The following is a 141,276-nucleotide window of genomic DNA, read 5'->3' on the forward strand; positions in this document are numbered from 1 at the left end:
CCAATATGACCTCCTTACATACAATATTAATCTACATAAAATATTATAATGATATTCTGCAGAAATCACAACCATAATATTAAATAAAGAAATCAATCAAGTTCAAAAACACCTGTATTCAATTAAGGTAAGTGCAGTTATTATGTTCCATGGTATCAAGGTTTACCGTGGAAGCCATGTTTTCTCAGTATTTACAAACCCTCTTTTTCTGTTTTATACATTTGGATTCATTTTCCTTCCACACAATCACAATAAACGAGGACTGAACTTCGCCTGATCACAAAGCAAATGAAGCCGAATTTCTCACAAAAAGCCAGCTATTTTTCATCACCTTCTCAAAAGTGAATATGAAATGTGTCTTTACTCATGATGAAAAATAGAGAAAGTAACGCGATACACATGTTTTGTAGGTGTCACTGGCGATGAAAACGACCAGGATTAGATTTACGACGGGTTCATCTGAGTGCTGAGCGGCCGTGATTTACACCCGTGGTGTGGAAGTGTCACCTGAGGCTCACAAACATTATTTATGTGCGTGAGTCTTTGTCGTGATTTTCAGTGTAAACAGCAGAAGGTTAAAATAACAAGAGACTGCAGTGAGGCCGGAGGTTTTCAAAGTTCCATTGTCCATTTAAACGTTTAATAGTCTTCCAAAATGCAATAAATTACATGCACACATTTACACATTTTACACGTTTTCTTCTATGACTGTCATCAAATACATTGCATATTCCTCTGAAATTTGAACACGAGTCCCATAGAAGGAGAAAAAAAAAAAAAAGATTTGAAATGAACAACAGGGTTTTTTGTTTTCTTTTCTCAATATAACGTCCCCGCTCCAAGAGCCAACGAGTGCTGTATCGAGTTAGGGGTCTGCAGGTGGGAAGCCATGGAGCTGCCGGCTGAGGTGTACCACGACCCCGAGGTTTCCAAAAAGTTAGAAGCCGTCGTGTTGATGCTTTGTGGCTGTAGGCTGTGCGGCCTGGAGGGGCCCTGTGTGTCCCAGACGGCCGGGGACTGTGGGGAGTTGCAAGCCATGGGGTCGCTGGAGCTGGGGCTGTGCTCCGGTGGAAGCTCGCCGTTTTTCATGATCTTCTTCAATTTTGATCTCCTGTTCTGGAACCAAATTTTGACCTGGGAAAGAGCAAGAAAGCAGCGACATTAATATCTCATATTATTCACAGAAACAATAGATTTAGTGGAGGCGCGGTGCGTAAAGGCGCACCGGAAAGACGCTCACCAAAACGGGCATTATTTTTTAAAGAAAGAGAATTTTAAAAAACAACAAAACAACAAAAATGGATTAGACATAAATTCGATCATAAAAATCCCACCTGTGTTTGCGTGAGTCCCAGCGAGGCAGCCAGCTCGGCTCTCTCCGGCAGCGCCAGGTACTGTGTGTTCTGAAAGCGCCTCTGCAGGGCGGCCAGCTGGAAGCTGGAGTAGATCGTCCGTGGTTTCCTCACTTTCTTCGGCTTGCCGTTCACCATCCTCACCTCAGGCTCGCTTATTTCTTTTTCTGTAGAAAATAACCGTAACAAGAATAAGAATGCGTGCTTATGACAAACTGATCTTTCTTTTTTTAACATAATTTTGACAGGAATCCCCGTCTCCAAATTCCAAGAAAATCCAATTTCATAAACCTAATTATAACAAGCAGGACACAAAGGAAAGCACGTGTATTCTCATAATGATTAAAAATAACTTTGAATCGCTTGGTATTTAAATATAAAGTAGCTTTTAAATCCTTATTTAAACATTTTAGCTTCAAAATGCGCATTTCATGTTTTTTACGCACGAGTAACAGCCAGAAAAACGCAAAGAAATGATCAAATAAGCTGCAAAATTTGACACTTCGGTTGTTTAATAAGTTTAGTTGACACCCAATAATAATCTGCTCTTATTACAAAGGATAAATGTGCGGCCCGTACCTTGTGGACTCGGCTGGGCTTGCACTCTGCTGTAAGTCCCAGCGTACTGGTGGTAGGCGGGGGTCGTGTACGAGCTGTAATCAGTGTAGGATTTTGTCGAGTAATTTCCAGCGGATCCATTTACACCCGGGTACTGGTACTGGTAGGCATTGAGCGGCTTCCCGTACGAGCTGGAGCTGGGCGAGCAGTAGCCGTGAGTGACTCCAGCGGCGGGACTGTAGTAGCCAGAATCCGTGGCGGTGGACTCGGGTAAAGTAGGAGATTCCTGAGACGGATGGTGCATGGTGGAGAGTTGAAAGGAGCTCTGGAAGTCTGCAGGTTTCACACTCGGGATCCTCCGGTCGAATACTCCAGTCATACTTCGAGAAGAAACGCGTGGGATTGTTTTTATTTTATTAGCAACAAAAAAAAACGAGGCAGTCTTGACTCCAAAGTGGTGAGAAAACTACACTGGCATTGTTGAAAGGCTCTCGGGCCGTCGGGCTCTGGTGAAGACTGCAGCCAGCCCCGCAGCAAAGACTTGGTTAAATCCTAAATCGCGCTCTTACGCACTGCAGGGAGGATCTGGTTCCATTGGCCAAGGCGCACACAGACACAGCTACACCCAATTCACTCAGCCAGCTTTCTTATAGGGGGGAAACCACCCGGGCTATGTGCCTGGCTGCATTGTTGTGTTTTTATACTATCAATCAATGGGAGCAATTAAAGTGTTGGCCGTGTGGCCAATCGACGTTTTCAGAGGGATGAATTAGAGGGGACAAAACCTCATTAACAAAAAGGCCTCCTGCTGCACGACTGGACGATTATTACGATTGTCTTCATTATTCTTTATTTATGCATTTTATTAAAACAGACTCGACGTAATTCTATTAACGTTTCCAGGCCACACAACGAGAAAATAACAGCATGAAATCAAATGTTTCAATCATGTCACATTAAAGAGAATTAAGACACAAATAAAACACAACAATTCAGGATTATCGTGGCGCTCATTGCACGTGGACTAAACCCTGATTAGATATTCTATATAAAGCATCCATGAGAACGTACTTTTACATCTAACAAGGTGTTAATGTCCAATATATACATTATCATCAGATCCAATGCATTTAAGGCGCCTTGTATAAATTATTTGACATCACTAACAATTGCTTCACACGTAAGCAGTTTCCCAAATCCATCCGACTGCTCTTTGATTGGGATGTAGGCCAATCATAATGCCAAAATTGACCAGCTTTCCACAAAGGGATCATTAAAGATTCATCTTATCTTATCTCATCTTAAAAGCTGCAGCCCAGCATGCTAAATCAACGCTCAGCCCCTCACTGCGCAACATTGAGTGGTGAGCAGCGCCGACCAGTGGGCAGACCGAGGAAGTGCACCGCCGAGCTCGACCTGGTGGCAAAGGATGATGAATTTGATCTCACCTTGAGGCGGGTGTAAGGGCACTAAATACAAACGATGGACAACATTTAATGCTTTAAATTAAATCTTATTGAGACATAACATAAAACAAATGTTCAAAGTGCTTCAGGGCAACAGGTGTGTGGATATAACTCAACATTAATGGATACAATAAAGGCTACTTAGCATTACATTGCGCACAGGAAAAGTAAGTACGACTGCACTGAGTACCAGAAAATGCGTTTGGAGCTGCATTTAGTCGACATATATTTCCAATTTAAGAACAAAAACTCCAAGCTTAAGCGTAATTACTGTTTTATTTGTCATTTTATTCACTATTTCTTCACAATTCAACACGTTTTGCAAACATATCTTATGTCTCAAGTGTTTCTTACATCTCACTTCTAGCCCAATGCTTTTAATTCCAAGCTGGGCCTAATTTCCTTAAGTATTATAATGTGTAAGTTCAATATTTTTCCTGGAGTCAGTGTTTTTCCACGTAGCCTAATATCACCGAACTACTCCGCATAGTTGAACCTTCTGTGAACACTGTTAGCTGAGCCACTTTAGCAAATGGGCTCAGATGTTGCCAGATTTTTAAAATTATTTTCATATTAGCTTACCTGACTCTTGTACCCCGGAAATACTCCCCCCACCGAGGCCTCCAATTTCTTCCTGTGGTGTGTTGCTTGCTCACAAGTTTTCACTCATTCGGTTTGTGGTTTATATTTTTTCTAAAAGCCTGGCCCATATTTTAAGCCACATGATATAGGCTAATGTTTTTTTTCCCATTATTAATAAAATAACCTTAGTTGTGGTTATTCGATTTGAATGCGGGTCAAGGCTGAGAGCGGGCAGCGTGCGTCTGACGTCACCGAAGAGTTCATACATCAAGATAGTTCTCCTCCTTTTTACATGTACAAAAAAAACTGTTGGTCCTTGGAGACGAAAATGCAGCTTGTAACGCTTGCGCCACACGTCTGTTAGAGCACAAGTTAGCAGGTTAATAGCATGAATGTGCCAGACAAGTTAGTTCATATAAAGAAGAAAAAAGCCCAAATTATACGTTAGTAATATCATTTCTTTTTTACAAATGAGCCGACCTTCAATAGATACAGATGTTAGACTTTTAACAGCTCAAACGTAGTGCTGGTGGGGTATATATATTTATTGATAATAAAAAAACATAACTATAATGACAAAATGTAAAGGTTGAGGCTGTTAAACGAGAAGTAGTCAAAGACGGAAGTAGATGGGAGGGTGGCCTCTTGCCCTGCATGGGTCTTTTCTGTGCTATCTTTTTTCTCGTCTCCCGTTTTGTGTGTTGGGGGGATGGGGCCGTGCCGAGGATGAGACACTCCAAATATTTACCACTTGGCTAACTAAATATCTTTATTTCCCAACTGGGCTTCCTCCGTCGCTCTTGTAGATATAAATACTTTTCGACCACGCATGAGTTTGGGTGGAATTTGACGAGAATAAAGTGGAGTATCTGTACGTCCACGACACACGCTTAAAAAGTCGACAAAATGTACTCCTCTGCTGGAGGTAAGTGGTGCAGCTAACGTTAGCATCAGCTAAGTGATGCAGCTAGCAGGAAAATAACACAGCAGTTGCAGCATTTTTCTGCTACATTGCATCGAGCCGTTGCCGAAACACCGACTCGATCCCTGTTTCATTTAACTAGTTCTTACAAAACTCAACAAAACCTCTGATCAAGAACATGTCGTCCCAGTCTTAAGTGGAGGCATTAGTAGTAGGGGCAAGCTTAGCTAGCGTGCAACAACAAGAAGCTGCTGTTAGCCAAGTTAGCTACAACGGTAACTCGCTCCCGAACTTGTTGTTAGTTAGCTTCCCAATATAATTTCACGAAAGTGGGTCGAATGACGTAGATTTTCTTCATATAATGTACAACCATAAACACGCACATAATTGTTTTCAGTGTCTCGCTGTTTAACAACAAATACAGAGTTGGATCAATATTTAGCGGCCGACCATGCTATCTAATCTCATCACGTATCGTAGCCGGGGTTAGCTAACAGTGTTCAACACACATTTGGTACATTTAGTACAGTTTTTTTGTCCAAGACATACATTTTTCTAACGCCATTAATTCGCCCTGTCAATGTAACGGGGATAATGTGCCTTTGTACGTATAAAGGTTGAAAGAGAAGTGTGTATATGAAGTTTTACTGTGGCTTTACCACAGTTACAGTGTTAACAGTTGGCTCTCATTTGGCAGTATAACTAGACTGATTATGTTATATTGCAGCTTTTATTGTTTTGTTTTTCCTGTTCATTTTTAGCCTAAGCAGCAAACAAGACCCCTAATTTCTTGCACTTCTCTTAAATGTATTTATTGTTTTCTGGGCTTGTTTGTGTGCTGCAGATGCATCTTTGTAACACGAAAAACACAAATAGGACGTGTAGCATTAGGCTATATCCAGGAGAATGGGCGGCTTCAGCAGAGTTAGATTGCCAGCTTGCTTGACTCCTTCTGTGTGCATATTGATAAGAGTATGAAAAAAGTTGTCTCTGATTGTGGACGGTGGCGTTGTGGAGGAGATAAGAGAGCAAGACCTATTAAAATGGGTGTTTGCAGTAGAAATGTACTCGTAAAGATGACTTTGCGTCTTATTGCCACTTGCAACGTTAAGAAATAGTTGATGTTAAACCTGCAGGTCGCGACTTTTACATATAAGCTTAATTCTTCACTGCAATTTTAACTTGTCAAGCATTGAACTTAGATTTCTGCCCTGTGTACATTTCCACTTCTCTGTTAATATAAGAAGTGTGTGTGTTGTATTGTCAAGCATTTATAACATGTCAGCTTTGTCCTCTTTAGCTTCTGAGATGCTCGAGGGACCCCGTTCCTCTGGGTCAGCAAGCTCTGGTAAGATTTTCCCATATTTGGCCTTTATTATTGGCCCCAGCATTGGTCGAGTGTTAATGGCAACATTGTGCCTTTTTACATCCTTCAAGCATCACAGTGTGTTCTCATCTGAAATACAATTTAACCTTCTGACTGAATAATGAAATTGTCCAGGAAATAGGACACAGGTGATTTGGCACTATAAGTGAAACTCTCAAGGAAGACAGTGTCATTCTTGATAGTCAATTTCCTCCAAATGCACCTCATTTTGTCCTCTGAATGGCAGCGTACACTTAAAAACGCTAGAGGTTATTCAATTGTACCCACCATGTATTATAGGTTTTATGGGTGTTATTCTGTTTGAATGAACAGAGCTGGAGCACAAAGATAAGGCACTGAAGGGAATGGAGAGTGTGCCCTGATGGTCTCACTAAAAGTTGCAGATATATAGGGTGTCTTGGTTCAGTATGCATACCAAAGATGAAAGCTTGGTGCATACTTTTCAGGATAACACAAAGAATAGATGACACCTGAAAGTAGTAGTAGTAGTAGCTGATGGTTTGAGTTTTTCCAGCAGACTCACAAGCTCAATACTCAAAAGAAGATATTCATCTGGAATATATGTAGAGATACTCAGAATTAAGTGAGTACACCTGCTTGAAGCCATAAAAATCTGTGAACTAAGCAGTGTTAGATGACCACTTGACTAGCTTCGTATTCCCGAAACTTGTAAACAAGTATTAAAACTAGATGCAGCAGATGTAAGATGAGTTTACTTCGATAACATTTACCTTTTGTATTAAATGAGACACAAAGATCCAGACTGCCCTGCAAGTGCCATGAATTATCCAACAAAATGTAGGAAGGGTTCATGTTTTATAAATAAAACACAAAATAGTGCGTGTTAAATAGATCTAAGTTTGTCTCATCCTCACAATTTTAATCTAACACATGTTGCAGGTTGTGTTTGAGACGTGTTACATAAGACATCCTAGATAATGTTTGCTAAAGGCAAAAGAATACTTTCTACATCTGATTTGGCATACTGTGTATAAAAGAAAATTCCCCGCATTTTTTTCTGATGAAGTGAAACATGCGAACATCAAAGATGTTTGTTGACTCAGGCGTTAGTTTATTTTCCATTATGATCAGCTGAGAAACACACAATAACTACATGTTATCTCTTAAAAACACTGTCCAGTTATATGTGCAAATAATCCCTTTATTTAATTTAATCAAAAAATGCTAATTGGACCTTTTAAGATCTTGTGAAGTTTCTGGTGTTTGTGTATTCTGATCCTAATTATGTGCTTTTTTACTTTGCCTGTTACAGAACCCCCATCATCCCCAGTGCCAGAATATGTATTCAAACCACCATCACGGCCAGACTTTGGCACCATGGGCAGGACAATCAAGCTCCAGGCCAACTTCTTTGAGATGGAAATCCCTAAACTGGAGGTCTACCATTATGACATCGACATCAAGCCTGAGAAATGTCCCAGGAGAGTCAATCGGTATGTTCATGTCTATGCAGCCCCTGGCATGTAGTTGATCAGTAGTTGGAATGTCCTGCACATTGTGGTAATTTGTTTGTTTCATTGTGTTCTTAGTGAAATTGTGGAGCACATGGTCCAGCACTTTAAAACACAAATCTTTGGTGATCGAAAGCCGGTGTATGACGGGAGGAAGAATCTCTACACTGCCATGCCCTTGCCCATAGGCAGAGACAAAGTATGTAATTTTCAGGATAACCTGCAAAAATAAAACACTCCTTACTTTTGAGAAACATTGCATAAACATTGTTAAGTCCTAAAATATGAATCTATCTTTTCCTCTCTTGCCCATCTACCACACAGGTGGAGCTTGAGGTAACCATTCCTGGTGAAGGCAAAGACCGTAGCTTCAAAGTATCCATCAAGTGGGTGTCTTGCGTCAGCCTGCAAGCTCTGCACGAGGCACTAGCAGGACGGCTACCCAGCGTCCCCTTTGAGACCGTCCAAGCCTTGGATGTGGTCATGAGACATTTGCCCTCTATGAGGTGGGTTTTTCATTATTTCAAATTGATTCACTTATGGATGATAGATTTACTAATTATTTTATATGTCATGTTTTCTGCCATGCTTGTTATAAAATTAACCTGATCCTTATTGTTGTCAGATGACCACGGAGGTGGTTTTGCATGTTTTAGCGTTAATTAAGAATTGCATATACATTACATTATTGTATTGCTGACCATTCTTCTAAACTACAGACCTGCAGAATGACAACAGTGCAAGTCCATTCAAATAAGTGAAAACTTGCACAATGAGTTGTTTTCCATTTCTATGCAAATAAACAGAAACCAAATTCATGTACCACGCTGAAAATGGGAATCAATCCAAAACGAATGAAACATAGCATGATAGATAGGTGTTGTACAACTTGTTTTCCCCTATTTAATTTCTGGGCATGCTTCCAGGCTGATTTAGCATTGGATTTGTTTCAATACAGTGTGAGAATCAAGTTGTATCAGCTTCAAAGTACATAGATAGGTAATCTGTCGTGATAAATACTAGAGATCTACCGATACCATTTTCTTGCTTCACGATACTTGTGTTGGGCACAGGACGCTGTGCACAGGATGCTGATGGGAAGTAGCAGGGCCCCATTTCCAATAAATAAATCATGTTGTATCAGATAGGTGCATGGACTTGTGAGCAGGTTCTAGCATTTTGGGCTTCATCACAGGCTTTTCCCATATCGGTATCAGAACGGCCCAACTAATAATCACTTATATTTTTTTAAGCAGGAACTTTGTAAAACTGTGCAAATGGACAGTTCTGGCAGGCATCTTTGTGTTCCCCCTGTCACAGATCTGTTTTTATCCCAATCTCTTTATTACCTGTCTGTCTTTTAACCAGTTTAAATCACTTCTGTTTCTAAGAACCTATTAATCAGGTCCCACTCTCCTCTGTTACAGGTATACCCCAGTGGGCCGCTCTTTCTTCACTCCCTCAGAAGGCTGTTCGAACCCCCTCGGTGGTGGCAGAGAGGTGTGGTTTGGCTTCCACCAGTCTGTCAGGCCTTCTCTTTGGAAAATGATGCTCAACATCGATGGTAATTTAACGTGGATTGTGCGCAACTTGTAGAAAATACAGTTGTTTCTATGAATCTCATCTCTGTTTGCTTGTTTTGTTTGCAGTTTCAGCCACTGCATTCTACAAAGCCCAGCCTGTAATCGAGTTCATGTGTGAGGTCTTGGATTTCAAAAGCATTGAAGAACAACAGAAGCCCTTAACAGACTCTCAACGAGTGAAATTTACAAAGGAAATCAAAGGTAATTGAAGTTCAGGAGGCTGAGTTAGTAGTGGATGTAGAAGGCTGTTTTTCAATGAGACAAGTTTTTATTTTATTTAGACCTGATAATAATGTAGAGCTAATTCAATGTTCAGGTTAGAATCGTAGCAGATAAAAACATGTATTTTCAAGTCTCTATAGAGTTTTATACTTGAAAAATTTGTTTGTACCCCTGTCATGTAAATGGTTATTACCCATGTCCTTTCTCACGTGGCCTTTCAAAACAAATGTGTGTTTACTTTAGTTTTTGGACATGTTCTTAAATACTGTTGTCGTTTAACATGATTCCTCCAAGGATTGAAGGTGGAGATCACCCACTGTGGGCAGATGAAGAGGAAGTACAGAGTGTGCAACGTGACCAGAAGACCAGCCAGCCACCAAACGTAAGAGAACTCTTCTATCTCACCTTTGTTCATGTTATTTCTCTGTTGATTGTGCTGTTGCTGAAGTACGTCATCGGCAGTCCAGCGACAATAAGAATGTTGTTACATAAAATGCTTGAATGCTGATTGCGTGAAATCTGACATCCCTCAGGTTCCCCCTGCAGCAGGAGAACGGCCAAACTATTGAATGCACAGTAGCACAGTACTTCAAAGACAAGTACAAGCTCATCCTGAGATACCCCCACCTCCCGTGTCTACAGGTGGGACAGGAGCAGAAGCACACCTACCTACCTCTAGAGGTAAGCACCGTCGACCTCGTGAACTTAATTGCTTTTTGAAAAGTATTCAGATTCATGATTCCTCTCGATCTGTTTTTGTTTCATGTGTGTCCACTTTAGGTGTGTAACATAGTGGCAGGACAGCGCTGCATCAAAAAGCTGACGGACAATCAGACCTCGACTATGATCCGTGCCACAGCCCGATCGGCACCAGACCGTCAGGACGAGATTAGTAAATTGGTAAGTCATTGTGAGGGTAGCAGAAGTTAGCTCTGTGACTGGAAACCATTAAAACCTTAAACAAGATGTCAAAAAATTTCCACAACTACATGCTAATAGAAAAGAACCAGTAGGAAACAAAGTCAAGATTGTCAACATGAGCACACTGCCACAAAAGGTCAAAGGTGGAAATGCCACCAAAAAAACCTCCAAACAACAAAAGCCTTTAACATTGATGGCTGTATCTGGCCCCTGACATGTGACTCCCCACAACAGAGAACTTGAGAACACGGACACATGTCAGCAACTCCTGCCAACAAATTTTCTTACCAGCCAGTTGTTGGTAGTCTTGATTGCATTCATGTCACCATCACATACAAAGTCAGTTAGTACTCGTGATTCAAGATAAAAGAAAGAAAGTGGAAGAGAAAATAATTGTGCTTTAAAAATGTATCAAGATTCAGTGGCTGTGTGGCAAAAATAGGTTTTAGTTGACTGTTGGGGTGAGATAAGAAAAAGGGCATACCCTTGCTGCCCAGCTTTCAGTTTGACACCAAGCACATGCTCAGTGGTGTTTGCTGATTGGATACTAGAGAAAAGGGTCCATGACATTGGTCATTTGGCTGGTACCTTACAGACCTACCATAGTTTTCAAGCATTTGTAGTACATACGCAATTTACAATATTTAGTGTTTTCACCACGTTGAAAACTCTGCTGGGAAAGTCATTCTAATTTGAAGTAAGGATTAGTGACATTCATTCAGTCTTTAAATGAATGATATTTGTGAGAAACTTGTTGTGTAAAAAATATGTAGAATTGTTACAATTGCCTTTCAGTATATATCATTTCTACATTTGAGGAAAATGTCCAAATGTTGACTGAAATCGTAACTCTGGTTCGCAAACACAGGCACTTGGATGAAAGGACAGCTGGAGATATTGACATCAAATCTGACTGCTGTGTTGTTCTGTCCTGTTTTTCAGATGAGAAGTGCCAACTTCAACACTGACCCTTACGTTCGTGAATTTGGAGTGATGGTGAGGGATGAGATGACAGAAGTGAATGGCCGTGTCCTCCAAGCACCTTCCATTCTGTATGGAGGCAGGGTATGTGGATCACCTGGGTTCAATGTGTTCACGGTGACCTAAAATTAATACGCTACTAGTATTGAATTGTATTGGAATAACTAGAAGTCACTAGCATTTATAAAGCTGCTGTCATTACTCTTTGCAGAACAAAGCAATAGCCACACCAATCCAGGGAGTATGGGACATGAGGAACAAGCAGTTCCACACTGGCATTGAGATCAAAGTGTGGGCCATTGCCTGCTTTGCACCACAGAGGCAGTGCACTGAACTCCTGCTCAAGTAAGTGAAGCGCTCTAGCATGTTGCAAATGTATTTCATGTCATTGTAAACCTTCTGTTGAATCGATGGCAGGCAGAACTTAATTAAGGTACTGGTGGTGAAAAGTTGTGAGCATGGCATGAGAACTGAAACACAACTCATAGGCGTACGCAAACACACAAACTCACTGAGCTGTGAGCTGGAAATGTTGCATTCACAGAAACGGCACCAGAGCTGTCTTATTTGATTTATGCCTCGGTTGGGTCTTTCACAACTGTCATGACTGCCCAGTTTCCAGAGTCTTTCACTATATTGCCCCCCTGAGGACCGAGGTATTTCAGCTCCACAGGGGCGTAGGATTGCATGTTGAGTATGTACAGCTGTGCCATCATCTGCAATGCCTTTGCCGGGTTTAGTCATTTGAATTTGTGTACTGAAAAGTGCCTTTTAGTGTCTTTATATGTTTGATGTCACGGATAGCATGTGCAAGACTAAACAATCTTTTTTTTTTTTTTTTTTAAAGATATATTGTGTTACAGCATAATCATAATATTCTTAATTTTTCCTACGCAGTTTTGTGAAGGTAAAAGTAGTTGATTGTGAGTATTTCAGTAGTAAGAATATATAGATGGCAAGTAAAAGTTGACCTAATACTAAGCCCAGCGGCACACCGTTGTTGATGGATAAAACCTGACTGATATGTTGATAAATTATAATATGTGATTGTATCTATTGACTTTTTTAAACACTTGAGTCAAGATACTTAAGGTAACTCAGGGGCAATATTAGACTCTTTGGTATCCTTAACTGCTAAAACTCACTGAACTGTCATTAACAAGTTCCTCATCTGTCTCAGAGCATTCACAGATCAGCTGAGGAAGATCTCCAGGGATGCAGGGATGCCCATCCAGGGTCAGCCTTGCTTCTGTAAGTACGCCCAGGGAGCGGACAGCGTGGAGCCCATGTTCAGACACCTCAAGTACACCTACCAGGGCCTCCAGCTGGTGGTCGTCATCCTACCGGGGAAGACGCCCGTCTACGGTGAGGGATCCACTCATATAGTCTGCGTCATTGAGTGAGGAACTTAATTCATATTTATCTATTCTTGATGAAAATTGACCTTGTCCACATGAAATCAGTGCATTTCCTTGATGCCAAAAATAAATAACATTTGACTAAATAATAATCCCATGACAGCATGCAATTAGTGTTGGACAGTTTAAGTCATTAAACCAGTCATGTGGTGAATTCACAAACATCACAGACTCTGTTTAAAGCAAATGTTTTTGCCGTTGCAAGGCGTTGCTCAAAAGCCACACATGTCCAAATCAGTGAGGATTTGTGCGATTAGAGAGAGTTATATTTGAAACTCTGGCATTTGGGCTGGTGTATCTGAACATGCCTGCTGCTTCAGAGCCCGCTGAGCAAGTTTTACTGCTGCTATTTCTGCAATAGGAAACCACACGGGCCAAACAGAGCTGCATTCTCTCTATGGTTCTTTCGGGGCTGCTCTCCCATTTGCCTCCCAGCTCACTTTCTCATTTAAGCGTCAGTTATCCCATCATACTCAGAGATAACAACCAAATTAAAAGATTTGTATAAAACATACATTTATATTACAAAACTCACTGATTGGTCAGTGTGCCTGTTAGCAGTTGATGTTACCCACCAGAGCAGGAGCTCAAAACATGAGTATCGTACCTCATCACGTTTGATTAATACTTCTTTATTGTCCTGCTATGTCATGTAGCTGAGGTGAAACGTGTTGGAGACACGGTACTTGGCATGGCCACGCAATGTGTCCAAGTGAAGAATGTTCAAAAGACAACACCTCAGACCCTCTCCAACCTCTGTCTGAAGATCAACGTCAAGCTGGGCGGTGTCAATAACATCCTCCTCCCACAGGGCAGGTAAGGGAAGATTCTGAGGATGAAATCCTGATATGAATCAACGTGTTTGTCTTTGAAATGGGACACATATCAGCTGTTATCCTGAAAGGGAAAGTATCATCTTTTTGTGCTGATTTTTTATTGGTGTCTACCCTCCAGGCCGTTGGTGTTCCAGCAGCCAGTGATCTTCCTTGGTGCAGATGTGACTCATCCGCCTGCAGGAGATGGAAAAAAGCCTTCCATCGCTGCTGTAAGTTACATGACACCACACAACAGAAAGATCTACCCGTCAAGAAATACTTAAATGGGGTGTAATGAAAGTGCCAATATCCCAGAGAATCATCAACCATCACAGCAGCTCTCAAACGTCTTTCAACTCAATGTTTTAGTTTCATGGCCAGCACATTCATTTTATGGCTAAGTCTCAGTAGCTCCCAGAAACTTCCACTGATTCCGAGTACTAAGCTGCACACAGACAAAGTTACTGAGAGTTGATGATACAAAAGTAGCTGTGTCTCTGTCTCTAAAGTAGCCCCAAACCCATTAATGTGGCTTTAATGAATACGTCTACATTGAGATGAACTTACGAACTAAATACTTGTTCCAGGTTTGCAAATAAATAGAAACCCAGGTCATTCTGTAACTCCCTTAACTCCTGAGAACCTGTCTCATGTGGTGAGAGAGTCATTAAGTCACATAAAGAGCTCTTAGATTGTTTGCCCACCCTTTAATTTTGAACATCATACAATAATGATTATAAATATTAACTTTATTAAAAGCAATTAAATACAAATAAAAGAATATAAGCCATAAAAGGCCGATTACAAAGTCGACATCACATGGATGGAGGAATTGGATTCAGATAAAAAGATTAAGAACAGTGAAAAGGATAGAAAGGCTCAAAGGGTTTTTAAAAAGATGACTTCACATAATGGCAAGTCTATAAAAGTAGGTTTTAAGAATTGATTTTAAAGAGGTCACACATTCTGCAAGTTTTATCATCTCAGGTATGTCGTTCCAAAGTCGAGGGACCCTGATAGCAAAAGCACGGTCACCTGAGGGCCCCACCTGAGGATATAAGGCTGCGAACAGGCTCATATGGGGCCAGCATTTCTGCTATGTACTGTATCTTGAGTAAGACTCAGACAGGCTTTAAAAGTGATCAGTAAAAAAATCTAAATCAATTATAATTTGGACAAATAGCCAATAGAGAGAAGCCAGAATTGGGATGACGTAATATCATATGTCATAAGTCAGTCTATTCATTTGGTACTAATTATTTCCTTTCCAGGTCGTTGGAAGTATGGATGCCCATCCCAGCAGATACTGTGCTACTGTGCGAGTGCAGCAGCACCGTCAGGACATCATCCAGGACCTGGCCACCATGGTCAGGGAACTGCTCATCCAGTTTTACAAGTCCACCCGCTTCAAGCCCACCAGAATCATCTACTACCGCGATGGCATTTCTGAGGGCCAGTTCAACCAGGTGATGCCGCCGGTGATTACTGAACAGCTCTTTGTATTTTTCTTCATTTCTGTGTTTGTGTCAACATTTTGAAATGTTGTAATATGTTGAAATGGATGCAAATCTTCACCTGTTAACCTTTTAATATCCTTGGATTTGAATACATGCAGGTCCTTCAGCACGAGCTGCTGGCGATCCGTGAAGCCTGCATCAAACTAGAGAAGGACTACCAGCCTGGTATCACCTTTGTGGTAGTGCAGAAGAGACACCACACAAGACTGTTCTGTATGGACAGAAACGAGAGGGTCAGTATTGTGTCATCAGTAGGGGAGGGGAGGAAAATTTGTCAGATTTTTAACAAACTAAAAAAAAGTGAGAAAACACAACTTTGTGACCAAAATTAAGTTTGTTTTCTGATAACTCCTATCTGAGTGCAGCATTTTTTGTTGATTTTTACAGGTTGGGAAGAGTGGCAACATTCCTGCAGGCACCACAGTGGACACCAAAATCACTCACCCATCAGAATTTGACTTTTACCTTTGCAGTCACGCTGGCATTCAGGTAAGAACTGAATTCTGAACTTGTGATAACTTAAATGGACTTCAATTTGGAAAAACAATAGGATAATTAGCCAGATTGGCCAATAACAGAAGACTGTTGAGAGTGAAGGCAGCGTTTCCCCCATGGACACAAAAACAACACGTATCATCTTTACTCTTTGCAGGGCACCAGCAGGCCGTCTCATTACCATGTGCTCTGGGACGACAACCACTTCTCTTCAGATGAACTGCAGGTCCTCACCTACCAGCTATGCCACACTTATGTGCGCTGCACCCGGTCAGTTTCCATCCCAGCACCAGCTTACTACGCCCATTTGGTGGCTTTCCGGGCTCGCTATCACTTGGTGGACAAAGAGCACGACAGGTAAGGACTTGGAGCCATTAGCTACCATGTTTTTGAACAGCCTTAAGTACATATATTCTTGTAAATCGTTGAAGAAAACCCCCCCTGATGATACTCTAATGTTGCTATTTCAGTGCCGAGGGCAGTCATACATCAGGCCAGAGTAACGGGCGTGACCAACAGGCCTTGGCCAAGGCCGTTCAGATTCACCAGGACACCCTGCGCACCATGTACTTTGCCTGAGAGCACACAACCCGAGGCTGTGGTGGGTGAGACCCCACTGATGAAACACACTACTCCTCGCTGTCTCACTGTCAGCTGTAGATAGCATCACAGTGGTTTCAAATCATGATCTCCCTACCTAACAGACCTGCCAGTCAACCATATGTCTACAATTGTACTTCAGCCCCTGACCCACCCGAACCAAGCCAGCTATTAGACTGTAAGATGCAAAAGAAATCCCTCTTTGTCGGGGGTTTGAGCTGGAAGAGGTTTTATTTACATGTTGTGCATTAGTGTGTGTTTGTACTTGTTGTAGGGAAATATGTTGCAAAGTATGAAAGGAAAAGTTTGTACACTGATTGAAGAAATCTACCATTTCTAAACTAGTGGGCAGTATCATGATACATGGGGGATGATTTATAATTTAGAAGAAGCTGTTCACCCTCCTTCTCCTGTTTCTATTGTTTGTTAGGGTCTTGGTGCTTGAATGGAGAAGGATCAAATTCATCAGAAGATGAGGGGGCCTGTTCACTGTTTATATGCCTAAATAGTTGCTCCTCTGACAAACATTATTTATCAGCCAATCAAAGCAAAGTGCACTGAGCAGAATGGGTACTTCAATCAGGACAAAAGTACTTAATATATTAAGGGTTGGGTGCGATTTTCCACATTGGGCACTATGTGCTGCAAAGTGCCATTTGAGACCACCGTTCTGTTGTCATTTCTGTGTAAAACTATTAACTATTAGGCCCACATCTGCTGGGGTTTTTCAGTATTTGTCCTTGATTGACACTGATGACCATTTTATGCCAAATCTGGTGACAGCTTACTAAATGAATTCTTTGCATCAGATTTGTCATCAACCCTTAAACAGACACTTAGTTTATTCTAGATGAGAGCTTTTAGTGTTCAAATAGAGATAAAGGAACAGCTGATTTCTCCTACTCTGCCTCTCCTGTTAGTCTGAACTGAAAGAGTTGCACCAGTAATCCCATGCAGAGAAACAGTGTATTGGGACTGGTTCCCAACAAGGACACCTTTCTAATGTACTCTGAGCCGTGTTGATAAAAGACACATGATGTAGAACTCAGCATAGAGGGGGAACTTGATGACATTTTTTTCCCCCCTTAGGTTTTTATAGTCTAATTTAATTTCAATCATTTTTTGTAATGAATATGCATGTAGCTGACTCATGTTTTAGACATTTAGGCGTTTGTGATACTGGTTTTATTTCTTCCTTTATACACATTAACCCTTCTTCTATGTTTTCATGTATATAGCAGCAGCAGGAGAGTGTTTTCTGCAGCGTCTTTGTCAGAGCGGGATATTTGTGTGGCGTCTCGATATATCCAGGCATTCGGTACAGTGGAGTGAAAGCTGCAACATTTTAGAGTTTAACTGATCGAAATTCCCTTAAAAAAAAATCTAGTGTTTGCTCCTGAGATTGGGAGCAGTCGTCGCACAAAAGCTTGGGTTTTATGCAAATGACTTTTTGTGAGTCTTTATACTATATAGTAATGTTGGTAATAAGGTATATTTTGAATAAGCTTTCAGTGGAGGCTGCTGAAAATATTATTATAGAGATTTTTTTTAAACAACCGGCCCACGTGTAGTCTAAATTAACACTGTCTATTTGTATACAGATTTTAAAGTGCAAATATTCTCTTGCCTTCTAAGACTGTTACGGTCTTACTAATAATTCTAGACATTTCCTAACATCCCACCTGAGTTTTACTACTAAGTTAAGCTGGCGAATGTTCTCATAGTCTTGATTGGAGGGCAAGTAGTCTACATTTTCTAACTATGCATAATTTTTAACCAAGAGATTTAGCGGTGGGGTAACTCACATGAATTTGGGTCATTTCTAGAGCTAGATAATCAGGGCTTTTGTTGTTTTTATTTTTTAGCATGTTGCATTTAGTAGCGTTTCTTAGTGCTTATCAGCGTCTTCATGCCTTTCTAACGGGATGAAGTATTTATGTGATCATTTGTAAAAACATTGTAGATTTTATAGCCTGAAAAATTGGGTGTATCCTTTGTAAACACACAATCTTTTCTTAGCCAAACAAGATTACAAACTTTTACATGATTAATATTAAAAAAAAAAAAGACATAGAAGCACAAAAAGGACATCTTGATTCTAGGTGCTAGAAGTTTTCACTGTAAAAAAACACCTTAATTCCTCACTGGACTGGTCAACAAGGCTTTTTACTTGTACGTTTAAAAAGATGCTTCATCTTGAGGATCTTTGCTCTCCCTTCGACGACCTCTCTGTGTCACCCTTTTTACTCGTTTCCTGTAAAGCAACTAGAAATCCGACTGACTGTGTTTGTGGGGCATTCTGAAAAATCACGTACTTGATATTTACTGTTATGATGTCAATATTGTTCTTATCGGTGCTGGTCTCACAACATGTAAATTTGGATGCACTTTTGATAGCAGAACGGCGGTGCGTCCTCTACAGACGCGCGTTCCTCAATCGAAGCAGGAGGCTCGGCCATATAACTGCGTGACACTGGTGTAATTGTATGGAAATGGCCGTGTGTTCTACCTCTTGTTACCTGTATAAGTGTTATGGTAACATCACACTGCAGGCCATTTCTGTATAATTACCCCTGCTATCTATCTATCTAATTGGCGTTGTTTGAGTCTTGCATTGACAGTAGAGGTTTTAAAACGCTTGGTGTGCATGATTGTGTACGCGCTTTCTCAGTTTATGTTGTTGTGATTTTTTTTTTTTCTTCATAGTTTTACTCAAACTGATAAGAGAGAATGTGTTTTTTTCCTTTTTAGTGGTTTTGAGCTGTACGACCAAATTCTTGAAGTGTGTTTTGTATTCACACACAGCTTCTCCCTTCTTTCTTTCTTTCCTTTTATTCTATGCACCAGTGAAATGACACACTTTTAAAAAAAATATTATTGAAACCTTGATTTCCCACCTCAGCCCACTTCAGGTGTTACTAAGCATATCCTTGATTTGGAGAAATTGTAAAATGTACCCAAGTGGTGCTGTTAGTCAGACTGTTAAAAGTTTCAAACTATACAAAGAGAATAAGTCAAGCACACATTGAAATCCACGTGAAAAGATGTTTGTAATTCAGCAAGGCATTTGATCAGTTACTTTTCACCGCGGGACATGTTTTGTAATCTTTCATGCAAGAACGAATGGTGACTGGATCAGGATAAAGCGCCAACGATGAGTCGATTAATCGTTAAGTCAATCGAAAAAGAAAATCTATTGCCAACTATTTCGATAATAATCGTTTCAGTCTTTTTTTTTTTTTTTTTTAAGCAAAACTGTCAAACATTTGCTGGTTCCAGCTTCTTGAATATGAGGATTTTCTGCTTTTCTTTGTCATTTATGATCATAAATGAAGAGTCTTTGGGTTTTGGACTGTTGGTTGGACAAAAGAAACAATTTGGAGGCGTCACTTTGGGGCTCTGAGTTGTGTTGAGCCTTTTCACAGGTTTTGTTTTTTGTTTTGTTTTTTTTACATTTTTCAAACTAAAAGAGTAATTGTGACAATAATCAGCATACTAATCATCATGAATATAATCGTTAGTTTCAGCTCTTAATTTGGAGACTGATGTCAGGTGGAGCCCTGTTGTCGACTCTGTGTTTGGACATGTAGATGTCCTCAGGGAATAATAGAAGGTGGGAAAGTGAACGGGCGTCCTACATTCAGAACATCAAGGTGTCTTTTTAAGAGGTGGCTTTGTACATGTTGTTACTGCTTCTTTGTGTTTTACATTACCTTTACCAGCACCTTAAAATAGCAGATCATAATGGCATTGCTTTTCCGGGAGGTTAAAAACATTTGACAATGTTGTTTTTGCACTAAATAAGACTGAGGTTCTGTAGCTGTTGCAGCATTAGGACTATTTATCAGGTGGCAGCCTCTCTTTTGTTTTTTAAACTTAAAAAGGAGCAGTTGGTATTGGTGGCTTTTCAAAATACACTTGCCATTCAGAAAGCCGCACCTGCTGATCAGGAGGGATTCTACCAAGCCAACCAGCATCCAGCATGTCGTCTTTCAGATATATCCCAATGCCTTTAAATGTTAATGAAAGAGTGAAACTTGTAGTCGCGTGGATGGGTTGCCTTTGTACAGTAATATGGGAGAAAGGTGCTTTATGCAAGACAAACTGACAGGTGTTGAAAAAGAGCCGGCTAGCTCCGGACAGTTAGATTTCTGCAGAGACCTGGATGCCAAAGGGCTGCGCGAGGGGGAAGTATGCAGGAAGGTTTGACACAGTTCAGGACTGCAATGTGCATAGAATAAACATTGTTTCAAGTAAGGCCTCTTTACACAACCAGAGACTATACATATCAAGATTAGGAAGAGGCTTTTTTTCTGTTTTACATTAATCTGCTAAATCAAGAATGTGTATGGAACAAACTAATGAATACACCAGCCTGGACGAATGTGGCACTGCTTTACAAGTTTAATGGTGCCCAAGGAGCTTAGATAGATATTCAAAACGAACCCTAATGGCATTATGGGATGCTTTTTGGTAGATTCGTCACCTCAGTTTGGCTGTTTTTTCTGTATCTTTGGCGGTTTCTTGAGGTTTTTGGTTTGTAAATTTAAATGGCATATCATAAGCTAATTTTATCGATGAGTTCATTTTATTTTCTTGATACCAGGTTATTTTACTTCTGTAAGTATATGTTAAAATTTAGGGTTGAAAGAGGTTGAGATTACATTCTTCTCCGCCTGTTTTACTTATTTGCTTTTGAATGGTTTTGGAATAAAATAAAGCCCGATTTAATCCTTCCAAACCATTATCTTCTGTATAGTAACGTCTCTCCTGTCTGCCTCTCATCCGTCTCTTGTAGAGAAACTATTGCTGATATAAAGAAACCTCTTGTAGAGTAGAACCTATTTTCCTAACTCCAAATAATAACAATGAATGTACTTAGAGCCTGTGTGGTTTGTAATATTGTATAGGCTATCCATCCAGTACATTTATACTCATGTTTGCTTCTCGTGTACAGCCTTTTCTTTTTATTTTTGGTGTTTTATTTCTCCTATTTATAGGCTTTAATAATTGCAGAAAGTATTATGTTTTCTTCTTTTAATATTTCATTGATTTAGATGTCGCCTATTTCACCGCTGATATCATTAATCTTTTTCGCTGATTAACGGGAGATAAACAAGTCTACAGTGGACATGTTGGCTACTGTAGTTTTAGGAGACAAAACGTTTCACACTGGTGCAAAGAGTAGTCATCTTTTCTGTTCTGGCGTCATGCTTGTGTGAGGTGCTGTGACATAAAAGCTGTGTGCGTGTGTGTGTAAATATATGATGGTTGCTTTGGTGTGTGATCTTGTTTGCTGTTAGGTTTTTGGCTTCTGCTTAAGCCCTCGGTCTGATATTCCTGTCCTCTGTCTTATCAGAGTTGTCCTGTAAAATCCTTTAAAAATCCTCCCCAAGTTCAGCTCACTAACCCTTTTTAGCGCAGTGCCACTTAAAAGCAAAGAAGCTAAGGTTTATGTCGGCGTGTCGCTTGTGTTCCTCGGTGATTGTATTACTACGCAGCTGTTTTTCCAGATTTTGAAAAAGTACCATTAATGATATACATGGCACTCAGCTGGCTTCAGCGAGCATAATTTTCCTGTTCCTATTCGTAGATTTCTGAAGCATCACGTTGTATTTGACAGTCAGTCTTTTATCACGCCAATGTCCCAATTACCTGTAGCCACGTGACACTGGTGTGTGTCCACAAGGTCTCTCCAGTTCAAAGTTTGCCTATATTAGTGTTTTTAGCCACAAGTCTGGATTATTGAGTATAAATTCAAATGAGGTACTGGCAGACCTGAGAAAACCCCAATGTCCACTGGAAGTCCTTCAGCAGCCATATTTCCACTGTTTAGAGTTGCTTTGGTGACATTTTTAGCTGTACAGATAAGAGCTGGTGAAGTGTTTCATCCACCATTTTGTTCTCTTAAATATCTCAACAGCTATTGGATGGATTGCCGTGCAGTTTTGTTCAAACATTCACAGTCCTAAGAGAATGAATCCTCATGTCTTGGCGATTTCGTACTTCTCTAGTGCCACCAGCCAGGTCAAACTATTCACGTATGCAGTGAAATAACTCAACATTTACCTGATAGATTAGCACAACATTTTTAAAAAGCATTCACGGTACCCAGACAATGATTGCTAATGATTTTCGGTGATCTTCAATCTTTTATCTCGTTCCACTACTGGGTCAAAATTGTTAAATTTTTTCCAGTTCTTTGTTTTTATGACCAAAAACCGGCAAAACTAATGCCATTCCCATCAGCTTCAGCTGTACTTTGTTTTAGTGCTAATTAACCAATTTTAGCAAACTAACATGTTAGGTTGTCATACCATTTAAAATTTCAACACAATACGTGTATAAACAAAGCTCTTTATAGCTTAGGTACTTGCGATACTTTCGAATGCGGGTATCGTATCATTTTAAACATGTGGTATCAAATGAATATTGATACTTTTGACAACCTTCCTAGCATTCTAACATAGGTGGTGACATTGTTAACATTAGCATGTTAGCATTGCTATTGTGACAATATTGGCATTCCAGTGTTAGCTTCTCCTCAAAGTTCAGCCTCACAGAGCTGCTAGCTTGGCTGTAGACTCTTGTTTGTGTTTGACAAACATATTGAAAACACGTTTGCAGCTCATTTATGATCAGTGTGGTAAAAAATGTTGTGCACAGCATGCCATCTTATCCTTATTTTGTATCTGTCAGTTGTCAATTCTTGACAGTTAAATGTAGGCATTTATGTGCAGTTATAACTGAATCTAAAGATTCAGAGACACAAGGTGCTCAGATAAAATGGACCCAATGCAACATCAGAATGTAAACTAATAGTCTCTGGCACGACGGAGCCAAGACAAGACACAGCTGCTTCCAGTGGACACTCGGGATCAGGCTCGGGGCTGTAGTAAATCTGACCTTGACTGTGGAGAACTGTTACCAAGCTTCACCAAACCAAACCAATGCCATCCAGCTGATCTACATGCATCCAATCATGAAAAGGCTCATGTGGGTATTTTTGTATTTTCAAAGCATTTCTAGTCTTCAGAATAACTTGGCTTTTTATTTACCAACTTGGAAAAAAAAAACTACCTCAGAGCAGTGTCAGGTGCTAGCTAATATTAGCCCTAATTTATAATAATGGTAACAAAATCAAAAAACCTTGTGACCAAACCAATACAAGCCAATATCGTGTGAGAGCACTGTTCTTTCCTTTAAACCTTAATAAATGGAAAACCAAGTAAATCATGTATGACTGGTTGGTTACATGTTAGGGGACCAAATTTTTGTAATTGGGAGTCTCATTGTTTCATGCGAGTCCATTTTATTTTTCATATTTTATTTTTTTCGAAAGACGGTGACAAAAGCAAACCCAGCACACTCTAGGACTCATTCATGTAGTGAAATCGACTGTAATCATGACCGGATCATATATCGACAAACACGTGCCATCATACACTTTTGACAATGTGTTAATATTCCAGTAAAATGTTGGTGATGTTGAGGAATGTTTGTAGTGGCGGTGAAGATTTGTTGGAAAGATGTATGTACAGCAATAACGTTGGTGTGTGGGCTGTGGATCGCTGGTAATTTGTCTTTACGCCAGTCTGTCCTCGAGGCAACGCTCGATAAACGTTTCAGGCTTTTATTTAGCAGGACGATACTTTGTCTCCATATTTGGAACCGGCTTTTTCTGTTTTCGTTTTACCAGAATGTTTCAATTTTAAGGTTTCATACTGGATAGAGCCACTCCACGTGATCAAATGCCTACATTTCTCCCAATACTGCAATAAAAATTCATTTTCCACTTCTACGATTAGCCAGACTCGACGCCATTTTCGTCAAGGGTATAAGATGTAGTCTCGCATGCGACAAATTACAAAGGGAATATACACATTTGAGCATACTTTTAAGATGCATCCGAACATTGTAAACTTCAACGAAAGGTACATATGAGGTTGTGTGGCAATTAACTGCAGTTTGTTGTGATTAAACTGAAAACATCGAGCGCGTTTTGTAGTCGTTTTATGTGTGCCTTTTGTCGGATCTCTCTCTTTCTCTCTTTCCATCTGCCCCAACATTGGGTTTGTGAGTCCTTCTCAACATTTTTGACGGAATCTGCTGCGCCACATAAGAAAAATTCCATTTTTAATTATCATGCAACCTTGAGTGTAGATGCTGCATAGAACGATCAGTATTTGTGTTTTGCACTTTCAAAGCAGTCTCAAAAAAAAAAAAACTCGCCCGCCTGAGGTCGGGCAGAAAGTAAAAAGAAATAACTGACGAGGTATTTTATGCTATCAATAGGAATTATAAGGAATAATATGACTTTGAAGAGCTTTTCTAAAAAGGTTGATATATCTATATATATTCATGAAGTACCTCATAAGCCTGATATATGCTGCATTGACTTTTTTTTCTGTAGTGTACTTCATATTGTCCAATAAAATTTTTAGTTTTCCCCTTTTTTTCGGGAGGTTTGAATGTCACACCCAGCTGTGCGCATGCCACAACCGCTAAATCTGATGGAGTTCTCTTGTAACGAAGGAGTATGTTACACCTTGTGGCCAAATGATAATGTGTCATTTATGCAATTTCTTAAGCAAATGTCATCAGAATCTTTCTCAGCTGTAGCCACATCATATAATCATGCTCTGTCTTTTTTTTTTTTTTTTTGTTTTGCATGTTCTCTGTGTCTGTGTAGCCAAAAATATCGGGTTTAGTTGACGAAGAGTTGACGTGCACCGAGCGCCCTGCGAGGCTCTGCGGTGTAACACAGCTGTTGACTCAGGTATTGTCGTGAAAAGGGCTGTATCTGCTTAACTGTGTCCCCTCTCCTCCTCCCCCGTACACCTTTGTCTTAAAATAGCCTTAGATCTACACGTGAGGTTCTTATTTGGCCTTAAAAGTTGAACAAATTATGCACTACAATTTCACAGACCTGACAGAGAGCTCGATTCCCGTTCAGACACTTTTTTTTTTTCCTTCTTTTTTAAAGAGTTCGCGTCGTGTCATTGCCATGTTATCTACCTCCTATGAATGTAGGGGCTGTCCTGGAGTTGTAGTCGACTGCAAAACCTTTTTTGCTCATTTAAGAAAAACAGACAATCATCTGTAGATTCTTGAAGAATATAAAAGATATTCCCCTATTCATTCATACATAGAACTAATTCCAGGACACTCCATTTTTCTTGATGTTTTTTTTTCCCTCATTGGCCATTTTCATTTTATACATTGTGCTTTTTTTCATTGTAAGCCATGATGGAGAAGCAAAGTGACCAAAGTCTCTTGGCAAAGGCAGCCCTGCACAGCCGTGTGAATTCAAACCTCCCGTCATTTGTGTCATTTTGAGCTCAGTTTCTGAGTTGTTGTTTTATTTTTATTTTTTTCTCCTCTCTCTCTTCTCCCTTATTTAAACCACGACATGCCAAAACTGAATTTGCTGTCATTCCTGTTCTGGTGAGGGTCTTTATGTTGCTGATTTAATTTGTTCACATCCACTGCTAAGCTCCTTGTTCTTGTTGTTGTAAAGTTGTAAGCTTTGATTTCTATTTTACATTTCCTTATTTTTGTTAACAAGTATGCTTACAGAACACAAGATATGCTGTAAAACCCTGTTAGGACATAATGTGAATACGTATCACTTAATATAGTTCACTCTTTGGCTTGACTGTAAGTTGCGTTAATTAATAAAAATGTTTAAAAAGTGTTTCTGTTGTGATTTTTCTGTTTGTTCTTTTCTTTTACAATGTCATGTTTTTATGCTCAGATTGAAACATTGCATGATTCATAATTGAAATGGTTTGAACAGCAGGTCTTTTTTCACAGCAGACATTTTGACTTGAGGTGTTATTCATAACATTAATGACTGTTTCATTCAAGTGTCCCAGTGAGCCAGTATACACAATACCAGGAGTCTGAACCTGACAGTGATTGAAAGTGGCTGAGTACTTTATTTACTTTATTTAGGTTCAATTTTGGGGTACTTTGCTTGAATATTTCCATTTTCTCCTACTTTATACTTTCACTCCACCACGTTTTGGAGGCAAATATTGTGCTTTTATTTGATAACTTCATGACTTAGCTTTAAGTCAGTTATCGCCATGAATGTTTACTTGAAAAGTGGTAGTTAAGGAAACTGGTTTGTGAGTTTCCAGTAGGAGAAACGCCACTGGGACAATATACAGCTTTGTCATTTATAGTCTTATGCACAATTGATCACATGACAATTTTCTTTTATCAGTCAAATAAAAAAAAATTATATTATTGAACATTATGCCATTACAAGTGACTGTCACCATACAATATATTGCAGTTTAACAAGTCTGTCAGTTGAATTAGGTCACATTAAAGTTATGCAGGTCAGGAGGGACTCGACTTGAGCTGTTGCACTGATCAATATGTAGCGGCTCTGAATGCACCGCTTCAGTTTCAGATAGTCTTCTGGCATAAATGAATTGAAGCAGATGCTTCAATGCCAATATGATTACACACCTTCCTTGCAATTGGGTTATACTATATTAAAGGGTTAGTTCACCCAAACTACACATTTTCTCACCTCTAATGACTTAAAGCCATGCGAATAGTTTTATTTTATTCTACCTACCTTTCTTGTTCTTTCTGCGTTCCTTTCCTTCCTTATCTATCTTCTGCCAGCACGCCCATTCAATGTCTTCTTCACAGAAGACAGTTGAATACGATGGACCATCTTGTTTCCAACTACCCCATACTTTTCAGCAGTAGTGTACATACACAATGTATATTGCAAATGAGTATCCATATTTTAATCCATATACATTTATTGAGGTTTTAAAGTATTTAGAACAAATAAATTGCATTTTTTAATATTTGACTTGTTCTCAAACCAATATATAAAGTTGAAGACAAACAATTTATCATATTTATTAAACCCTTTGGCGTTGCTCGATGCATTTAACATTTAAACATTTATATCACAGAGTAAATACCAATCCGATTTAACATTTCTGATTTCAAACTTTATTTGGAATATGATCAGGGCTTTGGCATACTGCAACACAGAAGATAAGGACCATTAGGAGGGAGTGGGTTTGTGCCACATTCACATATATAAAAGATCAACAAATTGGCTTATGTAGACAGTAACGATGACGGTCAATGACGATGTTGATGTTGACAAACTGATAACAGGATAATTGAAAACAAATCAAAGGATCACATGTGACAGAAACACTACACTATAAATCACCACATCGATGGAAAACTAGTATAAGAACACAATCTAGACAAAATGAACAATGACAGTGTTTGATCATGAAAAAGTACATTATAAAATTTGTTTTTCTTTTACAGACTTAAGGAGTTGTGCACAAACAGGCCTTTAAACCTCTTCTGATCCTGTGGAGGACACTGACAGAAGAGTTTAGGGCCGGCTACATAAGAACACTAAGGGTTTAAATTTGTATTGACATGAAAATAAACCGGCTACACAGGTCTCTCAAACATGGCAATGTTGTGCAACACTGACAGGTTTCTTGGACAATGACTGCTCAAAGATCTTCTCATGGTCTTGGGATCATATCGAAGCTTGGACGGTGGTCATTAATCCTGGATGTCGACGAAGAAAGACTTATACGAACACTTGAAATCAAAGGGAAACGACTAGGTGTAAGACGACTACAACAATAAATTAATGCAAAAATATGGCCCAAGTAATGTGACCAGATTTTTTTGTTTCATTCTCACATTGAATAGAAAGATCTTTCATAAAAAGTTATAAAATAAATAAGCACTCTTTCCCTTTGAGTTTTGAGTAGTAAAAAAGTTGCACGGCGTGCAGGCCGAAGAGGAGAGAGCGATTTGAGAAGTATTTTTTTATTTTTATTACTCAGAATTTCTGCTCTCTTCTCCTCTTCTTTGGCCTTTGTGGTCAGAAACGCACACACACACATGCTGGTTGGGTCAGTGTGACCCGCTCAGAGTGGTCAGCTGGTCCTCAGTACACCCAGTTCACCGGGACCCACTGGGGTTCACTGCACAGTTTGTCCACGGCCGCCTGTAACGTCTCAAAGGCCTTGTCCAGGTTGTCGTTGACGATGGTCAGGTCGAAGTAGTGGCTGTACGCCCTCTGGATCCGAGCGCTCTCATCCACTGTCTTCCTCAGGTCCACATCCTGCCAACGCACGAAGGAAAGGTAAGTGGTGGAAATGTATACAAGTTATAGATGCTAGGTGCTGCCTTCACACATCTGAACTACTGCTCAATCACTATTAGCATTTGTGCTGATGATGTGCATTGGCGTGGTTAACCTACCGTGAGTTGCTTCGTGGTGATGCCTGCGTCCACCACAGCTTTGTGCATGCCCTTGAGAGTATCAAAATCAGGCGCTGCAATGAACACCACGTAAGGCATGAACTCTGCTGTTTTCAGTACCTTCAGAGCCTGAGGAGACACGCAGTAGGGGACATTAATCGCTGCCAGATGTTCCCTCAACACTTTGAGATATGTGTTAAATTCAGCCCCAGCAAGTCTAACCTTTAACCTCGCCTCACCTGTGGGTTGACATCCAGGATGCAGGTGCGTCCAGTGTCCACCACCTCAAGGATGGAATCAATCTTGGTGCCGTACAGGTTGCCGTCGTACTCGCCGTGCTCAAGGAACCGGCCGCCCTTCACGTCCACCTCCATCTCCGTCCTTGAGGTGAAGTGGTAGGAGTTGCCGATCAGCTCATCGTCTCGGGGCCGCCGTGAAGTGTCTGAACAAAACGCTCAGTTAAATGTTTGATAAGCTTCCTCGTCTTTTTTTTTTTGCACTAGAGCATAACAGAATTTAGGAATACAGACAAAAAAGAGGCATGTCATACATGGTATAGTTGTGCCGAAGCGTGTGGGATGGAGGACCATCAGTCGGTTCTTCAGGCTGCGTCGGCCCACGCCCTGAGCACCAATCAGAACCAGTGTCTTTCTCTGGAATGCTGGCACCTTTGCCACTTCCTCATAGATCTGCAGCTCATGCCTGTCAAACTCTGTTTAAAGGAAGGCACAATTAACAGCCAATCAAAGCGACTAAAGATGTCAGATAAAAACTAACAGCATTAAAAGTCTTCTAACCTGCATTCTTGGCTGTCAGGTACATCATCTTCTTCTTCTTCTTTCCAGCTATGGTTCCACAAAGGATCCCTACAAAACAAGACAACATGTGTGCAGATGTATGCATGTGTTATTACAAGAACTGGCCAGAAGAGGGCAGACATGGACCATTTTCTAAGCATAAGACATATTGGCTGCACAGGCCTTCTAGCTATAAATCAGTTTTGTGGTTAAAACCAATTGAAAAGTGACAGGAGTCAGGCAGAAAACCAGTTTACAGACTTAAGACCAATCCAGCTTTTTAACAGTCATACTAAGAGAGAAACAGGACCTTTTCGGATGTTTTAGCTTTAACTGAAGCACGATTCACAGTGTTTATTCAGAGATCAGGTGAGAAACACACACAGGAAACATACCTGATCCATCAAAGTCTCGAGGGACAAAAGCTTTCCTCTTCTCTTCCAAGAACTGACTGGGTATCAGTCCGGTCGCTCCACCGACCACATGACATGCCTAGCAGAGATCACAGATCAGCACGGTCAAGTCTCGAAATCTCATGTCATTTTGAGGAAATATTTGGATGAAGGCTCACCTGCCACCAGTTGGGATCCTCTCTGTTGACAATCTGAAGGATGTCGCCTTTGTTGAAGGCCATCCCCGCCTCTCGACACGGGATCAGGTTGTCGTTGGCTGGGTTGTAGTCGAAGTACGGCCGCACGTACACCTGTGACGGACACATGCACAGCTCTGAGTCTTGGCAGGAATGAATTCAAACTCATGTGGGCGTTTGTCTCCATGGGAAAATGTGTCTCGATTACAATAAAAGGAAGCACGTGGACTCAAAAAAAAGAAAAAGCAGCATGTTGTCTCACACTCCGACACAGCAACAGTGGCTCATTCACACCCATTACATCCTACGTCCAACTCTGCACCCAACACAGCTGTTCACGCTGCGCCAAACAGTGGAGCAGTGGAGGCTTTTGCCAGGAAGGGTAAGTGCTCTGGCCAGCGTATTAGATTAAACAAGCCGCCAGAGGAAGCAATAAAACAAGCCCGTAAAACATTCTGAGCAGCGCGCCCTGAGTCACAGAGCAGGATGTGATTTTGCATTATGTCTCATTCGGTTTCACTGCTCTTCATTCAATTTAAGCCCTATAAGCTCTTACGATTTCTATCCATTTATTCAGGATGCACGACATCTTCAGGACTTTTTGTTTTTAAATCAGGAGCCATAACTGCTTGAAAAATAATCTGAGAGAAAATATCTAAAAATATCATAAATTACTGTACTTTCCATGTGAGAGAGAGCATGAGATTACAGGAAGCGTGTGTTTGGAGTGTGTGCAAGAGACAGAAACAGCTAGTGTGACCTAGATAGTATGTGGAGTGTTATTAATAGGGCTCCCAGGGTTCACATTCCTGCGCAGGGGATTGTGGGAGGGCTGCAGGACAGATCACCAGCCCTGTACCACTGTCCAACATCTGCCGCTCATTACATAAGTGTGCGAGCTTGTGTTTACATTAGCATCCTATCTGACATGTTTACCTGTGGAGGTGCCGGAGCGTCTCGGTAGCTCGGGAGTATTTTCAGCGTGATCCCTCCGCTGCAGTCTTTCAGCATCTCCTGTAGCTCGGTGGGGTTGTTGCCGACGTCCTTCCCATTCACTTCCTTTATGATGTCACCCACGTGGAGCAGACCCTGCCTGTCAATCATGCCGCCGTGAAGGATTCGAGCAATGACAAGGTCGTCTTTCTCCACACGAAATGTCACGCCCTGAGAGGAGGGAGAGAGCAGAGCGATGCTTATCCTCTGCTATCTGATTGTAAACACACACACACACACACACACACACACACACACACTGTTTCTGTCACCTTCACCTACAATTCATCTATCTGACATCTACCAACACTGACAGGTGACCAAAAATACCATGAGTGTACAAGAGGACCTATTTCTCCAGCTTGTGTCCTTCAGACACCCTTAATTAATCACTTAATCTTGTACTCAACCACTCCTCCAGTAAGAGACACACACACACACACACACACACACACACACACACACACACACACACACACACACACACACACACACACACACACACACACACACACACACACACACACACACACAGGCTGGTACACTCAGACCGTCTTGCTCCGCTCACCAGTGGCTCTCCGGCCTTCTTTCGGATGCCAATCATGCGCACAGCATCAGCCTGCATCAGAGCGCTGTTCACCGCCGCATCATTGGCCGTCTCAGTCGGGGGCGGGATTTCGTAGCACTTGGAGGCCACCATGTCGTGGGCCTCCAAGAGAGACTAAAAGAAAGAGAGGAGGACAGCATGTGAGACTGATGATTAAAGCAATATTAGGTCAAGAAAAAGAAAGTAAAAGTCAGTAAGTAAAAGAAAAGTACATTCTTCCTCTTGTAATGAGAAAGTTGAGTTCATTTGCAAGAGAAATGCACCCTGTGTTCATCTCGGTATACTCAGTAGTTTTGCTGTTTGGGCCTCACTTGGTGTCGTATTACCAGTTGCTTATGGTGGCTTATTTTCGCAAATGTTAGCAAGCTTTAGAAAGATATTGCTTTGTAAGTAACATTACTTCACTCAGTTTGTTGACTTAAAGACTCTACTTATGCTTCTGTTACACTATGTTTAAGCATTTAGTTTCATCCTGTAATTGTCACTTGAGATCACATTTAGCAAAAGCCACATAGTCTCACCTGTAAATGATGTCAACAAAAAAAAGTAGATGATTTATGTAAAGGGTAGAGTACGACGACAGAAGAGGACAAAGTGCAAGAGTGATGATTATTTAAGCAATACTATGTAACTTTTGAAAAGGAGGAAAGGAAAATTATTTCTCTAAATGAAAGGATAGCTAATAAGCAATAAAACACATCTTTGTTCAATTGAATACACTCAGTGGTTTCGCTGTTTAAGCCTCACTTCTTCTAGTATGATTAGTTGCTTACGGTGGCTAATTTGAGCAAATATTAGCAAACTTTAGAGAGATATTGCTGTGTGAGAAACATTTCTTCAGTCAGTTTGCTGATTTTAAGACCCTTCTTATGCTACTGTTCTGCTATGTTTTAGCGTATTTAGGGTGCTCGTATTTTGGTCGTACATGTGCCCAAAAATCTGTCAAGTGAGACTATGCAATTTCATTGGTCACACCGGTGTGCCTGATATTCAATAGATAGGATTAAAAAACAGTAGCCTATAAGAACACCGAGTAGTATCCTGTAATTTTCACTTGTGGCCACATTTAGCAGAAGCTACATAGTCTTACTGTAAATTATGTAAACAAAACGGCACCATGCTGGTATAAAGCAAAAAGTAGATTATGGATGTACAGGGTAGAATATGACGACAGATGGTGAAATTGTAATGCAGAATAAATGTTTGATTTGTGATGCTGCAGCATCTGTTGCAGTTTGTTTATCAACTGTCTTCTGGGTTTGATTCTCCTGCAGCATTAAAACATAAAACGTGAACACCAAGCTGTGTAAACACTAAACTATAAAGTCCTGCATGGGTTTAAATTGTGGCTTAAATTCGCCCCGAAACAAATCATCTAATGGCTCAAATCCCAAATATGGACCATCACCAAAATCTAATCAATTAATTCTTGGTTCATTGAATATCAATCCACCAAAGTTCATCCAAGCCAGTTTTTTTGGAGACACTAACAGCACTACTTTTTAAATGTCTTCCAAACAATTAGAAAAACTATTAGATAAACACATGCAGTTTATAAAAACTGACAAGCTCAATATGTGATGTAATATCTGTTCCCTTGTTCCCTCTCTATTTCTTCCCAACTCCTGTGTCCCTCTCTCTCTCTCTCTCTCTCTCTCAGTAGGTCAGAAGGGTCTTATCCTTCAGCTTACAGCACGAAGGGCTCTGATTGGTGCAGAGGCTTGGCTAGAGCTCAGAAGTCTAACTCCTATTGGTCTAGCCTGCGTAAAGCCCCTGGTAGGTCCGAGGATAAAGGTTAATGTTCTATTGATGCATGAGGCCGGGATCCAAAACATCAGCTCTGTCTGTGCTACTGTAACTACAGTCAAAATGTCACAAATCTGGGCTGAGTTGAATGTTTACTGTGCTATAAACATTTGAAAGAAAAAAGAAATCAAGACTAATCTCTCGAATACGTACAGTTACATATTACAGTATACTGACTTTCCACGCAAGCCTTTATGTAGCGGCTAAAGGTTGAATAACGGTCAACAACGAGCAGTAAAATTAACACTTATTTGCAAAGTCAATCAGTGGTGTTGAAAGAAGTTGCAAGCAGGAAAATTACATCCAGGATTCGTGTCAGATTGCTAGTTTACTCTGCTCACCTGGAAGTGTGGCTCCTGCAGGATCCTGGACAGTTCGGCCGCGCTGTCGTCTTTAACCTTGAGAGTGCTGATGTCACCCAGGATCTCTGTCACCAGCTCCACATTGTTGTCCTGCACCGCCTCCAGCTTCACTTCCTCCAGCTGTTCTTGAGCCTGGGGGAGATGGAGACGCTCAGGAAGGGCAGGTGTGTTTTCTTCTCTCTTATGAATCTGTGCGTTGTGTTTGTATTTATTTGGGCGTGTGGACGAAAGAATGAAACTGACTTTTATTGTGTAGTAGTGATTGCCGACATATTGGATTCTACATTTACTGTGGGATTATTTTGCTCTATAAGCAAGCTGTCAGCCTCATGTTACAATTTTAAAAGGCGAAGGAGTTTATGTTTAGGCAACTGTCATCTTTTCAAGTTCCAGCCCTGTGAGAAGCAGTTAAATGTCAGAAAATGACAACAAAATGACAACAAAATGACAACAAAATGACAACGGCCTGTGTCACAGGAACTACAAATGTCCTCTAAGCGAACTCACTGCACACTAGACTTGCTACAGCGGTGAAGCTGTGTGCACAGGCATTGCAATACATGCAGTGTCAGTAAAGATGCGTCACTTGGCTGACAGTATGCATTTGTGCAGTCCCTCTGCGTGCAGATGCACTGAGCGCTCTGTTAGTCAAAGCCTTACTGTACTTCAGCATGCAAAGAGCTCAGGGGGCTCGGCACTGGCCAGCGGTTAGTCTGCTCGCTGGTGCTCGACACGAGCCATGTATGTGTGCTACCTTAGCCAGGGTGCGTACAGTGGGACTTTCCATGATGCCGCGCAGGAAGAGCAGGTCGATGTCCTTTGCGCCCGTGGAGGTGGGAAGGTCACCCACATTATCCACCACCTGCTGCATGGCTGGATGGACGAGGCAAGGCGAGAGACAAAGATGCAGACATAGACAAAGAGAGGGAGAAAGATAAGAAGAGTTATCTGGGCGTGAAAGTCAAACAAAGCCGTACCACACACACACACACAACAGTTTTAAAGATAGTGCATCAGCTGAGAGGGCGAACAGTGAACACTGAAGGTCAGAAGAGCTGAGTTATTACAAAACTAGGCCAAAATGCTTCAAAATGAGAGACACATTTGTATTTATATGTATTTATAACTGATGAGTTTTGTATTCTGCACACAAACAGAGACAGGGAAAGGCGTGGACAGCTAGCTAACGCGCTAATACCAGGGTCTCAAAGCTTGTTTAAGCCCATTTAAGACACTTAAAGCCCTGGGAACTTGTGTGTGTGCGAGCGTGTGTTTCTCTGTGTCATTATACACTTGCGTAGGTGGTAAATATGTCCAGTCAGCACTTGTATACAGTTGAAATCACTCCATGATTTATCTGCATTATGCTCCACTAGCCTATCATCATCTTTAAACTTGACTCGTGTATTTCATTATCTCATTAAGTCAAGTCACACTTTAATCTCAGGCACCAAATTGCTGCCTTGAAAAATCCAAATCATGAAATACTGCATTTGTTTGTAGGGTCATGTAGTGTTTTATATGTGTACTTTATATAATATTAATCAACTTGACAAATCCTTGACAAAAAAAGCACACTTCACATGTGATGAATCAACATGATATATGCCATTCAGATATTTAACATGTGGAATTTTATGCAAAAACACAAATTTCACATGTATTTTTGTAAAGATACAAAATTTCACACGCAATATCTCATATGCAACAGCATTTTATGTGATAATTTGATGGTATATCTGTTTTTTGGACATGCAAAACATGTGCTCTTGCATGTGAATACATGAAGTTGCTTCTTTTGGAAGGGTTGGGTAGTAGTTCTCATCCAAAATGAGTGCATTTCTGTATTTTATTTTAGTATTTCTGGTTTGCAGCACAAAAGCTGTCACATCAGTAAAACTACAGTTTGACAGTGTCATTATTTATCATCCATCCATCATTCATCATGCATACAAAATTCACAGCTGCATGATTAAGAAGGAAGAAGAGGGAGAAAATACAATTTATCTCACAATGACGCCAAGAAGATCTCACTGTGCCTTGATAACAGAGTACAGACAGACTGCATAAACAGCAGGCTCCATGCAAAAACACACCTTAAATATTTATGATCCTCTTAAAGCAGGACTACGAGGGGAGGGAGGTTAAAAACTGCACTGCAGATGATTAAATCTGTATATCCATAAAACAATATATTTACTGCATGACAACACAGAAACACAATCTAAAAGTCAATTCAGATATGGACAGGATATTCAGTTCCTCTAGGGACCCCACACCATGTTTCACAAGCTACAATAAACACAAAGTCTCAGAGCAGAGCTGTAATTGTCATAAACACATCCACACATCCACACACATAAACTAGCCTTAAACCACCAGCTTGATTGCTCTGCACTCACTCACTCACTCTGAAAATTAGCCTTGTTTCAACGTCCTGAAATTCAGAGAATAATTTGTTTTCCAATTCTCTGAACTTTCAAACCTAAAATTTGTAATGCTGCCCTGTTTTTGTGAAAGTCAGAAAAAAAGCGTGCATGAGACAGACTTGCACTCAGCAACAAAAACCTGACCTCACTGACATGCTCAAATATGAAAAAAATATGAAACACTGACCACAAAACCTAAAAAATACACCGCTATAAAAACAAACAGCTGGATCCCGGCAAGTTTCCTGTGCTGTCCGTGCTGACCTTTCCCCAGTCGGTCAGCTCATTGTGTCACTGCGTCCTCGGCCACAGGAATGTTTGCTCATCCCAGCCCGTCCAACGACCCCTCTGCCCTGCCACGTGTGCTAGTGTGTACATTACTCAACAGCCACAAGATGCTTTTCTATCCAGCAAGAGATTGGAGATGAACTAAAACCTCCGTCCTAAAGTCTCTATAATCCTATGAAATATGGCATGGAGATACAACCACCTACCAGTCTCTTGCTAAGCCTGGCCTGAAGAAGTTGTAAAAGCTAAGAGATTACAGCACTGAATAGTTGCAGTAGGGTGTTTTTTCCCCCCAGATGGTTCATTCATCTACATAATGAATTATCCTGCTTACCTGCTTTTAATTCCTCCCTCTGTGGCACTCTGTGGTTCGTCTGCAGTCTCCCTCACCATCTAACCAACGCCTCTGTATGTACACCTACCAGCGGCGTGTGCTTTGAATGCCAATGCAGAGACTACCTGCTTAAGAAACCCTTCCTCCATTTCTCAAGGAATGCGACACAAATCCCACGAGATAAAAACCTGGCAACCTGTCGCCTATCATTTGTTATCATTTTGTTTTTAGCTCACAAGATGGAGATCAGAGGAGCACCTTGACTGACACAAAAGATCATTACCCCTAACAAAATATATTCCAGTGAATTTTTTTCAGTTGTGTGGGTTAGGAACTGAACAGCCTGGAAAAAGGAAAAACAAGCTGCTTTCACAACAAGCAATATGGTTCTGCTATTGCTATGGTATGTGGGAAAGATTATAGACTAGCTAAACGAATATACATTTTACAAACAGAAATGACATTCTCATTGTGAGAAAAATCTATACATTGAGTCAAATACAACACCTAAACACTACCTGTTGCATGTGACAGTGTATGAAAATACGCTAGTCAGGAAGCACAGAGGTCTATACAGTAAGGGATCAATGGCTATAATAGATAGCTTGAAGTACTGGCTATACCGTTGGGATAGTTAAAACTTTAAAATAATGGCTAAACAGTGGAAGCAGTTGGCTAAAACTTTAAGATAAGAGCTTAACAGTTGGAATAGTTAGCTACAACTTAAAGATAAAGGCTGAGCAGTGGAAACAAGGCTAAAACTTTAAGATAATGGCTGGGCAGTTGGAATAGCTGGCTAAAACGTAAAGATAAGACCTTAACGGTTGAATAGTAAGCGAAAACTTTAGGATAAAGGCTGAACAGTGGAAACAACAGCTACAACTTTAAGATAATGGCAAAGCAGTTGCAATACTTAGCTAAAACTTCTGGATAGTGGTTAACCAGCTGAAGAAGGCTGAGTTACCTTAAACTGAATGGTTGAAATAGCTAAAAGTCATGGATTAATTGTTGAAATGTCCAGCTAGTGTTAATAGTAGGCCTACCAGTGGAAAGTTGTACAAACCAACTTTAATATTGATTGAATTATATGAAAACATAATCACGTTTTACATAATAGTGTTGAATAACATCTAGTTTAATCAATTTAAGTGAACACTTTGGTGCATAATGATGAAGGGATGCTTGAGTTCATCTGACAGGGCAGGAGATACATCAGATAACACTGGTTGCAAACCACTGCTCTAAAAGATAATCACATCATCTACATTTAAAAGAAAAATCTGCCAACCACCCCACTCTGTAGGAGTTACCTGACAACCAATGCTGCCCTCTGATTATTATTTTCTTTTCAAAAAACCATTACACAAATCCCTCCATCTCAAAGTTTAAAACTAAATACACTAAAGACTACAGTATCTCTCCGTTCATCTAAATATATGACACCCCACCTCTTCCTCCTTCTTTCCTCACCTCCAGACGCATCTGGCTCCTGGGGGGACTGCACGGCCGAGGGCCCCTCCACGCCAGTCTGTCCCGGGGGCGTCATCTCCTCCGCCTCTTCCCGTACCCCATTGGGACAGGCATCCTCCATAGCTGTGACCATCGCCAAGCCCTCCTTCTTCCTCCCTGCAGCCACAAGTATGCTAAGGCTAACCACTTGTAAACCACCAGTAGTTCTGCAACTATGTCTTCTGTCCTCCAATCGTCTTGTCTGGCACTGCTGACCCGCTAAACTCCCAAGAAACTGGGAGAGAGAGAGAGAGAGAGTACAGAAGAGAGAGAGGGGATTGAGGACAGAATGAGAGAAGAGACACAAAGAGAGCGACAATAGAGTGGGATTAAGATCAGGGGATATTAAGAGACGAGGAGGGAAAGAGGAGCAGAGAGGAGGAGGAAATATGAGGGGGAGAATTTAAGAAGGGAAGAGGCCGATGTGAAGATAAGTTCAGAGAGACAAGCATGAAAAGAGACAGAGAGAGGTAGAAAGCTGGATCGCATACACAGATGTGGACATGCGTTCAATGCTTGTCAGTCCCCTCCCTCCACTCTGGCTTTAATACCTTCCAAACCCTTACCCCCCCTCCCATGATAACACACACACACACACACACACACACACACACACACACACACACACACACACACACACACACACACACACACACACACACACACACACACACACACACACACACACACACACACATAATCCCACAATCCTCTCCTGCTGTTGAGGGCTTGCTTGAGTACCCCTCCTCTTGTTTCCCCGACCCCACCCAAAGTCGAGTTGCCCCTCTTGTCTAGACGGAGGTACACACACTCACGTACACACCACTTGAATGTGTCATTATGTAAGTAATCTTACATAAGTAAGTGTTACTGAAGGGGGCCTGACCCTGCATTCCCATTCTTTTCCTCCTTCAATCTCTTATTCACACTGCTCACGGTTTGGACACCCCGCTGCAGCAATGTGCAGAAACTCTCAGCGTGTGCAGATTGTGCTTGTACGAATTCCCTCAGCGGTCGTCCAGCTCCTTAAAGCAGCATGTGTCAGCCTAATGGGAGCTTTTTCTCTCCCTTTTTTTTCTCTTTGGTCTCTCTTCCTCCTTAAATTAATGTGCCCTTACCACCTTTCTTCTTGCTAAATCGGTAGTCTTGAGGTGCTGACTGGATTATGCATATTTTGGGGCTGCAGTTTAAGCTGCTTCATGCCTGAACCTAAATACTTTGGGCAAGCTACTGGGTGCGGTACTTTCTTAGAAGGAACCCCATTTACATATATATATATATCAATTTCCTCTCCCAATGCCTCAATTTATATGTGTCTCATTGGAAATGAATAATCACGACACAGAATAAATGCATGAACGCTTAACATCCAGTTAGCCTTGTTAGCAGCTCTGTGAGGCTGTACTTTGCCATGGTTGCTTCGAGCGGACTGCTATCATCAGCATGCTCAAAATGACTGCTAATGTTTAGCAAGTAAAATGTTTACCACCTTAGTTTAGCATACAAGCATGCTAGCATTTGTTCAGTAAAGCTGAAACTGACAGGATTGACGATGGTTCTTGATGAACAGTCACCATAGTTATAACGATTTATCTGCTGCGGACCATGAATGTCTATCAACTCTCTGCCAATCCATCCAGTCGATGTTGAGATATTTCACTGGATAAATGAGAAATTTGACCTGTTGGTGGTGCTAGAGAAAAAGTCAGTGGATCACCAGATACATTAGGATTCATCCTCTGGGGACCATGATTGTCTCTACAAATTTGTGCCAATCCATCATGGTGATGATGAGCTATTTCACTGGATAAGTGAGACTTATGACCTGCTGTTGGCAACAGATAAAGTCAGGGGATAACCAGATTCTCTTAGATTCATCCTCTGGGGACAATAAATGAATTTACAAAACTCCATGGCAATTCCTCAAATTGGTGTTGAGATATTTCAGTCTCAACCAAAGTGATGGTCTGACTAACCAAAGAACCAACACTGCCATCCTGAGAGCTGCCTCGCCAGCATGGCTAGAAACCAAGAATCCATTGCAGCATGTTGAAATATCAAGTTTCTCAAGATAAAGAAGAAACAGTCTTAACATTAATTTAAAACAGGCTCCTCCCCTTCTGCGTCCATCAAGCCCCTCCCACAGCAACACAGCTGTGCAAAGAGCAGATCTGTAGCAGGCTTTAATCCGCCCCGCCTCTCCCTCCACCCAGGTCCACCCCTCCCCCAACCCCAGGACATGAGATTTTAATCCGGCCACGAAAGCACAGGATTACAGAATCTCTCTCTCCCTCTCTCACCATAACCAGTGTTCAAACATCGCTACACGGCAAACAGTGTGATACTGTTGGCAGTGCTTTGCTGCTGTACACTAAGGTAGCCTCCTGAAATGGCCCTCTGGCTCAAGTTTAAATGGTCATTACATCATTATGGTGTTAGAGTATATTTCTGCTAGCTAATATTACGATAAATAGCCAAGAGAGCTAAATACTTTTCACAGTTTGTTGATAACATGTATGACTTTCCTCTAATTGTTCCTTTTCAGAAAGTAACAAGATGAGAGCTGGTTTCACACAGAGTTTGACTCAGGCAGAACAGCTGTGTGGGGAGAAAACAAAGCTAAATGCTTTGTTTAGGAGAAAACAAAGCATCATGGGAAGTCATCACAGATTTGACTTGACAGACTGATCACCATGCTCCAAGGCTATAATGAGCTAAATAAGACTGTGCTCTGTTTTATTAAAATAATTGATGAATTATTCAGCAATAAGACAGTTTCTCTATGTAAACAGCCCTGAGTGAAAGAACCCTGGTATTTAATGAGTAAGAATGTTGCGTCCTAGTCTAAGACAAACATTATACATACACTAGTGCCAAATATTGATATTTCTATTCAAACATGAGGTGCTCGAAACAGATTCCCTTTGCCAATTCGATGTACCAGAGTCACAACTTCATGACTTCTCATGGTGGCACTTAGGGTAACGTGAACTGAAGTGAACTAAATTGTCGTGAAGAAGAAGAAGCTCAATGGGGGAAAATTGCCGGCAATGCTGAGTTAATAAGATTTTAGTGAAGCAGAGCTGTATCCTTCTGCTTGTTTATGGCTATTTTACATTGGGATAATGGCTCACATGGACATCAACAAGATGCAGTATGTAAGACTATGCACTTTTATGTGCATTGTTTCATATCAGCTCTCATTTTCTGTGGAACTGATACTACAATGCTGTGAATTGATAAATAATTCCTGATTTTTGTCTATTTTTTCTAAATCAATCACCAGAATAAATGTTGATATGTAAAGTTTTTGCCAAACCACAGGTAAGTTAAAACTTTGCATTTCTTTATGCTGCAACTTTATGTTTCTTTAGGTTCAATTTTCACTGTTTCTCTTGTCACTGTGCTGTGGTCAGGCTTAGGCACAAAAAAACTTTTGGTTAGGGTTTGGCTTAAAATACCAGTTTTGGTCACCACAAAAACAGCTGGAAATTGTCACATTTACAAATGCAGGAACGTAGACTCTAACTGCGGTCACTGGCGTTCACCAGGTCGGCAGCCTTCTTGCCTGTAACTCTACCACCATCCCCCTTCCTTCCAATATAAAACGTTGGGTAATAAACATGTACTTTAAAGGTGATATTACACATATCTGTTTTTTGCAGAAACGTTAACTGCTAACATTTCTTATCCTGGTGACTGAGTTGTTCTTTCTTCTTCAGTTACACAGTCATTATGATGTATCACAGATGATTGTATGTAATTATGAATTCATGATACCATCATTATCATGGGGGATGTATCATGATGTTATCTTATTGTGAGTAACTCTGTGGTTCCCACCCCTACTGAGAAAGATATAACTGCACACAACAATGGCCACTAATGTAACAGATGTGCTTCCTGCCCGCCATAGAAAGGATTCATAGGCAGTAAATAAATATACCATTTCACGGTTTTCATGGCTCTTTATATAAAGAGAAAATATTATCAACCTTGTAATCCACATGGACGTAAACACCATCTGCTTCCTTACTTCCTTAAAAGTGAAGTTCTTTTAGAGCAGTGATCGACACAACTTTGCTTCAAAGACTGGCAGTCCTCCAACTGAACTGATAAAATCATGACAGAAAACATTTTCCTAAACATCTCCAGGGTGTCAGTACTGCAGAACAGAGGGGAGAGAGCTGTGTTTACCTGTGCTAGTCGGTGTAGCCCAATCCCCGTCCTACTGGCTGCTCATCAGTCAACTGTGAAGACCTAGAGAGAGAGAGAGAGAGACAGAGTGGAAGACAGATGGGTCAAAGTGTGTGAGACTTTTCTGAGTCCTTATGAGACATGAAAATTCAGTCCTACCCTCAAACCAGTTTTCGTCATTCCTCACACACACACACTTGCTTGAGCATTCAGTTAGGTACTATCCCACACACACTCGATAAACTCCTTCTTTTTCCCCTTTGGATTATCGCTCTAATCTATCTATGTCAGCCCCATCTTTTGCAAGATACACAAGTCTCGTCTGCAGACTGGGGCTGTTGTTCGCTCCGAGCGATGCACAGAGTCATCCAGGACGATTCATTGTCTTCAGCTATTCAAGGATCCCTGCATCATCAGCTGGCACAGTGCCGCCAACGTAGTAAATGGCCACTATTCTCTGAAAGTAATGACAAAGCAGTCTGCATTCATTCCCCGAAATACTCATCTCTTACTTTCACTTGCAAACTCAAACAAACGCACACACACCCTCTATACAGTATGTGTGTTACGTAGAACTAGACCTGCATATTAGAGGGTCAGTATTATTAGCTGACATTTGCTTGTCAGTGATTTAACTATTGCAGTTTTGGTTAATATACACAAACAGATGCAGTACACAATGCAGGAAGCAGGGCCAAATGTTGGCCAATATGTAACAAGATCTTAGCAGTATGGAAATACAAACTAGACATTTCCTTACTGCCTTTTACCTTTACTATGCAATAAAGGTAAAAGGCCCAAAACAGGTACAATTCTGTATAGGTGCTAACAAACTACAGTGATACGTTAATTCCTCAGTATTACTTCTTCTGAAGTCAACCTCAGGTCGCCTAGAGGACAGACGTCAACACCAATTGTGCTTTGTGAGTTAGTTATTGCAGATTCACAGACAAAGAAGACTAGTGAAAGGATAACAGATTTCACTTATCTGTCCTTCACGGTTGATGGTTACAATGATGTGACAACCTATGATTGCGAGAATGCAAGTATAAAAGGATGAGACCTCTACCTGGTATGCTCACATGATGACCTTGAAAAATCTCACTGCAGATGGCTTTTCAGCAGGAAATATACTGGCTACCAGTATCCAACACGCATTCCTATTTTGTCACCCAATCCATCTTCATCAGTCTTGTTTGAAGTGTCACCATTGTTAAGTTTTTCCTCCAGAAAGCACTGACAACTAAAATGAAGACTGTAAAATGCCCCGCTCAATATGTATCTGATGTATTTACTGTAGGTGGCTGGTATCTATAAGTGAGTGCAATTTAATGTAGATTCTAATAACAATGTGGATTTTGTGGATTTAAATGTTTTAATAGTCTTATAGTTTAATAGTCTTTATATTGGCTAATATACAGTAACAACTAGGGATAGAAACCTGTAACTGCCACCAATGTGCTGCTGAGATAATGGGGATTCAAAAAGGTATAACGGTGATTCGGCTGACAAAAACATCTCAAATCAAGCTCCACTTGTTAACATGCAGTTGCTCTGGAGCTTTTGACTGTATCACATGGTCTCTTTTGAAAAACCATAGTCAGTCATAATGTCATAATGACATCATAGTCAAAATGTGGACGGACAGGACATACTCTACAGCAACAACCCCGACCCCACTGTACGATGTTTAAAACATCATCTGTTTAGAAGAGCCGCAATGTCAGGCAGCGCTGAAACCATTCATGCTGCTCTGAATAGCCATTGTGAAATGAGCCATTTGGAAATGCAAGCCAGCAAAAAAAACAATTAAATGATGTGATTACAAATAACCAGTGCCTGCAATCACCCAAAAGACAATAGATTATCACTCTTCCACGCTTCATTTCGTTCAGCCTCTTTCCCTCTATTTTCCTCTTTCTCTTGCCCCAAGGACAGGAAGGATAGTGTGGTGGCTGCAAAGATTGTTATATAAAAATCACAGGTTCTACCTGCTCAAACAGAGATTAAAAGCATCTGCTAAACGCCCTGAAATACTTTCCTGGTGTATTTTCTGAGGCACACTCAGGAGGAGATCACTGTTCACTTAACATTTGACCTAAAGCTCCTCTCGAGTCTGGGTCATGCTAACTGGGTCTCGACTGGAAACGATCAGTGCCAAGTGCCAAACCATTTACAAGGCGATTACAACACCCAGAGGAAGTCTGTTCATCACTGGTTTGCCATTATCCCTTTCTGCTGTACTGGGGTCTTTTCACACATCATGCTAGAGCTAATTGGTCCTTTATTGTGTGAAAGAAAGAGTGAGGAAAAGAGAGAGAGTGAAGGGTCGATCCATTACGCAACACAGATTACAATCAGGCTCGGCACGCTCATTGGAAGTGAAAGATATCCCTCGGAAGAATGTTAATGGAGGCAAAGCCGCCGTGGCAATTCCTCTGCAAATTATCCGCACCACAGAGCAGGAGCTGGGCCGGGCCAATCAAAGGTCCGAAAGGGGAGGGAGGAGCAAACAGAGAAGGTGAAACTCAATACGGAAGAAAAGTCAGGGAGGGTCACAACTTGATTTGAGAGTATAAAATTTGGCAGAGGGAGTGGGAGAATTTCAGAGGAGTCAGAGAAGGTAGACTAAAGAATACATAAAAGGCGCATTAGGAGTCATGAGGGAGAGGAGAAAGAGAGACGAATCCTTAAAGATTAGATGGAGTTGTGAGAAAAGCCTCTAAAGTCTTGGGAGGATAAGAGGTGGAGAGGGAACAGATGAGAAAGTCTTGAGAGAGAATACCTTCGTAATCCGTTTCACTGTTTCTAGAAACTGCCAGGTTACTGATGTTCTTCTTGTGAAAGGCGCAACAAATGATGATCTTTTTGTATCTGAATGGGGAATAGATGATGGAGTATCGTGTGTGCACTTATTTGCATGCAAGAGCCAGGTCATCTCAAGGACTGGGAACTGGGTTACAACACTAAATTCAATTCTCCACAGGCTAAGTCAATCTTTCTTTCATTGATTTAAACTCTGAGCACGCACTGGACTCAGGACTCCCCTGATGTCCTTTCATCAGCATCGCTCACCGCGCTTCCCTCCTCTTGGGATGGAGGGAAAATCGCAGGAAGTGTGTCATTTGCCATCCTGGCTGCCATTGGCTGGTGCGTAGGAAAGGACGATTCAACAAAAGCCCTCTGAATGCCCCCTGGTTGCCCAGCACTCAGATGATGGACAGCTCATGGAAGGGGGATTACGGAGGGATCAGAGGGTTTGTTTTTGTACAAAACATCATTGCTGTCTCACACATGTAAACGTGTGCGTGTGTGTGCATGCATAAGTGAATAACACAGACCAACATGGGCAGGCTGTGTGGTATAAGTCCACTTCTAGTCACGCTAGCAGGGAAACTCACTCCTCCGACTCATAACAAGCGCATTTCGTGAATTTACAGTCTTGGGTGGAGCACAGTGAAGCGCAAATTCCCACACAGAGTCAAGCCCATGAGGCATCCAGAGTGGAGAAACCAGTCAATATGTGTATATATGTTTCATTCAACTCTATTCTCTGCCTGACAATAACCTTCTCTCTGCCCTCCTGTGCAGCACAGAGCCGGGGGCTCTCACAGCAGAGCAGCCGTCACTCTCTGTTCCTCTCAGTGACTTGAGAATCACAAAAGAGGCTGGTGAGCTCTGTCCTGCCTGGGTGTCTTCTCATTGGCTGACTCCAGGAGTAGCAGAGAGCAATTAGGAAACTTTCCTGAGCGGTGTGCTGCAGCGCTCCCACTGTGTGGCACCAGTGTGGTAGTGAGTGCTAGAGGGGCACAGCATATTCAAGGAAGCAGTGTCTATTTGTGGGCATGTTTGTGTGTGTAATGACTGGCATAAATAACAAACCCCATCCTGTCCTGCCTCACACCCATCACCCTCTGCCTCCAGACAAACCTTATGTAGGTCACTCAGCCGCTCAATAAGAGGATTACACTGCTACCCCCAAGATCGCCATCTTAGCAGATCAATATTTGCAGAATATTTACCATAAACATGTTTTTTAACAAGTTATCACTCTGTTATTGCAGCTGTTGTTGCTACTGTCTAGAGAAAGTTGATAAAATCAGCTCAAATTCTCCAAATCTAGCACAAATGATGAGAATGCAGCTTTCTGCTGATTCATGCTTCTTACCTCTACTCTCCACCTGACAGTGCGATCTAAAATTACCAAAATTTAACACAAAGGCGTCAATTGTTGCATCACTGCACTTTCCCCGCATCTCCAAAAATGACATAATTTGCCTTCCCGGTGATGTTCCAGCTGTTGGGATGTCTGTGCTTTGCCACGCAGCTTGGGATGATATAATTACACAGCCGTCCGCAGCTCGTCAAAACCCTTCGGCGCTGAACGTGCAGTGATCTCAATAATGAGCACCCCGTAAGTTAATTTAACCCGCCACATGGCTGTGCCTGCTTCCTCTCAGTCTCTCTCCCTTCCCAGCCTCCTGTTACTGATCATTAGCATTAAGGGAAAGATGGGGAAGAGATGGGGGAGGGCGAAGTGATGCAATAGCGCTTAACATGACTGCAAAGTTTAAAAATGAGAAAACTGAGTTGTGCGATGTTGGATGGTGGAAATGAGATGCGAGAAGTGAGAGGGAGGATGAGATAAGGGAGATAAGAAATAAGTCTCAAATGACTTTACTCCGTGTGATGGCCCTTTTCTCTCAGTTCATCTTCTCATATTTCTGAATATTGCAGAAAATTACAAGTGACAGCATCTCGAGAGCTAAACTGTCAGGGCTCCAGACTTTGACCACTTAGTTGCATTTTGCGACCATTTTCAGAGACATTACTTCTAAATTTTACAACTATGAGCACCAGTGTAACTTGCAAATACGTCATTTTTTCTGTTTTGTTTTTTGAAATCATCACTGTATCATGTATCATGTAAAACACCAGAGGGAGAGAGAATGTTCATATTTGTGTGTGTGTGTGTGTGTGTGTGTGTGTGTGTGTGTGTGTGTGTGTGTGTGTGTACAGTCTGAAATTTCTGAGGAGGTTCATTCAGACGATGAATCAGCAGGTGATCTTGTGTTGAAACAGGCAAAGACCATCTCTCTGACTGGAGTGGCTGAGGCATTTACAAGGCTGAGGTATTGAAAAGGAAGGAATGCCATGTATTGTATGTAGTGCTTTCGGTGTGGCCCAACATTTGCAGGAAAAGCTAAGCTTGCAGACTCAACTGCACACTTTAAACATGACACACTTGTAAAGCACAATGACTGCATGAAGCGCAAACTGTGCAGGTGCACACTCCACACTTTCCTATCTATCTTAAGCTGCACTATGCAATAAAGGTAAAAGGCCCAAAACAGGTACAATTCTGTATAGGTGTTAACAAACTACGGTGATACACTAATTCCTCAGTATTACTTCCTCTGAAGTCAACCTCAGGTCGCCTAGACTACAGACTACTGTCCTCTAGGCCCTAGAGGACAGTAGTCAACACCAATTGTGCTTTGTGAGTTAGTTATTGCAGATTCACAGACGAAGAAGACTAGTGAAAGGATAACAGATGCCACTTATCTGTCCTTCATGGTTGATGGTTACAGTGATGTGACAACCTAAGATTGCGAGAATGCAAGTATAAAAGGATGAGACCTCGACCTGGTATGCTCACATGATGACCTTGAAAAATCTCACTGCAGGTGACTTTTCAGCAGGAAATATACTGGTTACCAGTATCCAACATACATTCCTATTTTGTCACCCAATCCATCTTCATCAGTCTCACGTTTTTGTAATTTCAAGTTTTTGGGCTCAGGGAAAAGACCAGGAAAAGACAAACATAAGAGTTATCCTTTCAAATGTGTTAAACATTGTGAACGGGAATATTTTATCCCAAACCATGTTTTCCTAAACCTAACCAAGTATTTTAGTTCCCTAAACCCTACCAGACGCTGACAGAAAACAGAAAAGAAACAGAGAGTAAACAGTTTAATAATAGGTCCCAAACAGGATATGATACCTTGTCTTCTGATTGAAAGTCCTACACTTAACCTACTCAGCCACAATGACTCACTCCAGTGGTTTACATCACTGTTTCATAAGTTGAAATGATGGTCCTGAAACAACATGAATCATGATGTTCTAGTTATGATATCAACACTTCAATATCTGATACACCAAGTTTAAACAGTTATTTAGGTAACGAAGACAAACCAAGCTGTCTTATGCTACATGGATAATTGCATTGTTCATCTGCAGTGACATGCCCTTAAGACCTTAGTGATGGATAACAAATCAGGTGAATCTGCACTATACGCTGAAGCACAAACAGCAAGACATTTGCCTTGACTTGCCTTGAAGCAATTCTTACACAAGTCCATTCCAAAGTAATGTTCCTGTCTGTGTAGATGAGTCGTTTAGTTGTGTGTGATGTTGACAGAGATGCAGTTAGCTCATGACAGCTGTTATGGGTTCGGTAATGTGTTAAACAGTAGGGAGGTGCAGCTTGGTGCAGGGCGGGGAGGGTTGATTGTAGGTGTGTAGATACAAAATGTCTGATGCATGTGTTGTTCATAGCTGGAAGGTTTGAGTCACTCCAGCCTCTGTGTGTATGTGTGTGTGTCTCTTTCTCTTTCCCTCTCTCGCTCTGCCCCTTCCTCATTTCTTTTTGTACTATCTCCCTGATAGCAGTGTATTAATAATGGAAGAGCAGAGGCTTCTGAGCATTGGGTCTCTGAATGATTCACCAACAACTCTCATACGCTCCAACTTTAGGAGCACGTGCTTAACTTGAAATTCATGTCTGGTTACGGTAAGGACTAGGCACATAAGGGCCGTGAAGTCCAACTTATTCCACCTACTTCAGCAGAACAATAAAGGTCATCCTGGATATCCCTTTCCAGGGACTGCTGATTTACTGTAATGTATCAAAACTGTCTCGGTCTCCTTCCCTTCCTCCATTTGTTCCTCCTATTCAATCCAAGAAATCTGATTAGGGGTTATTATAAGATTGAAAGGAAGAGAGAAAGACCCATAACTTCTAGTTTAGATGCAACAGGATCCAGGCTACCCCTGTCAGTGGCCTTGTGGCCCTTATAAGCCCTCCCAGGACCGATCCCCAAGGATGTTGCGTATGTCCATGGGCTTCCCCAATCACGTGCTAAACAGTTTAAAACCTTGCCAAGTGACCCTGTGCTCCTCTGAGCAAGGAAGTCCCAAGATTAATTGACAGCTGCACAGTCTGTTGTGATGTGTAAGTGGTTTAATGTTTCGATTTAGTGCTCACGTAAAGTGGTTTTGACATCGCTTTAGTGCATTATTATTACACGGCGCACTCATACATCTCAGGAGGACAAAAAATAAAAATCAATAGGACTGTCTGGCTGCGCCTCCGGTCGGCCAGCCTGTGCCAAGCCACCGGGTCCACTTCTCCGTTTTCATTCAGCATCCCTTCAGTACAAAGAAAGCTCTGTTGATATTTGCTGTGAAAGTTTTTCTAGACACCACAATACGAGAAAATGTTCTACCTGGGGTAGATATGAATGTCTGTGGCATGATTTTGTAGTAGACGCGCACTGTTTTTCCCCCCAAGCCCACCACCCTTCGCTGGTAGATGTTGCAGTCTATCAATTCGGGACGGTGGCGCGTTACAACCTCCTCATCCTGTCCGCACTATAACCTGCAGCTCTCCCCTCGTATCCTCCCAGTCGTGGATCGACGCCACGGTTCTGACGCATGGCCACAACCGTGCGCAAGATCCGTGCGCTTGAACCGTGCGCCTGATCCGTGCCAAACGCTTGCGCCGTTTTGGCTGACCAGACCACTGTACATCCACACCGATCTAGCCACACGTGCGGCCATTTTTTGTTACCCATCCGAGCCATTGTGGCGTGCGCACACTTACGACTACAACCCATCGGCTGGGCTGTATCCTTCCTGGTGATTTACATGAAAAGGGAAAGGACGTGTCCGACTCCACAATAGACGCACAACGCACACTGATACGAGCCTGAATAATGCCTGTTCTCAGAGAAGAGCGGGCTCTATAGGGGGCAAAGCTCCCCTTCTGTCAAACTCTACTGCACCTCAAACACGGCAAAGTGTCTTTGTCTCCCGTTTGAATGCCAGTGGATGAATGAATTCAAAACCCTCACATCACAAAAACGATCAGGAGCCGCGACTTACCTGTGAATCGTGCGTGTGAGTTCGCGGTAGTCCACCGACTGTCCCGGTTGGACATTCAGGCCCCCCTCAGCTGTCCGTCCTGGTCCCGCAACAGACTACCAGAGAACACGACGCCAATCAAACGCACAAGCCCCGCCTCCTCTACTGGCGTCATACGACCTCGACCAATGGCAGCTGAGGTACGGCCCTCGCTCAGTGAGTACATTGTAGCTTATAGTATTTTCTTCCATCACAATTTACACACGTCCATTCATATAAACAGGCTTCCATGTTAGCTTAATTACAAATGCGTCATGTGGGCGAGGCCACCACAGAGAAGTGTAGGGGTTAACTCAGGCGCTGTACTTTCATGGTATATGAAGCTTTATGACAGCTGCTATCACAAAACTACAAAAGAGATTTTAAGTTCAAAATGGCCACTCACTCCTAGGTAAAGGTGATATTAAATGGTACAGGCTAATGCTAATATCCCACTGGCTAGCAGATGTGCTAACACCATTAGTGTGATTAAACTTTCACATTTCCATGTTAACTGTTCATTTTAGGATAATGAGTTGCTTCTTACATCAGTCTATGACGTTTCACCAAACTCCACAGTGTCCTCATTCATTTTTCATCGACTTTAACTTTTTTTCTTTTTATCTGGGATAGAGAGACTTCAATTCATGGCTCAGTTTCTGGCAATGCAGGTGTTATTTTGCGATTAATACAAGTCCCACTCTTTGGGTAAAGCGCCATCACCACATGAATACCAAGAACTCACCTTTGGGTTGTCTCGTTTCCATTGCAGATTGTGATTTGAGCTCTGTGGGCTTATTTCAGTGTCAGGTTGCGGCAGACTAACCACTCGTATAATTGCAATAAAGCTCCTGGAAATGCCATTTCTCCCTTCATTTAGTTTTGAGAGCAGGCATTTATCCTAATGGCCACAAGAGAGCGCCATTAGCTACCCAATTGGCAGCTTCAAATTGATGTTTTACTGACCATGTAAGTTACTGGACCGTTCATGATTATTAGACCCAGTTTAAATGTACTGTTATGTGCTCTTGCCCCATTATTACAGAGGCATAGAGCTACATAAGGTGGTGGGTGAGGACCTGGATTTGAGCTGGGAGGCAAGGTGTGGCACAGCAAGTCCATACTTGATCTCATCATGAGAGGAAGACAACAGTGTCTGAGGTCAAATCATTTACATTACATCGTGGGAGCATTCAGGACCAATGGTCTCTATAATCTGACAACTGGGTGAACCGTATTAATTAATAAGACGTCAGCTGTCAGTAGTTTTTTTCACATTTTGCAAACAAATATTAGAAAAAAAATCCCTGATTAACACCCTGACTGCAGTTTGTTTCAAATCAAATGCCATCCAAATACATTTCTTCAAACAATTAATCTTTAATAGCACAATTATACAATACAATCAACATGCCCTCCCCCCCACTTTACTTTCACAGATGAGAACTCTGAATAAACTATTTACATTTTATGGCACATACTATAAGCAGTTGTGGCTGTAGCTGATGGCTAAGGAGGAGGGGTTGAGTATACGTGGCAGCGCTTAGAGGTAAAAGGGGTGGAGGCAGGGTGGTCGTTTGGTGTAGGGGAGTAGGCTATGGAGCGACAGATGTGTAGAGGCCAGAATGTCAGCGGCAGCGGAGCAGTGGTGAGGTGGAAGCCAGCACTGATGACAGCATCACCACAATGAAGGGTCATATCTGGTGAGAGAGAGAGGGGAAAAGGTCACGATCAGCCTCCCATGAGGGGCACAGCAACAACACGGAGCTCTTACGCTCAATTTTACACACACACCTCGACTGTGGAAGGGTGTCTGTGCTTTCCTTCAACAGCAGCTCTGAGACCAGTGTGTCCAGAATCTCAGGACTGGACCTCTTTCCATACCTGAGACACACACAGAGACAGACACACAGGCAACCGGATGATGTATTATCAAGCGGAGGGAGAATTTAAAGGGCTTAGCAACAACTTGGACCTTGTGGTTGTCAAATGGAAAAACATAACAGAGAAAAAGAGACACCCTGGCTGAACTGAGCATGGGGAAATAATTAACTGAAGCTATTACTCTGCATGTCCTCATGTCAAATGTCCAATTATAAGCTCAGTGAAGTCAGAACACAGCTAGACCGAGACCCTGCCGGGGCAGACAGGAGTTGCTTCACAGGTGGTTATATTTCCTTTTTCTGTCCCTCAGATGATAAGCCGTGCTGGGGCGCTTGTCACCCCGGGTGGCTAAACACCTGCAGCGGCATCCAAGCCCCTGACATTCAGAAGAAAGCTGAAAACTGTGGGTGATTTGACATGGCATGCTGGCCAAGGAAGTCATTTGTCCTCAGGTTTTTTGCTACAGGTGGTAAACGGGCAGCGGGTGTTCCCAGCTTTGTAGCGAGGTGTGAGAAGCTGCAGCCAGACCCAGACTGGCAGCTCCAACAGGCAAAAGTTTAGATCAGCTTATTTATGGATTTGCTTCTGTTTTGTTTGTTTGATGTCAAATTGTTGTGCTTTATCGTCAGATCACTATGTCAAGAACACAACAGTCGATGTCAGATGTTGAGGAAAGTTTCCCAGAAAGCCAAATGTTGATGAAGCGCGTTCATATTTTTTCACATTAAAGGGGCACTATGTCATATTTGAGAAGAAATTTAAACTCAAAAATTCAAATTCAAACTGAGGTTATTATACAAATTCTGATTTTTTTTTTTCTGTAAGTGAATAAACAAGCTGTTCTCAAAGGAAATTAAGGTCCCCAGAACACTGTTTGAAACTAGAAAGGAGTATGAAATTGTGTTGTCCTTTACAAGTTTGTTTTTCAGTTTATTCAGTCATGAAAACGAAGAAAGTTTGTTTATTTAATTTGTTTCGGCGTAAAAAATCAAAGAGGATCTTTCTCATCTGATTAAAATTTCTTCTCCAAAACCACAAAGTGCACCTTTAAATGCAAACATTTTATGTGGAACCTGTGAGCTTCCAGCCATGGTAATAAAATAATCCACCAAAAATAAAATCATGCCTTCCTATTGATCAGAAATTGGAAATGGCACAGTATTTATAGCTATGGGAGAAAATGGTTTAACCTGGAAAAATATACTGATAGCAGTCATTTTAAGACAGAATACAATTAATTGTAATGAAGTATTCCTTTATCAGTTTAAACCTGAAATCAAATGAACTCCAGCTCTGTTAACAAGCTTCCTATTCCTGCAGAGAGGTGTAATTAGTTAGTCCGCCTACCTCTGTCTTGTTATAAGGTTGATGTAATGTCTCAGGGCTGAGTAGTACTTGGCCAGGTCCTCCGCCGGAGCGTCCTCCCCGGGGTTCTCCGGTTTCACCGGGTATCCCTCCGTCAGGGCGCCCAGACAGAGCAGCGCCCACAGCAGGAACCCCAGAGTCCCCAGCCAGCTCACCAAGTTAGGATGCATCTGAGCGAGCACAGTAAAAACTGTTAGACCATGTCACATCACTTAGCACTTTAAATCATTACTTTTAATGAACTAAGGCTGATCAGCTTCCAAGCTGCTCTGGAGTAAATGTATAGTTGGAAACATGATGAGTAGCCTCGTAGATTTCCAATAACCGACTTAAAACCTGCAGATAATCATCACAAGTCATGTCGAGAGGCTTTTCATTAGTTTAATATGGTTTTAATAAATCAAAAAATCCATGTACTTACATTTCCCAGAGGGTCAGGGGGAGTTTTACGCGCTGTCCTGTGGCGTCTCTTCTGCTCTTCTGGGCGCTTGGTGCGCGCTCGGTTTTATATCTGTGCGCGCAAGAGGCGCTGCAGAAAAACGCGTCAGAGCTACGCTTCGTTTAACACAAGTCTGCCTTTCTTCATGTGAACGTCACTGCTGATGCTGTCATTTGCGTGTTTAAAAAAAAACCGTTTCCATTATTTTAAAAGACGTAAAATAACGTAAACTAAAAATAGAGGGAGGAATAAGCCTTGTTTCCAAAGGGACCAAGAGGGGGATTAGGGATAAAGTGTTTTTTTTTGTAAGATTCTAGTTGTTACAAAGACATTTTGGGATACTCAACAATACAATACATGGATATTGCACTACTAACATTATAGAAAGTATGAAAAGTTCACCACAAAGTCACTGGAAAGCATCTGTATTCCCTCTAGAAATATAACTGAACTGAAGCCACTGTGGTGTTAATGTAAAGAACATATGTCTCAAATGCAGGTGTGTGTACATAAACAGGCACATCACACACACACACACCCTCTTAAATGGTTGCATTCAGACACACGCTGTCAAACAGACTGACACACAGGTGCTGAGTGTGATGTTTTGGTGTTTGCAAGGCGTCTCTATGAGCAAGAAGGTGATGAATTATCTCACAATCAAGTAGAGATTCTTCTGCATAATGAGATCAATAATGCCATCTGAAGTCACAAAAGAATGGCAGTCATGTAACACTGTGGGCGAACTTCAAATGAGTTTTGTACAGACAGCCTCCTCACTAAAAGAAGCTCCTGTGACGACGCCTCGGGTGATCTGGAATAAAAAGATCTCAAACAGACTCCAGTGCACATGAGCCCTTTCTTGACACGCTGTTTTAGTGAATCAGTCCACTAATTTCATTTTGCAATTCCTCTCCATCATATGGAAAGAGAGACTGGGACACTCAATGTGAACAAAAGGCCTAAATGTGAATATCGAGATGCGTCAGTCAAAGAAGAGCCCAATCTCCAAGAAACCCACTTAATAAGAAAACCCAAATAGCACTTCAAGTGAATCTGTATACTAAGTGCTTCATTTGCCTCCCATTCATAATCCTTTTGTATACCAGCTCGCAGCCATATAATCTATCAAAATCAGTATTCTTAAGCAGTGCTGCCTTTTAAGATGCTGCGGAGGATGTGTTAAGGGCTTTTTGTATAACACAGGATGCTGAGAGGGGAGACGAGGAATGAGACGTGAGTGAGGGAACGTGGAGCACAAAGTCATGACCGAATCATGATGCTCACAGGCAGGAATTAGAACTTCTAGTCCTCTTCAGGGGATACACACACACACAAGCACTCACTCAGTGACTCGCTTTAATAGGTGTAACACCTTTCTTAAGCTTGAGGCTACATGCAAATGTTGAAGTGTCTGACATATGAAAGAAGCAGATGTATAAGGCACGTGGACAGAGTTAAGAGGTCAGCTAGTGTTTGCTTAAAAATAAGAAGTGACTGTGTAAACTCAATATGATCATGAAGGGATGGATGCATCTTTGAAACAGGTTACGTCTTAAGATCTGACCAAATGTGCCTCTGAATGCACAACTCATCGATCCATGAAGCAGACGGGCTCAAATCGAAGAGGCCATGTTGGGTTAAACTCATGTCCACTAAGAACAAACGACACAAGGAGAATTCAGTCATGCAAGCAGCTTTGCGAGGCTGTGCTTACTCACAGAGGTGTATTGAGCTAAATGCATACGTTAGCTTGTCAACCTGTGACTGTATAAAATGTGGATGGAAGTTAAGGGTCTGGAAAGTGAAGCCACTGTGGAAGTGCCATAAACTTGCATTTTTTCTAACAGCCAACAGCGGGCAACTCCACTGGTTGCAAAGGAGGTCAAGCTTACTTCTCACTTGATTTATTTCCTCAGTAAACAGTAAATTAGTAGCATAGGTGACTATGACATGCTGATGTAAAGCAGGCAGATTATGATGTTTGCTGTGTTCCCCATCTTAGGTTATTGTGCTAACATGCTAACATTTGCAAATTAGCACTTAACACAAAGTACAGCTGAGGTTGAAGGGAATGTCCTTCATTTTGCATGTATTTGGTCATAAACCAATATACTGGACAACTTAAATTTTTGACATGTTTAAGATAAAAGTGAACACAAAAGTTTTAGGACTCCATTCAAGTTCATAACAATCCAACCAATAAATGTTGAGACATTTCATTCAGAACCATGAATGTCAACCTCATGGTGACGGTGGAGGAAAGGTCAGGAGATGACTAAAGTTGTCAGATTCATGATCTAGAGACCAACCGTGAATGTCTGAACAAACATTTGTGTCAATCCATCCAGCTGATATAGAAATATACTGTATTTTACAGTATATAATCGAAACACTGACCTGCTGGTTGCACCTAAAAGAAAAGTGTGAGGATGACCAAATGTGGTAGGATTACCTGAATGCCCGTACATGATTTCATTGCAGTCCATCCAATAGTTGTTGAGATATTTCAGTCTGGAGCAGAGTGGTGGACTGTCTGGCCAACCATCATTACCAACAGCCATGTTGTTAAAACCTAAGGGGGGAAAATTGCCTGACAAAACCTTGTTTGCCAGAATGCATTAATTTTAGTTAATCTCATAGCACTTTTAACCTCAGGTGGAACACAATGTTCAAAACATAGTAGATGAATTCCAAAACAAGCATGTTTTTCATACAGTGGATTAAGAAACACACAGACAAATCCGTGTCTTTAGGGATGCATCTTAACTTTTAAAACAGCATGCATCCTTCCCACCAGGAGCCTAGCTTAGTCGATAACACAGAAACACAGCTCTTCATTTAAGTGTTGCTTCTGCTGAGAGACTGAAACATTGACAATTTTCATGAAAGGTAATACAAGTAACCCGACATTAGTAAATCACTACATTCATGATGTGACTATATGCATTTTACACTGTGAGCCCCCCAATGGCTCCACCTGGGTTGAAGGAGAAGGCGATCCCATGAAAAGACCAACAATGAATATATCCTACAAACCAGTTTGTGGATCTAAATTGTGATATACCTTGTGCGTTGGGACTGCAGAGTTTCAGCTGTTAAAGAGGACCCCTAATTACACCAGCTTTGCTTTTATACACTGAACCAAACAATGCTGGCATAATGTCGCCCCAGCGTGTGATTTTAAATAACATGCTGGCATATTGAGGCGTGATGTGGAACACAACACCGTCTGTGACTACTGTGACGACCGTGTGTCCCATCCTGGTGCCGATTCAGTTCTGTTACTACCACTTACTGGTAGAACAACAGTGCCCGTGCCATCCTGTGCTTGTAGGTTTCATGCCCAAACGGTGAGGCGAAATAAACGTGCAACATCCCCTCCTTGAGCAAGCTGTATCAAATAGACTAAAGAGACGTATCATTATTGCAATGGTTGACATGTTCTTTCATTGCTATGTACATGGGCTCTGTAGCCTCACATAGACCATCCTGGTGCTCAATAGTACAACAAATGTGTATTCATCCACAGCTGAAAATAGTCCCCAACAATTATACAATTTAACCCCGGTTAAGCATCACTCCCAACGTACTAACATGGCCGGCTAGCTCAGGAAATTATTGAGCTTTGTCTTTTTAAAAATTATAATATATACTTGTAACCTGTTTTTAAGGATTTACATCATCAGTAGGAACACATGGGCTTGGGGCAGAGTGTTAAACACCAGGTAGAGAAGTCAGAGAGATAGACTAATGCAGCCAGTTTTGGTATTTGTGGAACAATATGAAATAATGCCAGTCTTACCATTTAAAGTATATAATACTGGGTTGAAAATATGAAAACAACGGTAATAAAATGTAATCAGTGAAATCAAAATAGGACCATGCATTTATTTGTTTGTTTTCCCGAAGACATATTTTTTGCTTGTTTTGCAGCTGTATTCCCATTCAAGCTATCGCTGCACATACAGTGGATTAGTCCATGCTTAGGGCAGTATCAGTCTCAGTCGGTACTCTATTCATTAAATATTTACATCATGTTCTATAATTAAAATTGTTCTGACAGCCACATCAGATTTGGGAAGAAATCTGCTGGATTTCTGGAAGAGGACGCAGCTCTTCCAGCTCAAGGGGAGAAAAATGGCAACGTCACAGGGCGAATGGGGTTCAGGGAGAATATCGTCATTTATTTTGATCAGCATCAGCACTAATAATATCAGTTCTGTTAGAGAGATAGCTACCAATCATCTCCAGTACAGCCCCGGTTGGTTACGCTAATTAGACTAATCAAAACATCCACATTAATGTAATAATGATATATTGCTCTAATAGTAGCACCTTTGCTGTATGGGAGAATTTCTTGGAACTCAGTTTGTCGTTATCAGAAATCATTTCTGTGGAGAACGATTCATTTAGCGAGGAAGCTGTTTAAATGCAAATCGCTTTTCCTCTCCTCTCATCAGCCTCCTGCTTTGGAAAATAAGTTCTCTTCCATGATTTGTTAAGATGAAAAGGCCTGTAATTATCTGTTGCTGTAAATCACATTTTTCAAATTTACATTGTGTACAATCTTAAGAGCAAACACTGACAAGCAGGCAGGCTGTACCTTCTCTATCAGGAGGTTGCATGTAAACGGACTGGGAGGACGAATGGAAAAAAAAGGCAACATCTTGCACAGCTTTGGTGCTTTCTAGGCTATTACACCGCTTTTACACACACGTCTGACATCTAAATTGCTGCTTTATGAGTTCACTATTGTGCTACGGTGACAATGTGTTACTTCTGGAAAGCAAGCACTACTATTACTTAGATAGAGCATCGGCAGCCCCCTTGGGTACGTGGGCTGCAGCTACAAACTGAAGGTGATTCAAGACCTAATATTAGGCTCTTGTTTGAGGTTTAAGGAATGTTTGTCATTTGATTTAATTTAACATTAAGAAAAAAAAAGATGTTTCTGTGCTGAGCTTTGTTGCATTGGTGTTAAATTAAATACAAAAAGATCTGTTATAGATTTTATTACTTACATAAATACCTGAACAATAATTAGTTTGTTTTTACAGAACTGGTCTACCACCAAAGAAGTATCATTTCTGCTATCCACTTCTCTGAGCTGTTAGCTATCATCACTTCAAAGAAGCATGTCCCCCAAATTTTTCCTCTTTGTTCTGGCGTTGACATGAATTGACAGCCTTTGCGAGCAATTACTGAACCATATAACATCTCGGAGAACGCACGCTTTTCTCCACTCTCAGTTCAAAGTACAATAGTGACAACTGCTCAATGAGAAAATAACAAGAAATGATGTCCTTTGTCGTTCTCTCACTTTTTCTAATGCTCTAATTAAGCCCCCACTGCTTCCAGAGTCAACACTATCAAGTCAGTGTTTTAATTCACCTGTCTTTACCTCTCCTCTCGGTGTGTGAGTGTGTGTGTGTGTGTGTGTGTTTGTCTGTCTACCTGCATGTGTGTGCAAATGTGTCTCTGCCACATCTGCTCCTGAGGTGAAAGCAGCTCAAACGTCATGTCAAGAGAAACATTCTATAAGATCGTTTGACTGACAGATGAACAGAAGGTCAAGCCGCCAAGCTGTGGCAGGTCAGTTTTGGCTCAGGTGTGCAGGTAAGAGTCCTGAACCTTGATATTAGAAAACCTGATGAAAGTTGTTACGACGTCAAAGGGCGCTAAACTTAGTTCAATACCTGCTGTGACTTGTGTGAGACCGCAGTGGTCTGGATGTGTCACGGTTATGTCGGGTTGACTGCGTGTTAGTTGAACCTCGGTGACATTAAATATAAATAAACATAAAATTAGATTCTAATCATGCTTGATATGATTAGACTTGACTTGATTAGATTAGCCTGATAAACAACATTTGTATTAATATAAGTGATATTCATCAGTATCATTGCAACACCTCTGTATTCACATTATTTTTAACTTTTATGTTTTAAATTATTTATATTTCTTACAATACGGTGCATTCTGTCTATATATCTTTTTTGAATGAATCTAAATTGAGAACATTTTAAAGGAGACCTCGTCTTTTTTGTTTTTTTCCTCCTTTCCTTCAGTGTTTTAGGTTCCTATGCCAGTAGTCCCGCCTTTAAGTCCGTGACTTTGTGACATCACACAACGTCACCATGTCAGACATTTGCATAATTAATGGCTAGTTGCTAGTTTGGCACAAAATAATTTGGCACAGCTGCTCTGGTGTTGTTAGTGGTGCTGGTTCAGGCGTGTGTGAGCTGACCAATTAGAGCAGACTGGTTGTTCAAGAGGGGGCCTTTAAAGAGACAGGAGCTGAAACAGAGCATTTCAGACAGAGGGGGAATAGAGAGCTGCAGCACTGGACAGTATAAGAAAAATGTGTTTTTTGAACATTAAAGCATGTAAACCTATTTTAGTAGCAACCCAGAATAAAATTAAGAACATGAAATTGAGCATAATATGTCTCCTTTAAGCTGATCACCTCTTCAAGCAAAACAATAACATAAGACTATCCTTAGAGGTTGAGTCTGAATACGTCAGTTCTGATTTAAATAGCAGGCCCTAATCTACAGTATGCAATATGAAGAGAAACAAACAACCAGAAACACATTCTCAGACAGTCTGTATATGGTTACATGCAGCACAAATGAAAGATGCAGTATGCACGAATCCTGTCACTTCTGTATTTCAGTATTTTAATATATCCGCTGAAAATACTTCTGAAAGCACATTTTCAGCCATTTAGCGTGCTGTAGCTCTGAAGGGTAAATGTGATCACCACCGGTGCAGCCGGGTTAAATACATTAGCAGCATTTTAGACACCATGCTAAATGCAGGCTTCGCCGACGAGGAGCCTGTTAATGGAGGGGAAATGAAGGATTTCAGCAGTCTGGCTAATGCATTAGAAAGCGGGTGAAAGCGTCAGTTCCCAAAGTGTTGCATTCATGAAAGACCACAGTTTTACACATGACTGTCAATCAGCCATTGACTGTATCCACATACTTATTCTGCAAATTAAAGCCATTTTTCAGATTTAATGTTATTATTAAGGTAGCTGGTAGAAGGGTGAGTAATGTTGAATTTCTGTAAACGAGCAGTTACACACAAGGACCTGGAGCACACTACATTCCTACACTGAAGCAGCAACTACAGTTACATCTTTATAACAAGCGCCACATAACTATTATGAATAGCTCTAATGGGTTTTAAGAGATTATCCTTATGTATTAATGCTTTACTGATCAATGATTGCATTGTTTGACTCTTTAAGGGTCACAAATGAGGCTGAGTCTTGAGACAAGAAGGATAATTAACCCTAATCTACTGCAGATTTATGACAGTATTTTTTTTTTAGCATTGATATAATTGCCAGGGTGCAATGATTAAAATGTCAGTTTTAGGAAATATTCTTATTGCTTTTTTGCCGAGAATTAAATGAGAAGATCAGTGAAACTCATAGCTGTCATTTAATGTAAAGCTTCAGCCAGCGGTCGGTTAGCTAACTTAGCATAAAGACTGGAAAGAAGGAAACAGCTTCCTTGGCTCCGTCCAAAAGTACCAAAATCTGCCAACCAGCACAGCTAAAGCTCACTCATTAACGTGTCATGTCTTGTTTGTTTAGTGAAGGGGCTTTTTTTCACTGTGTGCTTAGAGAGAGTGTAAAGCAAATTTTAGAGTCGGTGAAATGGCAAAGCCAATGAAAACACACGATTAGACTCTACCCATGGAAACTGTTTCAACTTGAGCAAGAAATTCATGCAAATCCTAGGGTTTTATGAAACTGCTTGCATAAGTATACCAAATTATGACAAAGGAGGAAATAAGAGAAAAAAAATCCCAGTTGCTTGGTAAATTCTGAGTTAAAAAAAAAAATTGGAAAAAAATCCAATATAGATATATCAGCTATATCAGCGGGATACACTGATTGGTGAGTCCATCATTGGCTGTTTTGTTTAATGGGGCTGCTCTTAAATTAAGTACACATAAACTGTCTTATGGATTGTTTGACACTCTTCTGAAAAATATAATAATAACTTAATTACAATTATAGTGGCAGATGTGATGATTTTAGAGAGGCAAAGTCCCTTCCCCTCCGGTGGACCACCATGGGACGTTATTTCAGAAAAAGTATGTACAGTAGATAATGGCGAGAACAAAGCATTTTTTCATCCTGTTTTGCCATGTTTTACATACATGTTGTTAATAGATAATTGTGCAACTCAAGAAAGAATGTCCCTTGACAAAAACGACCACAAATATACATATTTTTTTCCCAAATAAGGTCCCATTAGGGAAACTGGAAGGGTAGTGAGTTCACCTCTCTATCAAAACATGGAAACCCTGTGGCTCTTTGTCATTGGTTAATTAACAATATGACAACTTGTAAACCTTCCAAATGATTCATAGCTCAATGGTACTGATAACGTATCTCTTTAAACAACAAGAATCAGTAGCACTATTTCCACTCTGCCAAATATTCAGTATGTGTGCATTTGTTCAAGGTTATACAGTATACACCCCATTAATGTGTGTATAATTTTGAGTGGGTGTGTAGTCCTGCATGTGTTTAAACACACTTGTTAGTCAAACATTACCATTGATATAACCAAGCGATGCAACATCCCTCTCTGTTCGTTATCAGTGTGCTTTGTGAAAAAGCTAAATCCATTTCTCACGACGTGCTCTCCATCCGCCTCCCAGAGTCTGTCGACACAGGAGGGGATCGAAGCAGAGCCTCTATGAAGTCCCTGCACTGTCAATTTCCCACTGTTTCTACCACAAAAGAGAAGCAACACACACACATCCAATGTGTCAAAGTCATACGTAGGATTGTGCTTCACTTTTAGGACATTGTGATGGGTTTTTTGTTCTTCTTAGAAACAGAACAAGCCGTATTTTGTTCAAGTAAGGTCTGTCCTAAATGGAAAAACAAGCTGATTCTTCAGATAATGAAAGGAGGATACTGGGAGGAAAGGGAACTGCCAGGAATGGTGAAAATATGAGTTCATGATGTTTAAAATTCTTTAGAGGGCCATTTTAATGAAAAGCAGATACAAAGTTTGACAGAAAGCTGTTAAGGCTTTAGACCTTAAGTAATTCAATAGGTGCCCACATACATGACAAAGGTATTTTTAGGAAAAACAAATGTAGGATATATTCACATTTTGAAAATGTGTATTGTTACTGTGGGATCAATCATATTTTATATGGATGTCCTCTAAGACATCTGATAAAGGGCCATGCATACATTTTATTTCCTCCGTTTTCCCATGATAACGAGTTAATTTCATTTGTTTTCTCGAGATCTCGAGTTAGAAAACGGCAGTTGGTTTTTCGAGATATTATCTTGAAATAACAAGATATGTTGAGATATTATCTCGAAATAACATGATATTATCGAGATATTATCTCGAAATAACAAGATATTATCGAGATATTATCTTGAAATATCTGCTGTTTTCCTGAGATAACGGGATTATTTTCTCTAGATCTCAAGATAACGAAACTTTGTTTTCCCGAGATAACAGGATAATTTTCTCTAGATCTCGAGATAGCGAAACTTTGTTTTCCTGAGATAACGATATAATTAATTCGAGATCTTGAGAAAACAAAATGATAGTGTAATATATTAAGTCATTGCAGGAAACATCATTCAGTGTAGGAATGTCAGAGGAGCAGGAGCATATCGATCACCGCGTCACATATCTTTTCAATCAAGGCCTGACACAGGCTGAAATAGCATTATGGCTTGCTATTACAGATAATATACACATTAGTGTGCGTAATCTAAAAAGACGGTTAGCAAGGCGGCGCAATCTAATCGAGCCTGATGTCGTCGTTAACTACATACATGATAGGCCTGAGCTCGTAGCTGCTACGAGGTCCCGGTGTCTCCATAATCTCAGGCCTATCATATCACAGTCATTATCTCGAGATCTCGAATTAATTATATCGTTATCTCGGGAAAACAAAGTTTTGTTATCTCGAGAAAATTATCCCGTTATCTCGGGAAAACGAAGTTTCATTATCTCGAGATCTCGAGAAAATTATCCCGTTATCTCGGGAAAACGGCAGTTGTTATTTCGAGATAATAGCTCGAGATCTCGAGAAAACAAATGAAATTAACTCGTTATCACGGGAAAACGGAGGAAATAAAATGTATGAATGCATGGCCCTTTAGGGCTTCCGTACCTTCATGTCATTCAGATATTGACTTATATATATATATATATATATATATATATATATATATGTATATATATATATATATATACATATATATATACATATATATCCTCATATATCCTTAGTTTAATAACTATTCTATCTGCAAAAACAGTTGTTTTTTTGCCACCTGGGGGCAGCAACAACGAGCCAGCTATGAACACAACAATGCCTTGTAAAGCAAATGGTTGCCTATATTATGCATCCAGTGGACAGAGTAGCATTAGTGGACTGTAAGTCCAATATTTACTCTCTTTTAGCTCGGTTTTAGGTCTCCACCAACTTCTTAAAAACATGTATGGCTCTTTAGCTGCTAAATACAACACTATGTTCGCTAGCTAGCCACTAACCTTGAGCTGTTTGAGGCCGAGCAAGAAGTATACAGTGGGTTTATCAAAACACTTTGCTAAAACAAGCTTCTTCAGAAGCTATGCATCAGAAAGCAATACAGTGCTGTAGGGATGACGCATATTTGTAGGCTAACTGGGAAGTTAGCATCGCCCTGGTTCCCTCATCAAAAAGCCTATGGGATATTTTCATTGGATTTTTGTCAAAAATAAGCTCTGTGGCAAACACAAACTCATGATACTTGTGTTGTTATTTTGTTTTGTTCAGCAAGATAATCTTCACAAATCAGCACCACTTTTATCATTTTCAAAGCCTGAATAAAATCAACAACAGTAGAGCGCTAACGTTAGGCTATAAAAGAAGTGTGCTGTGATTGCATGACTTCAAAGTCACCACCACTAATCAACATACAACACTTAACTATACACATTTTGTATAAATTGATCAATCTACTACTTGAATATTTTGACTTTACAGCTAAAGTTGGCCTGTAAAGAAGGACTATTGAGCAGCAGAAGTATTTTATGGCATAGAAGAAGCCATGAAAATCTCAAAACCCATTCAAAAACCGGCTTTGAGACAAGGGACCAGGAAGTGGAAAAATGCTAACTTATTTCCAGGTTTTAGGACTCATTCCTAATGCACAAAAACAGTAAGGATAAACGGTGGAAAACTGAAACAGTTAGCTAAAAGATGCTAAAATGCTCCATAGAGCTGAGAGTCACTGAAGCTTTAGGTGATTAATATCACGATGAAGGAGTAAAAAGCAAAGGGATAGACGCAGAACTTGACACTTGGATGGATTAGAGGCTAACAGATATATTGGGCCATTTGTTCCTATCACTCAGTTTTTGCATTTTGGAAATTCTATCACAAGCTGTTATTTCCCTCAAAGTAGTATCTGGATGATAGTTTGAAATGATTTGTCATTACCTGTCAGTCTATTGTGTCTCTCTGTGCCGCAGAGTTTTTGTTACCTCTCTCTCACTCTGTGGGGAAATTAGGGGAGTGTGTTCTTCGTCTCCACACACTGACTTGAGTGTGTGCTTACCGTAACTGTCACTGGGGTAATTAAATGTTTCCTTGCGCACTAATTGCCAATTTAATCTTCTGTGCTCCTCTGACGTTTTGTAGTGGCGGATCTGTCAGTCAAGCTGGGCGTGGTTCCCATGGGGATAAGGGAAGTGTAGTAGTCATTCACTTCAACCGATGGTCAAAGTAAATTACCTGTGGCCTCCTAAACTAGGGTTGCTATGGAGAGGCAATTACCCTTAATTGTAATTGTGCCACACTAATGTGCCAGGCCTTTACCTCTTGAATAAATTGGGCTTTCCTCTGTGAGAAAAAATTGTCCAGGAGTAAGCAGTGGAAAAAGGTCAAATGTTTTTTTTTTTTTAAGGATGCTTTATTCTAGCAGTCAACAATACTCTTCTGAGTGGCAAAGGGAAACATGATTGATTTAAATATTGTATATAGTTGTGAATGTGTGTGTACATCTTGTTGCAATGTGATACCATGGTCATCGTAGATACACATTGAATCCAAAGTGTCAGCTTTCAGATGGGATCCCTTCCACTTGCTTCCTCTTCAGCACTCGGCTGCGAAGACCCAGGTGCATACATGCCGTCCTTCATGCGTAGTCATACTTCACTTCCCTCAAGACCACCTGATCATCTTACTGACACACACAAACACACACACACCAAGTTCCCTCAGGTGATGCTTACATTACGACACAGGCGACTTGAGACGCACAGGCCAGCCCCAGTGTAGATGCTGATCCAGTTTGACTTGCCATCCTCACAGTAGAAACATCCGAGTGGGAGTGAATCCTCATTTAGATTCCCGCTAATTTTATTTCTCAGTTAAAGATGCTTGAAAGTGGGCCGCCAATGGAGAAAACATGACCTGCTTCAATCTCCATTCACAGCCTGGATTAAATCAGCTCTCATCACCGCTGATCTGCCGTGAGGAATGGGATTAATCAATCGGAGACAGTACATCTATCTGCAAATTAAAGAAGCCGCTCATCACTGAACACGGAGCTCCATGGTTCTGGTGTTATTTTGGTGACATGTGAGTGGGCGGCGTTCTCTTAATAAAAGAATATCAATCATAAAAACCTCAGATGCGTAAACTGACCAGTTTATGGAGCGGGTATCAAGAGGGGAATATGAGGCTATAAAACAGCAATAAATAAAAGTGAGTCTGGGTTGGTTTGGGTATTAAATATGACTGTGAGGTGTTTTATAGTAGGCCCGATTGAGTGCTTAGATACAGGTGTGGGTTTATGGACTCTTAACCATGCTTCACTTCTAAATGTGATAAATCCACCATAATTTCATTGAGAGTATGTATTCAAATGTATTCAGGCTCTGTCAAACTGATTTGTTCAGGGAATATCTTATAAATTAGTGACAAACTGTGTCAAATTTGATAATCTGGATCAACATAATAATGCTGGCAATGCACCCCCACACTCAAACCTCTGATCAGATCAATATGATGTCAGTTTATTGTTAATTTGTGAGGTGGGATGTAATCACTACTGTTGCTGACAGTTGATTATACAGAAGTGTCACGACACTGAAAAAAAAAAAAAAGACAGACACTGACTAATATTTTAGACGTGTAACAATCAAAATGTCCTCATGCTTTTGACAAGATTAAAGATTTTATTTGATGAATCTGAATTGTCCAATATGTGACGGGCAGTTTGACAGACGGACCCTGAGAAGCATTTCTGTGCTTTTTGGTCTCATTCTTTCAATAAATAAGAGCTGGATGCTTCAGGAGACACTCCTTTGATCCTTGATGCTGTGCATCTCTGCTGGCAGCCATATTCTCTGTCTTGATCTGAAAAAGATGCAGCAGAGATTATGAAAAACAAATGTGACGGCCCCAGCAGTGGATGCATTGACCTCACAGGTACAAAACCTATTTAAAATCTATGTAGGGTGCATTAACTATACCAGGATCTGAAGCACAGATGGCGTGGCCTATTATGCTTTTTTATTTTTTCCTTCCCTTCAGTGTGTTAGAGATTCTTGTGCATGTAAAAGATCTTGAAAGTTAAAAAGGTCGAAAGTCCGCACCAACAGACACTGCTCCTGAAACGCCTCGTCAATAGTCTTGCCTTTAATTCTGTGAATTTGTGACATCACACTACTTCACCATGTCACACTTTCGCATAATTAATGCCTAACGGCTAGTAGACTTGATTTAGCACAGCTGCTTTGTTGTTGTTAGGGGTGCTGAGTCAGCTGTTTTTGAGTTGACCAATCAGAGGAGACTGGATATTTGGGACAGGGGGCCTTAAAGAGACAGGAGCTAAAAGAGAGTGTTTCAGACAGAGAGGGAATACAGGGCCTCAGCACTGGACAGTGTGAGAAAACTGATGTGTTTTTGAGCATTAAAGCATGTAAACCTAACCCTAACCTTATCTAGTAGTAACCCAAAATAAAATAGTGAACCTGAAAATGGGCAAAATATGTCTCCTTTAAAACTAAAGACTTGTATTTTATAGAATGCATTCATCTGCTATCATAATCATTGCTATGAATAATATTGTTTCTAATTAAGGATAAAACCATATATGGAGTGGCAACTTTTAAAGGAAAGTTATAATGGCTCCATACAATCTGAAGTTCTACTGTACAATTTTGCAAGAATGTGTGATCTGAAAGATTTCAAACTCTTGACTCCACCGTGTGCAAAGGAAATGCTAAATTTTGAAGTAATCAGTCAACAGCTTATTAAACCATACATAATTCACTACTCATAAATGGATTAAAAAATGTAATTGATGTTGCATGTTCAATCATTCATTAGATTTCCACTGTGGAAAGGTGGCAAAGAGACGGGGTTAAAAAAGACTTCTAAAAAGCTACAGAAACCATGATTGCTCTGGTATGATTTGCGAACTTAATTCTGCATTTTTTTCTTCATGTGTTTCAGTGATCCTTAACCATATCTATTACACTGAATTCATGAAGTTATGATGCATGGCAGTTAGGGAGCTCTCTGCAAGAAATAAATCTATCTCCATAATGGAGATATGTCTCAAAAGAAAGTAATCTCAATTAATCTTCCAACAACATGAAACGGGTTGAATTGTTGTATCCCCCAGAGCTCTACTCCAAATGTAGACTAGGTGAGAAATCAATGTGATGATGAAATCTAAGCTGTATACATGCTGTTTTACTATACACTTTTGACCTGAGCAAATCCATACTGTGCAGACTTGGTTATTCAACACTGCTGCTGCACTGCTCTTTGCTGCCCTCACATGCCCCTCAAAGGAACTTCTCTTCACCTTCTGCACAGTGCACGCACACACACTTCAACAAAGGCTGGATCACCAAAGCAGTGACTCCATTAATCAAAGAATGCCTGTGCTGAAAAATGGTTTGTACTTGTTCTTGCTGGGAGCTGATGTTGCTTCACGTGACTCTAAAAGTAAATGGACACATGTATACATACAGTATTCAGTATTCACACATTTAAAATGGGTCCTTCTGCTGCAGCTTTCCATTCAGATAGAGACTAAATTGTAACATAGGAGTCACATATCTGGTGCTCACCTGAGCTACTGGCTTCCAAAGCCAGGTAACCATCCAGCAAGGAGCTGAACCCTGTCAGCCCCCCAATGGCTGCATAAGGGACATCTCTGCCTGTGGGCCGACCACGAGCCTCCCTCTCTAGTTTTGTCTCAACCTGTCATGAAAATATGCGATTTAAGGTCAATCGAACTTCATGTCTGTGACGAAATGTTAGCAATATTCTAAATCTATCTCTAGCAATCGTCTGATTTTTTTTACACCGGGGACCTGATGTTTTACTCTACTCACCAGGGTCTGGTGTGCAAAACTGGGCTGGCCACACCCACAGGTAAAGGGACTCTGGAACCCAGAACAGAAACTGCCTGAACGATGAGTTAATAGGAAAAAGGTACCTTTCAGGCATCATCTTGAACATTAACTGTATGTATCATCTCATCTTAGTACCGTGCTATAGCTAAAACTCACACTTTTTGCAGAAGTGTCCAGTAGCTTCACTGTGATCCTGAGGTAAGTGTTTACACCTGCAGCGGACAGGGTTTGGCCCAATCCTGGGAACATACTTATAGGCAGGACAATGACATCCTCTGACCTGGCATGGCAGGGCGAGGGGTCTCTCAGAGGGAACCACTTCAAAGTCGGTCTTGTGTTGCTTGTACCTGGACAAAATGACATTACTCACTAGAGTGTACGGGAGAAAGATGTCTGATTTCATGTGATTATTCAGTGTACTACCTATGTGTGCAGAAGCACTGTGTCTCAGGACCGATGAGTTTGCAGTCGATAGCCCCTGGCACCCCAAAGCTCACATACAGCCTGTTTTTCACTCGTTGAGGGAGCACCCTCCTCTTGTACTCCTCATATTGCTCTGGAGTGAACAGTTTTCCTCCATCATCATCACCAACAATCCTGAAAACAAACCAGCAAAAAAAAATATGCTGACCAGCATATCACGAAAGGATTTTTGTCATTTCAACATTTGTATTGTACTTAAGTCGTTACACCAGTGCCTGTGTAAGCTAGTTACCATTAACTTAGCTTTAATTGTCACATGCTGGTTGCTTGCTAGAGATGAGCTGAAGTCTGAAGGATATAAATCATACAGTCTAACGTTGATACAAACCTTCTGTACTCCGAGTAATCGTCCACTGCTTCTAAAGCCGATTTATCAAGACATATTCTCTCCATTGTCAAAAATAAAATAAAAACTGATAGCTGTGGGCTTTTTGTCTTGCACAGCAAACAACCATCTACTGTTTACCAGAAGCTTTGAGGTTGCTATGGAAATGGTTGTAGACGTCCCTCTAACGGTCACAAGGTGAACTGCAAACACACACACACACACACACACACACACACACACACACACACACACGGTGTAAAATTAAGCTAGCTAGCATGAACATTAGCAGCTATGTAGCTTAGCCAAATGGCTGAGCACTGCGTTTTCACAAACTTTACTTGCTAATGTTTTCTTTTAGCGCTAAATAAATTGGCATTATTGTTTAAATTAAAGTTGACTAACTTAAAGTTATCAGTTTACCTGGTCGTAATTTCACTGCTGTGTTATCCCCCTTGCTTTTATGCTAAATTGAGAGAAAACGGGCAGTGGAAATACATTTCCCATAATGCCGTGGCCATGACGCACACAGTAGACGTTCAGGGGAACCATGACAGTCAGCACAATTGCATGCTCGGAATTTTAGCTACCGACTTTTGCTCTCCGAGACCGTGGAGCAAGAAGGCGACATGACCGCCGCAATGAGCAGGCAGCTCAACGTGAAGCTCGGCGGCCCACTTTTGTAAGGCAGACAGCGGGCTGCTCGAGATATTCATCCCGGGGACGGCAACGACAGCCCAGGGTTGCCAAACAACAAGCATCATTCAGTGTCAGCCAGAGGTAGCAGCTGGAGCTTTACGGGCGCCGCGTCCCTGCTTCTCCGGAGCTTGTTATTCTTGCTTCAACCTCCAAGGTAGATTCACAGACACAACACACTGGGGGTAAATGCTCCGTCTGTGATGGTATTTGCTATATTTGCAGATAAGTGTTTTGCTGTTTTGTTTACCGTCAAGTTTCAGCGTTGTCGAACTAACATGTCGAGCTAACGTGAGACGTTAACTGTTAGTGGAGTTGAACACAGCTTCAGCAGAGCTCGTGAGACAGCTAACCATTGTTTTAAAATGTTTGTTGAGTGCAAAAGTCTTTAAAATAAGTATCCGAATTGGTGCATTTCCCTTTGTCCTCCATTGTTAGTTTACTTTTCATGTATACGTGTAACTTGACATTGTGTACTCACTATGACAAGTTCAGCGAGGCAATGTGTGTGTTTGTAACTGCACCCTGTGTGCAGAGTCATCACGTGCATTACCTTCGTCTTTATACCTTATCTAATATATCTCCTCCACCCTAACATTATTGACAATCAGCCTTTCGTTTATGCTCTACAGGCCAGCTGATTAAGTCATCTGCTGAGCCCACAAGCTGTTGGATCACATGTGGCAGCTGTTGTGGTGAATGTACAACCTCCAGGTTAGATATTTAGACTGATCCCGCGTGCCTTATCGCTGTCAATCATCCCATTAGGTACTCTATATTTAAACCGTCCTCCTAAATAAGTGGAACAATCATTGTCTGAAGCCATGGCCTAAATGGTGTGCCTTTCCATACAACAATGATCAGGCCTGGTGAATAGCATGACATGTCAGTGTCTGAAAGCCAGAACTCTTCTGGCTGTCATCAAGTGCCAACACTTTGATTTAGTGAGATGGTTTTTATCTGTTGACAGACATTTGAGGGCACAGAAAACCACACAAAGTCTGGATTGGTTTCTATGTTTCTGTGTTTCTTCTGCCCTGGGGCTGCAGTAGCTTGTCTGTTATCATGGCAACTTCCACAGATAGTTTAACTCCAGCCTGAAATATTATCTGCACTTGATTGTGGGTTGCATTGCGTGTTTTGTTATGTTTGTTTGTTGTTTTCTCTTAAATGTACAGCACTTTGGCGAACGGTAACATTGAAGTTAATGTGATTTCTATAATCATAGGAAATAGAAAACATAATAAGACATGGGCATCGAGGATTTTACATATTCAAGTTCAGAATGTCATCTTCAAGACACTTTCAGGTGTTTATTGACGCTTGAATGGTTGAACGGTTTCCACACCTACATAGTGGGTGGTAGAGCGTTCCATCCTGACCCAACTGTTACTTTCATAATGTCTTTACATCTTGATTTCTCTTTCCCTTCAAGTTCTTGCCTGCTGATAAATACTAGCACCTAGGTCATAGGAAGGACATGTTTGTGTCTGTGAATAGAGACTGGGAAGCATCACTAAACGGGTTCTGTTACCTTTCTTTTCATAATTAATTCCCTCAGTCACTGTCCCCTCTCTGACCTCAATAGGAAGTGACACTCCCACACCCATGAGAGAGTGAGCAGAGAATGAACCTGGTGACAAAATTGTGAAAACTGAGAAACGAGTCACCTAATTTCCCTCTGCATGTGCACAGTGGTGCACTCCCTGGCTATTTGTCAGTCAAATAACCTTTGTTGAGGTGAGATTAGAGAATGAATACCCTCTCTGCCCCCTGACTGGAGCTGCAAAGTGGGTCCCATGAAATCTAAACTGGTAATTGGGTTTCTGGGCTAAGAAGGCTGAAAAAATGTTTGTTGATGAGCGGGCTATTGTGCACCCTGACCCAAAGCCTGTCTTTAATAATAGCTAAATAGTTCAGGAAGCTGCTTTGATGTAGCCACCAATTCCCTGCCAAAAATGATGAGGTGGAGTTTGTTCTTTCTCCAGCACATGCAGCAGTGTTTGTGCAGTCATCCACCCAGAAATCTTCATATCTGTTATGAGTGAAAACAATAATGCTTAACAGGGCTAGTGCAATTACCCTTGAAGTGGTTTTTGGTATACAGTAAAATGAAGTGAATTTTTTTCCCCAATTTATGACATTGCAGAACTGCACAATGGAAATGTAAGCAGCATGAAATAATCTCTAAAAGCTGATACTGATAAATGTTTCTAATGTTTTTGTTCATCTCATCTTTTCTCTCCATCATCGCAGTCCACAATGTCTGCAGACGCCCTGCCTGAATGCTCAGTCCTCCTTTGTTATTTGGAGTCAAACATCTTACAACCAAAGCACCTCTCCAAACATCCCTGACTGCCGGTGTCTGTGGGCGTCAGCTTCCTTCTGTTTCCATTTCCTGGCCTCTGCTGTTGCTCAATTCTTTCTCACCAGGATGCTTTGGTGGTGAGAATAACATCTCCGCTGTATGGGCTTCAGGCAAGCACATGTCCCACTGGAGTTAACTTGAGTGAGGCACTGAATCCGCACCAGCTTTGTAGTGGACTTTGACCTCTGACTCCTCTGTGTTTACGGACAGCAGAAAATAGAATTTCCCTGCAGGAAATTAACAATCCCTCTTTCAAATTATTGGTATAACCACATCCAAGTGAAGACCTTCCGCCTCAGACCGTGGCCTCCCCAGCTCCCGTTCCTCTTTGCCACCCGCGGTACCATGCTGGGTGGACTCCTGCGGAGGAACATGTCTCAGAAGCTGAGTGTGCTGCTGCTGGTATTCGGCCTGGCGTGGGGACTCATGCTGCTGCGTTACACCGTGCAGCAGCCTCGCCATCAGAGCAGCGCCGAGCTACGTGAGCAGATCCTGGAGCTCAGCCGGCGATACGTCAAAGTCCTGACAGAGGAGAACCAGAATACACCAGGAGGGCCGCAGGGAACCTCCATGGCTGGTTATGGTAAGCATTTAAAAAGAAGTCAGGAATGCTGTGCAATACATGGAGTTACTACTTACTTTCTTTTCTGCACATAAAATAACTCCTGTATAAACTTTGTGTGTTTCATAGTTGTGAAAAGGCATACTCGAGCATTGATTTGTGTTTCCCTTTGCTCACAGCTGATCTGAAGAGGACTATAGCTGTGTTACTGGACGACATTTTGACACGGCTGGTCAAACTGGAGGGCAAAATCGAGTTGGTGGCAAATACCTCGTCCACTAACACCTCCCACACAGCAGGGGGCGTCCTTGCCTCTGCCACCGCTGCCCTACAGAAATCCTCAAAGCAGGAGACACCTGGCAGCCATCCAGGGACATCACGCCTTCACCCACATGTCCCTAATAGGCCTCGGCCACATTAAGGAGCATAGTCTCGACAGATGAACTGATTTATTTTTTATTTTGAGCACATCACACTGTTCCAGCATTTATCACTGATGTAACAACATCAGACGAAGTGAAATAGCAATAGTGAGACAAATGGACATCCAGAGAATTGGGATGCTTCTCAGAAATGTTCAGCCTATTCAGAGAGAAGAAAGACTTCTTTACGCTCTGTCCTATCATATGCTGATATTTATTTATTTTTTACCAAGACTATCCAGCACATTGTTTTCATATTTAATTTGTTTATTTTATTTGGCTTAAATTTTAGCATTCTTTTTTTTATAAATTTGAATCTTGTGACTGTTAAAGCTAATGCAGAGAGACTGAACACTCTTTTGACTGAACCTGATTCTCATACACACTCTCATATGCTCCTATCTACATATTGTAAACTATTTTACAATACTGCTTCAACATATCAAAATGCTGAACTTAACAGTAGTAGTTGATAATTAGGACAACTTATATAGCTGTGTAGCTAATAGCTACATTTCAGTTTTTAGCTTGTTCAATTGCTAAATACTGTCCTGAAGAAGATTCTAATTTTAGCGTACACGTATAGTTTTAAGGATAATTAAACTGTATAGTTCACCGGTAAGAGATAATCCAAAGAATGTTACTTGCACTCCATCTGAAGGATGTATAAATGTGTCCACAATTGCTGAGATTTATGCAGAATATGATGGGGTGATACCTGTTTGTCACTGTTAACATGAGCGTGTGCTTTGTCTTGGTTCCATGGTGTCTAGAGATGTTTTAATTGAGTGTGGAACAGATTGAATGTACTGTGTAGTCAGTCTTTAGCCCTTTATTGCTGTTAAGATGACTGATATACTGCTTACACATGTTCAGGGTTCATGTTGCACTGTGACTCTATAGAGATTTTCTAAAAATACTGGGCTCATCCAACTTTGACTTTTAGGATATATTAGGGTGATGGACGTCAGGCTCTGGAATATTCATTCTTCCAGCCTTTCTGCTGGTCCTGAGTGTGGTTTCTATTATAGCAAGAAACACCCTGTCCTGCCCAGAGGAAGAAGATCTTTAATTTGCTCATCATGAGGCTCAATGACATGATGACTTTGTGGAGCAAGAAATATTGGCAATATTGGGATTGTATGAGACTAAGCCAGTGTGGGTGGCATAGCAAAATATGAGGCAAAGAATTGCCTCTGAAGGATGCAAGACTGAACTACTGAAGTGTGGTTTGACTGTGTCTACATTGAGTGGTGCCACAAAATGTACTTTGCTTCATAATGCTAAAGTAGAAAAGATGGCAAGCTGGCCAGTTGCTGTGAGATAGCTTTACTAATAAATTGAGGAAGAATGATTTATTTCCCCTATTGAACTCAATTTTGTCACCTTAATTCCTACACATTAAAAGAAACATGTCATATAGGAGATCTTGGTTTTGACATCATGTGCCTCACAAGACAATAAAACAGTTTTATTTGCTTCTATCCAAATATTCAGCCAGTGGTTCCTTAAGATTTGTGTTTACATAAGTGAATGTATGAAGATGAGTTTTTGGTTGTTGTTGTGATCCCACTGCAAAAGCTTGTGTTACTTATGTTAAAACTTACCAGCTGAAATATGTCTTACCACTCTACCAACAGAGTGGAAAGTTACCATCAAGTCAAACACTGTGCTGAACTACTATGTTGAGGTACTTTTTAAAAGCTAAAATGTGACAAAACGGCATTATAATGAAGCACTCTAGTGCTGCAGAGATGCCCTGATCTATTAATTTTGTTCTCCAGATGTAAGAAAAACATCAAATGTCACATCATCAGGATTTTAATAGTTTTTCAGTGGAAATGAAACTTAACTCAAAATAATAGCAATATCATTTTATGACCATTTCATTCGGCCCTAATTTGATTATTTCTCCTCGCTGTCAAGATACACATGGATTGATAAATATGGATATGGATTTTAAAAATGGAAATTGCCATCTGTCAAGAATATGATCCATCCGTGCAGACTGAGCTACCCAGCGGTATATAGAGTGGTTAAAATTAGCCCCATCTCAACCAGCTTGAACATTTAAAGGCTGCATACAGAATAATATTCCATTTAATACCATGTCAACAACCTTTATATGACAACTGTAACACTTAAACAGAGGCATTCTCCATGATGTGTACAGTAGTTTTAGTTTTAAATCATTTGAATGCAGTTCTTGTATTTGTATTGATTGATTTGTATGCTGTGGCACTGCTAGTTTTACTTTAAATATCTTAATCACATCCTGTGCGACACTCGCATTGAAAAAGTTTTAGTAATGTGTTATGAGACGTTCAAGTACGCCAAGTTCTTCCATGAGGGGGGGCGTGGGAGACGCGACGGGACGTGACGTCAGATTCTGCAGTACATAAACATACCACCCACCTCACGCGCCATCTTCTAGTTAGTAACCGGCCAGAATAAAACAGTGTGCAGAGCCTCGGTGCTGCTTATTTCTGTCCAAATACTCGGTTGTGTTAGCTATACTGAACAATGAGTGACATTGAGGATGGAAACTATGAAGGACGGGTAAGTAGTTACATCGAAATGTATCCATTACCTGTCCCTTTCTTCCTTTTCCTTCTGTGTGGCTGCCGATAGAGAACACTGTAGGCAAATTCACCGCTAACGCTAGCTAATGTAACAGCTACATCTGAGACAACGCTAAATTAAGAGCTTCACGTCGACGTTAGCTTCATTTGTTTTGTTGGCAGACGTGTTAGAGAGGCAGATGAATGTTTTGGTCGTGCCTCAAGCCAGCAATGTTCGCCGAAGTGTTTTGTGCACGACGACGCTGAAGTTAGCTTTATATTCGACAGTTAAGGGGGACGTTAAGGGGAACTTGATTTACAGCAGTAAAGGACACATCCTCCGTTTTTGCAGATCTCACTGATAGTGAAAGCATGTTAGATATGTTAGGTACAACCTTTCTGCAGTCTGAGACCCATTTTCAAATTCATGAAAGGTTTTGTTCTATTTGTGGAAATGTAGGAAGGGAGATTTTACTTCTTTTTTCCATATCAAGACCACTTTTGACCAGATCCAGAGCAAAAGCCATTGTTCTTAGACTTGAAGAATCTGGACTATATCATCCCAGAGAGGTGAAATACGATAAAACACATTTTCAGACTTGTGAAACTCTTTTCAGTAAACTTTTTCCAATAAAAGCATATTTCAATGCTTCTTTCACATCTTGACTACGGGGTTTTTAAAACCGCTGTAAACTGGACAAATTTGGACTAGATTATCCCAGAGAAGCCTAGAAGACATTCAGAAATTCAGATTTGTGAAACCTTTATTCTATTTGTGAAAATGAGAAATAAAAAGGTGGATTTCACCAGGGTTTTTTCACATGTAGGCCACGTTGGACAATGTCCAGACCAACAGCTATTCTCAGAAAATATATTCCATAGTCGGTCAGTCCAAGTATAGGAGTTTTTTTCACCTGGTCCATTGTGGTCTAGATGTAAAAAAACAAAACTCACACACACACACAAAACAAATAAATCTGCCTTTCTTCCTTGTCATAAGGGATTCATAAATATGAAACTTTTTTGAAGAGTCCTGATCTAACTATCCTATAATCATGTTTGAAATTACTACACATTAAAAATGCTTTAAAAGCAAGTCACTTAGGATGTCTTGGTTCACATGAAAATAAATCCAGTTCCATCAGCCTAGTAGGTTTTGATCTGGACCTGGTCTAATGTGGCCTAGATGTGGCTAAAAAGCAGTGAAATCTCCCTTTATGCATTTTCATAAAGTGAATAAATGTTTCACGAATGTCGTAGCTTTCAGGACAACATTAATAATTTACCTAAAAGGGTTTATCATGCTTGCACACAAATAAACTCGGATGATCGGTCGCCAAGCACTTGTAGTTTTCCCTCAACGTACCCTTTAAGTGCCGAATCGGAAGCTACGAAACAGAAACCAACTTCAGCTTCGTTTCGCGCTCTGCTCGCAAGTGTGCTATAACCAGGCTCCTAACAGTAGCTAGCTGTGAAAGCACACGAGTTATACCCTTAAGATGTGCTAATCGGCCTATTTTTGCGTTGTCAGATGAATATTTAACACTTGACTCGTTCGTGTATGAATTTAGTAACGAGCTGCTTACGACATTTGTGTATCGTCCTTTTGTGTAGATGGCACTGATACTGCTGCAGCCATTGTTTCACTTTGGCAACCTGAGTATTTGTTTTACCTCATCTGGCACATCATTATATAAAAGGAAACTTAAGTCCTAAGCCTCTCTTCCTTCCCTGCTTTCACGCTCTTATTTTGCAAATTGAAACATTGATACAACATAAAGCTAAACTTGTAACAATGTAGCTTAGATTGTTGTAACTTTGCTAATTTGTGTAATTGTATGCTGCATTCATTGTTCCTTTTTAATTCAAAATATTCTCCTTTTCATAAACCTATGATCTTAATTTTTATTGAATGTTCTTTTTTCATTAAGGTTATTGATCGTGAAGGATTTGAAGAGTTTTATCCAAGAATGATGAAGAAAAATTTCAAGATAAAAGAAGGCTAATGAAAACATGTACAGAGCAGAACATAGAAGTGGAAAGGGAGGTGATGTGACGGAAGAATGGTGTCAGATAGACGCGCTTGCAGTGTAATGGCTAAAATGAAACTGGTGTCAGTTTGGGTGAAGAGAGAAAAACAGACCTGGAATCAGAAAATGAGAAAACTGAAAAAAGAAGAACGAAGAAGGATAGAAATCCTGAGAGAAAGGAGTAGCGTGTAAAGAATCTGGAAGAATGAATGTGTCCCTAGGTTAAGTAAATACACTGTTTATGTCACACATGTCTTTTCTTTACCATGCTCCCTTTATGTAACATGAAAATGCATGTTTTATTTTTTCCCATGATGGCCCAGGTGGACATGGAAATAAACCTGTCATGTACATTTGACTTATATGTTTAATAACGGCCACACTGTAAACCAAAGATTTATTTATTGAAATTATAAGATTACTAACCCTTTCCTCCACAGTATATAAGCTGTGCATTTTAGACAGGTGTACTGTATGTGTCCAACATACTCACTATGTGCCTGATTGTTTTTCTGCATAAAGAAATAAATGTGTGTGTCCATGAGAAAGTTGTTAACATGCTGCTGTGGCAATAGGGGTCACGCTCCCCATCTAAATCGGATCGTGGGAGTCCAGCTCGGGTCAGGTCGGAGAGCAGGTCCGGCACCCCGAGCCCATCCCGGGCCTCCAAACGCTCCGAGTCCAGATCCCGATCTCGGTCAAAATCTAGGTATGTTTTTGCCATTTTATAGAAGCCTTTTTGATATTGTGATCACAAAATTTTACAAATAAATGCTCATTAGGAGCTGAAATATGTCAGTTACTGGATGCTGTCTTTTCCTTCTCCTTTCTGTCGTCTATTACTTTCTCATCTGTTGGTTACCAGTAAGTTTAACTCTTTTACTGCATCCTTTTTAGGTCTCGTTCAAGGCGGCACTCAAACCGCCGCTATAGCCGTTCACGCTCTCGATCCTATTCCCACCGGAGGAAGTCCCGCTCTCGTTCCTACAGCCAAGAATACCGCCGCAGGAGGAGCCAGAGTACTTCCCCTGCGTCGAACCGGCGCCGTCACACTGGCAGCAGGGTGAGTGTGATGATTGGATCGGAGGACAGGGCAAAGTACAATAAGCTGTAGGGGACAACCAAAGGACACTTTGAGTAGGCACACACATTTTTAAGGAGTTTTAATATTATTCAGAGTTTTGGGAGGATGGTTTATTGCACAGGGGCATATACTGTATAATCTGTCATTCGTTGTGCTTAAAATATTTTGGGTAGAGAAGGAAGTCAAACCTGTGTGTGTATTTCACATGTAAGTGGACAGACTTGGATTTAAAGATGCTACATGGTGTGGAAAACACAATCTGTATACAATGTTTTGATATTGTTTTGAGTTGAATGATTAAAAACAATGTTACAAGGGCTTAGTAAATTTAGTAACACTTTGTTTAAAGTAGAGAGCAAGTGAATTTGTCCTTTTTATTTGTGAGGCAGTGTGATGTTTCAGACGATTGTTGTTAATGCTGTGGGAAACCACTTTGAAATGACATTTAATAACCCCTTTTTATTAACCTCCCCCTCCTCTTATATCAACAGAGCCATGACTTGACAAAAGAAGCATACAGTCATGGCGGTGATGCTGATGTTAGGGTATGTGGACCTTCTAACATATTGTGGACAAGATCAATGTAATGTATTTGTGTGGGTCAAAGGTGCTGCCAGGTGTAGTACTGGGTAAAGGGATAAAATATTCTAGTGGAACTCAAATAGGACTTGGGGCTTGTTTGCAACCAGTGATACATTACACTGATTTTGATATCTTAATGAACATTGACTTAAAGTAATTAAAGAAAAGATTGTAACACTGGCAAAGTGGGCATTGGCCAGATAACAATGTTTTCAATGTTTAAATTGATGTATGTTGATTTTATTGCAGAAATATAATACGTGGATGAAAAAAATGGTTATAATGTGCTGCATCAGTTTCATTATCACAACAAAATATGTATGGATAAAATAATGTACTTAATATGTATACTTCTAAAATCAATGTCTTCTAAAACCTTCCTGTAACAATGTGACTGATGTTTTTCCAAGGAAACCTTTTAAACTTTAATCAAATTGCTAATGGAAAATGGAAGATCAAACATGTTTGAAAAGCTGCATTTTACACTGGGAAACATTGATGTTCCATAATAAATCAGGCAGGTGCTCATAAAAAAGTTTTTCTCGCAGCACCATGTTATGCGAGTAGTGTTTATATTGCACTGCTGCTTTAAGAGGTCCATGTCATCATGAAAAGCAGGAATTAAGTGGGATTTTCAAAGCAAGCAGAGGCAAATGTAACGTGTTTGTACAACGTATAATTGTCCCAGGGGCATCTTTTTGAAAGCTGTTTAAGGGGTTATTAAAGCTGTCATCGTTTACCCACTGAGCATTTACTGTTGGACTGGTAAAACTGGAGATGCTTGGAGGGAATGGTTTTGGTACCCCATTGTAAAAACTAAATGTACATAGAGATTTACCTTTTCTTGTGACTTAGTTGTAAGTACTTACACATTGTATTCAATGTTGATGGAGAAGTACCTCCTTCATACAAAACAGTGAAACGCTGATCAGAAGCAAGCAACCAATATATAACCGAGGTTTAAATTAATCCACATATTTTCCTGGTGCAGTACTGTTCTCTCTGTGTCCAGTGCATTAAACATTCAAAAATCCAGTAAGCAGATTTGTATGCGAAGCATTAAATGGATCACCTCTTACCCTTATTGTTGACCCTTCCAGGCAAACCCTGACCCAAGTACATGTCTGGGGGTGTTTGGCTTGAGCCTGTACACCACAGAGCGAGACCTGAGGGAGGTGTTTTCACGCTATGGTCCTCTGGCAGGGGTCAATGTGGTGTACGACCAGCGCACGGGTCGCTCCCGAGGCTTCGCTTTTGTTTATTTCGAGAGAATCGAGGATTCCAAAGAGGTATGTGAAATGTTTGTGGTTTTATTTATTGGTCAAATAGCCAATGATGGTCTGTTCTGGTGCCAGAGACTGGTTTGCTTTCTGTCTTTTTATGTAGTTAATTGCTTTCATATGGTGTAAAGGGACAATTCACTGCAAAATCAAAAATACATATTTTACTTTTACCAGTAGTGATATGTGTCCAATCAAATTGTTTTGGTGCAAGTTGCAGAGTTTTGGAGATATAGGCTGTCGAGATGTGCCCCTGAATTTTGACCTGGTTAAAAATCATGACCTGGTTAATCAAGATAATCCACAGAGCTTGTTGTGAGTGGTTTCATGTAGGAACTATTTTCTTTTCTGCTGAACTATACCTGCCAAACCATGTCTCTGTGCAGAAGGAAGCGTGCATCTATCCATGGACATGAGTCATAACTTCCTGAAAGAGACATTTTTTCAAATGTATTTTTTGGCGCTTTGAGCACCACAATCCAAGTGCCATCCTAGTTCCATTATAGTCAAGAGAAGGCTGATATCTACAAAACTCGACAACTCGCACCAAAACAATCTAGATGGATAAATAGCACTACAGGTAAGAGGAACCAGGAGTAAATGGTATTTGCATAGTCATATAAAGTATCTATTGCATTGATTTTTGCACTTTGAGCCTTTGTATTTTGTTTTGATTAGTTCACTTCTACATGCATTTATGGTCATTAGCAACTACATGTTGTTTTTTTGTTTTGATTTCATAGTACATGCAGGTTTAAAGGTCTCTCCTTCAGACAGCCATTATTTTCTGTTATTTGTGTGTGATTACATAAGTATACCACTAGGTGTCTGCCTTGCCACAAAGTCCCTCTCTCTGCAGCCATGCATCTCATAGCAAGGGGTTACAGTGTGTGATGTAGGTGGGCCTTTGTGAATTAAATCATGATAATCAAAAAGCTTACATTAGTCCGATAACATCTTCGGTCTTCTCCTGCCTCTTGTGCTCCCCAGGCAATGGAGCGAGCCAATGGCATGGAGCTGGACGGGAGGCGCATCAGAGTGGATTATTCCATTACCAAGCGTCCCCATACCCCCACACCAGGAATCTACATGGGCCGACCTACTCAGTAAGATCAACACTACTGTGAAATAATGCATATTAGTGTCCTTAATCTATTGTGTGGCATTGGATATATTCATTGCATGATGGAAGCCTCTTAGACAGGGTTCCTACACCTTTTCCACAGTTAAATTGTGGCACTGTTCAAGGTTCTTTCCAGCACCTGCGGTAAATTTCGCGTGTGTGTGTATATATGCAAGTATAATAAAAATATATATATATATATATATATATATAATGCAGTTACAATTTCAAGCATTTTATCCATTTTCAAGCACTTTTCAAACCTTGAAAACACCATCTTAAAATTAAGTGTTTTCAAGGATTTCCGGCCCACAAATGCACATGTGATGGTGTAATATTCTGATGTCAGAACACCCTTAAATCCTTTCTGAATAGAACCGTGCCTCCTTTCTTGAAACACATGTGATTTGTAACAACTTATATCAGTTTTGATGTGGTGCTGTGTTTTTTCAAGAGATAAGATGCCTGGAAGTCACAGCTTTGGTGTTTATTTTTCATTCCAACAGCAATGGCGGTGGCGGGGGTGGTGGTGGCGGCGGCGGCGGTGGTGGTGGCAGCGGTGGTGGCGGCGGTAGCAGCAGGAGGGGAAGAGATTCATACTATGACCGTGGTGGCTATGACCGCTACGACAGATACGAGGAGTATGACTATAGGTATAGGTGAGTGATAATTTTCTAGTCAGTTTTACACTTCTGCGTGGGAGAAAATGTATTAAATTTTTTCTTTTGTCTCTTTGCAGTCGCAGGCGCTCTCCATCACCCTACTACAGTCGATACAGGTCTCGCTCACGGTCTCGCTCCTACAGCCCACGTAAGTGTGAAGAGAAATACATACAATAGAAAGCTTGCCTAACTGCATCCTTTGTATCATCTTAAGACATGAATTCAGACTGCTGTTAGTGTGAATATTTAAACAAGTTGATTTTTATGAGTAATTTACTTACAACTGCACTCATGAGTGTCATATTTTCTTTTTGCAGGGCGATACTGAGTTCTTCCAACGTTCAGCTTCCCTTCCAGTAACTGATGATTCATCAAGGTGTTTCTGAGGGGAACATTTTTGAATTAGCATGTCTTTATCAACAGAACTCTTCAGTTTGAGATAGTTCCTGTTTACATGCAATAGATGTCTTAATTTTTAGAGGTTCTTATGCATTTGTGTGGAGTGTGAGCAAAGAACTCGGCTACTACTGGTTGCTGTTGCTTCATTCTTGGACTCGCATCTTTCCTTCCCTCTTCATCTTCGGCAGCAAGAAGTGATGATTAATATGATTTATTGCATTAATCACTGTCAACATGGTTCATGATGGGGAATAAAAACTGGGTTTTAGTTAATAAAGGTGACACTCATGGCCTGTATTAAGGAAGTAAATCTAAGAATACAAGAGAAGATGACATAAATGTCAATGTTAACTTGTACTGGGTTTACTGGTAAGTAACGGGACATTTGGGATGTAAATGGGTGTTTCTAGCAATCAGTGTTTGGTTCTCTGCTCACATTCAGAGTCACTCTTTTCTTTGAGTTTCTCCAGAGAGTTTTATTATCATGTATTACATTTTTTTATTGTTGTTTCTTTGTATGGAAATACAAATATATGAAAAGTTTGTAATGCGTTGTTCTGACTCAATATGCATGAAATTGAAGTTGAACTTTACTTGTACAGGTGGGAGGTAATACTTTAAGTTGAGTGGGTGAGGTGGGAAAACTAGCTGGGAGAGTTTCACAGAACAAGACCAGCGCCAAGATGTTGTGGATGATAAGTTTATGTTCACACAAATTCTAAAGTACTTGGTCAGGAGCCACAATAGATTGTCCAAAAGTTTGAGTTTGAGTTCTTTTTTTCCTTTTTTTTTTCTCATTCAGGCTACACCAATGAAAACACGCGAAGAAGGACCTTTTACCAAGCTTTTATTGGGTGGCTTTCATTACATAAGATACAAAGTTCACATGTGAGAAAACAGACTATTATTCAGAGTATTCTGTAACTACATGTATTTTTCAGAGGCATTTCTCACTACGTATTCAGTGTAACAAAGGGGATTGTGCTTTGTTTAAAATTCATTACAAAGTAACTTCTTCACTTTCATGTGATGTTGATAAACCTCAATTTTAATGACACTACTAGAGCATTTCTGCATTGCATTATCACAAGATGACAGAACACAGTCCAGTTTGTTCTAAATAAAACAAGAATAGCACTTAACAAAACCTTAAAAATTGCATCAACACAACATGATCTGTTTTTGTCCCGAATAAGATACATGTTGGGGCAAACAAGATCTTGAAACTGAAGAGACTAATCACAAAAGTAAACCTGAAGGAATGGAGGGCTCTTTATCTGTAGACCTTAGTCCAATAACAAGGCACTTCATTCAAATGGGGTTAATAATCACTGCTGACATGTCATGGGGCCCCTTGGAGTTATGTGTTCATTCACACTGACTCAAAGATAATTCTTAAGGTTCCAAGGTAACCACTAGCTGGAAGGATACAAGGGTCAAAGTATGAGGTCTTTCTCAATAAAGGTTCAACACTCAAAGCCAGAGTTGGACGTCTTATCATAGGTATTTGTGCTCATTTTCACCTTAGATTTTTACGTTTACGACACCAATAACTGCTATTCCTTCATACACAATTTTCTTGTGTAATAAAATAAGTTAACTGAAATATTAGAGTAATTGTCCATTGATAATAGTCTAATGCAGCCACAATTGAAGAGTTATTAACTGTAGAGAACGGGTGCAGATCGAAGAAAATGCAGATACCTCACTTGATTTTATAGTTACACGCAAGGTTGTGTTGTGATACATGAATTTCTTTCTCACTGAAATTGCAAAAAGACAACTTCTCATTAAAATTGTGCAAAGATGCACACTTTCGCACTGAAATTGTGCAAAGGCACACACTTTCTCACTGAAATTGTGCAAATGCACACACTTTCTCACTGAAATTGTGCAAAGACACACTTTCTCACTGAAATTGTGCAAAGACACACACTTTTTTACTAAAATTCCTCAAAAACTCTGGTTTAATGGAGGGGGGGACATCTACCAACAGGCCGACCAGCAGGGGACAGAATGTGTAGATGGTTTCATAATAATGAGATTCCCATGGAGCGACCGTCTCGCCTATAGAACTCGGACTCATGCATTGAGAAAGATAGACACACGTAAGTTATTTCCTGGTTCAGAGAAGGGACAACATCATGAGTTATTTAAAGAATTTTCTTGGAGGAAGCAGTCCACACCTACTCCACAAAAAAGGAAGGAATGAGCCAAATCACTGTGACACTCAATGCATTCTGCTTCTATATAAAATACAGTTTCCATCTTTCCTCAGTTTTCACCAACTTAATAATGAACATTTTCTGTAGAGATTTTATAACAGAGGATCAAACTTTAACATCACTGATACAGATTGAAACTGGGAGGGTTCCTTCCTAACGTACTGGGCTACGTCTGAAGGTTAACAGCATGTCCATGTTCTCTATATGGTTTGAACACAGGATGGCTGGTGGAGGGGGGAAGGCTTAAATTCCCCACTTCCTGAGCTGTTCACGTATGAGCAGTAAACATGAGGCTCCACTTGGAACAACAAGCATTAACAAGGGTTTGCTATTTTAGCTGCACATGTGCTGATTATCTGACTTATCAGTCCGAGTTGTTGATGATACTGATGTCCAAAACAATTATCACTTGACCCTTTTTTATGCTTTTATTTAGGGCTTAGCTAAAACTTCTTGGTCTCAGTGGGTAGAATATGTTTTTTTGTTTTTGAAAATGACATCTTTGGAGGTTAAATTCGTTTCTGTGCTTATATTTTAAAGAAATATGTCCAAATTCAGCAAACAAACAGCTCTGAACCGTGCCCAAAATGTGTTTTTATTGTATTTTTAGCTGTAGGATAATTTGTATCATCATTATAAAATATTTCATTATCAATTAAAAAACTGTTTGAAACTTGTGATCAATGTTTCACACTTGTGTACGTCTCAGATTTTACGACAAATGACATTCCACAGATAGCACAAAAACTTAATTTGCTCCGCCATAATATTTGAAAAGGCTTCTGCTACAAAAAACATTTTAAATCCACATCATATAAAATGTATTTCTGGACTGAAATTAATCACCAAAATCATGAAGTTGATGAATGATTATCTCACACTTTTAACTCAAGTCAATATTGACACATAGTAAATAACAGCTATATTTTAAACACGAATTTGCAAACACTTCTCCACCTGAGAGAATACACAGTGTAGTCTAATCCAGATTCAACAAATAATGCACTTTATTTTGAAATAAACCTAATCCAGTGTAAAATTACAAGTGTGAAAACTTGATGCACAACAAAACCATGCGCCTTTGGTCCTTTAAAAAAACAAGATTTTTGCAGAAATTGATTGATTTTGAGTTGTTTCAAGAGAGATTTTCTCAACAGCAAATCACAACACAACCAATCAATCAAGGTGCTGAAACCAGTAAAAACAACAGCAGCCCAGAAGGGAAGTATTCTTATAATAAGAGACAAAGCTACAAGCTACAGCATGGCCACACAGCTGCAATGTGTGACAAAGTCTGCAAATATTCATGTGACTGTGCGTGAAAACACCCACTTAAAATAAGAGTTTTTGTGCTGCAGGAACATGTGCTGTTAATCTGATCTCATGTTCAATAACAATAAAAATGCACCCATCTTAAGAGCACAAAAAATACAACAATCAACAGATGTTTATTAGAAAAAAACTAGATTTCTGTGGGAATAATGGCAGATAAAAACAGGTGAGAATTGCAGGCTATTTCTTTTACACACTGAGCAGAGTTTGTGTGCAGAATTTGTTGAAATTACTGGCAATTAAACACACACCTCATTAAAAATGTGGGCATTGTTGTGAGCAAAACATTCGTATGACGGTCGCTGTGTTTGGCTACTATTGATAGCTTTTTTTGAGTTGTTCTTAGCAAAACACAACACCAATCATTTCCTCAAAAATTAACCACACATTTAAATAATCTTTTCTGCTCCTCTGGATGCAGACTGATTGGACTTTTTCATGCTCATTTCCAGGATTTGACTATTGTTTGACACACACCAAAAAAAAGAAAAGTGCACAAGTGACGAGAAAACGAGAAAAGCCACATGTTTCTTTACTGCTATTAATCTCTTTTAAAATAACAAAGATATTAGCTGGAATATATTTGCCCTTTTAATTTAAACACACAGCATTTACTCATTATTTACTGTTAAAACAGAAATCTCCCCTTGGCATGATGTGTTTTGAAGGGGGCACAAACCGCCATTTTCTAATGAGATGAAGGGTGTCACCCAGGAGAATCTGAGGAGAAAACATCCATTTTTTTTTTGTTCTGGAGCCTCGACTTAACTCTTTGATGCAAACAGAAAACATGTGTCAGGACCCTTCAAAAGAAGCCCTCCATTAACATCGATAAGGACACTGTTTCCATGAGTTAATGTTACTGTGAGGCTCCAGATTCTCCTCAACATGGCGTTCACCACCACTCTTCCCTGACTCTGTCCGAAGCGGTCAGCCAGTGGATTTAATGGTTACAACTCAAGTGGAAAGAAAACATTGTTAAAGATTTGAATCGCCTGACAATAAATAAAAAAAAAAAAAATAGAAGCAATCTCACCGGTAAAACAGAATCCCTTGATTCAGTGTAGCCTAAAGGGGTTTTGTGAAAGAGCCTTGCGCTTGGCGACGTAGACTATCTACATCTTGGAGTGAGGCCAGCAGCTCAAAGTTGGGCTATAAGCTGCGTTTTTACTTAAACAATCTGCCTCCCCTCTCCTCTCTCTTTCTCCTCCTCTCTAGAAATATCCCAGACTATGTTTAACCAGATCGATTTTGTCAGTTCTTTTTTTTCCTCCCTGCACTGACATTAACCGCAGCAATCTTCCCACATAGGATGCAGTCTGGTCTGAAACTTTATGTCAGTGTTTTTTTCCTTTTTTTGCGCCCCTATGGAATTTGTCCATAGCGAGGAGTCCTTGCGAGCTGGGGGCGGGGAGACTTTCTGTACATTCCTCAGCGATACATTCACTACTCCTCCTGCAGAGCCAGCAGCCACACACGCAGACAGCGGCTGCAGCCATGCATCAGCTCATTTAAACCGACAAAAGTCAGGCGAGCGCTCACATGACCGCCTCCTCTATAGGCTACGTCCATTCTGCAAGATGTGCCCGTCTATAAGGCGCTTTCCGGCGGGCACCCGCAATCTCACGCCGAGCTCCCGCGTGCGCGTTTCGTTATTTCATTTGCAGTGGAAATCATTAAAGCCAAATAAACCAGGTTATAAAAAATTGTATGCGCCTAACTAGGCCAACGGAAAGCGCCCAGGTTTAATAAATCCCTTATATTGGTCCATACAGAAAGAATATATGGATCTAACCTGTGAGTTAAAACTTATTAAGAAACTTTCCGGGAGGGGAAACTTGAAACAAATTATAAGACGATTAAAAGTTAGTATGAAGTGCGTTTAAAGTGTATATTAAACGCTCCCTTTTATTCTGTTGTCTTTAAATCTATTTAAAAGACTGGCCCAGAAATGTAAACACAGCCTAAAACTTCCTGAAAAGTTGAGAGCAGTTATGAAAAGTGCCGCGGATTTGGCCACCGGCTCGTGTTCCGTTACATCTTTATGGCTTATGACAAAGCCCAGCAGAGGAAACATGGGCACAAATGCGTAATTGGCGCGCTGATTCATATAGAATAGTCGAGCCGGGGAGCCAATGAATGAGCGCGTTGAGGCCGAGCCAGCAGCAGTAGTACGGAGCGGGTCTGCAGCCCCCTGATTGGACGCGCCTCCCGGCCAATCAGAAGGCTCTGTGTGTTTGTTCAGCAGCAGAGGAGTAAACCCACTGAGACAGCCATGGCCCCAGTCTGAGCCAGTGGCTGAAGGGCCCACTAAACCAACACTGCCTTTGTAACCTGCTTTACATGAGCATGCACACCTAGGCCTATTCATTAGCAAGCACTGCAGGGACACACTACTATCATTTCAGCTCCGAGCATGGCTCTGTTGCACTGGCAATTGCAGGGCTGCAGTGGAGGTTACACCCACCCCTAAACTTTTCCAATACGAAATGAGAGTTTAACCAACTTTTTCAGAATCCAGCTGTTTAAAGGCTCAAATGACAAATAATATAGGCTGCTATGAAAAAAACACATACACTCAAGGGGCAAATGGAATTGAGGTTAATGCTATCACGTCCGTTTTTATAGTTTACATTTCTGGTTACAACTTTTTAATTTGTCAGCCATAACTCATATAGAACTACTCCTTTAACATAATCATAGCAATTACATCATGTCCTTGGGTATGCCCACACATGATCTAGGAAAAAAACAAAAACAAAAACACAGATACACAATCCAGCAAAGCTCATATTTCACATTATACTGTCAGGTGTGTCCGTGCATCCAGCACAACTAAACACTCATGTAGCCTGGACCCCCTCAGTCTGAAGATACTAAACTTAAATATTATTTATGAATATTCATAAACACAAACACACACACCCAGCTGCCAGTTTATTACGTACACAAATCTGAAACTAGTGCAGTAAATTCTTTCTTCATGGAGTTGAGAGTGGTGCTAATTTCAACTTTAAGGTCGTCACGCTGCACAATGCGTGCATTTCCACATGCATTTTCAACTGCAGGACGGACTACAGCCTCCAAAATGGCCGCAATGTTGAATCAGCAACTCTGTAACGGTACATCACGACCTCCATGAGGGTAGAATATAATGCAAGATGATTGTCATAGACTGCATCAGGTTTAAGTATGTGTACCTAATAAACTGGCAAAGAAGTGTAGATAGATAGATAGATAGATAGATAGATAGATAGATAGATAGATAGATAGATAGATAGATAGATAGATAGATACACTGTAAAATGTTATTCAGACACACAACGGCCTACACCAGACCTGTTTCTGTTTCCCTTTCCCCTGTTTTCAATTCCTTATTTTCATTTTGGGCTCCTCGGTGTTGCAAAACCTGAAAAACGACTCCTCTGACAGTATATCGACCTTCGTACCATCAACAGGTATAGATTCCACCCGCCGTCCCTCCTGTAAACACGACCAGTCTCTGCACACTGGCCCTGCGCGTAAACTACCGGCCTTCCCTTACGATTTACAAAAAAGATCATATTGAGAGTTGTGTAATATTTTAGACATGTATTCCACACGTGATTGCATTGGGCTGTTCGTTGCATAGGACGCTAGGGGCACTTTAGTGTAGAGAGACCCCTCCCTCTTTCCGTACATGCAAGTCAATGGCGGAGGTATAGCAGGAGAGGGGGGGGGGGATTCGCCATGTGCATTCGCTCCACATGGCCAAGGCTCTCTCGCTGTGCCAAACGCTGCGAAAGTTAGAGAAAACAAGTGGCGTGGCGGCTCTCATCTCGCTCAAAGACACCCCCACTATGTGATTTTGTGTGTCCACGGGCGAGTCGGGCCTTCTGTAGTTGGACTTTGAGTTGTGGATCAGCGAGGGCATGGCTCCACTCTAGTTGGAGAAGATGGATGCCGTCATGTGGGATAGTAGTACGTGTCATTCCCATATTGCGCGAGGGCCCGAGGAGTGGCGCAGGGCCGTCCCTAGTCAAGTTTCTTAAAATTAAATGTGTCCAGTATGCAATTTAACCATATAGTGCAACATCTTTATGAATGGCCCCACCCCCTTTTCCTCCTACTGTGTCATCAGTACAGCGCACTTAGCACAGCCGTGCGCACAAGCCCCCGCAATATCAGCGTCTCCCTGCTATGGGCGTGCGTGAGCGCACTGCCGTTTTACTATTCCGCAACCGGCCAATGAGAATCAAGGCTTTGCAGAGAAAGGCACACGAATGTGATTCTAGTAAAGATACACTGGGTTCTCACGGAATCCCTTTACGCACATAGCTCGCCAGGTTTTTTCCCAACGCCAATCCACTCTTCCCCTCCTTTTTTCTCCACTCCCCTCTGCTGTCCCCACCCCAGATTCCCGTGCAATTTTCCCCAATCCCAAACACTTAATTGAGCAATTGGGATTCCTCACGTGTGGGCTGATTTGTAGTTTGAACACGTGGCTCATTCAAAAAGCCGGAATAGCAGAGGATTTTTTTTTTCTCCCCCTTCTTCTTCTTCTTATTCTAGGCTCTAGACTTAGAGGCGGGCGCCAGCCTTACCGTGTGTGACATTCTCTGTCTCTTTGCCAAGGGGTTTGGAGGAAGACACAAAGTAGTTTCTCCTCCTTTTCACCCAGCCCGCCATCGTTTGGAGACACGAGATTAATAATTGAGCATTTATTTATTGCGCGATAGAGACAGAGGGGCGAGGGAGAGCGAACGCACTGTGAGGCTGCCAGTTTAAATCTATCTGTGGCTTGAACGACCGGGAAGCACGCCACAGCCACTCCGTAGTAGTAAAGGCGATTTAGGCTACTCCAAACACTGCACATCCGTGAGAGCAAATAACGGTCTCTCCCTCAGCGTAAAGATTGTCCCTTTTCGGCGCAGAACATGAATAAGCTATACATTGGCAACGTGAGCGCTGAGGCGAGCGAGGAGGACTTCGAAACTATCTTTGAGCAGTGGAAGATTCCGCACAGTGGTCCATTTCTTCTCAAAACTGGCTATGCGTTTGTGGATTGCCCGGACGAGAAGGCTGCGATGAAGGCCATCGATGTTCTTTCAGGTGAGACATTTTGTGGCATATAAAAAAAAAAGTGTTATTTGCAAAGACGCACGAACTGCTGCAATTGTGTGGAGATCGGGCTTTGCTCGAGCCCTGTAGGGTGGGGGTGTATCCAAAGCATTTCTTTCTCTCACACAACCTTTACTTGGCCTTTTGACACCGTGGGCTCAGACGAATAGCTTGCCCTGGGTTCGAGTGAAATTCTGCTCTTTCGTAAATTCACTGAGTGTCGCTTGGTAAAATGGTCGAGTAAACACAATCATGAGGGATGAGACTGCCATCGCTTTCCTAATGCAGGTTCTGTGCCGTCCAGGGCAACGGGGCTGTGGACGCCGTGAAGTGAACCTTATTGTGGGCTCTATCACACAGCCCACTTCGGCCTCTGCCCCTTATCGTGCCAAAGTGTTGTACTTGCTTTTACCAGTTTCACTATGAACTCACACTCGTACCCAGGTTTCAAACTACGGGCCCTCTCCAGTGGCCACAACTCGCTACATTGTGAAGCCATTTTCGCCCATGCTGACACACCAGGTGGTTTAATTGTGTTGGTCAAATGTAGGCCAACTAACAGAGCCACACGACCATTAGCTGTTGTATAGTAGTCCCTTCGTATCCTGGTTTGTTGTTAATTTCCACATGGGCCTGCACACGCAGGGTACGTGCCATTTTTTAAGCTAAAAACTCGTGTAATTTTACGAAGTGTGCTCACATTTGGCTCATTTGTGCACTCGTGCTATTAGTGGCTCGCACACTTTTCAGCAATTTGTGTTGCTCACATGACACCGTGCTGAAAACCCCCAGGAAGGTGCCATGTTTAGATTTTTAGCCCCTCCAGGCTACATTTTAAAATGAGTATTAAACACTGACCATAAATACACGTCCAAAAAGGCGAGGAGGCAGCAGCAGCAACAGCAGCAGGAAGGAGAGGAGGAGGAGGAGGGGGGCTGTTTTTAGGGGGTCAAAGGTTTAATTAAATTAATTGTTGCATTTTATTTTTATTTCTGTATTTTAGGTAAAGTTGAACTTCATGGGAAACTTCTCGAAGTGGAGCACTCGGTCCCTAAACGTCAAAGGTAGGTCGACGTTTATTATTTAGTGCTTGGTTCAAACTCGTGGGAGCTCCAGTGTTTTTTGTCCAGCCATTTTCCACAAGAAGCCTATTTATTTTTTTCCCACACTGATATTCGCCGTAAATGTGGCTGTATGTTCCTGGTGAGCTTTGTTAATTCAGTGGCGTGAGTATTTTCATATTTGCTGAACGCTGTGTCTTTTTTTTCTGCCTGCTCTGGGGTCAAATGAAAGGGGCGTATGGTGGTGTACTCCCTCCTCTCGCCATGACTGTGGGGTGCTCCTAAAACCGTCGTGCATTTGGGTTTAACCAGCAACATGCCTGCATTTTCTCGCTGCTATTTTCTTGTGTACGCACACCACTTGATATTATTTGAGCTCCAACCTCGGGGGCCGATTATTTAAAGCCCGGTTTGTGCTGGCTGAAATGTGTTGCAAGAGTGAGTGCAGGCTGGGTTTGAGGCGTACAGGCCTTGTGGAGTCGTCCATTTGAGAAGGATCTGCCCGTCATTCTCCCTGCCTGCCCTGCGCTTCCGCCCTCCTCTGCACATTGTGCTGCTGTTGCATGAGATGGACTCCCAAACGCGAGTGGAATGGGAGGTTTGGGGCCCAAGTCACGGAAAACCTTAGTTTCAGAGTTAGACCCCCGTGTCGTGTTTCAGTGGGTGATTTTTATGAAGTGTAGCATACATATTTTCTGTGTGCTGTACGTAATGTGTGCTGCGAACGCAAAATACTGGTGCTTTTTGGCATTGTGTGCGTAATTTTTGTTTTAGCTGGTGACGCAATTCGGCCATAGTTAAACGTTTTCTTGAATTAAATTAAAATTGCTCCTGTCTGGTGATCGCTCCAAGGATTTCTGGGGCGTTACACGTAATATGCATGGCTTGTTTTCTGTAAAGTTTGAATAATCTGCTGTTTTTACGCTGCGCAATTTGAATTGCAAGTCGAGGTGAAACGTAGGTGCCTTTTTTATACTATTACACGTGGCGTAAATTGATTAGAAAGTGGTTAAATGCGAATGTGGCTCTAGTAGGGAATTTCTGACGCCTTGACGTGAAATTTATTTTCCACCTGAAGGTCATACAAGCTTTCCCTGGCAGCTGCTGGGTTGATGATATAAATTGTAGCTTGGGTAAATAAACCAGGTGAGCTACGTGGGGATTTCGCATCAATTCACGTAAAGCTTCCTCCCCAAAATTACAAAAAAAATAAAAACATAAAAATCCCTCATCATGAAGAAGTGGTGACGTTGCTCTGTCTTTTAAAGTGCAGCCTGCTGTGTTGGCTATGGCAGCAAACAGAGTCGAGTTTCAGCCACACTTTAAAAAAAAAAAAAAAAAAAGTAAAAACGTGCCCTCCCTTTACAACATGGAACATAGTAGTCGTCAATGAGAACAGTATTCTGAGTACAGCCACACAACACACATTTGTACACAGGGGCCCCTCTTTGCATTCCAACCTGCGAATATCAACTGGGGGCTCGGCCAATCACCATGGCTTAACCTTTGAACCCGTCAGGAAGGGGAAGTGCTGTAGCAGACAGACATCAAGGTGGGGCTGCTACAGTTTGGGGCTCCTGACGACAGAGCTGCGTTGGGTGACACACTATGGAACGTGGTGTTTCACACTGGCCAAAATGCGTCACGTAATCAAATACTTTAATGTACATTCTTCTGAATTGGTCATGGTCGTGGTCAAAAGCCCACCAAAATTATCTCCAGCGCATTAGCAAAACATCTGCTGCGCTCAATAATGACTCCTGAAAATATACAGTATGCATTTAACAACGTAACGCAAAAGAAAATCCAGTTAATTGAAAACATCTTGCCCACAGAAACATTGCAGTCTTTTCATAGTTATTAAACCTTTCAGCCAGCTCATGGTCATTTACATTTCACTTTGCCTGACTTCTGCAAACATTATGTGCCTGGCTTTTTTTTTTTCTTTTCTTTTAATCTGGCATTTAAAGATGACACCCACACGTTCTTGACAATGTCCTGTGTTTTTTGTTTTTGTTTTTTAAAATTTCTTTTTAATTCTGAGAAGGCATTTAAATTGCATAATAGGAAATCAAGCATTAATCAGAATCTTACAGGTGTATTTACATTTAAGTTAAAAGAGCCTCATTTTCCACAATTGACCTGATTTTTAAGACAACAATAATATTTTCACTTTTGACCCAGATTCTTACAAAAGTGCAGATTCTTACAAAATGTATGCTAACTGTTGCTAATGTTTTTAGAATTTCATTACAAAAATTTTGTTTGAGCCTTTTTTTTAATTATAAGGTTAACTCGAGTTGCAGGAGTGTTATTATTGTGTACGCTCTCACTTCACTTCCTGGGTCAGGTTATGTATGAATTGAACAGAATAAATGTAGCTTGCCCTTCCCCACATGCACATACCCGCTTAGTCACATGTGCAGAAAGAGAAAATGACATGGCTATAGGAGGGGAGGCCCCGTGTGTGTGTGTGTGTGTGTGTGTGTGTGTGTGTGTGTGTGGTGTGTGTGTGTGGTGTGTGTGTGTGTGCGGAGCAAGAGGGGAAACGGACATCAAGCATATACACGACTTTGACTTATTTACAACATGTATAGCGTAGCAGTTCTCAGGAAATGGTGTCAAGTTTCATCCCCCTTTTGCCCCTTTTTAAAAAAAATAAATAAATTAAACCAAGCATCAAAAGTACATCTATAAATTGAGACAATGGTGTAGATCAGTGCTGTTTGTAGAAATGGCTCCTGGCTCTTATTACAAGAATTCTGGGTCATGGGGTCACTGTGGGGCCCCACCTGCGAAAACGGGGATTTGGGACGGAGACTTGGGGTGCCAGAAAATTATGAATGTGGCCCCTTGTTTTACCCAGACTGCAGGCAAAGGTTCCTTAACTCTCCCTCCTCCTAGACTCAAATCAGTATCTCATTGTATTTTTGCTTTCTTTTTTTTTTAAATTTTTTTTAACATACATAAAACGTATTTTCTGTGAGGTGGGAAGGTAGACACAAATGCGTAACAGTATTTGCAGAAGTTGAGTCATTCCTAACTGTTGATATTCAACTCATTGGAATTCTCTGAGGGAATTCCAAACAAATCTAACCAAACGCAAGTGTTGAATGTAGCTTATTGGGTGCGCAGTGTGCATATAAGGCCTGTGAGAGGGCAGCGGAAACCAGACTGCGTGGAATTCAGTCATTCAGAACCTCTGCATACTGAACAGTCGGTGGGTGTGGATGGGCGTTGAGCACAGATCTCGTGTGTCCCTCACCGTCCCTGATGGTGTTGATAAAGCGTGCTGCCGCAAGGATGGACAACTGCAAAATGGGGGTTAATGCAGGTGTGGTGCAGTGTCATGGTGCTTGCGTGTGTCTTGATGGTGCAGGCCTGTAGGTCTCAGCTGAGCGGCGAGAGAAGAGGGCGAACATGTAGAACGTTGGTCCATTTTTTAAAAGTAAATAAGGAGCCCGGCCTCCTCCTGGCCATCACATGACGAGCCAACCCCAGTCACTCCTGGCCTTCCCCTCCTTCCCTCCCCCTCCCACTTTTAACCCCCGCTCTACATGTTCCTGTCAGTGGACTTGTCCGTGTCCATGGCAACAGGGCCCCACCCCCACAGGGCAGAGAGGGCCCTTGTTACCCTTGCCTGAAACAGGGCTAGCTAGTTCCCCCCCAACACCACCACACCCCACACACACACACACACACACACACCTCCTCCCCCCCTCCCCAAATCAAAGGCTGGGACTGGGGAATGTATACCACCCCCACCCCACCCCATACCCTGGCTGACTTCTTCTGTGTGTGTGTGCGGAGCTATAGGTTAATCCGACTGGAAGTGCTTGGTGCATTTGCACATTTCGCTTGGCGTTCCCACCGCAATGCAGAGCATACAGAATGTGTGGGGAGAGGGGGCCGGATCAGCCAGGAATGGCACAGTGGGCCGGAAAGGGCTGGAATTCCTCTTGGAAGTTATTTGGGAATTTTCTTTACAATTTGCCCATTTAGAATTAAGTATTTCCCTAATGTCTCAATTTGAATATGTTGTTGAACTGCTGTTGGCTTGATTATGGTCGTAGTGGCTAAGCTAAGGAATTCCAACTACTGCGGCCCTAGTTGCACATGTGAAGTACGTTTTTTTTTTTTTTTTACTGTGTAGATGTGCTTGTGTGCAATTTTTTTTTTTTCTTCTTTTAAATGTTCCTTTTTGGTGTGTGTGTGCTTTTTTTGTAAATTTGAGTCCATGCTGTAAAGTCAGTTTATAAAATGCTTCATGTTGTAAGGTGCTATCTTCTACACAGCAGATTACAAAACAGCCATTAGCAGTAGAGCTAATAGATGAGCTGCATTTTAGACGTCATTTAACAGCTCAGTGAAGCTTGTGGAAAAGAACAGGAGGTGTGTGTGTGTGTGTGTGTCTGTAGTGTAACTCTAAGTTTTATACAGTAGACAGAAAATGTCTACAAACTAAGTTAAATTGACTGCATATGTGTCAAGTATGTGTAGCGAGTGTAAGGCTGGTGTGGAAATGGGTCGGGGTCAGGGTTTGTGTGTATGCGTGCCTGTGTTCATGCTTCAGCTCCCAAGCCATATGTACATTTTGTTCCTGTAGGTTTGTGCGTGTCAAACAGGCAGGGGACTTTGGAGTGGCCTCCACTCTTCGCACATTTTTATACAACATGCACAGGCGGACTACTTGTGAAACTCTGTTGACTCATTGATCCACAAGTTCCATTGTCTAAGGGACCTCAACACATGGCCACTATGCTCATGCTGCTGTAGACAAACCTTCATGTTAAAAGGATGAATTGGGGATGTCTGCCCTGGTTGTTTCTAGTGACGGAGCACAGCAGCACCATTGTAGCTGCTCATCTCCACTCACTTGTGCTTGTGTGTGCACACTCTCTACGAACAAGCACGCAATTTTGATTCTTCCCATTTAGTGTGACGTGGCTAGCGGAGATTCCCTTTGGTTTCTGTTTGGCACCTGTACCACCCCCTCCTCACTTTTTTATTTTTTTTGATACAACAGCTGGATGCTCCTGGATAAGTGTCTATTTTGGTTGAAAAAAGTGGGTTTGAGTCCTGCAGTGGTTGACGTCTCATGATGCAGTGCAACAGGGCATGTGCTTGACTCAAAGAGGGTAGACATTATACCTTTTCTGCACTCACTACTCCTTTGACGCTCCACTTGTCATGTTTCTTTTCTGTGTGACGATTGGTGATTTGAGACGAAGGGCGTGGTGTGTTTTGTAGCGTAATTTTGATTTTGAACACCCTCAACTCAATTTAGGCCACCCAGCGGTGATTCCTAATCACCCCTTTGCCTGCTTTTTTCTCCATCACTTCCTCCCACGTTTTTACCCAGGGTGCCTCAGTGCACCTGCTGGGTTGGGAAGGGAATTAAAGCAGGAGTCATATCCAAAGCTTCTCCACCCTGGTCTGTCTCACTAGATGGCGGAGGGAATAAAGAGCTGCTGTTTTTTATTCTTTTTAATAATATCCCTCATTTCATTATTTTTTATCATTGTACCCTCTGTATTGTCAGCTACTAACGGTCTTTCTCCCCTCTTCTCTCCCATCTACCTTCATCAATTTCCTATCTCCCTCCTCCCTTTATCCATCCCCCACCTTTCTTCCTCCCTTGTTCTCTCTCCAGGAACTGTAAGCTGCAGATCAGGAACATCCCGCCTCACATGCAGTGGGAGGTGAGTGCTAACAGGCTGCTAACTGCTTCCAGGGCGGGGCACCATCGGGCAGCCCAACTGGGCTCCCATTTAGTGGCCTCTGGAGTCACCTTGCCCCCCGTTTGGGTTTCAATTGAGCAGGCGCTTGATGATTCGTTTGAACAAGGCTGCAGCTCAGGCCAGTGTAATGCACCAAGCGGTGGGCCAAACTGTGATTGGTAGAGCAGAAATGATTGAAAATACCACTGGAAGTTTGATAACGAAGATTGTGAGGTTGACTTTGTTCAATTTAGCCGCACAGTGGATAGTTGGTCATGGTTAACTAAGCAGAGACATTGGGGGACTTCAAAAAGATTCAGTCTTCGGCAAAAGTAGGATCCTTTAGGGTCACTCACATGGGAAACTTTAAGCCGTCACATGATCTTTTTCAACATTATAAGGCTTCAGTTGTTGGCTACCTAAAAGGCAAGTTTTAAGAGCACTTTGAAACAGCTTTCTGTTGATTTGAATTGATTGTTGGGCTACACAGGATCTGATGTGTTTGAATGGGAAATGTTCCTAAACTGTTCTGTCATGCTGTCTTTCAGCACTGATCACATATGCTAGTATGAAAGCGAAGGCCTTTTCACATTGTGTGTTCTTGCAAAAAAAAAGGAAATTAAATAATAAACCAAGTGTATTGTCGGAAGGGCTGTGAAACATTCATGCAGCATGGGATGTGGCGTGGCCCCCCTGGCTGTCCATACATGGGTCATGGGATATTTATTTTTTCTAGTTTATGTATTTTTTTTTTTTTTTATGGAATGTCAATTTAGTTATGCAATACTGTGTTTTGTTGAATGAGTCTGGAAAAAGAACTGATTTGAATTTAAACGTGTCAGCGATTCCTTGTCGAGATTGTGCAGAAAATAAAATCGACACTTGTACGATGTAATGCAACCCAATACTCTGTCCATGCAAGAAACACTAAATGTTTGAAGCTTCTTAAGTTTAAAGTTTGAGTCTGTAAGAGATTTAACTGCATCTTAATTAAGTTTATAGTTTGAGGTGTGTGAGAATTTATATTTGTTGTTTATGATTAATTTGTAACACAATGACAAACTGCACCTCAAATTCCTTTACACTCCTGATTCCTGACGCAGTTGCTAATATACAGTATACACACTTGATACAATTGAATGTGACAGAAATGGAAGCCCTTATTTCAGGTTTATTTTGCTAAGTTTGCAACCACACTTGAATACAAACAGCTTAGAGACAGGTCCAACATTTAAGAAAAAAGATCTAAAATTTAAATTCCTTACTTGCTGTTAATCCTCTCAAAAAGGAGTTGCATACACCATTCCAACAAAGGTGACTTTTAAACTGCATGAAAATTGGCCTTGATCTTTTTTGTGAACCTTTGGCATTTCAGACAAAAATACACCCACAAATATTCAGATTAAAAATTTTAGAAAACCATCTTTGAGTTGATCATGCAAAACTGTCCTCTGTTGCATGACTCAGATGAGTGTTAATGGAACGACAGTGGACTTAAAGTTGAAGCTGTAAAACTGACGCTCAAGGTCAGTTTTTTTATTTATTAATTTTATCTCTAATACAATCCACTTTGTCCATAAAGGATTAAAGGGCAAGAACATGTCACGTAAAAATGAATAATATCAGTAGAATTGGTGAGCTGTAACATGGTCAGATTTCAAGGCCACTGCCTGATTAGTGAAAAAAATAGTGTTGAGCAACAGTCGTGTGTGTGTGTGTGTGTGTGTCCATGCATTGCATGTCTTTCTGTGCATGTGATAAGCATTTGATTTAAAACCCTTCCAACCTTTTGTTACACATTCTACTCATGTGCTGGGTGCATGTAAATTTATCTGTACTGTAATTTCAACATTTTAAAGTTGTCTGACAAATTTCACTGAAGCTTTTTTCAGAAATCATTTGTGTCAAACTCACTGATCTCACTGCTAACTTCAGTGTGGAATCTCAGTAACACAGCTTTACGTGACCTTTTTTCTTTTCTTTTTTTTTTCCCCCTCTGCAGAGGTTTAGCTGTGATAGCGAGTGCTTGTAGTGTTGTTCAATTTAATTTTCTGGTCCGTAAGGCAATGTAAGCCTGATCAGAATTGTCTCATTGAATTGCTCAATTGTTCAGTATTCAAAATTGTGAGATTGTAAGGTTAATACACGGCTTTAGATTTCAGCCTGATTCACTCACTGTGATCAAATGGCTACGGACAGGCTCAGCGTTTTGTAATGGTGGGCTCGCTTTTGCCTATGCATGTCCCTCAACTGCAGCTCCAGATCCACCCATGTTCCTAGTATGTAGCGAGCGAGCTGTTTGCTTTCTCAAAAGGTGACATGGAGGTTTCTCCCACTCAGAGGGGGGAGGGGTGAGAAGAATGGTCGAACAGAATAGAAAGGAATCTTTTGATGCAAAGGCCTTGTATGTATCTTATCAGGTAGATAAGACAATGGGTCATAGTGTGTGTGTGTGTGTGTGTGTGTGTGTAGCCCTACAGCGAGAGAAACGTAAGGGTAGTGGCGTGTTCACAAGCTGTGGTGGGTGGGTGGGCCTGGACTGCTTCCCCTTCCCTTCCATGTGCACCGATTCACAGAATGTGTAGCATGAACTCGCACCCCTCCCCCAGCCACTGCTTCCTGCTGGAATGTACCCCACCCTTTCCTGAATGGCCTGGATTCCCATTGGTCAGAGTCGGTGGACGGACAGGCGGTGCATCCAGCCAGCAGCGAGCCACTGTTGGCTTCAGGGAACTCATATCAGAGCTGGAGCAGCCTATGATCAGGAGTGGAGATGGCAGGGAGGCGGGAGGTTGCTCGGTTGGTGGGTTGGTGGAGTGGGGGGGCAGGGACGCACGCTTGTTGGCTAGAAAGTGGGGTTGAGCTCTTGGGGGTGTGGCCTTTGCGTTTTGACTGAGCATGGTCGGATGTCTTAGCTTAGCTTAGAACCCTCGCTCCCCCTCTCGCCCACATTTGATCACATCTATGAATTAAAATCCTGTGGTCTCCACGTTTGGGAAGATGGCCAGCATAGTGTGGCTTCCTTTTGGATGCATTTTCTGATTTTTGATATTTCCCTTTTTTTATATTTGTGATTCCACTATGCTTAGATTTTTAAAAATGTATTAAATAATTTTACCAATATTTTAAAAACAAGCAAAAGCATCCACAGATTAATAGATTTGTTTCCTAAAATGATGTGTTTTAAAATCCATGTTTATTGTTAGATGAATAGCAGTTTGATGGAAAATCTAACATTTATTTTTTCTTACCAAATATACACAGTTATTTCAAATAGACTTTTTAAAATGTTATAAAAACCCGCTCAGTACCTGGAGGTCTATGCGAGTGCCCTAAGGGAAGAGTCATAATTTGAGGTGGACAGGCTTTTACAAGAAGGCAGCAAATTTATCCACGTAACTCAACATTGAACCCTGGGTTTCAGAATTAATGGAGTGTGTCCTTGCAGCGAGCTGGGCTGGTTCCCATAGATAGCTTCTGCTCACTAACAGGTTCTGGTCAAAGCCTCCAAAGTCTCTGAGTAATCATGGCTTTTCTTTTTCTCTCAGGTTTTGGATGGTATGCTTGCTCAGTATGGTTCAGTAGAGAACTGTGAACAAGGTAAATACGCACTTGTTTAAGCTTTGTGTCGAAAAAATATAATTCCACCTGTCTTGCCTAAACACAAACCTTACACTGCATCCATAATTTTTTACAAATTTGTTTTTTCACAACTTCAAAATCTTTTTATTTTTTAAATTAAATATAAATCATTGCAGATTTTCCAGAGTAGTGAAATTGTAATTGTTGAACCATGCAAAAGTAACACTGCGCTAAATTGTGTCACTGAATGTGTGTGAATTGACTCTGCTGTGTGTTCTCCCACAGTAAACACTGACACAGAGACTGCGGTAGTCAACGTTCGATATGCAGCCAAGGACCAGGCCAGGCTGTGAGTACAAACACACACACGCGCGCACACAGTGTTTTCACATGATGAACCTCCACCTCATCTGTCTTGATGTCTTTGACGTGGATCTGCTGAAGTTTTTCAGTTTACGCCGCATTCTCTATTGGAAATTAGACCAACTTCCTCTGTATGGTGTTCTTACAGCACACCTGATTTCCTTCTCCCAACAACCAGTCTAGTTTAATTTGACATGCAATGATGGCGGGGAGGAGGGGGGAGTGTATTTGTGTGTGTGTGTGTGTGTGTGTGTTAGGATGGGAGGGGGCGTTAAATTAGCCATCTGGTGCCCCCTAGTGTACATGTATCATACTACAATGTTGTTCTCTGCACGAGTGCTTGTAGAGGTCTTCTGGCTTAATTGATTGTCTCACCACAAAAACAAATCCTTGAGGCTGAGTAGGCAGACCTGTATGAGGTGTGATTGCAATCTCGAGGTCAGAGTGAATTTGGACGTGATGCTTGGCCACTGCCCTTCAGGATGTTGGGCTTGGAAGGAGGTCTCATCTCCTTGTTCCATGGGCCCATTACTTAAGACATAAACTGTATCAATTGGTACCAAAACCTCTTGTTTCTGTTTTAATGCCCCCTCGTCCTTGGATTCTCCCATTGATGAGGAGCTGGGAAAACACTTAAACAGGAATTTTTATGTTGATTGCCTCAACAGAAATTTGTTTGGCAGTTGAGCCATTTCACTCAAAGTCCCCTCTGTGCTTTTAAATCACACACAATCAGTGGCGATCAAGAGTTTCAGACACTGACATCACTTGCTCCACAGGGCGATGGAGAAACTGAATGGATCCATGATGGAGAACTATGCCTTGAAAGTGTCCTATATCCCAGATGAGATGGCTGCTGCAGAGGGTCCTCCAGCGGGGGGCAGGAGAGGCTTTGGCGCCCGCGGACCCCCTCGCTCCGGCTCTCCAGGTCTGGGCGCCCGGCCCAAAGACCCGATTATCATCCCGCTGCGCATAATGGTTCCCACACAGTTTGTAGGGGCAATTATCGGCAAGGAGGGCAACACTATCCGCAACATCACCAAACAGACCCACTCAAAGTACGTACACAGAGGTCAGGAATTATACTGAACGTTGGCTGTCCCTTTTCTCTGTCACTGACTTCTAGCGTAAGAAGTCTCTTTTCTATTCCTCCCAATAAGGTGAAGTTAGTCTCTGTGGCAAAAGCGCCATAGTTAGATGGTAAAAATTCAAAAGTGTTGGAAAAACTGAATGCTTGCAGAGCAGAAATAAAATTCCAGGTTCATAATGAGATTTGTAGGGAGATTTAGAACTGAGTAATGCAACGCAGTCATGTTGACAGGCTGACAAACCTGTGTCAGTAGTCCTTGAATTTCTATCCAGTAATTCATGCAATGAATTTGGTTTGTGTTCCTCTGTCAGGTAAAGGTGGTATCCATTTAAAACCAATTTAATTAGCATGACACAATTTGGTTCTGACCATATACTCACGGAGGACAATGTGCCACATTTGAAATCCTGGTCTTGCAGCCTTGCCTCAGATGTCCCCATGTCATCAGATCTTCTGCAAATTGCGACACTTTTCAGTTTTCACAGGAAAATGGCCTGAGAGAAGTTATTAAGCCACTTAAAAAAAAATATCCTAAACTACTCATTAGTGAGCTTTATGTGACTATCATTTTGAAGGTTAACTGAAATGGCTGTTTTTTCAAGAGCTTTAACACCCTTTTGGCCCTAAACACTTGTTTTGATTCATTTCAGTCCACAGCACAGAGACTGCTTTTTTAACATCTTAAATGACACCCATTTAAACACATGCAGTGGAAAATTCATGTTTATTAGATCTGGTATTATTAGATCTTGATGCTCAATTGGAAAATGTCAACCACAACATATTGTTAGACAGGCTGGAAAACTGGACGTGACCTTTTGACACAGAGCTAAACTGATTGAATCCTCTCCCGGTAGTTACACATTTGAGTGGAGTGCCCCAAGGCTCCATTCTCTGTCCTCTTGTGTTCAGCGTCTGAGTGCTCCCTATCATGCAGATTATAGAAAACGAGAAAGAGGCTCTTCAGACCTGCTATCAACAGGTGTTCAGAGTGATCCGATCACAAGTGGACAGCTGTTAAGGTGTGAACACCTCAAAGATGCATTCGAGTCCTGATCACTCAGACCGGATCACTGTAATGTAAATTGTTTGGGCTCTCTTAACCTGCCAAAGATGGCAGCAGATATGTGTGAAGGCTGTCTGTTTCAACTAACCATTGAACTAGTAATGGCTATATCACCAGACTCCCTTAACAAATGTGTGATTTTTGTCTACAACACATTCATTACTTTTTGGGCTGCCTTGTTGATTCGCTATACATGAAGATATTTCTTTGTTTGTGTAAAAAAACATATTGTTTTGTTCCAGTGATGTACGTCTTTATTTGCATATATAATAGGGAAGTGAGATCCAATCACAAAAAGTTGAAGCGCATGTCGAGATGGATTTAATGCCTGGTATGAATTGACGGGCTAAAGCTGTCCTCTTGTGATTGGATCACTCAGAACGTAAACCCAAATGTGAACAGCCTCAAATTAAAACACCATAATTATGCTAAGGAGCAATTTTAAAAATCTCTGCTTGGCTTCAGTCGCTAACAAAGTTCACAAACCAAGGTTGCAATTTCAAAATCTGCCTACTATCACCTTCAGAATATTTAAAGAATTAAAAGTGAGTCTTAAAAGTTTCAGCAAGATTGCGAAAAAACCTGTCCATGTGTTTCTTCAGTAGACCAGCAAGTGAAAAACAGGAAGCCAAGGGCAAATAACTGAGAACTGTGCTGATGTGATCCAAAGAATTGACTTTAAAATTCTACTTTTGAATGAAATGAAATTCAGAAAGCACTGAATGATTTAGGACCAAAATCTTTCTGATCTGCTACATTTCCAACCATCCAGACCCCTCATATTGTCTGCAGTAGGTCTGCTTTCTTTAAACCATTTTCTTTTTTGTTTGTTCTATCATTCTGTATCTTGTATGAATGCCTTTTGTCTAATGTTAAGCATTGTGAATGGCCTCGTTTATTACAAGGTGCTTTACAAGTAATTGGCCTTGCCTGTCCTTTTACTCCAGGATCGACATCCATAGGAAAGAAAATGCAGGTGCAGCAGAGAAGCCCATCACAATTCACTCCACTCCGGAAGGTTGTTCGAGCGCTTGTACGACCATCATGGAGATCATGCAGAAGGAAGCCGCCGAGACAAAGTTGTGAGTTTGTGCCCAGACAAAATGAGGGAGATAGATTTTTTTTTTTTGCTTAAGTTCAACTCAAATTTCCAGCGTAATCGTGTTATTTAAACGCAGCTCTTCTGTAATTTTTTTTTTTTTACTTGTCATAAAACAGTCAAAATGAGTATGGATGGTTAATTGTGCATGTTGTGATGGAGCAGTGTTTTTCTGTAATTGCAGAAGTTTGTGGTTGAAGGTCAATGTATTGTTCGTCAGGCCTGTGAAAACATGGATGGATTAGAGGCTTTATTGCCCTTTTTTTGAATATTGCTTTTACAGCTTGCATGTACAACATGAAAGATACATAATGACGTTTCATAACATGTGATCAAAATGCACATTGATAGGAGCGTTCTGATCTGAACATTTAGTTACTGTTGCAGAGCGTTTAACTTAATAAATCTGTCTTGTCCAGCACTGAAGAGATCCCACTGAAGATACTTGCACACAACAACTTTGTAGGAAGATTAATTGGGAAGGAAGGACGCAACCTGAAGAAAATCGAGCAGGATACAGGAACCAAGATCACAATTTCATCGTAAGACTGACTTCACTATAATCTCTACACCCATTTATAAAAGTGCTACTTAACATAGCATGCATATTTAAAGTTGTTGCTTTTAGTGTCAAAATTTATACTCAATTTTAAAAAAATAAACACAAAAAAAACCATTGTTCTCATGCCCCTGCCTCTGTTCTGTCCAGTCTCCAGGACCTGACCCTGTACAACCCAGAGCGGACCATCACAGTGACGGGCCCCATCGATGCTTGTGCAAGAGCAGAGGAGGAGGTGATGAAGAAGATCAGGGAATCCTATGAGAGTGACATGGCTGCTATGAACGTAAGCATAAAGTAAAATTGCCTCAAATGCCACGTGAATCAGTTGACTCCTAATGGCAAGTTTTCATTGATTTTTAAATTCTTCAAAAGTGACGCAGATGGTCTGCTACAGTAGATAATTACCGTGACCTATATTTGCATTAAAACAAGGAACCAGGTTAACAGAAAGAAACGGTTTCTTGGATGAGTATCAGATAATGGTGTTGTGACATGCACAGCAGTGATCAGGAAATGCAGCTGCCACAGCAGCACTTTCATATCCAGAAACGCTGTCATATACACTACTCAAAATCAGTTGGGGTTGGATATGGGTGCATATATGCATGGGCATGGATATGCAATAAATGTCAAATGATATGTCCCATTATTTTATTTATTCACAAAACACAAATTAAAAATCAGATGTCAGAAAATAAGCAGTCAAGTGAAACACTAAACGACAATGCAGGTTTTCTTAACGAATACCTGAAAGAAAGATTTCTGTTTTTCTAGCCAATTCAGAATTTGGGGATTCTTGGTCATTTATGATGGTATATGAACAGTCTTGGGCTCTTGGTTGGACACAAGAAGAAATTTGAAGATGTCGCTTTAGGCTCTGGGAAATTATGACAAGCATTTTTGACATTTTGTAGACTGAAAAAATATTTAAATCAATGATTCGCAGCAGCTCTATTTACAAGGTGGACATAATAAATATAGTAAAGTTTAAGAATCTGGAACAACTATTTTTAGTTCCTGTCTGAAGTCCTCACTTCTATAAAAGAAATTGTATACCAATCGTTTGGAGAGTTTTTCCACCACTGGTTTATCAAAATGTGTACCGTTTATATAAAGTGTTGAGACTCAGGAGAGGCTTATTGTACGTATAATAACTTTCCCTTTTTAAAAAAAGGTAGTGTTTTTATATGCTTGTTATTAAAATGTCAGTCTAAGGATGTGGGTAAAGGAATCTTTGGTATGATAACATGACAAGTACTTTCACACTGCACATGTTTGTATTCAGAAGTATCCTGTCATAATGTAGAAAGCTGTTTGGATTAACTAAGAAAATGGAAAACTTTGCATTTGTGGTTCTCACTGTCTGAGCTCAAGTGTGAATATTTAGTGAATATAATGGCAAGACTACTTGTGACATTTTGCAGGGTTGAGATGGATCATGAAAATCCTTGAAAAGTCTGAAATTATGCTTGGATTTTGGGTAAAGTGCTTGAAAGTCCTTCAGATTGTTACTGTAGAAACTCAAAATAGTTTTTATATTGGCTCTGTAAGTGGATCCTATCTAACCTGACTGACAGGTGACACATTTTGGAAACGTGCAACTTTTTGTTTTCCTTGAGTTTGTCACCCTTCTATTGACTGCCATCACAAAACGGTTGTATAGCCTGACACTGGATTTTTGGGGGCGATGCTGTTACCGATGTTGGATCTGTTATCAATATATGTGCTGATATTAAGAAATATAAATGTGGTTATAGGACTCTAGTAACAATGATATGTAATGGAGGCAGGATGCATTCCAGTTTAGCACACAGGATTGTATTAATTAATCCCCAAGTATCTTTTTCTGCATTATGCTAATAAAATAAAAAATCCTACCTGCAAATATGGGAAAAAAAACCCTGATTATAATATACCTGTAATAAGCCTATATCTGTTGGGGCTCTACAGATTTGTGATTGTGTATAGCACAATAAAAACTGATGTAATTAGGATTGTATTAATGTGTGTATGTGGTATATATAATTTAAACCTGCTGTAAGGTGCTGTGAAAGCTTGAAAAATTCTTTATTTTGACTGATAAAGGTAGGAATGCTGGTATTGTGTTAATAGAAATGTTGTCATTTGTCTCCAGCTCCAGTCGAACCTGATACCAGGCTTGAATCTGAACGCTTTGGGCTTATTCCCCAGTGGAGCACCAGGCATGGGTCCTTCGATGTCCAGCATCCCACCTCCCGGAGCCCACGGTGGATGCTCATCGTTTGGAGTAAGTCACGCACTCCTTTTCACAAAGTAAAGTGGCTATGCTCCATACACTACCATTATAAACCCAGGACAGGCTGTTTTTAGACCATTTTAAACTCCATATTTCTGCGACTCTTGGGTCAGGCTGGTGAGAAGTACAATCGTTAAAACAAAAGCAGACATTTGGTCATTAGCAACTCCGTTTCATGTTTCTTTTTTCCTTTAGTGCAGTCCTTATGGGGGTGAGGGGCCATTTTGGGCTTCTATGCTGTCGGCGAGCAGCCAGCCCCTTTGCTGTAAGTCACCCGTCCCAAAGTGCTTTGCACGGCTTGTGGCTGCTCGCTGCGGGATTCGGGAAGGGCGGGGGGGGCAGGGTCTGCTACATCGAAGTTCATCACCATCTGCCCCTTCATCTTTGACCTTTTTTAGGCAGGCCATAATTGTGTGCAGTTGTTAACCTGGCGGATGGGGAGACATGAGTCCTGGAGGGGAACGGTAGCTTGGCTACTAGATTGGCTTCACCAGATGTGTTGCAGCACCATTTCTGCCAAACATGCTGCATTTGCCGTTTTTTAGGAAGGGTTTTCGGCATGTTAAACATCCTCCGCGCTTAAAGCCTTTCTCCGGATTTGGAGGCTGCCAAAGCAAGTTGTTAGTGTGCCCTCAGCTGACACATTGACTGGAATATTGGGCTCCATCCAAAATCAACAGTGTTGCCTACTTGTTGTTCATCTTTGACAGTGCAACTACCTCCCCAAGTGAATTGCACACTCTTAAAAAAACAAAACAAGATGTGTTTGCAGTGTCTTTTGAATAAAATCATCTCTTATGAGACACATATTAGAAAGGGGGAGGGTAGTGTAAGGGCATTGAGATACTACTTTCCACCTGATTGTTTTCCTGGAAGGATTACTAAACTGATGCATGTGGTAAACTCAGATTGTGGCTTTCGATAACGGAATGAAACGGAAGACAGATGTGTCTTCAAGTGGAGGGAATGAGCTAGAATGTAGCTTCAAGAACCAGACTGCTTCTTGCTAGATCCTTGGTTTGCATTTGTGCGTTGGTGGCTGGACTTGAGCTAGTGGTCTGTAGTTACTGTCTGCCTGATCACAGCAGTACTAACGTGTTCATACCCAGCAGGGACACCCAGAGTCGGAGACGGTTCACCTGTTCATCCCAGCGCTCGCAGTAGGAGCCATCATTGGAAAACAGGGTCAACACATCAAACAGCTGTCACACTTTGCCGGAGCCTCGATCAAGGTGAGTGACGGACAGGAGGTCTTCTGAATCTGTGGTAACGCGTCGATTCCAGCTGTCTAACCAGTTGTCACAGGACTGATAGGAATTGAAAGTATAAGTGAAGGTTACCTTTTTTTTTTTGTAAAATGCTGGCTGTCTGCCCTCCTTCAGATCGCCCCTGCAGAAGGAGCAGATCCCAAACTAAGGAAAGTGATCATCAGTGGACCTCCAGAGGCTCAGTTTAAGGTGTTGTACCTCTTCACAGCCACATAAACCCACAACACAACGTTGGTAGAAATAAAAGAATGGAGCTGCGCAGTAAAATTTGATGGTGGCAGCTGCAGTCTTTTGGTATGCAAGTGTCTCTTTGCAGCCTGTACAGAAATGTATTTTCTGTTTTTTGTTTGCTTATTTCCTGGAAACAAGTCTCATTTCCAAAGTGCAGCATGAGTAATCTGTACTCCAACCTGTCCGACTGCAGGCTCAGTGTCGTCTCTTTGGCAAGCTGAAGGAAGAGAATTTCTTTGGACCCAAGGAAGAGGTGAAGCTGGAGGCTCACATCAAGGTTCCTTCATTTGCTGCTGGACGAGTCATCGGGAAGGGAGGCAAAACGGTAAACAAGGATTAATCAATCACTGCGCTAGCAGCACAAGACCAGGCTAGAATATTGCTACGCTTAGCACTGACATTAAGTTTGTTCCAACAAATGAAATGCAGTGTGTCAACTTCTTATCCAGTTCTGTAAGTTTTTTTTTTTTTTGGTCTCTTTCGTTGTGGCTGCAGGTAAACGAGCTGCAGAACCTGACCTGTGCAGAAGTGGTTGTGCCCAGGGACCAGACGCCTGATGAGAACGACCAGGTTATAGTTAAGATCAGCGGACACTTCTTCGCTTGCCAGGTGGGTTTCTGCAAAGACAATAAAGATGTTTTGCCTTGGGAAGGCAAAGAGGCACATATGTAAACGTTAAGTACACCCAAAAATGAAAATTCAGTCATTATCTACTCATCCCCATGCTGATGGAAAGTCGGGTGAAGTTTCGTAGTCCACAAAACGTTTGTGGAGCTTAACGGCAAAATGGCATTTCCGCATTGTCCTGAACAACTGCAGTAGATGGGGACTTGTTTTAAAACTTTAAAAATCACCTGAAAGAAAATTGTAGTCCCCATCTACTTCAGCTGTTTAGGAGAATGCTGCAACTCTTTTTTTTTTTTGCTGTGAAGCTCCAGAAATGTCTTGTGGAACAAAACATCGGCATGGAGGTGAGTTGATAAAGACTGAACTCAAATAAATGTCCCTGCAATAAGCCCGGGTCATACAAAGCCAACGGGCTGGGCTGCCGTAGAGGACCATTTGACCATTTTGAGAAAAAGTTTGGCCACCCCTGATCTACACAATCACTTTTTGATATTTTAAATTAATCGATCTCATCATATTTGGTTGTCTCCTGATCAAAATATACAATCAAAGCTGGTGACTGTCAGTTGATTGCTGTTGGTATGAAGGAATTCTGTGACCTTTATTTTTCATAATTGCATTCATGGCAACAATTTAGATGTGTTGATAAATGCTTTAAATATTTGGTTTAGGTCCCTTTGATGGTGCTGAAAAGTGCTTGAATTGTACTCTTTAAAAACTGTACCAAACCTGAGTATGGTCGTTGTTGGGAATGGCAAATGAGCAAGTGGCTTGACTACTTTGTGCTGTGATCTGATCGTCACACTTGAACTTGTCTTCCAGCTGGCCCAGAGGAAGATTCAGGAGATCCTGGCCCAGGTGAGGAGGCAGCAGCAACCTAAGCCCGGTTCCGGATCTGGATCCCAAACTCCACAGCCCCGCAGGAAGTGAAGGTTCAGCGGACCTGGAGGAATGGTGACCGAATCTGCCAGAAGACTCGACAGACGGACAGATGCAGCAGAGTCCAGGGGGAGAATAAGAAGACAAGGGGTCGTAATGCTCATCTCAGGGGTCAGAGGTTATCAGAACCCAACCAAACATCTACCCCTCCTTGTCTTACTTGATGAACTTTCAAGTGTGGCTAATAAGAGACCCTACACCTCTAAAACTCCACCCACCTCACCTTTCTGCATCTCTATGAGAATGTACTTCTGAGGGCTCCCAACGAACGTCACCTGCCCTCACATGTACACACCCCTCGACCGCTCTCCTCCTCCCCACCACGGGTGTGTTAAATATTTTTTTTGTCCTATTTTTACACTAGAAACACAAAGAAGAAATAAGGATCCCCCTCCTATCACCTCCTTGGTGTGGTACTTCAAACCTGACAAGATTTTTTGGTTGACTTCAGATTTAGTTTTTTTTTTTTTAAAGTGTTTAATTGGTTGATGAAGCTTTCTCATGAGTTTTCTGTGGAAAGGAAAAGGCATTGCTATCAAGGTCCAGGTTGGACCAACATAGGTTTATTTTGGGGGAGGGTTGGCTCAGATTGGGTGGGCCATGTTTAGGGGAAAGATTCTTGTTTCAGGACAGGACCCCTGAAAGGGTGGATTATATTGGGCGTCCTGCCCCTGTAATGATAGTGGCATTTTATAAATTTGGATGCATTTTATAGATAGACCTATATACATAGATGAATATATATTTAGAGGTGAGGGCAGCACCATGACTGACACTTAGGGAAACGGTGCCGAACTGCTGCTGCCCAGGAAAACCAATTTAATATGCATTTTACTTAACTACCTCAGGATCTAGTACCTCAGAAGAGAAAAGAAAATGATTATATATATATGAAAAAATGTTCCTTTCTTTTTTTATTTTGCTTTTGTGGTATTTTGTATACTTTATAAAGCTGATAGTCTTTGAACATTTTTATTTTTTTAAGAAAATTTAAAATTTGGTCAGCTGCCAACTGACCTTGCCTTCAACTCTGGTGCTTTAGGTGGCATTGTTCATGTGTATGTGTGACTTAAGATGACCCTGTACATAAAGTCTATTTGTACATAGCAGCCCCGGAGCAAGAGTTGGCGCCCCCTCAGCTGGCGGCTGACAGGAGTATCGAGAAAATCGCCTCAGTTTTTCCCCTGAGGGTCCACCATGTTCTGGAAAAAAAAATGTACAAAACAACTAAGACATGCAAATAATGCCAACCGTACATAATTACAGCAATGCCATTTAGTTTTGGGATTGACATTGTTATTGGTAATGGTACTTTAATTTGTCAAAAAAAAATTTCCTTTTTGCCTTCCTATCGAGGACTGTGGTCAGGGCAGAGCAGTGTGGACTTTTAACGGTCCCCTCTCTTGCTGCTCTGGAGTCAGCAGAACATCTGATTTTTGTCTGTTCTGTTCCCAGACCACCTGCCACCTTCTTTAAAGACGGTGTCTCAGCAAGGTCCAAGCCCAACTAGGTTTATTTTCACAGAGCAAGCTTTGTCAGTTCGGAGTGGCCCTTGTAGCCAGGCCATTAATGTCAACGTCGTTCACTGCATGGTGAGGGTAGGGGGAGTCACACTGATAGACGCATATATTTTTTTTTTTTTTGTTTTGCGCTATAGGAAGATGATTTAAACAAGACATTCTCTGTAACCCACAAATGTAACTTGATGTTTCAGTTTGTTGCTCAAGCAGGGAAAACGAGCCCGAACAGGCACACAGAATACTGAAGGACCCCTGACTGAAAAGATGGAAGAAATCCAAAAGCTTAAATATACGATTTAATTTCATTTTGTCTCTTCATGCCGAATGTAAATATGTTGATTGTGGTAAAAGTGCTTGAGTGTATCCATGCTTCCACAGTAGAACGCCGTCTACCTCAGCTGAGGGGGTGGGGGGTTGTTGTGGCACTAGGCACCCCACCCTGCCCCCACTGAGCGCCAGCGCGCACCGATACCTCAGTCCCCCTGAACACTTCTTTCTTCATGGGCGCGCCATCCTAACACCACGCTTAACTGAGGGGCACAAGTGATACTTAAAATTATCCCCCAAACACCCCCCTGACTCCCTGCCTCCTTCCTGCCAAACCACCCTCCCCACCCCTTCCCTCCCTCCCCCTCCTCCGCAGTTTGTTTTGATCTACCTCTTTAGACACGTATATGAAGTAGAGGCATTCTTCTATTTGTTAGTTTAGCCCCCCTCGCCCCTCCTTTATGCCTCCCCATGCTTCCCCAGATATGAATGAAAAACTAAAAATCATATACTATTTAGAATCGAGAGAATAATCGAAAAAGTGATCAAAAATATTTTCTTTTTGCCAGTGTTTATATATACTCTTTTTGGCTTAATTGAAATCCTCAAACGATGGTTCTTTCTTTCTGCTTTCTAATTTTTTTGGTGGTGTGGCTTACATGTATTTGAACTTTTTGCTTGGGTTTTTTGTGAAAAAAGGTCAAATCACGTGTTTGATTTTTTTGCATTCAATAGTTTAAATGAGAAAATACAGTTTTAAAGAAAAAAGGGCCTGCCCTTTTTTTTTTTTTTTTTTTTTCCATTTCTGATTTGTAAGACTTCAAAATAGATACAAGTCCTGTCTTTTTTCCCTTTGTCTTTCACAGATGCTACACTCACTCACTGATTTGGTAGCTGTTTTCTTCTGTTAGCATTTCTTGGCTGTGTAACGTGGAACATCCTCTTGGTATGAGACAGATTTGAGGGACTGGGTCTCTGAGTTTATTTGGAAAAGTGATCTAACTTCAGCATGATATTCCCTCCTCCCCCTCTCTGCAACCATGCTTGTGCCCCTTCACCTCCCCTTCACACACAGCTCCACTTGTCAAATGCCTCTGAATAAAAAAAAAAAATAATTAAAATGCCTGGTTTGTCTCTTAAATTTATTTTTTATTTAAATGCTGCCTTCTTTCTGTATTTGGGTGTCTGTACATGGCACGTGTTATGGCACAAACCAGGTGTGGTTTACAGGTGTCCGTAACAAGTTTGTATTGGCAAGCTGAATCTTGCATGTTGAATGTTCCTTCTCAGTAAAAAGCTTTTGGGGTGTTTTTTTTCTGGCCCACTGAGTAAAAGAGGAGAAATGGAAAATCACTTGCACCATTTATTTGCATTAGTTACACCATAAGGAAGGGCAAGTAGTAGCTACATCCCTTTGACTGGGAGGGGAAGTGGCTGAAATCATGATTTTGAGCTCTGGCCTGAGAATTCATATTATGGATTGGAAGTATGTTGTACATTCAATAGCTATGTCCAAAAATCTACACTGCATAAAACCCTTTTATAGTAAACTCGTATAATCAACATACTTGTACTACTTTAATCTTGAATACTAATATAATTTCCCTAAAAAGTTGACTTTAAGCTTTTTAATTAAATGTACATTTTCCATCTTAGTCATAAGTTCAAAGTAAAGTGTCACATTTAATGTAACTTAATTTATATAATTAAATGAATGCAGACATACGCAAACCTTATGTATTTCCTTTTAATTTTTACACAAAGTTCAGGGGAACTTCTACATAAATGTGTTTAAAAATAAAGTGTTTATTATTCAAGCATGAAACATAAAAAGAAAGCATTTCAAATGGTTATATCTCCTGTAATAAATCACACAGCTAGTTATTAAATTTGTGCACATTGACCCAACATGAAAGAAGATGTGACGCTCTACATTGAACTACATTGAACTGAGACTTCAAAATGGCACTGCTGATTAAACTTCACAAAGACACCAAATTGTATTTCAAATTCTATTTTTTATTTTAATTTTTGGTTACGTTTTCTGAGCTGTTCTGGGAGCTGACTGACCAATAGGCAAACCAGGATCATGGCAGTTCGTGAAATAGTGATGAAATGTAATCTATAGGATTCGTGAACATGAGCACAAACTGTTAATTTTGTTTGTGGCACTCAACACGGTTAGAAATGGAAATTTCATGTATTTTTTTATAAACATCTAACCAAAAGCAAGCCTAAACTAAAACGCCTTGACTGTTTCACAAACTGGAAATATCGTTTCCTAACCTTAACCAGAGTGTTTTTGTTGCCTAAACTTGGAGCAAACCCTGGATTCTGGTGTGACCGACATCCACCCCGACCTCCTCCCTGTGACTCCAGCACAGTTCATAAATGTAATGTTTCATTCTGTCAAACATAATTCAGGCACAACGATAGTCCTGCTGAGAGTCACGAAATAAATTTTAATTTCGTGCCCATATATACTAGCTAATCCTGTTGATTACATTCTGTGACTGTCACACAAACTGTTGAGTTTGAATATGTTTCATTTTCTCTCCAGTTTTGAGAAGCTCCTCCATTTTCTTTGAGAAATGTGTTTTTGCGAGAACAGTACACGACAACGGCAAACTCAAATATCAGGGTGTTCCCCGTATTTGCATTCCTTATTTTGTCTGTTTCGCAGTTGGGCTGCAGGAAACTTATCCTGCCGTGGAGGAAGTGTTGCTGTCATCGGCTTTCAGTGCCGTGAACCAGAAGTGAAGTGTGAAGGGAAAATTGCAGTTTTTCAGCAAACCTTGAATTATTTGTTGTACATTTGTACTGAAGGAAAGGTGATGAAATAATTCATACTATGATGTCTTCAAAAGTTGAGCGGTTAGTTCACACCTTTATTAGAATCCCTTGAATTAGCTTTTGGGTTGAACAGTTTAAAAGCATTCTTGTATTTCAAACAACTGAGAGAGACTTTTTTGGAAAACCATCTCAAGGATTTCTTACTTAACTAATAATTATTGTTATTGCTATATAAAGCACAGTGTTGAAAAGCAGATCTTGGCTCAAAATCTGCACAAATCAGAAAATAATTAATCTCCTAGCAACTACTTCACCTGATAATGAACAAGTAGAAGGAGAGCAGAAGAAGCAGTGCAGCCTAAGTAACAGCCTCTTTTCTACACTGCTGTAGCATTAGCCATTTGCTGAAGCCAACACTCTTTTAACAACTAAATTAAGACACAAACAGGATAGTATTATTATTTACTTACATTTCTCAGCAGATATAAATGTATTCCTGCTACTTTTTCATTAAATGATTACATTTGCATATGTCAATCATTATTATCTCTGGTATTTTTGCTACTAACAGGCAGAAATGTTGTAGCTCAATAAAGCCTACAGGGGGCGTCTCTCAGTCAACAGGTGATGGCTCTCCTCGCTGGAGGGAAAGAGTGCCTCCCTCATGCGGACCATTCGACCTCTGACCCCAGCATGGTCGCAGGCGTCCTCCACTAGTGGCCTACGAATGGGACGGTACACCTTGTAACGCCTGGGAGAGAGGAGAAAGTGGGGTGGGTGGGGGTATTTGGTCAAAATATCAATAATGACGAAAGAAAGAGCAGGAAGAAGTGGCACTCAGATGTTTTGTGAAGACAGCTGTACATTGTCCCCAACCTCTGCATGTTACAGCTACTCACCTGCAGACCAGATAGGCGATGAATGCAAAGACAGCCACCAGCACAGCAGTGGAGGAGAGCACCACCTCTGCAGCGTGAGACGTCTTGGACACTACAGAGACAACCAGAGAGACAGAGAACACCAATCTGTCCAACTTTCTACGTAGCTGCATGTTAAGCAGAATGTATTTGGTTAAATAAATAATTTGTGAACTTTGTGAGTGGGAGGTGAGACTACATGTCTGTGTGTAACCAACCAGGTGCATCCTGGGACTTGTTGATGGTGACAGTGGTGCTGGTCAGGGCCAGGCTGCTCGAGTCCTCCAGGGTGATGTTGACGCAGTAGGTGCCGGGCTCCGCAAATGTTCGCCTGAGATGCACTTCACACTCTGAGGATGGAGGTACGTCATCGCACATAATGTTACGCACCTGAGTGCAGCCGGCGTCTGACACAATGGTGCAGGCTGAGGTGGGGGTGCTGAGGACGAGGGGTGGAAAGATGACGGGGTTGAATGACATTTTTTTGCGTTAGGTGTTTATGTTTCCTGTATAACAATTCTCGTTCTTTGAAACATTTTTTGGGGAGACACTACAGGCAGAAACACTGTTTGCTTCACACAAAGGTGAATAATGTGTTTTCTTTCAGACTAGAGGAAAAAAAGGGGTTACTCTGGTCACCTGGTCTGGAGCGTAACCGAATACACAAGTGTGTAGTCTATGTTATTGCTTTTCTGTAGTCTTTATTTGCATATGTTTGGTATTGTGGTAATCCAAAAGTAACAGAAAGTCATCAAGTTATATTACTTTAATATTGTGATACTTTGATTACGTTACTAATTCAATTTTTTAACAGGTAATTAGTAACTGTATCAGAATACATTTAAGTAACCCTCCCAAACCTGTTTATTCTTGCTTAAAATGTATACCTATCATCTGTATTACATTATATATCATATTATGTATTACATTGAATTTTACAATAACCATATTTAAAGGCAACATGAGTTTTTTCTCGCACTCTCATAATCTCTACTTCAGTAGCACTTACATACACGAAACTTTCCAGTTTTATTCCTGTCTTTGTGTATTCTGAATGTTTTTACAAGGGCATTTGTTCAAATATCATTCATAGACATGATTTATGTTACATTTTATTCCTTAAAAGATGGTGAAAATTCTTATTTTTATGGCTATTGACAGTATTTTTTGATTTATGCACAGATAAAAAGAGTGTACCAAAACTCCCTCAGTAAAAGCTTTTGACTCAAAAGTGAAACAAGTAATGCAACTGGCTTCATCTAATATTCAGATATCATATGGAAATTGTTGCGTATTTAATTAGATAAAGCCTCCTTCGCATACTTAAACATCAAATTTCAGAAAACATTTTATACAAAAACTGTAGAAGTTTCACAGAGATATCAGTTGGTTGAAAAAGAATAATATATAGTAATATAATACAGTATTTTGAAATATGTTATGCCTTGGCAGGATTGTCTAATAATCTAATTTCGATAATAAATGAATGGTTCACTCACTTGCCCAAACACTTCACCAGGAAGCTGATGTCAGTGTTGGTCACTCTGGAAGCGGACACATCCACAATGCGACTGTTTGGCTGGCTCTTCAGTGTGTGGCTGGGCTCTGTGGAGAACACATGAATGCTGGCGGTTTTAAATGTGTAATCATCTTTTCATTACATTCAAATTGTGAAGTATGCAAATGTTTTAGTGGAGAGCACTGGGTGTGTGTGTGTTGGATTCCACAGAGGGCAGGTTTAATGGGGGGAAACCCAAACCACAACAAGGAGTAACACTTCTGGTATAAAATTATAATCCTTCCATCACATAAAAAAATGAATATGTAATTTGATTTGGTTTGTATTTTGATTCGTGCAAAAATAACTGTAAAACTCAACTAAAGACACAGATGGCCAGTTTCATTTGACAACCACTAGAAACTGGCCCTGCTGACCATGTGACTGGAAGTCTGTAAGTTTCTATTCTCTGTGTTGTTAACTTGTTTACTTGAAAATTAATTTAAAAAAAAAAAATTAGTATTTAAGGTAATCTTTTGTTTAAAAATGAATAAATAAATATATAAACATCAAAATAAAGTTTTCGACCAGAGGTTCTTTTATATTTTTATTCATTTTAAAATATATGTTAAACATCATTTAAAGTATGATGTTCTTTTCTCCTCTGTCTGGGTCCCCTAGTGGCAAAAAGGCCCTAGAGCGCCTATGCCTAGATCCTGCCTTGGCCCTCAAGTGGCAGCATCATTAAAGGCACCAGACCATAGGGTTATGATCCCAAAGTTCAGCTTCCCACTTACCAATAATGGTGATGTTGCCTGTGAAGGTGCCATGGACGTAGCGGAAGCACTGGTTCCCCTTGAGGCGCCTGGTGCGGAGCCAGGCCATGGCAGTGGGGCTCGCACTGGCAACAGTCGGGGGAAGGGGCTCCGTGGTGGGCACGCCTGACGTCATGGCAATGGGAGTGGAAGGGGGGAGGGGATGTCTGGTGGTGGTGGGTGGAGCTGAAACAGGGGAACAAGTGGCAAGACGCTCAGGTGAATTCACTTCCTCTGTCTCGCTCTGTCTCTCGCTTACACACACATAAACAAACACACTGTTAGCTGTAAACTCACTCTGTTTGGTCTCCATCTTGATAGTCACAGCGTGAGTGGGAACCTCTGGAGGAAGAGACACAGAATACAGTTTTGTGATATTACACTTCAAAGATCTGTGCAGTGAAAGTCACATCTTGGTTTGTCCTCTCCATCAGGGTCAGACTGCAGTACCAGCTGTGATCCAGTGTCCTGCCCACAGTTAACATTATGTTTCCATCATTTTATATAGCTCTATCTACAGAGGAAAGGAGCTCTCTTCCATCGTTTTCAACATCACAAGCACATTAAAGTTAAAGGCATGGATGGGAATTGAACCCATGATCTTTGGTTTACGAGACCAACGCCTTACCACTTGGCCACCACGCCAGCTGTTCTTAGAAATCCATCTTCAAGACCACACCCAAGCTCTCAAGGAGGCTTTTTATGTTTTTTGCATCAGGGAGGGTGAGATGAGGAGTGCTTGCTTGGTTGCAATCGTTAGATGCCACAATCCTACACACTGGATTTTCAGTGGCTTACCTGGTCAATTCATCAGGATTACAATAACACTTGTTATCATGCAGTGACTTTTAGTTTTGTTTGAGATGACTTTCCCTGACGCTTCTTCTCCCACTTCAAAAAATTGGATGTGAATGTGTTTAAAGGTCCAGTGTAGAGGACTTCTTGGCCTCTGGCAGTGAAGTCGCAGATTGCAACCAGCTGAACCCCCCTCGCCTCACCCTCCCCTACTGTGGCCTGTCAAGAGCTAATTTTTATCTTCTCCTGGCAACTGTAGATATAAAAGGCTCATTTGGAAAACATAATTATGAATATAATATTCCCTTTCTGCCAATATATCCCTTTAAATGCTACACACTGGACCTTTAAGGTCTCTAAATCTGAGCCTCAGTTATTGTGCTTGTGACAGCACCTATTGTCACAAGAATTGTCAAATTTTTCGACAAACAAAGCTATTTTGTCACCAGAAGGACTACAATTGCTTAAAACCCCTACATGTAGCAGTTTGTAAGGACAATACCATATCCATGTGTCTCTGCCTGGTACCTGTGGGAGGTGGGGGCGTGGAGCTCCTCTGAGTCGGGGTGACAGCAGTTGGCGGACACTCAATGGGGAACGCTGCCTCCACCACCAGCATCACACTCATGCGCCCCAGTCGGCTGTAGGTGTGTGTGGTCACATCGCGGTGTGTCACCAGCTGGTTGCCATCTCTGAAATCCCAGATGTAGTCGATGGCGGCGGCGGTTTTGAGGTAGCCGCTGGGATCATGGAGCTGGACTTTGAAGACCACGTCCTCGCCGCGAAAGAAAACATTGTCAGACTGGTTGACCGCGGCCCTCTGGGAGATGTTGACAGCCACAGGGATCTTATCTAAGAGAGAGAGTGTGACGGGGAGTCGTAAATAATTGATTCTCTAGGTTTCTGCTGTCTGTTTGGCTGAAACATGCTGACAGATAAAGTTGTACAAGATTGTGAGTTTGTCTCCACCTGTAACGTAGAAGACACCGTTGTCAGTGGTGAGGGGGCTGTACTTCCTGCGCTCACGTTTCCTGTAGACCATGACCTCCATGACCTCTGCCCCCAGGGGGATTTTGGTGGTGTTGATGGTCACACTGGAGGAGGAGCCGTCACACGTCTCGTAATACTGGCCTGGAACAATCAGAGGAGACAAATGGAGAGAAAAAAATGTTAATTAACTTTGATTTTGTGTGTGCACGTGTAAAAATCTGTAAACCTGTGTGTTCTTCTCACCCATTGTGTGCCACACGTAGACGTAGCTCTTGCGTCTCCAGTCGTTGCTCTGAGGGAAGGGCTTCCCATCGGGGAACACGTTGCATTTCGTTTTGTCTAAACACTTTCCAAAGCCGTAGTCGTCCAACCAGGAAGTCCAGTTATACACGTAGCCAGAATGCACCTGTCCATTGGCTGCTCCGAAGAGAAGTGAGGCAAAAGGCTGTGTTAGTAAAAAATAAAATAAAGTAAAGCTGCACGAATTAATATTTTTATATTTCTTCATCGAAAACGGCTCAAATAACTAGTTGTGTGAAAGAGGTCACAAAACCATTGACAACTATCTCTCAACGTTGCAGCTCTGTGGACCATTTTAGCCTTTTTCAGCTAATTGTTTTGGTTCAGTCTCACCACTTTTGTTTGCAGCAGCAGCAGGCAGCTGTTTTCTACAAACTACCTTTGACAAAGTTAACAACTAGCCGGTGGAGCATTGAGCATCTGAGGAGCAAGAGATTTCCCTCCACAGCTGGTGGAGACAAAAACAGAGTTAAACGAAGTGTCAATATTGGACTGGAAACAGCTCCAAATGAATACTAATGTTGATTTTTGCCAGCTGGATGTGTAAAATGGCAAATGTTTGTCAACAAGTTGACCATATCAACTTAATAAGGTGATAATATGACGGTGTTGTGCTTACACTCTGTTGTGCTGCCCCTAAGTGGCCAAAAAATGTACTAATGCAGCTTAAAGTCACTTGTTTAAGTGTTTGTTGGTAGTTTTTTTTGTTTGATGTATGATGTAGTAAATCAAAGAATGTTCTGGCCTAGTGATGGGCAACACAGCCCACTTACACTCTGTGCAAAAACAGTAGTTAAATAGAATGACATTCAGTAGAGTGCATACCTCCACCAAGGCCCAAAAGTCCCCTGATATTCATTCCACCAGGGTTCTCATGATCTTGCTATATCTCTGCCATCCGTGGGACTATAGTTGCCCTATTATGGCCCAGAACCCAGGCAAATGTCATGGGCACTCGTGTTCTGACTACCAGATCTGGACCACCTGTGGACCGTAATCCATTTGTGCCGAGTGTAAGTGGGCTGTGTGGCCCGTCACTGGACCTGACCAGTTTTGCTATGTGGTTGGCTGTCTAAAATGGTGCAGTGGTGTTTTTTGGTGCGTGGCCTGGCCGGGCTTTTTGGTAGCACCTGAGGCCTCCAGCTCCATACCATCCGGGCAGTGATCATCCCATACAAGCTCCCCGTTGGCGTCCTCCTTCTGGCACGGCGGGTACTCCAGCTTCGCAGTGAAGGTGATGCATGAGCCATTGATAGCTGGACTGTCACTGGTAAGACGAACCTTGGGTTTACCTGCAGAAATGTGTTCCAGGTGAAAAACTGAAGACATAACAGGGAGAATTCAGAGGAAAAATAGATGACTCAACTCACCTCGGTGGTGCATGAGCTCTTTTGGCTTTGGGTTCAGTGGAGGGTAGAGGTAATCATCCCATGGGTTGGTGTCAGGATCCCAGCCGGGGATTGGTGGAATTGGAAATGGGAATTTCCCTACTGCATGCTTGTGAGGGAACATGTCGCTGACTGCTGGAGAGAGAGAGGAGAGAGCACATTTGAAGACTTCAGGGCAAATTTAAAGCAACATTATGTAACTTCTTCACTTAACAACATCACAGCCTCAAAACCATGTTGATGATACAGCGTCTTGTAATAGGGTGACTGGTGACTCTGTCTCAGCCACTCCGCCCCTCTATCACTTGTTTCTGCACTATGTATCTTCAGTGAGAGGGTAGGATCACAGCGTTACATCATGTTTACTTAAACATACAAGTTTTTAACATATAACATTGTTATGATGTAATGAGTTTTGTTTGTAGTTAGCACCTACATTATGTCAAATTGTTACAGATCTGAGATTTGTGTTGCACTCAGAAACGGTGGGGGGCACCAAATCGCACAAACTTAATATTTCAACATAATATTACTTTAAAGGTGGAAAACTTTTAGTTTTATTAGTTGATTATGAACATAAAGAGCCATGTATTCTTACCTTTCTTTGGGAAAACTTACAGAAAATATCTTAATTTCTTCATTATAATTCGAGGTAATTTAATTGAATTTATTAGGATTGTGAGTGAAGTTTAATCTGCAAACATTTCTAATAAACTCAAGAGAATCCAATGTCTGCAGGCATAGTTTAAATCTTAGCTTTGAATAAAACATTTAATGTTTTTCTATTAAAACTTTTAAATTATCTTGACATGAACCTTTTTTTGTAGTGTTATATAAACAAATAATGAAAGCCTTTGAATGTATAATCTGGAAAGAAATCTAAATATATATATAAAACAAATGTATCATTAACTTGAATTAATGTATTCCTCCAAATGTGTTTAATTTGTTTATATTTTCTCAATGCCTTTGTTGTTGTCTTAAATTAGACTTAAATTAGACGTGACAGACATAGTTCATCGGTCAAACATGGAGGGCAGACGGAGAAAACAAATTCCATATTTAATTTGATTAAAGAAAAAATGATCAAGATGTCTGTCTTCGTGTAAACAGTGAAACTGTGCTGATAATCAGCTCATGGTACGACAGAAAACATAGACTTTTCAAACTAAAGATGCATCCTTAATTAAAAATAATAATAACATCAGCTGTTTTTACATAATAAATGAGGTTTCTGCATTGTTTGAGGCTTTAGACTGGTGCTCCACGCTGATGCATGAAACAGATTTTGTCGTTTAAATGTTAAAATTGAATACATTGTAATTTTTGGGGGATGATAAGAATAGTTCCCTTTGTGTTGATGAGTTGATATTTTGTCTCTCTGGAGATCGCCAGCCTTAATTAAGCTCATGGGACTCTGAGTGCTCACAGCTGATGGCAGGACAGCTATTACACAAACTGAGAGACACATATCGAATATCAGAAGTCTGTTTCACACTTAATAACTTCTGCGCCACAGTCAGTTTTTTTAAGTCAAGATTAGATCATTTCTGTGATTTCAGCGTGAACATTTAGTGGTGCAAACAAACAAGTATCAGATGTAGTGAATATATGATAAGTTTGCTCATATTTCTGTATCAGATCTCGTCACACTTACTGTTCAAATGCTGTCGCCTGTCATGAATATGAACAGATAATCTGACTCACCAACTTTAAAGCTGCACCACTTACTTTTGCGTCCTTCAGCTTGGTAAGCAAAGCAGGCACAAAGCAGGACAGAAACACATCGCAGGACTTCCATTTCAGGAAAAATAATGCTCAATAAATCTTCTTAAAAAATAAAAATGAAAATAAAAATAGCCAATCCACCTCCCAAACAACAGTTTCTCTCTACACCGACGGAGCTTGTCCCTCTCTTTCCCTCTGCTCCTCCAGCTCTCCCAGAACTTTCCCCCCTCGCTTGTCCTGATGTTCAATAATTTAATCTGAGCGCACAGACATGTGATGTTTCCTAACGAGACGCAACTCATCCCTTATTATAGTCTCCTGAGCGCAGGAAACTCATGAGAGATGTTTTGCGCGCAGACGTGCGCACGGCCCCTCTTCACTCCCTCCGCCCTGATCAGAAATGATTAAGGCTTTTATTTCATGTTTACTTGTTTATTTGTTAACTGTATAATTACTTGCCTATTTTGACCATGTAAAGAATGTTTGTGGGTGATGAAGACTCCCTTCACACTTGTATTTCTTTGAGAATCCCGGCCCTCATCTTTGTCCTCAATTTAGAGGAATTGATTCTGAAATCCTCGGACTAAAAACTAAATATTGTTTCATTTTTATCTCTAAATTAAAACAATCTTACACGAAGTCCATTAAATATTTTGATCGATATCTATCACTGAATGCTAAATAAGAATAAAATGCTCAAAAAGAAAATGGCCCAATCGTATTAAACATGATTTAATGACATTATTTTGTTTTCGTTGAATGTCCTTTTTAACCTAAATGTCCACGCGTGACAGCCGAGCGCATGACTGGATTTACTTGCCTCAGTTGTCTCATCCAGCTGTGTCACGGTGAGACGCCCCGCACTGGTTGCGTGAGACGTGAGGTCCGGGCAGGTTGCGCAGCAGCTGGACCCGCGAAAGCAGAAGGAAACAGTCGCGTTCGTTTTTCAGCGCAATCCAACATGTGACAGACATCATCATGGAGCGGCTTCTCCTGCTGTCTGTCACAAGGAGAGTTTGGAAACTGCGGCAAAGGGTCCCAGACTTTTCTGTTCAAAAGTCAAGGCGACAGTTGTTTTCTTTAAATCGGAAACCTGAAATCAGAAGTGCTGCGGAGGTGAACTGTAAAAACAATCAGCCTGTTCATGATTTCTGATCCAAAGAGAAACAAAAGAGAGGGAGTCGGATTTATTTTAAACTTTAAAAAGATCATAATATAGGCTTAATATAGTAAACTTAATATAAGCTACAGTATAGAACCAACCCTGTGACTTGTAAGAAGATGTCAAGGATTAAAAACCCAAATATTGCTCGGACATTCATCCACAGCATTCATGTTCAGCGTGTTATTCCAAATCCATGATGATAATCAAACGTGCACCCCCCACACAGTCTGATCAGTCCAGCTGTTTAGAAATCAGGTGAAGAGCTCTGAAATCATCAAGTCTCACAGACTTTATTGTTGCGTTTCAGTCAGTCAGACTGCAACAAAACACACTGTAGGCTACTTTCACGTGTCATCACTGTATGAATGGAAAACATGACATGAATCATCAGATGATAAACTTGAGTCTTCTTCTTCTTCTTCTTCTTCTTCTTCTTCTTCTTCTTCTTCTTCTTCTTCTTCTTCTTCTTCCATTTCCTTCAGTCCTTCCATCTCCATGACAACCGGACATGAAACCCCCACCTTTGTTGGAGTCGGGGTCCCTGAATTTATCTTTCTTGTCAAAAAGTCATGAAATGTAAAAAAAAGAAAATCGTCAGTACAGCTCATCGTCCAGTAGAGGGCAGCACCACTCCGCAGCTCCTCGTGATGTGACGCTGGAGGAGGTGTTGTGGCCCCACAGTCTCTCTCTCTCTCCCTGTCTCTCTGTGTCTCTCTCTCTCTCTCTCTCTCTCTCTCTCTCCCTGTCTCTCTGTCTCTCTCTCTCTCTCTCTCTCTCTCTCTCTCTCCCTGTCTCTCTGTCTCTCTCTCTCTCTCCCTGTCTCTCTGTCTGTCTGTCTCTCTCTCTCTCGCTGTCTCTCTCTCTCTCTCTCTCTGTCTGTCTTTCTTTCTCTCTGTCTGTCTCTCTCTGTCTCTCTCTCTGTCTTTCTCTCTCTCTCTCTCTGTCTCTCTTTCTTTCTCTCTGTCTCTCTGTCTCTCTGTCTTTCTCTCTCTCTCTGTCTCTCTCTCTCTCTCTGTCTTTCTGTCTCTCTCTCTCTCTCTCTCTCTCTCTGTGTGTGTCTCTCTCTGTTGTTGTTGCCAAAGACACATTATATAATAATCATCAATCATTATTAAATGGTAGTTAATTAAATTAGTTAATAGTTATGCCACAACAAACAATTGACTGCTTTATAAACCATTTATTAAATATTGTTAAGATTTCTAGACATCAGTTGCAACTGTATAAAGTCATCCAAATAATGTTTACAGATGAACTACACCATATTTATTAACCCTTTACAAAGTGTTACAAACATCAGGTGCAACTTTACAATAAACAACAGCTTAATAACTAGTTTAGAAAGAATTCCATTGAAGGTGACCAGTTTGACTAAAGTTTAATTAACTAAAAAGTTACCATTTATTTATTTGCTTATTCTATTGTGTGTTTACAACGATGTGCGGGCTACACTGTTGTTGTTGTTGTTGTTGTTTTTTGTCTGAGATGTCTGTTCTCACATCAAAATAAAAAAAAAATGTGTATGTGTGTATGTATTCAAATGATTGGATGTGACTGACAAATCATTACAAGATAACAAATGAACTTTAATGGTACAATGCAGGGGTGGACTCAGGAGGTTTGAAAATGAAAAGGGCACCACGTGTGTGTGTGTGTGTGTGTGTGTGTGTGTGTGTGTGTGTGTGTGTGTGTGTGTGTGTGTGTGTGTCCAGTACAACATATACATACACAGTTGAAACTATTATTTTCAGAATTGATTGCTAATAACTGCTTATTGGTTCCTGGATTAGTTGCTCAATCTTCTAATCTATAGGCCATAATCTGACAGACATAGTGCGGAATGTCCATCACAGTTCCATCCAAGAGTCCAAAATGACGGCTTTAAAACCAAAGAAGATCTGAAGACAAAAAACAAACAAAAAACAGTTAGCTGAGAACCTGGAACCAGTTCCTTATTTTACTTATTTTATTTATTTTACTTTGAAAAAAACCCAAAACTTTTCTGTCAGTCAACGTCTAAATGAATCAGCCACCCTGATAGTTTTATCTCTCTCTCTCTTTTCTCTTTGAGTCCAGACAGAAGAGCCCAGACATCACTGGCTGCAAAACAGCAAAATGGATGAACAACAAGCCAGAAATGCATTGTGCTGCCAACAGTCACTGTTATTCTCTCTCTGTCTTTGCTTCTCTGTCTCTCCCTCTCCCTCTGTGTGTGTGCATGTGTGTGTGTGTGTGTGTGTGAGGGGAGGATGCATGCGAGTACTTGTCGTGCCTTCTCATTTACAGCCCTGGCTTCAAGTCGAATGGAGGAATGCAGGAACATTCCCGAGAATGTGGACTGGAACCTGGGCCTTCAGTGTGTGTGCATGTGGTGTTTATGTGTCTGTGTGCTGGCAGCTGGAAACTCGGATTCACTGTGTGTTCTGGCTGCAGGCTGGAAACATATGGGAGTGTTCACTGTGCACGACTGAGGATACATGAAGACTGTCTTTTGCTTCTCAATCTCGAGGCTTATAAACATATTCCCACAAGAACACAGGAGTCAGGAGCAGGTCACTTCTCCCTCTGATCTGCCTTCTTTTTCATTTCCACCCTCTGTGCAACACCCTCATCTTGTCCTCTGAAGTTCTCCTTTGCGCTTTCAACTTCTCAACCTGTCTCTCCAGGTGTCCCCCTCCCTCCTCTGTATACTGTAATCAGAACCATCAGCAGCCATGCTGCCCTGTCATCCTGAGCAGAGGGGAGGTGAGTGTCTAAGAAGCTGCTAATCCCACCAACTCACTCAAAAAGAAAGGCTGCCAGACAGTTATCACCATCACCACCACCTCCACCAGGACGGACAGGGGGGAGGGGGGGGACTGGTTTCTGACAGCAGCCGAACAGGCTTCAAAGCTCCACAGGCTGCAGTCAGAACATAGCTGGTGAAGCAGGCTGACGCACAAGGTCTTCATTTCTACTGATGTGGTGAGAAAAACTGGGCACAGTCTGACCTCCTGTTGGACTTCACCATGAAGGAAATATCACCCAGAGGTCACTTGGAAAACGCATCAGGAAATGATTAGTCATTTTTCCACTGACTTTTCCCTCATAAAGCCGTTTTTCATAATCTAATTTTGGTGCCACTCGCTGTGCAAAGTCCATTTCCAGTGTGATACGGTAGGAAAAACAACTTTATGACAAAACAAAACAATTTTCCACTTGTCAGAAACGACCTCAGACTGTTACTGACAAACCTCTTTGTCTCCATTCACACGAAAACAGCTGTCCGGGCTGCCAAGATCTCCTCAGAGAACCCGGTGGAGATCGAAGCTGCGACCGCCCCGCTTCCCGGCACCGACAGACGGTCATGGGACTGCGCGGCCCGCCGCCAGCTGGCCGGAGAGAGCGTCTTTGATGTGTGACGCACCGGGGAGACGCCTGCCTGCACCGAGCCGACTCTCTCACACACGAACTGGAGGAAATATAAAAACACAGTCTCATTCCACTGCAGTGTGAGCGTATTTATAACTGACTGCTGTTTGTGTTGGAAACGGACATATTGCCATCTCCATGAGAAAATGCTTGTAATAACTTTGTTTGGAGTCATGACAGGAATATTCGCACCACATGACTCCCGCAGACATCCAGAACTCTACATAGACATGTTCCAGTGATTTAACGTTGAAAAACACTAAAGCCAGTCTACTTTTACAGCTTGAACGCTCTACTTTTGTTGTTTTTCCTGCATAAAAAGACGGGTTTAATCCCTGATATCTTCTGAACTTGAGGTTGCTTTGAGAATCGCCCCAATTAACAGGTGTCGGAGCAGGTGGATTCCTCAGGTGCACCCTGTGAGCTCAGATCTGCTCGGGCTTTAGGACCGCGGGATGAGCTGGATGAGAGGCGACGTGTGCGCACCTCCACCATGTAGAAGTTGAGGGTTCGCCTTGAACCTGCCTGGTACGTTAGTGTCCCAGTTCTGGTTCTCCATGGATGCAGCGCTACGCTTCAAAGCACAGATGGGTAACTTGTTTCCTTTTCTCCTTTTTGGATAACCCCTGTAAGATCACAAACTTCAAAGTTGAGTTAAAACTCAGGCATGGGGAAGTCGAGACAGCGCTGGGCTAACTTCTGAGCGCCGAACCACTCTTCATCATGAGGCTGTGGAGCAGAGCCACGGCTGCCCGGAGGAGGATGCTCTGCCTCTGGCTGCTGCTCCTCGGGTTCGCCCTGGCGACTCTGGCGCTCTCGGACCTCTTTAACCGGGACCGGAGCCACAGTCAGGAGAACCCTGGCCCTCCCCGCCGCCCCCTTCAGCGGATTCCCGGTGCGCCGGACCTGGAGGTCATCGTGGATTCCCGGGACCCTGCATTAGAGCTCGGCGCCGATCTCTCCCCGCTAAAATCTCTGCAAGAGGACCAGCTTTTGTTCGTGCCATCGACACAGGGCACGAAGAACCCGCAGCAGAAGAAGGGGAGTTACAAGGTGCTTCTGCCCGGAACAAATAGGGACACCCGCGCCACTGCGGCTCCGACGCACGGGGAAATGGGGAAAGCTGTTCTGCTACACCTGGAGGGTGTGGAGAGGGATGCGGAGATCGCTGCGGTGCAGAAGTACGGTTTCAACGAGGTGGTCAGCGAGAAGATATCACTGCATCGCAGGCTGCCTGAGGCGCGCCATCCTGAGTGAGTTACCAAAGCGCACGACTGAAACCAAAACCTTTGCACCGGAACGACCCAATTTTGGTATCAAGACACTTTAAAAGTGTTAAATGAAGTTGTGAATTTGTTTGCCACGTAAAAACAGGTGTTTGGGGGAGCACTACAGCGAGTCCCTGCCGTCGGCAAGTGTTGTTATCTGTTTCCACGACGAGGCTTGGTCCACGCTCCTGCGCACCGTGCACAGCGTGCTGGACACTGCACCCAAACAGTATCTGCAGGAGGTTCTGCTGGTGGACGACCTGAGCCAGCACGGTGAGTCCACATCCATCCATCCATCCATCCATCCATCCTAACCTTTGCATGACCTTGATGCCTCTGTTCACTTCTCAGGTCACCTGAAGAGTGTGCTAAGTGAGTATGTGTCTCATCTGGACGGGGTGCGTTTGATTCGCAGCACCAGGCGCCTTGGAGTCGGAGGTTGCCGCGCTCTGGGTGCTGCCAGAGCTGCAGGGGAGGTGCTGGTGTTCATGGACTCCCACTGTGAATGCCAGAAAGGCTGGCTGGAACCGCTGCTGGAGAGAGTGGCACAGGACAGGTACTGTTTACTGTTATCATCTACAAGAGCAATGAGCTGTTGTTGTTGAGTTTTGTGATGAAGAATAATTAGGATCTAGAATAAAGTTTGTTCTGGAAAAATCCAGCTGTGCCCAAACTGTCTATGTTCTGCTGTTTGACAGAAGCACTTGAGAGAAGTGAGAAGAAGGAGGGTGCAGAGTTATCAGTTGTCCTCACTCATTAGTAAGGCCGGGGGTTACATGTGCTGTGTGTGTATCCAAAGCTCAGCTCTCATGATTTGGCTCTAGTCTTGTGTCTCAGGCTGCCTGCAGCGTGCCTCTAATTAGACTAGGTAATTAGGCTGAACTCTCAGACCTGGAATCTGCAGCCTCTCAACTCTCTCAGCCACATGTTTGACCCTTCTCCCATTTCTCGCTCTCTTTCTTCCCCTCTTTTAATCTCTTCATTCCATTTCCTCTGAGCATCACATCACACTTGGCCCCTTGGTAGGAAGATTTCACATAACATATGTGAACCAGAACTGACTCCAGCAGAAGACAGGATGTGCCTCTAAAGATGGCCTCTGTGACATGAGCCCAAAAGACTTTGAACAATAAGTGAAAATGAAACCAAGGAAGGCTGGTTGTGAATTTCAAAATGTCTTTCTTCTTCCAAATCTTTGAGCGACAGGAACATACTTGTCATTCATAACACCGGCCTCATTTTGAATCACACTTCTCGATGAAAAAACTCAAATCTGAATATAGGAATGTCTGTTCAGATGGATGTGCTGTCTCCATGCAGGACAAGAGTTGTTTCCCCCATCATGGATGTGATTGACTGGCAGACCTTTCAGTACAACGCCACCCAGTGGCCAGTTAGGGGAGTGTTCGACTGGAGACTTGACTTCCACTGGGAATCTAACCCTCAACTGCAAGATAAGGACCCAGAGTCAGCTGTTCAAGCTCTAAGGTGAACTTAAACCTAAGAAAGCTGACTTTTACTTGGAGTAATGTTGAGTGAAACCTAAGAGGAAGCACTAACCAAATGTTTTTTTAATCTTTTTATGTTTAATGGTTCAGAAAATTCTGCATCTTGAAAATTGCAGCAAATGAGAGAGATGTATGAGCTATAAAGGAAAAACTGCACATTGTTTGATTTATTTTCCTCGTGGCCAGTGGTTCCCATCTTGAGGTTTAGGACCCTCAGTGAGGTGTCCTGTTATAAAAGTTAAAAAATAAAACAATAACCATATTAACTTAATTAAATGAGTGTGGCTGATTTATCAACAGAACGTCGGTATCGGCTAATATTTGCCTCACTCGCTATTGGCAAATAGGATGACATTCACAGATGACAGTAGCTGATGTTTTTCTGTTGTGTCACATCAGTTTTGTCCTGTCATCAGTTTGTAAGGCCGTGAAAGTCCTGAAAAATTCTCATCATTGTGTAGGAAGTTGTTTAGCAGGCTGAGAAGGCATCTGAAGCAGTAACTTTAAAAGAAAAATAATCATTTCTATTCTTTTTCATGGTTAATATTAAAGGTTGTTTCATAAATTTGTATGATTGATAATGAAGGGCTGAATTGCTTAAAAAACGGTTCCTTTATGAAAATGTCCCTGGAACAAAAGAGGGAATAAATGACAACAAAAACAAAATAAAAAAAAACAAACAACAAAAACGTTGCTATTGGCATCAGCTTTTGGCCAAATTGTTAATTCAAACATCAGTGTCTGCCCAGAATTTCACAATCTGCCATTTCCATGAAGATTTGTTCATTTTGTCAGGCATTTTCTGTTATCTTTGCAAATCACTTGTGAAATACTGTATAGTTCAATGTCTCATTCACTCTCATTAACAAAAACAACAACAAAAGAGGTAAAACTTACTCTTCGCTTTAAAGGGGCACTATGTAGTTTTGGAGAATAAATATAAACTCATAATTTTAATATTCACAATATAAATGAGGTAATAATACAAACTCAGAAGCTGTTCTCAGAGGAAAATAAGGTCCCCAGAACACTGTTTCAAGCTAGAAAGGTGGCAGGGTCCGCCACATATAGACAAAGTAAAACAATATAAAATTGTGTTGTCCTTTAAAGTCAGTTTGTTTATTCAGTTTATCAGTCATGAAAACAAAGAGTTTGTTAATATATAACCTTTGACAAGGATTTTGTGAGTTAACTTTGATTAGTTTTAATGGCTCACAAGCCAAAAAGGTGAAGAACCATTGCTCTGGGCTGTGATCCATTTGTCCTCAGTACTCAGTTTGTAATGTCTCTCTGCTCCACCAACACGAAGACTCATTCCTGTGTTAAAGTGCTGCCGTTCTGTCTATAACAGGAGCCCGGCTTTAGGAGGTGGAGTTTTGGCCATCGACAGACACTTCTTCCAGAGTGTGGGAGCCTACGACCCGGGGATGCTGCTGTGGGGGGAGGAGCAAATTGAGCTGTCGATCAGGGTAAAGCAAACATTTTATTTCAATTATCAACTTGCCATCCAAATCCTTTCAGTCATTCACTCGCTCACAGGGGACAGAGAGATGACAGATTGCTTTTGTTTTCATCTTAAGTCACATAAGCTGTTTTTAACAATGCTGCGGCTCAGTGATTCGGTTGCCTTCTGTCAGGGCCTCAGGAATGCTGCACTGGGACATGATGCCTTTTGCACATGGATATCTCAGGTTGAATAGTGGTCTGGGAATGTCTGGGCCAGTTGACAAATGCACAAGCATGAGAGGAAAATGTTGCTTGACCACCTGTTTCCCTGGGATGACCATTAAATTTGTTGATTTGTACCATGTTTTGCAGAGATTAAAATGCAAAATGGTGCAGTTTGATCATCAACATGCAAAGGATGATAAGACTTGTCATGTGCTTTTATGATATTATTTAAAACAGAATTTGATAAAGCTTTCCTATAACCTAGGTGTGGTCATGCGGGGGATCCATGGAAGTGGTTCCCTGCTCCCGTGTGGCCCACCGGGATCACCACCACCTGCCCTACCAGTTCCCAGACCAGGAGCTGCTTCAGAGGAACAAGATCCGGATTGCTGACACCTGGATGGACGCTTACAGGAAGATCTTCTATAGGAGAGACACGCTCGCTCATTTCATCAGACAGGTGTGTATATTTGGTTTGGGGATTTAGTCGAGAGATTGGTTGGGGAGTATTTATCATTTAATATCATATTCCCCTTCAACAAAAAATAATTGTTATAGAACAAGTGCCCATTTCCAAAGTAAAGGTGTGCAGTGACTCAGAGGCAACTGCTGCTAACTGTGGCTGGCGTTAGCTACTAATCACAGTTTACAGTGCAGCTAGCGGTTATATTAGTTGACTCTGTCCAGACTGGGAGCTTGCAGCACCAGGGGAGTGTTGGTGTTGTTTTCTATCACACTATCACCCTACAAAGTGGCTAGGGGCTAGAAGGTTAGCATGTTAACTTCAATAGATACCTCTGCAATGCAATACAGAGATGTCTCTGACACAATGTTCAAACTGTTATTTCTTTACGTTCTGTTGACAATTTAAGTTAATTTGAGACAGAGACACCATTCAACCTATTACAAGACACTGCACCATCAAAATGATCTTGAGGCTTTTATTTTAAGGTAAAAATGTTACATAATGTTGCTTTAATCGTTCTTTCTTTGATGAAGTCTGAGAGTCCGAACATCACAGAGCGTCTGCGGCTTAAGAGGAGTCTTGGCTGTAGGAACTTCCACTGGTACCTGACGACTGTTTATCCGGAGCTTTACATCCCTCAGGACAGACCTGCACTGTCAGGCGAGGTAGAATACGCTCACACACACGCTCACACACAGACAGACACACACACACACACACACACACACACACACACACATGACTTTCACTAACCATTGATGGGCATAACAGACTGACACATTCCATTCGTGCCTGTTCAAAGCTGTACAACGTTGGCACTGGCAGCTGTGCCGACTACCCCCGAGGGCAGGGACTGCAGGACGGGGCCATGAACATCGCACCGTGCAGTGGGACGGGCAGCCAGGTAACAATGACAACAGTTGTGAAAGTTGACGTAAGATAACACACAGTGGCATAGATGATTTCTCTTGTCATCGCAGCACTGTGATCTAAACTCTGAGCTGGAAGTGCATTGGGGTCCCATGGGGGCTTTGTGCTTTGACGCCAGAGGAGAGAGGGTGGTCTTATCTCCGTGCCCCAGACAACGACCAACAATCAGCAGACTCCGGTGGAAGTTCATAAAGGCAAGGCAGAGAATGAAACTTTTATATGAAATAGATGTATGTTATCATGTGGGGAGTTTGGCTGACTCAGTGTTACTGTTTTATGCTTCAGCTGAGCGGTCAACTCGTCCACCAGCAGTCCCAGCTGTGTCTGGAGGCTGTAAAAGAAGGAGGGCTCCCGCAAAGCAGCCCAAAAGACGTCAACACGCACACAGGAGGTCTCTTCCTGCGCCCCTGCAACCGTCACCCCAGACAGCAGTGGCATTTTGAGCAACTAGTTGCTCCTAAAGGTACCTGACATAGAAAGCACAGAGGGATTCATTGGATTTGCGTGATGTAAATCTGTAGACAGTATGCGTAGTAGCATATAGTAGTGAAATGGTGTAGAAAAATACACAGAACTTACATTTTTTCGCTCCACTTTGCCACTTGTTCCTGTTTTAAGGATTGCAAATACAATTTTACCGTGTTAAATAATAAACAACAGATGATCTAAAATGACAAGATATGATTATGCTGGAATAAAGTCTTTATTTAAATATACCTTTTTAGGAATGTCTATTACTGTATTTATGTACTGTACATTTAATCATATTCAGTGTGGAAAAACATGTAGAGAAAATGACTGATTAAACGATTTTTGTAAATGCTTTGATTAATTTATGTGTAAATGTTTTTGTTTTAGTCTAAAAGTATTCAGTTGACAGAATATCATTAAAAACCAATAAATCTCGATAGGCTGAGTTTAGGTTGGATGGAAATTAATGAATCTATGCAGCAAAACTGCTTAGTATTAAGTAAGAGACAGTACCAAAAATCAGTATGTATGTTATCCCTACTTATTCATTTTCAGTAAGTCCCCCAAATTTCCCTTAGATTGCAGTACAGAAAATTTAAATTCTTTAACAGAGTCCATAACCACTCAGGGTCCTGAGGGTCGCTCAGGACCATCAGCCACCCTAACCACCAAATTATTGTTTCATAATGTCACAAAAATTTTATATCTTCAAAAATTTGAATGTCTCTAGAAATACATGTGAACAAGAATCCAACAAATTATTAGCAAAGATTATTTAAAAAAACCCAAAACATTTAATTGACACAAATTTATGATAGTCCCATGATTCCTCGTGCAATCATGTGAGCGAGCTAATTTAACCGCGAATAACTGTGAACTAGTATTAATGAAACATATTGGCCAATTATCTCATATTATCCCAAGTGAATGGATATCTTGTGAGCCACACTTGAATATTTTTTAACTTATTGAGCAAGAGACTCTGACATACCCTCCAACTCAGAGGCCAATGGAGAAATTGCAGAGGTTAAGGTGCCTAACATCAGCCATGCTACAACTGCTGCTGACTTATTTATACATGACACTAGTCGGCCGCAGTTTAATATGCAACAGAATTTTATACAACGTACTTATTCTGCTGATTTGTGAGTATTTTACAGGATTAATTAGGCACTGATTAGTCTAACCTCACCAAAAATGTTATATTCTAATTTATATATTATTTCTCAATGTGTTTAGGATCATTGCACTCTTATTTTCACCAAAATAAATGTCGTAAATGTAAATGTGTATTACTTATCAGCTGTCAACAGCAGAGGGAGCCACCTGCCTTCAAAATCTTTACTAAAGCCCCAACTGATCATTTTATTATTGTTACACATGCCCTAACTTCTCATGTGATTTATTTTTGACTCTTTCCTTGAAGATGTTCTCAGCTAAACTTTCAGTGACTGGAGGTAATCTAATATAGTTTTGCTGTTCATTAAGCCCATCATGTGACAGTAATGTCCTGAAGTGCATGTGACTGAGGGGAGTGGATGCAGTCTATAACGGGCAAACCTGTGATCAACATGCAGATAGCTGTGTCGTGTGACCAAGCATCTACTGTAACTCAGCCCAAACACAAGTGAAGATGTTCTTTAAGCCATATATATAGAGCTCAGTGTTGGGATGGCAACTGAGATGCAGGCAGGACCCCGAGCTGGTCCTCGGTAACTCTCTCCTCACCCCCGAGGCACTGAGCTCTAATAACTGCCTATACTCTGTCACAGAAGTGCTCTTCTTTAACCCATGGTGCACTTAGCCCAGTCAAGTACACAGCACCTTTTAAATAAAACCAGTCATATGGTATGTCTGCAGCTTCGAGGGATAACACTTGGGCAAACAACATGTATTTGATTAGCATGTCTTCCCTCAGTTACATAACTGTAGGTTACTGAGCTGTTGTAAGAGAAGGGCAATGTCTCTCTACTCTGGCTGTTTAGGGGATGGCAAGAGGTCACAGACTCTTTGTGTGGCTGTTTTCTCTGGAAAAGCAAGCCATGTCTGGCCAGATGGTCGCAGGACATGCTATACAGAAAGATGTTTACTAAACAAAGAGACGAGATGATGAGAGTTGCTGATGATTTTGATGCAATTTTTCAGAAGTCTGCCACAGAAAAGGATGCACTGGGGCACCAGCTGTAAATCATTTTTAAACTCAGCAGATTTTATTAAGATTACACAAACTTTTCACACAATTCTTTGTTTGTGAAGGCAATTATATGATGTATCAAAAACTGATTCCAAAAAAGTTGGGATGTTGTGTAAATAAAAACAGAACGGCATAATTTTCCAAACAAACTGAGTTGACCGACATAAGTTTTGTCGAGCCCATGTAGTAATATCCTTTGTCCTATTGTGCGTTTCACTCGTCCCATCCTTGTTTGTGAAGGTCTGAGCCTTCCGAGGATGCCCCTTTCACACCCAATCATGATGTTATCACCTGTATTCAATGAACCTGGTCATTAACAGGTGTTTCTTACTTAATTGACAAAAATCAATTAAGTCATTTGAGGTAAAACCTTAAATATATTATCTTTGTACTGTTTAATTGAGTACATTTCAAAAAGGATAAGCAAATGATCACATTCTGTTTTATTACCTGTATGTTACACAGCGTCCTAATTTTTTGTCACAGTTTGTGACAGAGGGAAGGGCGATCCCTCCCTGCATTATGGGGTTTATTGAGGTCAGAAACTAAGAAAAACAATAATAAGGCTGTTTATATTTGCAGAGAATAGACTCGTCCATTATTCATGCATCAAACCTGTCCCACCTGTCAGCACTGATTAGAAGCCACATAAACACAAAGGACCTGTGAAAAGTAGACAGGGGTAAGACTTTACAATAAGGATACAAATCATAGTAACGCTAACTCATGGATGTGTCATGAATTCCTGTTATTCACTGTTAACAAATTAAAAGTTACTCGCACTCGCTGGATTTCAGTTACATAAAAGTTCATGTATTTAACTGTATTTATGTTTATTGTTTTTATATGTTTACATCTGATGACTGATTAAAAACAACAGCTTCACATTTCTACGTAGACTAGGTGTAATTTACACTGGGGATGCTGAGATGTCCCCATCACTTTTTAAAATCATAATTTGTTAAAAATGTGTTAAAAAATAGCTTTAACCAAGAAATGTTAACATACAAATGAGATTAAATGAATTTTGATGTGCCATTATGCACTTTTCCCCCCGCTGTTATTATCTATTCTGACCTCATGCGATCCCCTCATTACCTTGCCTAAAATCGCCTATGTTTAAGACCTTTAAAACATGTTTTTTTCCTCTGAGCCCTTATGTCTCCACCACTTTAACACAAAGGGGCGACCTTTCATATCTATGAGAGAAAGTAATGTTCTGCTCTCAGAGGGCTGAGCAAACACAGTTAGCTAGTGTAGCTAAGTGCAAGTATCGTACTTAAGTACAATTTTGATGTAATTGTACTTTACATAAGTATTTCCATTTTCTGCTACTTTATACTTCCTCTCCATTATATTTTTTAGGCAAAAATTGTAATACTTATAATACTCACTACATTTATATGATAATTATAGTTACTAGTTACTTTGAAGATTACATGCTGCATCAGAGCCAAAGTACATCATTTTTAAACTAATCGGATAAAAAGACACTGATTCCAATAATCAGAAAAATATTAGATTAGAAAATCAGTCGACCCATTGTATGCAGTATAACAATATATGTAAATATGTATAGATATTTCACTTTTTTGTACCTTTGATATGTAAGAACACTTTTACCATAGTAATATTTTATATCTTTACTTTTACACAAGTGTGATTTTTGGGTACTTTTGACAGCACTGTTTACTTCATACATTAACTGATATGAGAGTAAAATAGCTGGATTACAGTTACATGAAACTAAAAAAAAAAAAAAGTCAGACAGCAGAACAGCACTTTCTCTCATAGAAATGCAAGGGTGTCACTTTGTGTTAAAAACCGGTAGGGACACAAGGGCTCAGATGAAAAAAACATTTTTTTAATAGTCTCAAACATAGTAAATTTTCGGCAAAGTAATGAGAGGATCACATGAGGTCAGAATAGATAACTGCGTCTGTTTTTTGGTTCAAACTTCTTTTTTTCTTTTCTTTTCTTTTTTTTATAAAGCAAATTTCAACAAATGATGCTATTAAAAAGTGATGGGGACATCTCTCCAGCGTCCCCAGTGTAAAGGACACCTAAGTAGAAATACAAAGCTATTTTTTTAATCAAACTGTTGTCAGATGTAAACATGTAAAACATAAATACATAAATACAGTTAATTAAGTAAACGTCTATGTAACTGAAATCTAAGCTGCATAGTAACACAGTTAAAGTAAATTCCTAAGTGTGAACTCATCACATAACATCAGAGTAACTTATGAATATGTTAATAGTGAATAACAGGAT

The 141,276-nt window shown here is 41.2% G+C and overlaps 10 protein-coding genes and 1 non-coding gene across 16 annotated transcripts in view; 5 read left to right on the plus strand and 6 right to left on the minus strand.

The window, feature by feature from the left end:
* Positions 1–819: 819 nt before the first annotated feature.
* dlx5a (distal-less homeobox 5a) lies at positions 820–2,289 on the minus strand. The gene is made up of 3 exons (XM_073462886.1): positions 1,932–2,289; positions 1,335–1,519; positions 820–1,134 (listed from the first exon to the last, which is right to left on the minus strand). Exons 1-3 carry the CDS (start codon positions 2,287–2,289, stop codon positions 820–822), a joined length of 858 nt encoding a protein of 285 aa, XP_073318987.1.
* A 2,375-nt stretch (positions 2,290–4,664) lies between these two features.
* ago2 (argonaute RISC catalytic component 2) lies at positions 4,665–18,428 on the plus strand. Its single transcript, XM_073462885.1, has 21 exons — positions 4,665–4,883; positions 6,181–6,228; positions 7,541–7,721; positions 7,818–7,938; positions 8,064–8,245; positions 9,167–9,303; positions 9,389–9,523; positions 9,839–9,926; positions 10,078–10,225; positions 10,325–10,444; positions 11,408–11,530; positions 11,658–11,791; positions 12,627–12,811; positions 13,521–13,680; positions 13,819–13,909; positions 14,951–15,145; positions 15,295–15,429; positions 15,584–15,685; positions 15,849–16,048; positions 16,162–16,292; positions 16,722–18,428. Exons 1-20 carry the CDS (start codon positions 4,865–4,867, stop codon positions 16,268–16,270), a joined length of 2,613 nt encoding a protein of 870 aa, XP_073318986.1. The 5' UTR covers positions 4,665–4,864; the 3' UTR covers positions 16,271–16,292; positions 16,722–18,428.
* An 8,826-nt stretch (positions 18,429–27,254) lies between these two features.
* pals2b (protein associated with LIN7 2, MAGUK p55 family member b) lies at positions 27,255–50,743 on the minus strand. 3 transcript variants are annotated; one of them, XM_073463108.1, is made up of 14 exons: positions 50,654–50,743; positions 42,482–42,544; positions 38,246–38,519; positions 34,497–34,597; positions 33,704–33,856; positions 31,518–31,670; positions 30,893–31,120; positions 29,939–30,070; positions 29,763–29,859; positions 29,368–29,436; positions 29,121–29,282; positions 28,810–29,012; positions 28,571–28,699; positions 27,255–28,430 (listed from the first exon to the last, which is right to left on the minus strand). In XM_073463108.1, exons 3-14 carry the CDS (start codon positions 38,376–38,378, stop codon positions 28,254–28,256), a joined length of 1,737 nt encoding a protein of 578 aa, XP_073319209.1. In that variant the 5' UTR covers positions 38,379–38,519; positions 42,482–42,544; positions 50,654–50,743; the 3' UTR covers positions 27,255–28,253. The 3 variants fall into 3 exon arrangements, with proteins under 3 accessions (XP_073319209.1, XP_073319207.1, XP_073319210.1); XM_073463106.1 differs by having other exon boundaries at positions 34,479–34,597; positions 38,246–38,401; positions 50,654–50,723; XM_073463109.1 differs by lacking the exon at positions 38,246–38,519 and having other exon boundaries at positions 34,479–34,597; positions 50,654–50,723.
* A 1,294-nt stretch (positions 50,744–52,037) lies between these two features.
* On the minus strand, positions 52,038–54,392 carry npy (neuropeptide Y). Its single transcript, XM_073463217.1, has 4 exons — positions 54,342–54,392; positions 53,903–54,090; positions 52,466–52,555; positions 52,038–52,371 (listed from the first exon to the last, which is right to left on the minus strand). The coding sequence occupies exons 2-4, from the start codon at positions 54,088–54,090 to the stop codon at positions 52,350–52,352; spliced, it is 300 nt and encodes a 99-aa protein (XP_073319318.1). The 5' UTR covers positions 54,342–54,392; the 3' UTR covers positions 52,038–52,349.
* A 13,226-nt stretch (positions 54,393–67,618) lies between these two features.
* Positions 67,619–71,054, minus strand: fam221a (family with sequence similarity 221 member A). The gene is made up of 7 exons (XM_073463514.1): positions 71,022–71,054; positions 70,602–70,801; positions 70,214–70,387; positions 69,947–70,137; positions 69,770–69,843; positions 69,503–69,635; positions 67,619–67,775 (listed from the first exon to the last, which is right to left on the minus strand). The coding sequence occupies exons 2-7, from the start codon at positions 70,664–70,666 to the stop codon at positions 67,678–67,680; spliced, it is 735 nt and encodes a 244-aa protein (XP_073319615.1). The 5' UTR covers positions 70,667–70,801; positions 71,022–71,054; the 3' UTR covers positions 67,619–67,677.
* A 77-nt stretch (positions 71,055–71,131) lies between these two features.
* On the plus strand, positions 71,132–76,004 carry ccdc126 (coiled-coil domain containing 126). 2 transcript variants are annotated; one of them, XM_073463579.1, is made up of 3 exons: positions 71,132–71,451; positions 73,551–74,245; positions 74,404–76,004. In XM_073463579.1, the coding sequence occupies exons 2-3, from the start codon at positions 74,008–74,010 to the stop codon at positions 74,643–74,645; spliced, it is 480 nt and encodes a 159-aa protein (XP_073319680.1). In that variant the 5' UTR covers positions 71,132–71,451; positions 73,551–74,007; the 3' UTR covers positions 74,646–76,004. The 2 variants fall into 2 exon arrangements, with proteins under 2 accessions (XP_073319680.1, XP_073319681.1); XM_073463580.1 differs by having other exon boundaries at positions 71,165–71,479.
* A 1,071-nt stretch (positions 76,005–77,075) lies between these two features.
* Positions 77,076–84,910, plus strand: tra2a (transformer 2 alpha homolog). Its single transcript, XM_073463086.1, has 9 exons — positions 77,076–77,205; positions 79,813–79,946; positions 80,135–80,300; positions 80,813–80,866; positions 82,004–82,192; positions 83,174–83,289; positions 83,813–83,965; positions 84,046–84,116; positions 84,286–84,910. Exons 1-9 carry the CDS (start codon positions 77,170–77,172, stop codon positions 84,294–84,296), a joined length of 930 nt encoding a protein of 309 aa, XP_073319187.1. The 5' UTR covers positions 77,076–77,169; the 3' UTR covers positions 84,297–84,910.
* A 7,312-nt stretch (positions 84,911–92,222) lies between these two features.
* Positions 92,223–115,815, plus strand: igf2bp3 (insulin-like growth factor 2 mRNA binding protein 3). Of its 3 annotated transcripts, XM_073463128.1 has the most exons (16): positions 92,223–93,015; positions 94,028–94,088; positions 99,739–99,787; positions 103,354–103,405; positions 103,673–103,736; positions 104,530–104,808; positions 106,854–106,988; positions 107,425–107,547; positions 107,715–107,850; positions 109,702–109,833; positions 110,038–110,118; positions 110,955–111,074; positions 111,225–111,299; positions 111,535–111,666; positions 111,837–111,950; positions 112,791–115,815. In XM_073463128.1, exons 1-16 carry the CDS (start codon positions 92,841–92,843, stop codon positions 112,896–112,898), a joined length of 1,836 nt encoding a protein of 611 aa, XP_073319229.1. In that variant the 5' UTR covers positions 92,223–92,840; the 3' UTR covers positions 112,899–115,815. The 3 variants fall into 3 exon arrangements, with proteins under 3 accessions (XP_073319229.1, XP_073319227.1, XP_073319228.1); XM_073463126.1 differs by lacking the exon at positions 110,038–110,118 and having other exon boundaries at positions 92,225–93,015; positions 110,952–111,074; XM_073463127.1 differs by lacking the exon at positions 110,038–110,118 and having other exon boundaries at positions 92,226–93,015.
* Positions 115,816–117,561: 1,746 nt separating this feature from the next.
* Positions 117,562–126,201, minus strand: gpnmb (glycoprotein (transmembrane) nmb). Its single transcript, XM_073463458.1, has 12 exons — positions 125,922–126,201; positions 124,173–124,325; positions 123,954–124,094; positions 122,746–122,919; positions 122,482–122,643; positions 122,041–122,364; positions 121,015–121,059; positions 120,700–120,903; positions 119,904–120,009; positions 118,623–118,843; positions 118,387–118,477; positions 117,562–118,238 (listed from the first exon to the last, which is right to left on the minus strand). The coding sequence occupies exons 1-12, from the start codon at positions 125,989–125,991 to the stop codon at positions 118,085–118,087; spliced, it is 1,845 nt and encodes a 614-aa protein (XP_073319559.1). The 5' UTR covers positions 125,992–126,201; the 3' UTR covers positions 117,562–118,084.
* trnat-cgu (transfer RNA threonine (anticodon CGU)) lies at positions 121,291–121,362 on the minus strand. Its single transcript has one exon. It is a non-coding gene; the product is annotated as a tRNA-Thr (tRNA).
* A 5,016-nt stretch (positions 126,202–131,217) lies between the features above and the next one.
* The window catches only part of LOC140993375 (polypeptide N-acetylgalactosaminyltransferase 15-like), an 11,065-nt gene continuing 1,006 nt past the window's right edge, over positions 131,218–141,276 (plus strand). The window contains exons 1-10 of the mRNA XM_073462794.1: positions 131,218–131,747; positions 131,869–132,035; positions 132,114–132,318; positions 133,083–133,250; positions 134,622–134,739; positions 135,207–135,401; positions 135,941–136,072; positions 136,210–136,311; positions 136,388–136,531; positions 136,623–136,800. Coding sequence (XP_073318895.1) covers positions 131,218–131,747; positions 131,869–132,035; positions 132,114–132,318; positions 133,083–133,250; positions 134,622–134,739; positions 135,207–135,401; positions 135,941–136,072; positions 136,210–136,311; positions 136,388–136,531; positions 136,623–136,800 — 1,939 coding nt within the window. The remainder of the gene's footprint in view (positions 131,748–131,868; positions 132,036–132,113; positions 132,319–133,082; positions 133,251–134,621; positions 134,740–135,206; positions 135,402–135,940; positions 136,073–136,209; positions 136,312–136,387; positions 136,532–136,622; positions 136,801–141,276) is intronic.

The sequence above is a fragment of the Pagrus major genome, chromosome 3, assembly GCF_040436345.1.
Source record: "Pagrus major chromosome 3, Pma_NU_1.0".
Taxonomy (NCBI): Eukaryota; Metazoa; Chordata; class Actinopteri; order Spariformes; family Sparidae; genus Pagrus; species Pagrus major.

Bases quoted from the DNA above. Each gene is read 5' to 3' on its own strand.
- dlx5a (XM_073462886.1), bottom strand. From the start codon at position 2,289: ATGACTGGAGTATTCGACCGGAGGATCCCGAGTGTGAAACCTGCAGAC. The intron at 1,520-1,931 runs GTACGGGCCGCA...TATTTTCTACAG, and splicing joins AGCCCAGCCGAGTCCACAAG to AAAAAGAAATAAGCGAGCCT. The intron at 1,135-1,334 runs GTGGGATTTTTA...GCTCTTTCCCAG, and splicing joins TGGGACTCACGCAAACACAG to GTCAAAATTTGGTTCCAGAA.
- ago2 (XM_073462885.1), top strand. The intron at 10,226-10,324 runs GTAAGCACCGTC...TGTCCACTTTAG, and splicing joins ACACCTACCTACCTCTAGAG to GTGTGTAACATAGTGGCAGG. The intron at 15,146-15,294 runs GTGATGCCGCCG...GAATACATGCAG, and splicing joins CTGAGGGCCAGTTCAACCAG to GTCCTTCAGCACGAGCTGCT.
- pals2b (XM_073463106.1), bottom strand. From the start codon at position 38,378: ATGGTCACAGCTATGGAGGATGCCTGTCCCAATGGGGTACGGGAAGAG. The intron at 34,598-38,245 runs GTGAGGAAAGAA...TCGTCCATCCAG, and splicing joins GGAGCCAGATGCGTCTGGAG to CCATGCAGCAGGTGGTGGAT. The intron at 33,857-34,478 runs GTAGCACACATA...CATCTCCCCCAG, and splicing joins CTGTACGCACCCTGGCTAAG to GCTCAAGAACAGCTGGAGGA.
- npy (XM_073463217.1), bottom strand. From the start codon at position 54,090: ATGCATCCTAACTTGGTGAGCTGGCTGGGGACTCTGGGGTTCCTGCTG. The intron at 52,556-53,902 runs GTAGGCGGACTA...TGTGTGTCTCAG, and splicing joins AACCTTATAACAAGACAGAG to GTATGGAAAGAGGTCCAGTC. The intron at 52,372-52,465 runs GTGTGTGTGTAA...CTCTCTCACCAG, and splicing joins GACACCCTTCCACAGTCGAG to ATATGACCCTTCATTGTGGT.
- fam221a (XM_073463514.1), bottom strand. From the start codon at position 70,666: ATGGAGAGAATATGTCTTGATAAATCGGCTTTAGAAGCAGTGGACGAT. The intron at 70,388-70,601 runs GTTTGTATCAAC...GTTTGTTTTCAG, and splicing joins GATTACTCGGAGTACAGAAG to GATTGTTGGTGATGATGATG. The intron at 69,636-69,769 runs GTGAGTAGAGTA...TTTTCATGACAG, and splicing joins GTTTTGCACACCAGACCCTG to GTTGAGACAAAACTAGAGAG.
- ccdc126 (XM_073463579.1), top strand. From the start codon at position 74,008: ATGCTGGGTGGACTCCTGCGGAGGAACATGTCTCAGAAGCTGAGTGTG. The intron at 74,246-74,403 runs GTAAGCATTTAA...CTTTGCTCACAG, and splicing joins AACCTCCATGGCTGGTTATG to CTGATCTGAAGAGGACTATA.
- tra2a (XM_073463086.1), top strand. From the start codon at position 77,170: ATGAGTGACATTGAGGATGGAAACTATGAAGGACGG. The intron at 80,867-82,003 runs GTATGTGGACCT...TGACCCTTCCAG, and splicing joins GCGGTGATGCTGATGTTAGG to GCAAACCCTGACCCAAGTAC. The intron at 83,966-84,045 runs GTGAGTGATAAT...GTCTCTTTGCAG, and splicing joins GAGTATGACTATAGGTATAG to TCGCAGGCGCTCTCCATCAC.
- igf2bp3 (XM_073463128.1), top strand. From the start codon at position 92,841: ATGAATAAGCTATACATTGGCAACGTGAGCGCTGAGGCGAGCGAGGAG. The intron at 103,406-103,672 runs GTAAATACGCAC...GTTCTCCCACAG, and splicing joins AGTAGAGAACTGTGAACAAG to TAAACACTGACACAGAGACT. The intron at 107,851-109,701 runs GTAAGCATAAAG...ATTTGTCTCCAG, and splicing joins GTGACATGGCTGCTATGAAC to CTCCAGTCGAACCTGATACC.
- gpnmb (XM_073463458.1), bottom strand. From the start codon at position 125,991: ATGGAAGTCCTGCGATGTGTTTCTGTCCTGCTTTGTGCCTGCTTTGCT. The intron at 122,365-122,481 runs GTGGAGACAAAC...TCTCTCTCTTAG, and splicing joins CGGTGTCTTCTACGTTACAG to ATAAGATCCCTGTGGCTGTC. The intron at 118,478-118,622 runs GTTGGTTACACA...TTGTCTCTGTAG, and splicing joins CAAGTCCCAGGATGCACCTG to TGTCCAAGACGTCTCACGCT.